Source organism: Typopeltis vanoorti, chromosome 1 (assembly GCF_054136105.1).
Source record: "Typopeltis vanoorti isolate ZY-2024b chromosome 1, IOZ_Tvanoo_1.0, whole genome shotgun sequence".
NCBI classification, from domain to species: Eukaryota; Metazoa; Arthropoda; class Arachnida; order Uropygi; family Thelyphonidae; genus Typopeltis; species Typopeltis vanoorti.
Genome location: NC_143549.1, coordinates 110652201 through 110768723, shown reverse-complemented (window position 1 = coordinate 110768723; position 116523 = coordinate 110652201). Strand labels below are relative to the sequence as shown.

Here is a 116523-nt window from a genome sequence, read left to right as displayed (position 1 = left end):
GCAGTGAGTTTGAAGCCATATACTAGGTGGAATGGTGGAATTCCACCTCACAGTCTGGTGTGAGTTGGAATCTAACAAGACAAATTACATAGTGGGGTGTTGTTTCAGACCTGGTGGATCGGTTGCTGATGATGAAGAAATACATCGTCAAATTGAAAAGGTGAGCGTGAAAAGAGTAATCAAAATGGGAGACTTTTATTATCCAAATATTGATTAGGTAGCAGTAGAATCTCATGAGAAGAATGCAAATGCCTTTATTGAGCTATTGCTGGACAACCTCCTCAAGCAGCATGTGAGAGAAGCAACTCGAGGCCAAAGAATGTTAGATTTGATTATAGTGTCAGAGGGCGTTTCATTTAAAGACGTAACTATTCTGCCTCCAATTAGTGACATGCGGTACTCACTTGGGAAGTGACTAAATTTATCAATGTTCCATTCAGAAAAGGTTCCATGCTGAACTACAAAGCATGAAATTAAGGGCAAATGAGGAGTATACTGAGTTCAGTGGAATAGTATCGGTTACTGGATGGGAAGAATATCGACAGTGCATGGGAAGGAATCATTTAAAAAATATTTAAATGATGCAATATCAGAATGTGTCCCGAGAGTTCGAAGAATAAATAGGGTAGGGGTCAAAAGCATCTTATTAAACAAGAGATTGGTAAGAAACGAATGATGTGGAAGCAATACCATGTGCACAAACGTCCGTTATGAAAATTATAAGCAGCTTGCTAGAACAGTCACAACTGCTGTACGGAAAGCTAAGTCTGTGTATTAAAAAAAAAAAAAAACTGGCTCTGCAAGCTAAAGACAACCCACAAGAATTCTATCGATATGCTACAAATAAAAGAAAGAATGAATATGAAAGAATAACTGTTGTAAATGCAGATGGCATGAGGGTTACAAATGCAGAAGAGATTGTTCAACTGAGTGCCCATTTTGCTAAAGCTATCAACCTAGTGTATACAACATTGAGCTCACTGCTACCTCTTCTGAAGAAGCCAGGTATATGAAGGGGAGGTATTATAGCTGTTGCGCAAACTGAATAAGAATTCCGCAATGGGACTGATGGGATATCAGCACGGGTGCTAAACGAGTGTTCAGCTGAACTGGCTATTTCTTTGACCAGGCTATATAATTTGAGTCTCAGAACAGGGAAGATTTTGCAGAAATGGAAAGAATGGTTGGTAATCCCATTGCACAAGGGTGGTGTAAAGACCGATGTATCTAACTAGCCACCAATCAGTATCTAAAGAGTGGTGGTGGTGGTGGTGGTGGTGGTGAAGATTTTGGAAAAATTGGTTACGGCTCGCATTCAGAAATGGGTTGACAGTGAATCTTTACTTTGCAATGAACAACATGGGTTTACTAAGGAAAGATGATGTTTTAGCAACTTGCTCACATTCTATTATAATGTTACCATTTAACTAGACAGGTGAAATGGATACACCGTGATACTTTGGGATTTTTCTAAGGCTTTTGACAGAATACAGCATGGAAGACTGTTGCAGAAATTGGAGAATATGGGTTTGGATAATAAAATATTAGCATGAATAAGATGACTGACTGACAGATATCAAAAAAGTGGTATACAGGGTATATAAGTCTGCAAGATTTAAGGTAACTAGTGATGTACCTCAAGGATCAGTCCTTGATCCACTGTTATTCAATCTGTACATTAATGATATTGGAGGGATTTCACAGGCGACGTACAGCTATTTGCTGATGATGCAATGATAGGTAGGGTAATCAGAAACGATTACCCTATCTATCTTTGCGGCTAATATGCAGTACTTGCAGAATAATTTGAATAGGCTTCAATTACGGCATGAGAAAATGGATGTCAATAAATGCAAAGTCATTCACTTCGGCGTGATTCAATATCCAATATCGTATTATATTCGTGGCCTTATGCAAAAAAAAAACTGATGAAGCTAGGGATCTTGGAGTGTTAGTAGATATGAAGTTGAAGTTCAGGGGCCATTTAGCAAAGATTGCAAATACAACTCAAAATATAATTGCAATGCTGTAACGAACGTTCATATGTAAAGATAAGTATGTCATTTTGCCTCTCTACATGGCCTTGATAAGATTAATACTTGGACTTGCGAGCAGGTCTGGTCTCCTAGTTTCCGTTGAGATCCTGATACAGTGGAGGGAGAGTGATTAGAATGATATCAGGATTGTGGAATACTGATTATGAAGACAGATTGAGAATTTGTAGACTGCAAACAGGAGAACGAGGGTGATATGATTGAGACTTACAAACTTCTGAAAGAGTCATACAGGATTTCAGTTGATGGAATTTTTTACTTTATGTTGGGTGGGGATAGGACTAGAGGGTATCCTTGGAAGCTGAGAATGAATGCCACTAAGAAAGGGGATAGGGCTAGGGTGGTGCATGATTGGAATGGAGTGACATTGGATGTTGTGTGCTCAAGTGTGAACGAATTCAAGAATAAGTATGATAGCTGGTGCCTGTAGTATGTGGCCTCCCTCGATGAGCCCCCGACTCCCTGGAGGTCTCTCTTAATAATAATAAGAAGAAGAATAAATAGTTTGAATTTAGGATATTTATCTCCCAAATATTGATAAAGTGTTTTATGTCTACTTTTGAAAACTTATCCTTAAGAGCTAAATCGCATTTCATATCTATTACTGCAAGTTGAAGTTCTTCAGGCACAATGTGTCTATGTCAACAGAAAATGGATCCAAGAAAATGAAGAGTGTTTGCTTCATTTCTTGTAAATTTAAGAACCTTTCTTAAGTTTCTTCTCAGATCAAAATTACATAGCTGTACTTTTCAAAGGATATTTCTTCATAATTGGGAGAATATTCAAGTGATTTCAAAGTAGCAAAGTGAAATAAATTCCCTTTGAACGTTTGATCAGCCCAGAGCTCACGTTTGATCTCAAATGCTTCAATGCATGAAAAAAGTTCAGTCACTAACTTAGTGCTTCCTTGCATTTTAAAACTAAATCTTGAATCCATTTAGTATGTTCAAATTCAGGCACATTTTTTCTTTCATGTCCATGAAAACTTTTATTTCACCAAACAATTCATAGCAGCGATTCAGTACAATACCCTTAGTCAGCGAACTGTGATAGGGCGGTCCATGTAGAATACCGATCTCATTTAAGAAATTATGAAATTGTCAGTGATTTAAGCCACGTGCACGTATAAAATTAATTGCTTTTACCATGACATCAATGACATGGTCCCTTTTGAGGGCTTTGCACTATAGAACTTCGCGATGTATAATGCAATGCACACAGTAGAGATGATGATCTTTACTGCAAGTTTGATTTTGATTTCGACACTCCACCTGAATCACTGCCTACCATTTGCAGTGCTCCATCTATGGTCAACTCACCATCTGTTTCCAGTCCATGTTTAATTTATCTAAAGAAATAACTAAACACTGAAATATATCTTCCTTTGTTGTTTGGCCTTTCAGAGGTACAAGCTCCAAAAATTCTTCTATGATGTGCATATCTTCACCCACCTCGAATAAAAATACAAAGCTGGCCATTATCAGTAATATCAGTGCTTTCATCGATGGCAATGGAAAATGAAAGAAACTAGTGAGCTTTATATTTAAGTTGCAAGATTAAGTTTTCAGAGATATCCATAATACGTTCTGCAGTAGTATTTCTTGACATATCTGAAAGTACTTGCCGTCTTTCAGAACAAAGAAACTAACTCTGAAGCCTTCATCATGCATGTTTTAACAAATTCTTCTTCTGAAAATTATTTGGACGAAATGGTTATTTTTTAACAATTTTTTTTCGCGAATCTTTCCACTATAATCTTTAAATTTCTTTTCATGATTAGTTTTATAACGTCGATGCACATCGTAATCTTTAACAACAGAAATTTGTTTATTGCAAATCTAGCAGATCGGTTTAAGGTCCAATTCGACAAAAAATAAATCTGTCAATTTTTTTTACACTATTCTACATTCGGTATCAACTTTTCTTTGCTTTGGCACAATGGAGTTAGGTAGATATAAAATTTTTGCGTTAAAAAATTTGTAAAAAAACTAAAATTATCTTTAGCGAAAGCAGTACACTATCACTGACGCGCGTGTGTGTGTGTGTGTGTGTGTGTGTGTGTGTGTGTGTGTGTGTGTGTGTGTGTGTGTGTGTGTGTGTGTGTGTGTGTGTGTGTGTGTGTGTGTGTGTGTGTGTGTGTGTGTGTGTGCGTGTGTGTGTGTGTGTGTGTGTGCGCGCGCGTGCATTTTAACGCAGCTTTGTTAGCGTATTCGTTCTGTGGAGTAAACATAGCTCTGTAGCGAAAGGTTAAGCCTTAAACACTTTATCTTTAACCCTTATTAAGGGTTAAAGATAAACTGTTTCGTAACCTCTATAAGTATATATTAACAGATTAGTTTAAAATTAAAATGTAATAATAATAATATATATATATTTATAGCCATTAATAATATATAGCCATTAGGAAAAACAAAACCAGGACGTCCTCTTAAAGATTCAACAATAACTTCTAAGGCCGGAACAGGCCATGCTAGTCCTAAATCTTTGATACGCATGATGATGATGATGATGATGATGATGTGTGTATATATATATATATATATATATATATTATCAAAATGAGTCACGGCCCAGATTGAACACTACCGTGGGTCGGTTTCCACTCCTCGGGCCATATGTTTGACACCCATGCTCTAGAGTCTGGACCCTTTACTTCTTTTAATTTTTTACTTGAAATCGAACACGAAATAATTAATAATTGCGCACATTTTCTGTGTTTGTTTATTTTATCTGAATTTGACTCTAAATGTTTTCGGATATTTAATTTTGTTTTTCGTACTTGATGAAATATTTTATTTGAAATGTTGGAGGATTATCAAACTGCGTACTTTATTTGCCTTAAAATGTAACCATTTTTCTAATCCGTTATGAAAATAGCGTCATTTTTGCTTGTTACTGCTTATAATCAAACAATAGTCGTTATTTTACTGATTATTTTTTATTGCTGACTACACATGCGCACAAACGCACGGTTACATATTTTATTTCATAGTAATTTTGTTGTAAAGTCTCTCATTCTGTTCCTGCTCAATGGTCCGCTCAATTCAATGAGGTCTTTTTCGGTATCTTCTTTGTGCCTTGAGGTTTCTTAGATTTTCCACCAGCCATTATCGGCTTGTTCCACTTCTGCGTCTCCTTCACTTTCTTCAAGGCGTCTGGCTTGAACGTCTTGTAGGGCTCCAACTTTTCTTGCAACTTCCAGGACTCTTTCAGAGCACGCCCGGATGAGCGACTGATCCTGGTGTTGGGATCGTTTCCATGCTTTCCTTTCAGGGTGGTCATCAGGGGAGGATATCCCGGAATGTGATGCTTCTCCGCCTTGCTAAACAGGTTCAAGTTGGAGTAGGTGGGCTGCAACCGAAACAAAGAAATCATCATTGAAAGTGCTAAGAAATATCAATAACGGTTAACTGCAAAGGGGAAACAATTATTTGAAGCAAGTCAATAACAGTAATTTAATGCTGACTGAATTGTTCTTACCGGCAGTCTCTTGAATGGCGACTGAGATCGCGTTACTGTATGTTTCCAACTGGATTTTATCTGCTGCTTTGCTTCTGGTTTTGTGTGGTGGTGTTCTGCTGGTTTTATCTGCTGGTTTGCTGCTAGTTTTTTCGGCTGGTTTGCTTTTGGTTTTATTTGCCGAGTTACTGCTGGTTTTCTCTGATGGTTTGCTGTTGACTTTTTCTGTTGATTTACTGCTGGTTTTATCTGGCGGTTTGCTAATGAGGGCTTCTTTGATGCTTTATGCATTTTGGAGTTGATATCGAATTGTGTACGTGAAATGGAAATAAATTATTTCTGCAGATGTTTCAGCAGATCCGTCCTCGAGGCCTTTTAATTTAACAATGGCTGAAGTTAATCGAAGTCTGTTTTTTGAGTTTTCACTCATTGTTACTTCCTTCTGTTCGTGTTAGATTGTTGCATTTAAATAATATATGTGCAACAATGCTAAAGCCATAATTTAATTTCTTGTTTTAAAAATTACTTTATTTGAATTTAATAAAATAACATTTTAGTAAAGAATAAAAGAACATTTTAGTAAAGAATAAATATTATATCCACATGCGGGTATTATGAATATCATAATTACTAATGATAACCATCAGTTTGTTATCATTGGCCAACTCATTGACATTTTAAAGTTGTCGCGAACGGTGCAGGGGAATAGGAACTAAAGATTGCTAAAGGAAACGTACACCTAAGAATTGTGTTATTCAGCGGTGTCTCACTCAGTTGTTTAAATATATTTTCATTTCTTTTGTGGTCCCATGACATATAATTCACAGCTCTCATAAATATCATTTCACTTGATTCTATTGTGTGTTATCTTGTTTAGCTAAAGCCCATAATTTCCTTCCGTGTAGTGCGAGTACTGCTAAAACATTAGAAGTATTTATTTTTGTACAAAATTGGAATTAAGAGTTCTGATTGTAACTAGTAAATATCTGGAATTATATATATATTTTTTCATATAATATTTCTTATCCATTCATATAACTTATTGTTGATATAATATTACCATTTTTTTTCGGTATTATTGTATCAATAGTAAGTTATTTGAAGTAGCTAACCCGAAACATTAGTGTTGTCTAAATAGCAATGTGTTCTCATTATAATGATTTATCAATTACTTAAAATAAGGAACTATATTATTAGTGATTAACATCGCTGTCAATAGTAGCACATGCCATATTTTATGCTTTCTATACCTTCAGTTAAAATGTTAAAACTTTCTTATCATACTTAAGAAAATGTTGTTGTTGTTGTTGTTGTTGTTGTTGTTGTTGTTGTTTTCTACATTAGCCAAATGGTCGACTGATAAATACTGAAAAGTCTGTATAAATTCTAGGGCTCCTAGTTTATCTTGAAGGAATCGAACAACGACTTGAACAACGACAATCAAACACTTGAACAACGACAGTCGAATACTTGAACAACGACTTAATGTTATAATGATGAAAACGTAGTTGATCCTAAAGTAATCTCTGTCGCTTCACTTCTATATTCACTTTCGCCTGATAGCTTATGCTCTTTTTTTTTTTTTTTTTTTACATATATATTTCTCAATTGTAGACACTAGCAAACTGCACAAATGGGACAAATTTGGATGACATTTCGTGGATTTTACTGAAATTCACTCAACTTTTCAAATTTGTTTGTACAGTCGCAAGTTGGTAAGGAATCACATACAGAAATGGTTTCAAAGAGCATCTTTGCTATGCTATGAGCATGACTTGAGTAATGAGGAGTCATGTGTGAGCAACTTGCTCACATTCTGTAATACTTTTATAGAGAAGGAGAATGGATACACTAAAGTATTTTTAGATTTTGTTATGGCTTTTGACAGAATACAGCATGGAAGACTGTTGCAATTTGAGAATATATGTTTGGGTGTATAAATTGTTAGGGTGAACAAGAATATGGCTGACTGACTCACAGGTATCAAAAAAAAAAAAGTGGTGTATGAAGGATATGAGTCTGCAAGATTTAAAGTAGGTGATTGGCTGGCGGTGTACCAGGGATCAGTTCTTCGTCGAATTGTTATTCAATCCTTACATTAATGCTTGGAGACATGCAGCTGTTTGCTGCTGATATAAAGATAGGCAGGTTGTCAGGAATGTGACTGAAATGCAGCACTACAGTATGATTTGCATAAGCTGGAAATGTGGGAATGTTGGAAATGGGGATTTGTTTTCAATGTTAATAATTGTAAATTTATGCACTTTGGTGTGGTGAGATATACGTTGGTGAATTATATTGGTGGGATTATGCTAGAAGAAACTACTGACCAGGCTAGGAATCTTGGAGTTTTTAGTAGATAGAAAGTTTAAATTCAGGGTGCCATAGTACAAAATTAGAGGACAGTGCAATATTGAAACGAACATTGACATGTAAGGATAAGGAAGTCATTTTTCCTCTTTACAAGGCCTCGATACGACTTCATCGGGACTGTTGTGGTCTACTGATGATATCGTATCATGGTGCAGATTAGTCTCCTATGTGATCCAGATATAATGGGGAGGATGCAAATGAGAGTTAAAGATGATAATCAGGACTATGGGATATATATTATGAGAAGAGATTGAGAATTTGCAGACATTAGCAAACCGGGGAAACAGCGGTGATATGGCAGTGACCTAAAAACTTCTGAACGGGGTCATATAGAATGCCATCGATGGAATTTTTCATTTATGTAGGATGGAGAGAGGACGAGACGGCATCCATGGAAGCTGAAAATGAATACAGTCAAGAAAGGCGTGAGGTGGGTTTTTCTCTCATAGAGCGATAGAGTAAGTGGAATGGATTATCTTTGGAGGTGGTGAGTAGAGATAGTGTGGACGAATTCGAGAATACATATGACAGCTGATGAGGTTGATATGTTTTCGAACTGCCTGTCGTTGTTTAAATAATAACTTTAATACACACTGCACAGCAGTATTCTCTAACCCTCTCGGATGACAAAAAAATAAAATAAATCAATAATTTTTCAAGATTTTCTCTTTATTGTCAAGATTTTCAGTAATTTCAAGATTTTCCCGTCTGTGAGGAACCTTTTAGTCGAAAGAGAACAGAAGGTTCCTCACGTCATGGACGGGTATCGAACTCAGGTCTTTCCGGTCTTATAAGTGGAGATGGAGGGTTTTTCTCCCGGAAACTCAGGTTTGCCGTTCCTCATAACAGGCAAACAGCCCCGTGAACACACGCTTCTACACACAAAAAATACCTCTTCCCCCAACGTCAAGATCTGCGACAAGTCGGTTGGGATCGCGCACGTAAGGTCACATCATGTAAAAAGGCAGACCCCAAATAAATGGGATAAGGCACACGAGGAAGAAGAAGAAGAAGAACGTATAGGTCTAACTACCATAATCTATATGTAGTAAAAGTTTGGAATATTTATGTAACATAAAAGTGACTATAAATATATGAAACAGATGAATCGAACTGGCCCTATATTGGTATAAAGAATCAAAGCAGGTGTTCGGGATTCGAACAAATTATATATAATGTGCCCTTAGTGAGCACAGTGCTCAATATCGCTTATTTCATTCTTTTTTCTTTTTTGTTTTCAGTGACAAAGAATATGTCTAGTATAAATTAGACCCCAATGCAGAACATTGTAGAATTGGAGATCTTAGCACTCAACTAATAAATACTGAACCTAGAACTTCACCGTTAATAATAATGAATTGCGACAGAAGAAGATATCACAATGTTTTCTGTCATTGCTCAGAAAGCTAATTGGGAATTATAGCATTCATTTCGTTAAAAAAAAAAAAAAAAAAAAAAAAAAAAAAAAAAAAAAAACCGATGCATTGAATGCATAACGCCTAGCATTACGTGAGATCCGCTGCCTTTAATAAAGAACTTAAAAAACAAACAAACTTAAAACTTCATAATTCCATCCGTTACCTCCAGCTTTAAAGAACTCAGTTTGGTAGTAAGTTTATAGTTATATCATATGTAATGATTTAAAAGGTTATGCAGTATTTGTAAAAATTTTGAAGATAGTTTAAATTATTTATAATATTTATTTATAAATTATAATTAAATTATAAGTTACATTATTATTTCATAAATTTAAAATTATATATTTTGGCAAAGCATTTGGTAAAGTGGCACTCATGATGTCACATCCTTCTTAAAGTAACAAACAAACTCGTTCATATAGAGAGAGAGATGGCTCTCTGTTATAGTAAAAAGGGACTGTGGCAGAAGACAAGGCAATATCCGAAAACAATGTGGCGCAATATTTTCGGACCGCTTTGAGGATCAGTTTGCATTATACTACTTATTTCATAAAGAAGACGGGCAGGGAAATGGAAATCCGCAGAATAAGCAAACTTCTTAGAGATTTCTTATATACACAATGCAAAAAAAACCATGTTTTTCCATGTGTGCAACATCTCGCTACCTGACAATCGAAAACTTACATCTGCCACTCAAGCTGATAAGATCGCCATTAACCGCCAGTCTGTCCCCGGCGCGTGAACTCCGGCCTGTACATTAGTCTTCCCTAATAGCTCGACGTGTGTGGTCGCTGCACGTTCTGCAGTTAATGAAGAAACCCCCCGACCTCACGCCCCAACTCCAAAACAAACAGATCCGAATATAATGAAGATTTAAGCTTGGCAGTGGGAGGAGTGATGCGATAAGAATATCTTCGGAGTCGAGATTTATCTCGAGAAATGTAAACGGTCTGTTTGTGTGTAGGCAGTGAATCGGTAATTATCTACATTCACAGTATCTCGAGGAATCTCAACGACATGCGGCTTGTATGTGATGTCAGTTTTAAGGCATGCGTCGTGCCTTATATGTCTTAATCAATGTAACAATCATTGAAGGCTAACAATTCCACTTTGTTTTTTTTTTTCCCATTTGAATTTCTTATGTCGTAGCCACGTTTTACCTACACGATTCATCTGCTCGGTATTGGATATTCTCGGGATAATATTGTAGTTTACGAGTAATCTAAATGTAGCATATAAGACTACAATTCTCTCGTTTTTTTTTTTTTCCAAACAAACATTCACTCATACTGTTTACAGAGTTTGTATATTGTTATTAGGAATATCGAACATTTCAATGGTTATCTCACTGAAGGGATTTTTTAAAATCTAACTATGCTTTACCACGTTTTTTTTTTTTAAATTCAAAATGTACATTTTTTTTACGAAATAAATTTTCTTATTATAACAAACACTTTGAACATATACAAATGAAACTTGAACAGAAAGCAAACGCTGACATTGTCCATCACAATTTAATGCACTTTATTCAGAAAACTATTACTGTGAAGTAGGGGGGGGGGGTGATCTCTGTCTAGTTATAGCATGCGGTTGAAAGTTCCAAATGATGCGCAAATGACTGCCACACAACTCATCACAGGATTGCTACTTGTATCCTTATAAGCCTAAAAAAATAGCTCCATCTAGTTCTGAAATTTTAAACTGTAACAGTTTTATTGAGTTGCAGTTTCTAAATAAACCACACGCTAAATATGCCACCAAACACAGCATATCCGTCCATGGGTATGAAGATTGACACTCACTCGGTTGTTGAGTGATAGCTTACTCGCCTTTTCAAGAATAGCGAAGTTCAAATGTTTAACGGATCTCTAAGACTGTCTGAATTTTATTCTAAGTGAGATAGCTCGAAATGGCCGTTTGAATAAGTTCTTGAACAGGTATCAAAAGTCTCTTTAAGTGCAACTAATCGCAGGTTATTATCGAATTGAATCTCTGTGACATCATCGGCGAAGTTGCCGCTGCCGTCACCAGACCTGAACTTCGAGAACTGCCGTTGACATTTTCTATTATTTAGAGCTGAACGGTTTTTTTTTTTTTTTTTTTTTTTTTTTTTTTACTGTAAAGCGGTATACGCCTAAGGCAGTGCTCTGACACCTTAATCTCTTTTGGAATGTCTAGAAAAAATATAAATTAAAAAAAAAAAAAAGCTGAGCACTGATAAATCATTAAAAACCGACACTTAGAACGATGACTAACGTCTATACACATTCCATTTTTATCTGCGGGATAAAACACAAGTGACGAAGCGGGAAACGTGTCGTGAGTAAAATGAACAATGCATTTTTCCGTATCGTCTATCAATCATTTTTCAGCATTAATTTCCCTAGTGAATAAGAATGCTTAAACTTTTTTTCTTCTTCTTAACTGACAACGCTTTCCACGCATAACTCAAGGCGAACGTAATCAACATCGGTGTTTACTCGTTCTGCAAAACTCGTCTAAATCTTCAAAAATTCACGCTTTATTACACGCTTTAAATATCACGCTTTATTACTCAACGTACTGAAACTTTATTTCCATTTTTTTCCCTTTTTTTGATGATATTTATTTTCAGGGACAATGCAAATGTCTTTCTTAATAATGGAAACGCTATTCTGATTCACATATCTTACTATGCCACCCAAGATCCATGTAGGGGATACGATAAGAGGATGCATTTTGTATTAGGAGAATATTCAGAATATTTTTAAAGGTTAAGACAATTCGTTATCTACTTTAGAATAGTTTCCAACAGAATATTATTCTGTTTTGAGTGCTCGTTTCAAATAATAGTCCAAAGTGGTAATATGTAATTCCTTACTTGCTGAGAACTAGGACATACGCACATTTCTCGACATGTTATGGGGATTAATGGTAAGGCATATTCTTAAATTAAATTATTAGTAATAGTATTTATTTAAGCATTTTGTAGTTGATAAAAAAAACACATCAAAAACTGTTGTTGGAAACAAATAGAGACAGTTATAAAAAATACTAATTAGAAGAACTGTAGTAGAATTCTTGTATAGCGGCCTCATCATTATCAAAACAACTGAACTCAAGCCGTGTTTTGACTTGATGTAGTGTAGACATATTTTCTTATGTTTATTTGGGCTAAAATGATCTGATTGAAACCAAAATTGAGATGATAAAACTGATTTCAGCACAGATTTTAAATCAAGGTTCGATAAAATTCAAGGTACGGGTGATTTTATGCGTACGGTTGCACAAGACAGGCCGTATTTATGTGATAGATATTTGGGACACTCGGTGGAACACGTCTACAGCAATTCACTTAAACTAATATCGCTACGGATTCATAACCGTAGCCAATTAAGATATACTAATTAGGAGCCGTTGCGTTCATCATTCCCGTACACTCATTCGCAGTCTTTTTTTATTCTTTCTTTCCTGAGTAGCGAGAGAGAGAGAGAGAGAGAGAGACGTCTCCTATAGGTTATTACAGTACTCAAAAATTTCTTACCTAGACAAGATGAATTAAGGATTTTAACTCTCCACGAGAAAAAACCTGAAAGGATGCTGCTTGCATCTTTAATTACCTCTTTTTTTTTTTTTACTTTTTCGATACAAGACATGCATAGATGCTCACTACTAATGTAGTGTGTGTGTGCGTGTGTGTGTGTTTCTCTTACTTTTCTCGTTTAATATGCACACTGGGATGAGAAGATAAAAAAAAATATGACCAACATGTCAAAGGAATCGCGGTTGGAATATTTCATATAAATAATTTATTTACTTAATATAACATGCCAGAGATAATGACTAAAGCAGAATGTCATGAACGTAGAAGTTAACGGATTCTTTGTACCTGCGATTATACAAACGGAATAAAAATCACAAACACCGAAGACACAATAACAGTATTTGTCTTTCCACTATACACAAAACGAACAGAAGACTTTAAACCAGTGCAGAATGAGTTTTTATTAATGTCATTTAATGAAAAGTGACAAAAATTAATGAGGCATGGACATCCCGAGGGAAGGGAAATATCACATGATGTCCGGCGGATATAAACAATTCAAAATGGAATTCATGCTTCATAAGCAATTGTACACCATTTTCCGGTTTTCTGTCCGTTGCTTGCGAACAAAACAATAAAAACGTTCTTGGCGACTGGTAGACTTGGTCGTATGGTGATTTACAGCTGCGCACAGCACAAATGCCATGTCGACAAGATCATCGTTGTCCACAACTATAAAGTTGTAGTTTCGGTAAGCACGTTCATAGTAATCTTCTGTCACCATCTCCGCTGTCTATCCTGTTCGTCCCCACGATGGAGTGAGTGCTGTGGTTATAAAGTCCTTGCGCCATCAACTGCAACGCCAATGGATTCCGCTGACCACTCGCCTTTTTCAGCTTCGCCCGTTTGTTTTGGAACCAAATCTTGATTTGGGATTCGTTGAGGCCAAGTTCGTACGCCAACTCTTGTCGCCGCTGTTCCGTCAGATATCGACTCGTCTGGAATTCTTGCTTTAAGCGGCCCAGTTGTTCCCCAGTGAACGCAGTACGGGGACGTTTATCGTCCACTGTCTTCTCCCTTTTCTGCAGCCGCCGAGAACGAGGACCTGAAATGAAATTTAAAAAAAATTCGGTTTAAAATTTTACTCATTTGATCCCTGACTATATTCAAGAATGTTTTATAAAATATTTAATTTCTTTCATACAAATAGTGTTGAGTGTCCTCTATATATATATATATATATACACTGTTGTCCTTGAAGGATCAGGATTTCAGACTCACACAAAATCAGATAAACAGCTTTGCATTATTGCAGAGGAGTGCTTAGAATTTTTGGACAAAAAAATATAATGTAAGGATTAATGATCTGATCTTCAGATAAAAACCGGGCTTAATGACATTATTAATAAAAGGGGCTCTTAAAATACGTTGAATACGTAAATTAGAACAAGGAATGACAATATAGAAAAAATGTCAAAGTTGAAAGGTCTGTTTCTATGTCACTGGAAGTGTAGGGAGCTAATGTAACCTTCGTACTACAGGGCGAAAAGGGAAAAAAAAAGGTCACATTAGTTCCGTAGAATTCCAGTAACATGGAAACAGATACTTCACAGCCCAGAGAAGATTCATCAGAAATCGACCAACAGGGCAAGGCAACGTTGCTCATGAGAAAAGTCAAACTTGAAGAAAAAAAAATGAACCAAAAAGGCTAACTTCAAAATCGGCAACATCCAAAATTCTAAAAGAAAAATATGACTATAAACATCAATGCCATTAAGCATATTTTCCCATGAAACTACACAAAAAAATCATCTCGGGAAGTGCATGCAAACAGCAGCTTTCCAAAAGGATAACATAAAAAAAAAAACGAGAAATAACCCAAAACAACACTTGTAAACTGAATCGAATCTTCTGCTAACTCAGAACTGCAGCCAAACTAAGATAATACTCTGGCGGTTGGTTCATTTTCAGTGAACCCTTCAATGAAGTAAATCTAGAAATTCGAAATGATCAAGAGGAAATAATACTTGTCCATGAAGACGTAGAAAATTAGGAGATTAAGAGTTAAGAGTGAACTCCCTCCCACTGAGGGAGGGAGTTCACTCTTAACCACCAAACCACCTTCACACTTAACCACCAAACAACTGTTGTCCTTCGCACAGAAAGCACGAGGATCTCCTTGCAAACCAGCACTAACCCACAGTACATCGCAAAAATTCCTGAGTCCATATAAAGTCCATTTGTCCAAAATGAATTACGAATATGTCATCATTGCTAGAGACTTCAAGTGCACTCTTGACCGAAAAATGGACAGGCTAAACTGTACTGAACATCGCACCTTCTTTATAAAACTTGCTGCAGAAAATGATAAACAACAATGAACTGGTTGACGTCTTTCAGTATCAACACCTGGAAAGAAGTCCTATACAATAAGTCAATAGAGTGAGCATCAGACAACACGAACAGCAGATCCAGCACCTCTTTAAAGAAAGCATTGCATATCAATCAGTCATCCACGCCATACAAGCAGAATTAGAATTGTCTGCTAAAGACCCAATACTTACATCATTTCACAGCGTCCCCACAAAGTAATATATCTCTAGAAAAGAAAAAAGAAAAAATAGCAGACGGCAACTGGAATCTCGGCCATCATACTACATGATGGCAGCAGTACAGAAGATCAAACTAAAATCATTTCAGAAATTGAAATATCACAAAATCGACACACCTCTATAGGGACCTCTGAAACATTTTCACGAAATTCTCGGAGGAATAAACAGCACAAAAACAGTCCGGTAAATCTATCAGCTCGAAAGAACTAAAACCAGTGTGCAAATCTCTACACAAGAACAAATTCCCCAAGCCTAGATGGGCTCACATCAGAGTGCTCCCCAAGTCTTCTGGGATCAACTCGGATTATTCCTCCCTGTCTCATTTCTAAGAAGGGGAGACCACACCTTCGAAAGTGGTGTTCAATCTCATTAATTAACATACACGGTAAAATCATTTCCAAAGTAATTGTAAACCGACCGAAACCCACGTTTGTTGCCTCATGCTATTGGACTCTATCAAACATTCTCGGTACTGGGAAAATCAGTACATGATTATCTACGCTTAATCAGAACATACCTCATTAATATCGCTAACACTCAAAACGAAAATAATTAACATTAATCATCCTTGGCCAAGAAAAAGTCTTTGATAGGATAGAATTACGAATAGAACATAAACATCCTTTCGAAGTCCTGAGGGCATTTTGATATGGATCTCTCATTATCCAAACAGTTTCAAGATTTCCGATAGTTTTTAGAAGAGATAGTTTGGTGACTAGTATATATTAGTATACAAGAAATTGCAATGGGATTTTCATTGATATTATGAGATCTAATAATTTTAGCTATTCTTTAGCATACGTCTCTTCCTGCCGATGTAATTTGCAGGATTTGTCGCTGAAATAAAATGTTAATAAGGTTATTCATAAAACTTTTATGGATGAATGCAATCGTACACGGTTACAAGATCTCAAAACTTTTACGATATTGAGGATGACTTTCCGAAGCTATTCAGCGGAAATAATGTTTTAGAAATAAATGTGATCCATACACAGCACGATACTTCTAATTTTCAGCAAGTCTCTAGCTTCTTAAAAAGAGAAAAAAAACATCGTGTGATGTCATTATTATTTGTAATTTTTATGTTTTTTACACAGTCCGGAAACACTAAAACCATTTATAGATCATGGAACATTTTTACGACACTTCAGGAATCCAATGAGGACAGTGGTGTCAGATACAAGGCAAAAAAATTAAGTCTGTTGGTTGAAGAGCGGGTACGTTAACCATTCGTCCAATCAGGAAGGCGAATTTACACTTTGAAGATTCAATATAACTATTCCTCATGATGATCTTTATTTTTCTAACTTTGCCCCTCACACAGAGAGATTTTTTTTTTTTTTTGTAAGCCTATGATACATTTATACCGCGGGTTGAGTAAGGATTTTCTTTTCTATATTTAATTTTTTTTTTTTCGAATCTGGTAACCTTGCTCTAGAAAACAAACATGGAACCTTTTTCAAGCCACTTAGATCTCCAATAATCAAGGCGGTAGTCTCACAATGGACGATGAAATTCATCCCCAATTATTCAAAAATGTATACCTAAAACTGACAGCAGTGTAATTCTACTTCATTCCTACATTAGAATAATTCTATAAATGAATAACGGACTGTTCAATAGATAATCTACTTTAACTGAAACCCCTCAATAGATAACACATTACATCGATAATACTATCGTTTGCTCATTTTTTAAATCAAATCACTTATTTTTTTTCTCGTTTTCATACCATCTCCACTTCTACTGATTCAAAGATTTGTTTCAAAGATTTCTAAGTCACGCTCTAATAGTTATTAAACAATTTTCTTTGATCATAAACTGGTTTCTTCAATATTCACTTTGAATTCTAAATTCAATTGAGGACGTTTAATGACGACTACTACTCAGGTCATAAACAACGTCCCGTAGCTTATAAACAGACTAACTTCTTGCATACTAACAACTTGGAAACGCAACCGGTTTAAACTAAAGAATGACATCATCCAGGTGTGATGTCATCGCAGATGACAAGAATGTACTAAGATGACAAGAAGGAAGAGGAGGACAGTAAACTTTTAGACACCTGAAGGTGCCAAGTACAAAGAAAGAAATTAAGAGAGAGAGAGAGATTCAAGCAGGAAAACATAGAAAATTGTTTTTTTAAAGATTACTGTCTGTTGATAACAGTCATTCAGAATTATTTTCGGCGTACATTAAAAAAGCATTTAAAGATAAAACTAAGTCCCACTTCCTGACGAATTCATCTCTGAAAAAATAAATAAAATAAAAAGGTCAAATAAAGCCCTGATGTCTGTTCATAATAATCCGTTGCACATCTCGGCCTATCTGATATCGCGCAGTAGCAGCAAACTGCGTATACAAATTTCCTGTATAATTTTCCGTTGCAATGCTCGCACGCACGCACGCACCCACATAAGACAGGACTATAGATGTATTGATGAACGTGTGTGGTCTGAGAAACAGCAGGAAGAATAGTTGATGTGGAACCATCTGTCCGTCTCGAGCCACTCTGTCTCCCCGGCAATAAGCATCAGAGATGTAATTGGCTGTTTCCTCAAGGGTTGGGTCAATTAGCGAGCAAGATTAATTGATGGAGAATTGAGAGATTTGGTTCAGAATTGCTCCGGGACTTTGATAATCGAAAGAATTAAAATAATTCTCATAACCAGACTGTCGTTTCTCATTCTCTTTCCTCCTCCGGGAATAAAGTGATCCACGCGAAGAAAAATGATTGATATTTAATGTTCGGAGTACTTACATAAAGGTTAGATATCTAAATGCAGTTGTGGAAGTATAACATCGCAATCGTTTTGCATGATATTTACTTAGTGAATGACTGTTAGATTAAGACGGCTGAATATCAATGTTTTTTTTTTATCCCAACATTGCCATTATCCTTCTAATTGTATAGAAATATTCTAAATCCTACTAGCAAAAATGTTGTTCTAGATAGAATACCTGGCTAGATCAAGTACAGACTATTTTTATCATTTTGCGCACATTGTATTTGTCTGTTGTAGTTTTGCTATTTCTATTGTTGTTTCGAACACATGCAAATATTAAACTAGATCAAACACAGACATTTTTATCATTTTCCCAAATCTACAAGAATACTCTCTACCCCCCCCCCCACATCCATTTCCAATCGAACGTTAACAAAGAAACTGAAGTAGTACAATTTTGAAAACATTTTCTAAGTTATTTAAATCTCAGATTGCAAAAAAATAAATAAAGCACTTTTCTAAAATGTTTGGCTGCTTAATTTTCAACGATTTACGTACTAAAACTAGAAAGCCAAATTTCCAGCTGACACAATCATAATCTTTTCTTTAGATAAAATAGACAAAATGATAATTCTGAATACTTATCTTAAAAAATAGATAAAAATAATATTTTTATTTACAAAATCAACTTTCCTCTTTCTGTATTTCTAAGTGAGAGCATTTGTTAGTAAGAGAGAGAGAGAGAGAGAGAGAGAGAGAGAGAGAGAACTCAAATTATAATTGCACAGGGATTGAACCAGCGAGAGCATCTCACGTTAGCAACCGCATAGCCATGACGTAATAAAAATCTAAGGTTTGTTATTTCTATATTATTTATTAATATTTATTATTCGTTTATTAATTTTATTTATTCAAATAAATACTATTTACGAAGATTCTTAAACAGTTCAACATTATATATGCAAATGCAATACAAAATCGTGAGTTGAGGCGGAACCCATAGCAACAGACCGAAACTTGTGCACAATAAATTAATATTAGATATGAAGTATTGATAACTGTGCGACGAAGAATGAAGTGAGAGATTGATTTTTCTCTCATAGAGAGGAGAGTGAGTGGAATAGTTTGCCTATCAGTGTGAATGTATTTAAGAGAAGGTATAACAGTTGGTAGGAGTAATATGTGGCCTCCCTCGATGAGAGGCCACAGTCTTTGATTTCCTGGAAGTCTCTGATAATAATAATAATAATAATGAACTAAATCATTAGTCTAGATAATGAATTGTGCATGCCTAGGAATAACTGTGAAAGCAATGAAAATATACTACATACAAAAGCAAAAGAACAGTTTAAATACAACAATATGAAAAAATAACGATCTAACAAAAGAAAAAAATAATTAAAAAAATCTCTAAATCCGTAACCCTACCAATATTAATGTTTACAAGTGTTCGATACAAGAATAGAAACAACAGAACTACAACAGATAAATCCAATGCGTGAAATGAAAACCAAGAAAAATAGAAAATAAAATAAAATCTAATAGAATCAGTTAGAACCAATAAATAAATGGAGAAAAAGAAGATCGAACGAATGAGCCTGTTAATATAATGGACTCCAAAAGACTAATTAAATTAAAAGAAACTGGAAAACGAATACAAAAAACAGAAATTGGCAGACCGAGGAGGGGAAAGGACAATCTTGTCTTTTTGTTTGATGATGGACGAAGCAATGTAAGTGGAACAAGCTTAAGCTGAAAGCAAAAGAACAAAGAATTTTTCACACCAAAAGCTGTTTTCCATCTCAAGGATGCAACTGAGCCAATCAAGTTACTGCTCCGATATAAAATTCAGAAAGAAAGAAAATACTAAGTACACTGCACTACAACGAACTGAATTTAAATGATTTTATTGCACGATATTTTTACGATTAATACAATCACACATTCTATGTTAATATCAAAGTTTGTGTCTCGTCTCAACTCTTGTCTTCTTTAATGTATCCGATGATCTGTCACTGACAAGTAAACTTGGATTTCATAAATTTACCAGATTGTTGCTAGATGGGATCGGATTCACCATTTCTCTCTAACAATATACAGATGCTATTGTTTATCAGTCCGTTGTTTATTCTGGCTGGTTTGTCTATTATGCAAGAATAAAAAATAATAAATAAATGAGCAAAATGAAATAAATTACAAAAAAAAAAAAAACTAAACTGCCAAAGAGACTGATTATCTCACATCTCGAAAAGCCTTATAAAAACATTTCCAGCCTGGATTCGAAACCTTTCAGTACTATTTTTTTTCCCTAACGCATGTAAATATCCAAATCATAGAAGACTGTTTTTTTTTTTTATCTCGGCCTTCACTCCTCACTCATCACACATCCTTGTCATCTTGTCATCCTTATTCATGCGACACCCACCAACGATGACAGTTTGTTGTCACTGTCATCTATCAGCATGCATCAGCTCAATAATTTGTTTTTAAGCTGTGGAAAGCCATCCTATACATTTGTAAATTTTTTTCAACTAATCTTAAAAAAATCAATATCATTAGATTGACATTCCTTGATGCGTGTTTTTTTTTTTCATAATTTTTCATGTTTAATCCAAAATATCAATGCAGATATCGTACATCGTAACTCGTGTGCGAATTATGGTATACGACATCTGTATTGACACTCGTTCATCACGTGTAACAGTTAAGCAACCCATCCTATCCTCTCCCATAGTCCTTAATGGACCGTTGGGTCACTCATGGCTGAGCCATGAATGTCTATTGGGCGATGAATTAAGACAGATGGCGTCCATCTCCTCTTCTGTCTTCGTCTATATGTCCTATGGCTGTATCCTGTATGTTCACGGGTCCGGTTTGCCTGTTTGCGGGATGAAAAACCCCAGGATAAACTGGAGAAAAAACCCTGCTGTCCACGGCCAAGACCGTCTAACTTGGCTATGGCTGAGGAAAATCCTTAAGCTCCTCACGTCTCCGACGAGAATCGAACGTAGGACACTCCTTACCCAAACATATGGTTGCGAAGCGCACAGCCACTAGACTAACTGCGCGGACAACCAACCCATAGGATATAAATATTATACTATTCCTGTACGTAAAATGTTACAACTTGGAACTTTTGGTAGTAGAATAAAGTGTGAATTCCTATATTAGAAGTAAAAGAAGGAATCTGAATTGCGTGCGCAAACTAAAAATCATTTAAAATGAACAAATTGGATAAATACTTTGAATTGCTGAAATGTCACATCTACGATTTCACCAAAAGTAGCAAAAAAAAAAAAAAAAAACTTTTAGTAGACGAGTGTGTCAGATAAGACTCGCTGAATTAGGTTAGACTTTAGAAAACTAGGACTATTGTAATGTTCATGATCTTCAGGAATAAATACACACTAAAAACGCTACTGTTCTGGATGTACTAAATCATCAGGAATCAGTATTCTTGTAAATTAATTTTTCTATTCATCCATTTGGCGCAGTTGCGTGCGTGATGTCTTGTAGCAGTAGATAATTAACATCACATAACTTAGTACCTCTTGAAACTCTAGAAGCCAATCTAAATCCTATTATTTATTGGCTGAAGCAGTTTTCCAGAAATCATAATGTATCTATTTAGTTTAAATTGCTATTAGCTGATTACCCGCTTTCTACTCTCTTACTTTAATCAATAAAGGAAACGATTAAATCCAGTGTGCATAGAATTAACTTGTAATTTACTTACTGTTCTTATACTTTGTACATTCCACAAAAAAAATCATTTTCTAAAATTATTACCATGGAGTTTATTTGGAAGAAACTTTTAAAAAGTTACACCAGGTGGCTTTTCCCTTTCACTCCTCAACAACTGATGCCTTGACACCACATGATTTGCCACAAATAATACGAACACATTCAAGTTTACTAACATGGCCAACTCTAATAATCCAAGTTCATGCTTGTTTTATTTTAAACTTTTTTTTTTATCCTCTGAAGAATTCAACTATTTGTTTGCGATGAAGAAACTAGTGGACTTTAGAATACTTCCTTTCTTTTATTATTCTCGCCCTTCCTTAGGCAAATTAAGTCCCCCACTTAGTGGTTTTGGGCAATATAATGCAGCCAGCTTGCCATTCCTCTGCTGTCTCTCCTAAGGGCAAGTATTTTATGTCTGTAAATATGTGCGTTCACTGGGCCACTATGCCTGTTCAGGAATGAAAAAACCCAAATTTCCAGGACGAAAAAAACCTCCACCTCTGTATAAGACTGGCCACCTAACCTTCAGTTGAAAAAGCTATTATAAATGTTCTTTGTTCATCAGACGGGAATCGAACTTAGGACTTTCCAACCAAAGGGCATGGATAGCAACTGAGAGCCACGGAGAAGGAAATGAAAGTCAAAATGATAAGAGCTTAAGACCGAAAAGAACAAGTCCCAACAATTAATAAGAATAAAAAAAACACGAAGCATACGAATAAAGAGTATGCAAATTATAAGTGGTGACCAGTTTGCTGTAACTGTATCGTGTACATATCGTGTACATATTATTATGGTGTAATAATACGTATCGGTGAATTACATTGATATGTCGCATTGATAATGTATAACATCATTACAATAAAATGCATCATCTAGCTGACATAAACAATTAAGAAATAAGTAAATTTCGGGACTAAAAATCACATATCTGAAAGTGACTTATGTGTAAAAATTAAGAATGAGAAAGAAAAGTTTAAAATTAACAATGTGTTATATTTTAAGCGACTTCATTGAGGTAGAAATTTTACTTCAAAGAGGAAATGATGGAACTTCTGGATAGATTAGAAATGAAAGTTTTCTCACCTTCAGTATTGGGGAAAAAAAACGGAAATGAGATTTATGATTTCAGAGGATTTCTCTCTGGTAAAGGAGAATTCCTAGTAAAGTAAAGCGAATCAGTTCCTGCTGTGTATAAGAGTTCTCTGAATGGCTGAAGTGTTAATAAGCATCATATAGCACCGGATAAATTTAGTCCGTTCACTAAGAGGGGAAAACTTTCTTGAATAATGAAGTGCTTATTTCGGTCAGTTTCTTCTGATCAGTTGTTTGGTTGAATTAAGTGACTAAGACTATGAGACGATGCATTTATAATCTGGGCCGACTTCATGTTATGTGGAGTGAAAAATCCTAAACTCTGGGAGGAAAACCTTGCTAACATTATGTGTGTGTGTGTGTGTGTGTGTGTTGGACTAACTCACCTGGTTAAAATTCACTTTAAAGTTCCTCTCGTGTCATGATGATGACCGGAATCGAACTAAGATCTATCCGACCAAAGAACGTCGACGCTATCAACTGCGCTACTGAGGAGCTCCTTTCTCCTCTTCCTCCACTTTCATGTGGATTCCGTAGCAGTAAACGACTCTCTTAAACTTTATTCTTCTGTCCATTAAATGATTCGTTTTGGAAAAAATAACTGGCCACACCATCTGCATATTAAGACCTTTTAGATCCTGAGATGAAGCCATTCAAGTGTTCATTTTCGTTTTTATTTTCCAAGCATTATTTGGGAGATCTTACTTATTCTAGTCAGGAGAGCGCACTTCGATACCAACTTCTTTAGTCTTTTCAAATCCTTTCTGCCCTACATTTTCGGCAAATATCACATTTAAGGGAAAAAAATCACAAAGCTCCACATAAACATTTCCCGAGTTCGCAATAAACTTTGCTAGCGCATTACTATAAACTCTGGGATTCACTTAATTGTTTTCGTTTCTCAGTCAATACTTATTGTATAATTAAAACTTAAGCATTATGCAAGAATAGCAGCTTTAATCTTGTTATTAACTGTCCATCTAACGAATTCAGTAATATTTGGAGTAAATATTTCAGTAATATGTGTTAGTCTATTCAAGATAAACCAATTTCGACGCCCTTGTAGAAGTAAACATTTTAGATATTTTACCACTTTAAAATTAAAATAAATCCTTCAGCAGCTTACAGCGATCATTTTGATTTAAAATTTTGTACACTTCCATTCCATTCCCTAATTTCATTTCAATCCCATTCCCTCCCCTAAGCACAGCTCGTCTTAGTTTATTAACATTTAAGGGGAAATGTCCATATGCATAAAATAAAATTAAAAATTAAAAAAAAAAAACATCATGAAATAATGTACACTAATATTATTATTTATTCTTAGACAGAGGGTGGTGATAAATAAATATATCTGAGTTTTTGTTTTTAAATATGAATTCGGTCCCTACCAAGAGATAGATAATCTGGGAACCATACTCTAAAACCAAACATGGTACTTTTTGAAGCCACTTGAGGCCTCCGGTAAGCAGGGTAATCGTCTTCATATCTGGAGATAAAATTCATGTACCATGTGGGATTCGATCACGTAGCTTGTTGGTTTGAGATGCTACCTACTTGGCCAACCCAATCAGGGCAGTATTAACAGTAGATTCATTTCATCTTCAGCTAATTGACATCTAGTACTGAAGAATAAGATTTAGATATGAATGTTTTATTACTACGAAATGCATTCCGTAAGGGTAATAAAACATTAATATACAGCTTGTGTTCTTTATTACAATACAATATTACAATAAGAATACAGCTTGTGTTCTTTACTATAAAATTTTTGTTCTCCCTTCACTAAATCTGAGCACATCTGCATTAGTATGTCATACAGAGCCCGAAATTATATTGAATATTGAGTCTTCTTTTATATAAATCTAAAGTGTGCTCCTATAGACAAATTCGCTTCCATAGCTTAGTCGGAAGAACTTCGTATCCTTTCGAAACCCTGGGTTCAAATTCTGTCTAGGACGTGAAAAGCATTATAAAGCCTTTTTCAACTGAATATGGGCTAACTGGTCACATATGAAGATCGCCGAGTGTTTTGTTCTGCAGAAAACTCAGATTTTTCCTATTGCAAACCAGGCAAACTGCCAAGGGAATGTACACATTGCTATACTCGCTTTGTAGCCATGGTTGCTATGGTAAAACGACAATACCATCCTACTATTAGAATGTCGTTGTCGATTATGCCAAAACTAATCTTGATCAATCCGCTGATCTACCGAAAAATAAACTCCTAAAATTTCCTTCATGTTTCACATAAATGCTATTGATATTCAAAGGACACAAACTTCATTTCAAGTAATAATGCACTTGTATCACCCAACATTTTCAGTAATCTTTATATTATTTTTAATATATTTAAACATATCTTTTTTTTTGTTGTTGTTCTCACCTTGTCTAAAAAAAGTTGGCGATCACTGGGAAGAAAATATTTACATAAATTAGGACACTTCACAGTTGACTATCTGGTATCACAGAAAGGTTATTCAGAGGCCTGAAAATCAACACGCGCCTCGACGCTCTTAGTTGTTTTGTGCTAAGTTTAGACAGTTTTAATATAATTCTTTGATGCTTAATGTCATTTTTCTAATAGTCAAAAATACACCTCACTTAACCCTAAAAAAAAAATAAAAAACGATGCAGGAGACCAAACAGAGAAAATGATGAAAATAAAAATAAATAGAAATAAATAATAATAATAAACTTCAACCATAATGAAAGCAAATCATAAATGATTGAAACTAAGCAACGGGATTTTTTAATCAATCCGCCAAAAGATAATTTCGCTGAATGAATTAACCTTGTCGCAGATATGCTGATTCATCTATCTTTCAATTACCAAAATATTCTGCTTGGTGAATAACTTAATATAAAAAAGAAGGCAGCTTATTAGTCCTCAAACTCGTTGAATCGTTTTATCCATTCTAGATCTACAAGTACATATCATTTTGTTCTATAAATGATTACAAGCACATTTCCAATCACACTTCTATGCAGACACAGGCTGTAATCTGTACTAGAAGTATATTATAGTTACATGTTTACCACGAAGTCAGCGCATGATTTGGTGGAACATTCATATGATCCTTAATTAGTGAGATGTCGCAAGAGTAGCCATTTGGTCAGTTATGGTCCGATTGTAATTAAAAACAACAGCAGCGACAATAACAGCAAAAAGTTCTTGTGTTGGGTCAGATGAAGTGGTGCAGCGTCCCTGTGATAGCCTAATTACGTAATGACAAACATATCATATACGTTCGAATAAAATTTAAAAAAAAAGCAATTAATATAATGTAACAATGAATGTCGGGTGAGTGGGTGTTTTCTTTGCAACAGACTTTCATTGAACTCGAAGGCTTCTCCCAGTTACGCTGAGTACTCGTTCCCCACTCCATACTGAAGAGTTTTGTGGTATGATAATCACACAAATGAGGAGTATGATTCTAATGAGAACTTACGTCTCTGGAGAATACTGAGAAATTACTTTGATTTTTTTGAAGTCACTTAATTCATCAGATGATACCTTTTTTTTTTCTGAAATCAAATTGATGTTGATCCTAAAACCCACCGATACAACGATGATGCTAAACTTGGGTACTAAATTACTTTTTGTCTAAGACAGATCGGAATCCCAATAGTCAACGATATCAAAGTATCAACTTAACACCGAAGAGATAAGCTACCATCATTTATCAAACTATGGAACCCCAAAGTATCCTCTCTTTGAAACAAAATACTTCAGTTTACTACCGACCTTCATATTCAATACAATCCACGAGTCCACCAACCACAAATTGTCCTGGAAATGAGCTTCGAAAAAAAAAAAAAAAAAAAAAAATAGTCATGACTCACTCCCCCCTCTTCCTAAGAGGGGGGAAGAAGAGAGTTGAGTGGGTGACGCGAATCATATTTGATAATATGTTGCTCTCTTTGTCCTTACAGGTCATGCAGGTCACAAGACTTACGGTAATTTATGGCTGTTGCCGCTTCTATACCATCTGTTAAAGTATGCCCTCTCCTTGACATCCGTTTCTAATTGGCGTTCGGTGCCTCTTCATTAGTTTTCCAATACAAGGGGAAGAGGACACCGAAAGAAAATATTTCCGTATGGCGATTTTACAACCTCGCGAACGTTAGGTCATCGCGATTCGATACAGGAGCAGACGATTGCATCTTCGGCATTTCAGGGTGCTCGAATTCGAGACAGTGTTGTTGACCTTTAAGGACACCAAATCCACGTAAATGGTACTTTCGGAGACAGTCATGCGGCATCAGTTCGGCCTATGAAATGACAAGCCAGTTTGGCTGTTAGGAACGGTTACCTGACATATTCTACTTGCACTGAATAGACCTTGTGGGTGGTCCAACGGCCGCGAGACACATGGCTGGGAACTTCCTCTACCTATCGGACCGTTTCCTCACGCTACCGATAAGGTTTTATCTAACTGTATCCTCAGTATACTCTCTCTCGACTTTTTTTTTTTTAATATTTTTCTTGGAAACGTCTCTTTTCAGGAGTTTAATTAAAAATTTTCCAACTCCTCCCATTTACCATTTTTCAAATCCGCTTTCTCTTTTGTGATTTCTCATATCTACAATTTTTCTTTTTTCTATTCCAATTCTGCTTGTCTTCATTTTGGAAAAGTATCTTTCTTCACCTATCGTGCTTTCAAATTCACTCTTTTATTATTTTTCTTTTCGATTTTTTTTTTCATAGAGCATTAATTTTCTTTCATGTTTTCTATTTTGTCTTTGTATTTATTTATTGTTTCCACTGAATACCTTGGATTTTATTCTAAAATCTTTAAGAGCGCAAGAATATCCTAGATGTCTTTTGGTTATTCAAGATTTACTGAATGTAATTTATGCTCATTAATCCTTGGAATAAATATCTGTCGTCCATTCACTATTCGTGTAATTAAGTTCCGCTGATCCCTTTACAAATAAATTTTCATGGTATCTAATCCTATTTCCATAGTTTGCCATGTGTACGAATGCCGCACGTTTATGTTCTCTGTGAGCGTATCTGATTTGCGAAGGAAAATAGGAAACTACAATTGTAAGGGAATAATAATAATAATAATAACAATAATAATAATCATAATAACAATAACAAAAAAGAAAGAAAGGGGAAAAAAAAGATTTATAAGACCGGCTAATTCGTCTTAGATGGTATTCGAACTCAGGTCAGCCAGAGAATGTATGGCGTTCAAATTAGGCAAGAGAGGAGCTTGGAATAAATTATTATTATTATTATAGTGACTTAATATTGAATTACCTTACATGGGTTTTTATTTTATTTTCCCATTACTCTCTTCATTGCTATTATATCTTATGAGCTGTGTAATAACGATCTCCTCATGAACTCAAGCACAATTGTACACGCAACAATACTGAAGGGTTTTTACAAGATTAATTCAGAGAAAATTTTTCAGAACAGGTCTGGTGGTGCGAGAACTAGGGACCATCATAGGAATCGAGCAAGAGTGCAGTTATCGAGGATGTTAGAACTAGGTTGTTTTTTTTTCTTGGAGAGTGGTGAATGAGTGGAATAAGCTGCCAGATTGGCTGTTCTGGGTGCCATGACTGTGAATGAGTTCAAAGCAAAGTATGATAGATACTTTGTGCGAATGCTGAATAGTTCTTGACATGATATTTAGGGCCTCTCTCGATGAGTCTAAGGACTCCTTGGAGTTGCCCGCAATAACAAATAATAATAATATTACTAATACAGCTGGACATCCACTTATTGTCAAAAACTCTTCTAAGTGAAATAAATACGGCTGCATCACCAGAGACTGGATCCTCTTCCAAACTCTAGTTGTTGTCTATGACTTAAATGCAATCTCAGACCGGTTTGTTTGTTTGAGAATGGACGATCATTTTTCCTTCACCTAAGACCGATTAACTTAGCCTTTACTAAAAAAAAAAAAATTATCAAAATGTCAGTGAATGACGAGATTCGGATCCAATATGCATACAGTTCAGTCCATTATGGTTCAACGTAATGAAATGAGTTTGTTTTCTTTGCGGTGCCGCTTAAACTCAAATAGGAGCAAATTAACAACCTCTGTAAAACTTAAAATGCAAAAGTCGCAGAGCACAACAAATATATCTAAAGGAATAATTATTTTTATACTAAAAACGCTAAGAGAAGTGGCTACTAGATTTTTCGCTTTGAAAAGGATATTCTACTTTTCTGATTGGTTTAGTTTGTATTAATCTTCAGTATTTCAATAATAGAGCCTCCGTAGCTCAGTCGGTATAGATGAAGTCCTTTCGTTGGAAATACCTGGGTTCGATTCCCGTCTATGACGTGAGGACTTTTATCTGGTCTCTTTCGACTAAAGATGAGTTAGCCAGTCTCATACGGAGGTAGAGGGTTTTTCACACTGACACTTGGATTTTCGTCCCCCCCCCCCGGCAAGCCTGCCCATGAACACACATTTACAGACATAAGACAATCCTGGAATAAGGATTAACCAACCTATTTCGTAGGATTTTTGGCTTCGAATGCCTACACGCTGACGTGTGGGTCTACGCGTGAGAGTAAATCAATAGTTTATTATTTTACTTTCCCTTGTTATCTTACTTTCTTTACAAAAAGAACAATGGCCTCTAAGATTTTTTTAATCTTGATACAACCATCGAAGACGTACAGATATCTTTTTCTCTCATTATGAATATGGCCCTATGTGTTGTGACATGGTCAGCCTTAAAATTGTTTCCGTCGGCACTAGTTTGTCCTTCCCCTTTCTCTCATTCGGTAAATGATTTGAGATGATTTTTCTAAGTATCAGTTCTCTGTAAAACCAAGGAGAACTGCGAATCGCAGTTCTCCTTGGTCTTTTACAGAGAATGTTGATCCGTTAGACAAAAAGAGTAAAGGTCGCGAAGAAGTTGAGGAAGGTCTTTTGAGCACATAGATCGTTGTGGACATGGCGCTTTATATTTGAGCAGAAAGGATGGAATGAGTATAACGTTTGGTGAATGTAATGGTTACACAAACGCCAGTCTTGTGATACCGAATGGTACAGTCTTAAAACGGCCGTGGTCTCATATGAATGTTTCACTGATTTTTCTTGAAAGTTAGAACATGCTTTTGCGTCGAATCTACTGGAAGAAATTTTATTATATACGCTGCTTTAGAAGAAAAAAAAAACCCTTGTGTTCTCTAACCATTTCTCAGATTTTTTTTTTCGAAGATTCTTCTAAATATTGTTAATTAACCATACCATTCACCATTTTGTTTCTCTCCAAATTTAAGCTAATTTTTTATTGCATTTCTAAGCTTTCGCAGGTAATTCTCCGTTTGTGTGAAACGAAAAGTTACGTTTTAAGACTTTAGCATCTTTTTATCAAATAAGATCTACTAATATATATTTTCTTTGTGCTTTGCCACTAATTTTTTTTCCCTCACAGTTTAGGCGTACACACACACCTGCATACACATAGTATAGTACTCCAGTACACTGATAAGAGCAGAATTTAGTTCATGTGGTTAACCTAGTAATGGATAACCAGGATGTCATCCTTGAAATCGAACAGAGTGTGCCTATCATAGTGTGTGTGTGTGTGTGTGTGTGTGTGTGTGTGTGTGTGTGTGTGTGTGTGTGTGTGTGTGTGTGTGTGTGTGTGTGTGTGTGTGTGTGTGTGTGTGTGTGTGTGTGTGTGTGTGTGAATCCGCACAGAAAATGCTCTCAAGGCTCACGAAAGATTCCAAACAAAGCTATGCTCGAATGCATGAAATAGGCCAGCAATCAATCATAAGAATCGCAATTTTTGAATTGTCTTCATACTCTGGATGTAATCTCATTATGAAACTGCATAAACAGGTTCATATAGTTTGATCTTATACTACTGCTTAAGATATGACGTCATGTGCTAATGTCCAATTATACCTGAACAGCATCTTAAGTTAAGAGTGAATTAAACGAGAAGAACAAAATTTTTAAGGTTCAGATTTTGCTTCTCTTGATATAGAAATTACTAACTAGAAGAAGAAGAAGAAGAGCAGCCAATCATTTGGTAGCCGGAGGTACTCCTTGTAGATGGAATAGTAAGGTTTGTTTTACTCTCTTCGAACACTTCTGTTCGAAGAGAGTAAAACAAAATGAGATTCGCATATATGCATTGGCATTAGACTTGAACATATGACAAACAGACCTTTCTATCTACATCCAGTGCCGCGCCGTGGGTAGGAGGCGCTCTTGTGCAAAACATTTTCAGCGCCCCAATAAAATAAGTTTCCATGAAATATTTTTGCGAAAATTTTTACTTTGTTAAAAGTACAAAACAGTTTATACGCATACATAAAAATAAATTTTATTTAATAGTAGTAGAACATTGTAATCACTAAAATTCATTAATAAGGAATTTTTAATAATAAAAATTTTCAAAAATGTTTATTTCGTTAATATATAAATACAACAGAACATATCGTATAACAAAAATTACTTTTATAAGACTATTACACTTTTTTATAAAAATTACAAAAATTACTTTTATTTTAATATAAAAGAAATATTATTACATAAAAAAGATAATTTGGAGATATGCTTTTAGCTATATAACAATTAGGATAAATGCAGATTTATTTTACATATTTATCCGTCTTGCTTTAGCCGCCACAAAACTTTTAATAATATCTTTAATGTCTAATGAATCCATAATATTATTTTCAATTGATATAATTGATAAATCCGTATATCAATATGAAGGAATAAGATCTAAAGTGAGCTCGTATTAGTTTTAAACAAAATTTACTCAAGAGGAAACGCGTCAGAAGAAATGGAAAAGAGCAAAAATAAAGAATATTTTATTGTGGCATAGAATATAAGCAGAGAATGGTTTTTGAAAGGAACGTTCATGTGTATATATATGCATCTTTTTGTCTAAAATGAATGATTAAAAAATAAATAAATAAATATAGTCTAGGGAAACATGGAAACTCTCATACTTCTTGATTTAAAAGCATTCGATGAAGTAAAGAGAGGCATTTTCTATTTAACAATATTACAAGAAAGAAAAATGCCAAATAGCATTTTAAGAACTATTATACACATGCAGAAAGATAATGAAATACAGATATGATTGAACTGTGAATTATCCTCATCTTAGATAGAAATAAACTAAAATAAAGAAAAAACATCAACTATTTAATTATCCTCTAAATGAATTAGAAGATAGTTAAATCCTCTAATTATTTCAAGAATCTGTAATTATCAGGTGAAGTTTTTGGAAGATAAGCTTCCAAAAACTGTTCTCAACACTTAAAAGAAATTGCCGAAGATTTCGGAATAATAACCTCAACAGAAATCTCAAAACAATAGCTTTTAAATTTCAAGACGATTCAACTGGAAGTAAAATAGTTAGTAAAAATATTGGAACAAGTTAATTCTTTTACTTACTTAAGATGCATGCTTTCGTATGAAGATCAAAAACACATAAATATGAAAATTACAAAATACCTAAATATAGCAGGTGGAATAAATTCTGTGCATAAACCCAACCTTGTAGGTTTAATTCATTAGCCAACCAACACTACTACTATATGGAAGTGAAATTTGGATAATAAAACAAAAATATGAGCAAAGATTTATAGCAGCTGAAGTGAAATTTATGAAGAAAACAGCAAAATGTACTCCTATTTGATCATGAAAGAAATAATTAAACCAAGAACGAGTATTAAAGGGAAGAAACGATTTGATGATGAAGTATATTAAAATAATGCAAATAGAAAGAATGCCCGAACAAGTAATCCAGTATAAATCATTGTGGGAGAAGGGGGGGGGGTATTATGTCGACATTGACGAGATCTAATGATTTTGAGGCCAGAAAAAGGCTTAATAGTATAGTAATTCTTAATAGTTCCTTAATAATAGGCCTACCTTGAAATGCATTATGGTGATGATATTTATAACAAAACGAATTTACTCAGAATTGTGTACTGTGAATATAAAAATGCAATAATCTTTTAACTTACTTATTAAATGCTCTACATAATAATAAACTGTCATACGTCTGCCTTCGTTAATACTGTTTAACGAAAAATACTATTGTTCAATATTTAGAATATTCTGAAAGATAATTTTCATGTAGCTCTCCATGTAAGACAATAGAACAAAAACAGAGAATCCTAAATCTTCAAATAATCAAATGAACGATCCTTTAAATAATCCCTTAATGTTAAGCCTCCTCCTCTTACGTATATTAGGCCTAGTGACCCGTTACGTTCGTATTAGGCATGGCTTATTAAGATTTAAAACCTCAACCGCCTCGAGGATATGGTGGTTATCCCCCTATGCCTCCCGGTGTGTCTGTAGATGCCCGTGTTCAAGGGGCCGGTTTGCCTGTTGTGGGGGACGAAAAACCCAAGTTTCAGGATGAAAAAATCCTCTACCTACGTATGAGACTGGCTACCTCATCTTTAGTCGAAAGAGAGCAGATAAAGGTTCCTTACATCACTGACGGGAATCGAACCCAGGTCTTTCCGGGTAAAGGGCTTCGTCTGAGCTACGGAGACTCACTTAATATTAAGCCTAAGATTGGTAAAAAGAAGGGGGGGCTCCATTATGAAAAGAGCTTAGGGTTTTTTTTTGAGGGGGAATATTGTACTATTGTTCAATTTATTAACCAGTTGGTTTAATATGTCAATATTAACTGCCCAATTTCCAATTCAAATGTCAAAATATTAATAGCAATATCTATGCAAATATTATTGTGGATCTTCAAATGCTATACTGATGCTTATGTTAATATACTTTTATTGAATGTTCCTTAATTGAATTTTAAGTATTATCGAAGATCAAAATAAAAATTTATTATTATTATTATTATTATTATTATTATTATCGGACTTAAGTCCATATAGGGCGACAGTGGCATAAACTTCACGAATTTCCCAATTTCATATGTATAAATATGAATCTGGTAGCCATTAGATGGAGTATATGTAACTACTAACAAATGTGATGAAGGTCGGTTTCATATCTAAATCAAATATTGTTAGAATTTTAAGTAATTTCTATTACTTCAAATTAGAAGTAATTATGGTGATGATATTACTTCAAATTACTTCAAATTCTATTACTTCGTCTATTAGAAGTAATTTCAAAAATTGTTTCATAACATAACATAACTGGGTAAACTTTATAGGAAAATTTTATAGCTGCCTCAAAATAACCAAGAGATGCATACATAGGAAAATGGATACATACGGTTATGATATCGATTTATAGAATGCTTAACAAGTTTATTATAATCTTTGTCTCTGTTAATGCATATTTGATAAGGACGATATCGTTCATCTAGATTATAATAATAGCTTAGCAAAAAGCCTTACATTTTTTCGTTTGTTTTTATCAAAGTATCTTCAATTTCTTTGTACGTATATAAGTGGGAGGAGTGTGTTCAGATATGCGGTAAAAACTTCTGGGGGGGGGGGGGGGGGCTATTTGAATTTAAGTTTAAATGGATCAATTGAAATCGAAGTCGGAACGAGCCATCCTTTGATGCTCAGATTATTTTTGTATTTGCAACTAAAATAAATAAGGAGTAGAAACCTTTTACAAATCTGAATTTATTTTTATGAATACACAAAGTAATTTCTTTCTTTCTTTTTTTCAGAATACGTAAATAATAGTTTGATATTTATTTTAAAATAATCAAGTAGATGTTTTATGTTATACATAAAATATTTCTTGAAGGAAATGAATTTTATGTATTAATATTTATAATATTAATTTATTATAAATACATAATAACAATAACACAAAACATAAAGTTAGCTGAAAATTCTGTTTAACTAATGGATGGATTGCATTTGCAATCGAGAATGAGGGACGCTCAAAATCCAATTGCGAAATAGTGTTTCAAGTGGTTAAAAATGCCCAAGAAAGAGGTGCTGTGAGTGTAGAATATTATTACAAAATGTCTCACGAGATAAAGTGTATCAAATGATGACAAATCAACTGTGGAAGGTTATCTACTTATTTTTATTCATTATAGTTCCGTGGACTAGTCGATTAGGATTACTCCACGTAAACAGCTTAGCTTCGAAAAACGTGCGAGTGATTGGCTGTTGACACTATTTTGAAGAAAACTGATGAATGGGGTTTCCACATTGTTCTGAAGAGAATTTGAACACCATATTGTAGAAGAGTAGGAAAATGGCATAGCCTGGGTTGATCTATCTGGACCTTATTATATAAATTTCCCATTTACATAGAATGTCTGAGAGAATGAAACATCAGCCTTTTTTTATATATAAAAATCATGACTGATTCCATAAAAAGAGAAGAAATAAACATAAACGTTAAACACTAACTCGCAAGTGACAGTCGGTTACAAGACAGTCTACTTCATGGAAGGACAACATTGTTTATGTTCAGTGTCGCTCCCTTAGGGAAAAAAACTGGGGGGGGTGCCATCAAACGTGCTTTGAACTGTGCAGTCTTGGTGGTGGTTAATGCTCGTAAGTCGTTATGAATTTAAGATTTCTTGTCTCGACCATTGTAGTGATAATCTCCTCAAGTCATCCGTCTGGTATGCTGTCTTACTTTACATCGGGGACATTATCTGCGAACTGCAATGATATGTGTGCTCCTTAAACTGTCACATCAAGAACATCGCGCCTTTTCACCCCACCCTTCGACTGCCACTATATGGGAAGGGTGTGCAAGACGCCCCTTTGGTCCTGTTAAAGACATACAATGTGGGTGGCCGACTAGCTCGAGATTAAGAATGTAGCACACAGGACGTCCGCCCGTGACTGCGAGATGTGACAAGCCCACCCACAGACCGCTAAATATTCCGTTTTATACGGCATCACAACCAGAGAAGCCGCCGACACGCGCGACTGCAAGTAACCTGGAGGCCTGCTGATGCTTCATCTTTCATTCCGATGGGTTTGCAGTGCATGAAAAGTATTGAATCTTTAGTTCAGGGCAGCTGTAAAATTCAAATAAAGATGGCACGTTACCCATAAACTTCCAATGAATAAAACGCCAGGCATTATCTTTCAGGATGTAACAGTGTCTAATGGTATATTTTTAATATACGAATCTTCATCCGCGAGTTGTTTTGGTCTACTTCTAGTTCCGTATGGCATTTATTAAACACTAACCAACAGTCAAAATCAGTGTGATCCCATCATTTCGAACACCTCAATGACCAACATGAATTCAATGTCACCTGATTCATACCTTAAAAAAAATCGAATTCAGAAATAAAACTTAAGATTGTTCTTTCAATTTGTTAGAATATTTTAGTGTCATATCCAATAATAAAGTATTCAATTTAACTAAAGCGAGAAGAAAGCTAAAATTTACTTCTGTTGGTACTTCAGATTGAAATCTGTACTTAATCCACTAAATGGAAAGCGTGCTGCGTGTGTGTGTGTGTGTGTGTGTGTGTGTGTGTGTGTGTGTGTGTGTGTGTGTGTGTGTGTGTGTGTGTGTGTGTGTGTGTGTGTGTGTGTGTGTGTGTGTGTGTGTGTGAATAGAGTCACTGTTAGCATAGTTTTCTGTGAACTTTATCAGAAATAAGAAAGATATCCCAGAATTAGCTAACGTTTGCTAGTAGAAGACATCCGCATCAGTATATAATTTAATCTGCGAGTTTATTTGTATTTCTGTTCATGTAAACAACACCAGCTTGAATCTGATGTAAAAACTGTGTTTTTGTGTTATTTTATCCCTTCTGGAAACTGGGGTCTTTCTTCCCCCCCCCCCAAAAAAGGCAGTCTTTGCTCGAAAATGAAATGAGGATGACTTGCCATTCGATATTTGAAAAGAAAGAAGAATTGACTACAAGATTCTCAAACTTTGAAATACTTCAACCTCCTGGAGAAGTAGTGTTCAAGCGAGAAATTATATTTTTCACTGTACTTCAGTTTAAACTTAGACTAGAATTTAAAAAAAGGAAAGCAATACTTGTAAATTATATGATTCTATTGATTTAACAGAAAAGAATTTCAAAAACCATCTATAATTGTAGAACTTAATCAGAAAAGTTAATAAACTATTTAATTTTTTTAGATGTTGAAAGATGATTTCGGCCATTAATAGCAGATCACAGTGTATATTCACAGACAGTGTTAATTGGATGAAACCACTTATTCATATCAATTATGAAGAAAATTATGTACGATAAGTAGCACTTTACATTCTAATTAGGTTTCGCACTTTCAGTTGGAAATTTGAAATCCCGCGTCTATCGATTTGAATGAAAGAAAATGTTCCAATAAGTACTAGCAGATTTAAGGTGGGGTATCTCTATCATATTGAATAAAACCCTTTGAAATGAAACACAAATTTGTTCCTTATCTTCTTGTTAATTCCGTAGTAATCTATGTCTTCTTTATTTTACTCCTGATATAATCACCAGTTTTTCAATAAAAATCTGACATTAAGCAGAAATCCCACAATTTCACGCGCTGAACAGCAGAATGTGTATGGCTGCTCTACAGTGCTGTCCACCTACCTAATGAACTTGCAGTTGGAGACCGAATACTATACTTGAGTGCACTTGCTATGTAGAATATAAGGCGCTGATCAGAATGTTGAAGTACGGGGGGGGGGGGATATTTGTGCTAGATTGAACTTCAGGTGTCAGTATCGGGTTTTTGCCATATGAGTCATACCTGTCTGCTTTTCTTATCTTTTTTTTCAGTTTTTTTGTTTTGTTTTGTTTTCTCTACTTCAGCAGTCCCAAATTAAGGACGAATATAGCTCAAATGCTCGTGATCGCCCTTCAGTTGGTAAAACGCTTCTAATCTCATCTACGATGCGAAGAGCCTTTATAAAGACTTTTCAACTGAAGGGGAGTTATTCGGTCTCGTAGAGAGGTGGAAAGCATCCCTTCTGGAAACTGGGGTCTTTCTTCCCCCAAGAGGCAGTCCTTGCTCGTAAATGAAATGAGGATGACTCGCCATTAGCTATTTGAAAAGAAGGAAAAATTGACTACAAGATTCTCAAACTCTGAAATACTTCAACCTCCTGGAGGAGTAGAGTGGCTGTTCGCGACCGAATAAATAATAATAAAATGCAGTTTTATAGAAGTGGTGTTGCGAAGTTATGTGCATTAGGTAATAACCAGGATAATAAACAGGTTCGTTACCATCTCTGTAAGGATCTCAGAATCCTTTGATCCTAGAAGATCTTCTAGCATTAAAATAAAATTGTAATATTACAATTTTTAAATGACCCATTTCAAATAAACACATTAAATCAATAAACAAACAAATAAATTTATTATTTGGTCTTTACTCTGCATAACTGTATGTTGAAGTATTAATTTAAAAAATATATTTAAGAAGTATAGACTTCTTAAGAATTTTAAGAATTATTAAGAAGTCTACAACTGTTCTTCTTGGATCTCATTACGAACCAACTAAATTAAACGGGCATTAAATTAAACTAAGCATTTAAGACAAAGATTGAATCGTGAAGGTGTCTTCATTGTTTTTATTATTTTTTTGGTTCTAAGAAGTGCACTGTTTATTTCTACAAGTGCAAGAACGCACTATATAATATGATTGGAATGGCTGTACAATGGCTGTTGTTGTTGTTGTTGTTATTACATGGATGTCCATGGAGCTTCGGATTCATCTCACGACGAGTCTGAGATCCACCTGTCACGCGTATTTTTCTTTGTTACATGCACGTGTTCCCTGCCCGGATTGCTTGTTTTGCTACAGAAAACTCAAGTTTCCGGATAAAACACTGATATCTCCTTATCTAACTAACTCACCTACGCAATTAAAGAAGTTCATTAAAGATTCCTTTCTTCACGACGTAAATTGAATTCGCTTTTCTTTTCTTTTCTTTTTTTTTTCCAACCAATATGGAAATTTTTTTCAGTATTCTTCTAAATACTGTTCGCAAAGAAAATTGGACATTCTGCGGAATTTCAAGAACCAGTTTTGGACATCCGGTGAAATTTCTCATAATGAACTTTGTTTACATATCGTTTATGTAAATTTGTCAATTTCATAAAGGTTTTCATAAAGGTCCAAACTGTATCTTTTTGTTCAGTGTACAAATGTCGATTGTTTTCCTCCTACTGACTGCAGATGCTATCAACTATTCTCAAGATAAGTTCTGTATATTTCTTTTTCATGTGACGGACTTTGCGCGCACACACACACACGCGCACACACACACACACACACACACACACACACACACACACACACACACACACACACACACACACACACACACACACACACACACACACACACAAACCTAGATTACGCAGCTTAAATACACCTTCAGTGACTTTCCAATAATACTGGATAACCAAGTTTATTATATGTTAATCATTATTTTTATTAGCATTTTAATTTTCGGACATGACAGGAACGAATTTCTAAAGCCACATATTTTGCCATTTATCTTGAAATTTTCAATAACAAAAATTCGACTTAACTCATCACTTTCCACTTCTGTGTATAACGACTCAAAGAAAAAAAAATCCAAACACTACAACAATATTTCAAAGGGATTTTAATATCCTCAGATACCTGATATGCAACTACAAATCTACCAGTGAGATATCAGTTATGTTTACCGGTTGCTCATGTGCTTGCTCTAGTTTCGATAATGAGAGTTTAAAGGGGAGTTTAATGAAATGAAAGTAAAGTATCGTTTATGAAAAATTTCAGAATATTTATATTATCAGTGAAACAACGAAAATCCCTACTAAAGGCTTTAGTCCACAATCACAACTACGAAACACTAATTTTATCTAGTAAAAAATCAAATACGCCTCTTGCAGAAAATTTTGTAAATTACTGAGAGACCTTTTTTTTTTATTAGATTTTAACAAAATAATACAGTAAAACTTCTCAAAATGGCAGTATGGAGACCAAATAGTTTCTGATTAACAGAAACTGAAAACGAAACAAAACATGTTTGGCATACTTAAATGACAAATATAACAAGGCAAAAAAAGAAATTAAAGCGAAGACCCTTATAAAATGCTATATAAGTTAATGTGTCCAAAAGTGATCTATTTTCGAGGCTTGATATGCACGATATTCTCAAGATTTGAGAAAGAATGGTTAAATTAAGTGATATGAAAATAAGAGATTGTAAAATTCGTTTTAAGACGATTATTTGAAGAGCAAAAAAAACCCCCTTGATTACATGAAAAACCACCTGGATATTTATTCCGTTTAATTAGTATATATATATATATATATATATATATATATATACTGTATATATATATATATATATTGAAACCTAATCTAATCTAATCCACTCGAAATAACTTTATATTACCGGCATAGAAAACATAATTTCAGTACGTATCGTTATAAATGCTGACCATGAACAGCGGAATGGGAAAGAACCTGCTGGGGACACTTAATCAGCAGAAAATTAAAAGTAGCGATAATTAAATATTTATCAATAATAAGAACTAGTAGATACACTTCCAGACAATGACTCATAGTGGAATATATCATAAGAATAATAAATTGTAGCCTTTAAAGCGAAAAAAAGAAACAGTGGCGCGCCAATAGAGCGATGCCATGAAATCGGAACAGATCACGACGCCTACTCCGTGATGACGATAATGATGAATGATGATATATATGCAGTTTACAAAGCAATTAGACTATTCTGAAAGCGAACCTTTCACAAGACAAACTAAATTCCGAAAGAAACAATAGTTCGTTCCAGACAGTTTGTTACACTTGCAAGCAAAAGACTGGGGGTTGGGTCGTTGTACAATTAATGACTCTGAAGTGTCGCTATACTGGATACCAATCGTGTGTGTGTGTGTGTGTGTGTGTGTGTGTGTGTGTGTGTGTGTGTGTGTGTGTGTGTGTGTGTGTGTGTGTGTGTGTGTGTGTGTGTGTGTGTGTGTGTGTGTGTGAGATTCGTCTTTTTCATAGGAAGAAAAAAACCCTTTGTTGAAAGAACTCTTTCAACACGGTCCACGATCGAATAACGTAGCCTCATTTGATAATTCTTGGATTTTTTTTTTCCTCGCGACCCTAAGATTCGAACCCAAATATTCAACAGAAGATCCAAGGTCCAATCTGACTGAAATGTTCAGAGTTCACTTTTCGACTCAGTATTTCGTTGTTATAGGGAGAATTATCATGTCTGTAAGAAACTGGCATTATTCAAAGATCTTTTGTCCTGTGAATGGTAGTTTTCAAAACATATAAAACGGCAACTGAGGTTTGACCATGAATTTTAGACGTATAATTTGTTTTTGTCTAATTTTTGTCTAATTTTCCCTCTACAAATGCTCGCATAGAAATCATTCGATAAATTATTTTAATTCACATTCTAAATATCCAATTGCATTATATTTCATTCAACAAGTGCAAATCATTAATACGAGTTCGAATTACCATTTTTTCCATAAAAAATGATTCCATCCATTGAAACCTAAACGGATACACACATAGGCATTTTCTTATGTCCATTCTGAATCCCGAATTTATTAAAACCATTCGAGCCAGGAGTTATTGCAACGTAGTTAATTTCCATACTTTTTATCCATTTTTGTGCCTTTCTAAATGGTCTTCGAACGGAACAAAAATGGAATGAAAAATGTTTGTAATTAATCCAAATACAGAATTTCAACACGATCCAGCCAGCCAGAGTATTGAAATAACTTATGAACAAATAAAATGAAGCTAATAGTATTAAATACGTGCATACACATTCTGAGAAAGGCACATGAAATATTAATGAATCTGGGAAGAATTATCTTCGAAAGTTTAGGGCTAAGACCTGATGTTATCTGGCAGTCGTTACTACACCAACAAATAAAATAAAATATAAATAAATTAATTAAGCATGACGATAATCGTCAGGCTGACAAATTGCAAGGAATGTTTTACCTTTAGGGGGAGGTCCTTTTAAACTCTGTGACCATGCCCTATTCGACAAGACAGTAATAGATGGAAAATGGGTTCAATAAAATAAAGAAAGATTTTGTAAACGATTATTATGAAAGATTTTGAAATGTTGTTATTCAAAAATGTGGAGGAAAGATATTAAAATCAGATAGTAGAAATGGAGGTTAAAGTTGAATTAATGATGAGAAAGAAACTTTTCGTAAGTTAGAAGTGGAACGGTGAAAGGATCTTGGATATGCACCATCACTACAAGACGTGTTTTCTAGTAGATTTATCATAATACGACATAATAATAGACGATAGTCCAATGAATTGCTTGTATGCAATAGAAATTAAACTTTTATATAACAGAGAGAGAGAGAGAGAGAGAGAGAGAGAGATCCCCTGAATCAATGAGAAAAATTAATTGTTATGTTTATAGATTAATCGTCGATTAACCTATAAACACCATTTTCAATTAGCTATGTTGTGCATGTTAATTTTCTAGAAAAGAAGTTAAGAAATTATGCATACATTTGATATGCATAAACGTTTTCTATATTTACGAATACATGCAATAGATGCAGTTCTCTGTATAAAACTACTTATAGAAAAAAGAAGAGAATTTAATTTAGAAACTTATCTTTTGTTTATAGATTACGAAAAAGCATTTGACAAAGTAAAAAGATATTTACTGTTTGATATATTACAGAGAATAAATATACCGAATATTTTACTACACATAATATTGAATATATACAAAGATAATGAAATAAAAAAAAAATAAATGAAAAAATGTCTGAAAAAAAATCTATGAACCAAGGAAATGGTTCATAGTAAGACAGGGATGTCCTCTGTCTCCAACACTTTTCAATATTTACTTTAATGAAATATTAATACAGTGGAACACCTTAAACAATCCAGGTATAGAAATTTCTCGGAATATCAAAATAAATACGCTATTATTTGCAGATGATCAGGTAATAATATCAGATAAGGAAGACAATTTGCAAAGAGCAATACATAATTTGAACGTTATAGTAGAACATTTTGGAATGAAAATTTCCATAGATAAAACTAAAGCAATGGCATTTTGTGGACAAACTCCAGTTAGAAGTAAAATAGTTATTAATAATAAAATAATAGAACAGATATAATAGAACAGATAAATAATTTCAGTTTCAATTCCTTGGATATGAAATATGATATGAAGGAGAAAAAGACAAAATTAAAAACTTCAAAATAGGCCTGATAAACAGAACACTCAACCCAAATAGAGCGCAAAAAGAAACACGCTTGAAAATATACAATACTTTAGCAGTACCCCCATTATTATATGGCAGTGAAATTTGGGCAATAAACAAACAAGATAAACAAAGAATAAAAACCAAGTGAAATGAGATTTATGAGAAGAACTGCAAAATACACATTATGAGATCAAAAAAGGAACGAAGACATTTTAAAAGAACTGAAAACCAAATCAATAGAGAAAAACTAAACAATTATAAACAAAAATGGATAGAACATGTAAACCGAATGGCCAACACTCGACATCCTAAACAAATACTAAAATATAAGCCAATTGGAAAGAGAAGGCAGGGTAGACCTCAAGAAAGGATTTTGGATGGATAATGAGACCGGAACAGAACAATACGGTCTATACTCGTAATTAGCGTTATGATGATGATGACGAATACATGTTCGAAGCGTACTTTCGTAAAAGTACTTTCTAGATATTCGAAAGGGCTTTTTTCTCATTTGCCAAATAAAAATATCTATTATAAGAAATACCGTAGATGAAGTGGCATCCAAAGCAGAAGGAAATTGATATATGGAAAGAAAATTGCATATGGCAAAACAAAATCTTTGAGGTAATTTTGGAAACCATGAGAAGTTAAGAGCCGCTCAGCATCGCATCTCGTGAGAGTCGCTGTAGATACAACTTTTCTTTCAATTATTAATATAAAATATGATTATATAAGAAGATTAAATGCATAATCCCTTGTAATACTTGAAATATGCTTATATTTTATGAAGAAAGTTTGTGAAATATGTCTTTCATTCTATTGTTTGCTTCACTTTTGATTAAAATCCGTTTTAATACTTTCACACCAAGGTCGAACTTAAGGATCCCTAAGCTAGAACTTTTAAGTGATCCCTCTATTGGATAAATTTTAGGTTATCTATCCTGAGGTGGAGGTCCCTATAATGTGAGGCCCTAAGCTGTAGCTTATCTAATTTATGCATAAATCATGCACTGTTTCATACGATAAAAGCAAACATTCTTTGCATATTAATTTGCAACGAATTTTAATTTTAGTTGCATTAAAAATATTCTCTTTCTTCAAAGTAGAAATGACTCCATATCAATGAACAATAAACTGCGTTAGAGTATCTTTTTACCACATAAAATTAAATCATGTGACCAGGGTCTATTATTTCAGTTGAATTCTGGGAATCAACTACTTTCTTTTCAATATCAAGGGATACAACAGTCTATCTTTTTGGGGGAATAAATAAGAACCATTCCATGTATTTGAAAGTTGCCTAGTATACTCCACTAGGATTGCTTCTCCACTAGAATATTCTGTTTCGTTGTAGATATTTCAAGTTCGGAAGCAATCTAATGAACTTGAAAACCTTCTGTCGTTTAGAGCCGGATTCATAGTAGAAGACTCCTTCCAGTGTAACTTTTAAAATATTCAATTGCTTCGTAATGGTTCCTTGCACAGATATAGCTTCCATTTCAAACCAAGTATACAAAACAAAGACAGGTAATTTCTTCGTAGTCGAAAAAAAAAAAAAAAGTTAATACACGAAAGAAAAATGCGAATCTTTGGATATAAGATTGCCTGAAAACTTTGCAATTAAGTTTACATTGATAACATCAGCAGTCACTTGATTGGTCGAGAGAGAGACGTTATCATCTCCAGCAACATTGGCAATTTGAAATCATGAATAAAATTATCTTACACTTGAGATATGCAGGATTATAAAGCTTCCTTTAAACTTCTCATCTCGGCCTACTCGGTGTATAAACGGAAGATACGGTATCAAAGTCTCCTGTATTCCCAGTCAATATTTCATCTCTGTTTTCCTGCTGCGTCTGACATTTCGCCGACCATGACTAATGTGATACCTGCAATTCGCATGCGTGCACCTCTTCCTTTGATCCTATCTCTTTCTCGCAAAATTAATGATACCGTGCTTGTCTCTTCATTTGTATTACCTTTATTTAAAAAAATAAAACAAAAACGTATTCCACATTAGTTAGACCCAGCACGTACATGTGCCGCATAAAATAATCACATGAAAGCTTTATGACTTCTTGTATGCATATAACTACTTGATTTAACAAGAATAAAATCTGCGCAAAAATAATATTGAAGGACAACTTGCACAAAATCTGAAGGTTTACATCTGCCTCATTGGTAGCGCTAAAATAGTGCTTGTGTTATCCCTCTCGGAAATGCTGGAAGGTAGACTGGCTTTTATTCCCTTTTCCCCCCACCTCTTTTTTAATCAAATGTCCTTTAGGCAGCAGGTGGAACGTATCGCGGGTATTTATAAAACGCAACACAGTTATACAAGCTCCTTGTGGTTCGTTTTCTAAGAACTAACATTTATATGGTAGGAGCACTAAAGAGTCAAAACACTTAATCGCTAATGTGCTGTTTTTATTTTAAATCATTTTTAACAAATTAAAAATAATCATCCTGCTAATGTCGATATACACAGATTTGAAATCTTTATGAGAGTACATAAATATTATATTTAATTTCAAACAATACATTAACCCTTACATCAGCAATTGTCATAAAAAGTGTGGACATAATTTTGATTGCTAATTTTGCCATTAAAACGATTCCAACTGAAACGACAAATTCTGAATGGAGATACTAAATTTCATAAAAGTCACTCAAGCCACGGAGGAATTACTTTTATCATTACGAATCGTTTTTCCAATAAAAATGAAATCCAACTGGATGGAGAGAGGGGTCATCGTTCGTCAGGAATGTCTTGAATCTAGGAAATGGTTTAACAGCTACAAAAATAGGTTGCCTCATTTGCATTCGATCCAATGGTATTACGTTCAGTGGGTTCTCCTAATTAATTATTCACATGCAGTGACCATCGTGAGCGATAAACTTATGTATTCAAGGAATTCTAGCCAGTAGTAGTACTTTTTTTAAAAAATCCTACTGGTGTGAGAAAAGTTGGTGTGCTTTTATAATCCTTCCTTCCTGATTTATGCTTACACCCACAAACCAAATCCTGTTTTCACGAACGAAAAAAAATCCGAGTTTCTGGGAGGAAAAACCTCCATTTCCGTGTGAGATCTACTAACTCACCACTTCATTGAAAATGATCTGATAAAGGCTCCTAACGTCATGGGATTCGAACCCGAGTCTTTCCAACCAAAGAGATCCTCTAAACTAGATGAGCAAAGGCTCGCTTTTATAATACGACTCATTTTATGTGCATTTCGCAAAACGTGTAAGCACCGACAAGAGTTGCTTTTTCCCTTTTTTTTTCTCTCATAAGTTATTCCTCGGCTCCAACCAAACAGATTTTAGTCCAATTTTGTATTTGTAAATTGCATGGATTCCAAATTTTGTTTCTTTTGGACTATTTATGGAAGTACAAATGGACAAAACGTTAAACATAGTGCAGCAAAAAAAATAAATAAATAAAAATAAAAGAATAATAATAATAATAATAATAATAATAATAATTAAAATAAGATATATACATTATTTGGTTCTCGTTATATATATGAAAACCGAATTTTTTTACAAAAAATATATCTATCTATCTCGTTTACTGCTTCTTAGGAGGTACTTCAGAAACAGAAATGCAACCTTTACACTCCTGCCGATTGGCTTTAAGCTGTTTTTTTTTTTTTTTTTGCTTCTTCTTCTTTCTTTCATGAACGTTCTTTGTCCATTATATGTAATATTGCCGACTGAAACAAAAGATTGGAACAACCAATCAAATATAGGGATGAGGCTGTCTATGTACAAACATTTCGATGGTTTAAGCGTTTAAAAGAGGGCACAGTGGATGTAGCAGGTGACCTTCAATGGTGCACTAAGCGTGCAATTTTTGCGCAAAATTTGTTAAACACTATTTGCCTGATGAAAAAAATACTCAGACGATTGAATGCTTGTGATGATTTCGTTCAATAGCTGAGATTAGACGTGGTTTCCTAAGTATTATTATTCTTGAAACAACAGTTGATACTTCCAGTATGATCCTAGCATCAAAAAACAAAGCATACAATGGTGATCACCAAACTCACCTTATTTATGGAAACGAATTCCTCCCCCCTTGTCAATAACCTCAAAAAAAAAAAAAAAAAAAGGCCATTTCGAGAAATGTGTATCAAATCATACTGACTTTCAAACCATTGTTTGCATATTTTCCCAACCTTTAAGATTATAAATTATGTATTGCTTAGCAACGTTCTAACTTGATAGAATTTAATAATAATTGGGATTTAGGATAAACACTTGAAGATATTCGTGGGATTCTTTTTTGTGTGTGTGTGTGTGTGTGTGTGTGTGTTCCAACCTGCACATTTTTATTGGCAAAATTTAGTAACTTATTCACAACAATATTAATAATTCCGTACTGCTTTCGGTGCAATTTAATGAAATTTGGTATTTGCTACGCATTTAAAATTTATGGAATCGCTTCGGTTTTGGTTTCAATTAGATTAGACAGTTTGGTGCGGCAAAATTAGCAAAACTTAATATGTCTAGCGTACATTAAGCCAATACAAGTTGGAGTTTAACAGAGCCTATTAATACTTTTGGCACACGTCAGATTTTTGTCCATACTGAAGAGAACTCTCCGAATAAAATAACTTTGTCACCGTCATATAATAGTTCTCGCGGCAACAGTGGAAATATCGGCAATCGAAAATTCAGCTGTGATCAAGGATTTCAGGAAGGATTTTTAGTTTCGTTATTAATTGCGAAACAATTTTAAATATTTTTTAATATAAAGAAGCTCTTAATTGAAAATTTAGGTAAAACAAAATTATGTCTACAGTACATATATACCAAAAACGGCTCCATGTTCAATGGGTTCAAAATTAGGGAAGGAACTAGTGACGTCATAATAAAATGATATCACTCTTTACATAAGAATGCAATTACAAAATACTCGTTTCAGTGCGTTATTTGTTGGCTCATGCAGCTGTGTTTCGTTAATTATGTCGATTAACGCTATAAACGATTCGACTGAATTTAATGCAGAATTTCATTAAAGTCCGCTTAGCAAGTGTAGATTTATTAACGTTAAGTTCGAATAATTTTTACAATGAAAATAATCCTGCTGAGACCAAATTGATCCAACACAGACAGGACGTTATGTCTTTCCTAAATTTCATCGAACCACATCGAAGTTATTGCAATATATAATTTCAACACTTTTATGTCTCTTTACGCCTCTTACGATGGTTGGACTGGAGCAAAATTAGAAATGGCTCGGCAGATTTTTGTATTGATTCCAAACAAATTAACCAGTTAGCAATTTAGAAACATGTAATAGAAGTGCCATAGTGCGAACCACATCAAGAAAGCCAACAGATGAGATGAATGAACGAATGGTCTTAGAAACCCAATGAAATTTAACAAGAATCCGATGAAAATTCTGGGAAGGGAGGAATAAGAAAGAAAGTATTTTGCTTGCCGAAGATCAAAATTTGCATTTACAGTACTGTATTAGCAGCCGTGTTATGCAATACATCAAAGGGGAAGAAAGGAAAAGTGTAACTTAAAAATCAAGCGGGATTCATTTTATTACGTACACTTCACAAAATTCATAGTTTCTGTTAAAGCAGGTTGTCTGTCTGTGAGTATGCATAATAGTAGAGCCCTCTATCTGGGATGATTTTAATTAAAAATGTACTTGGAATTTCAGCTAGAAATAAAACTTTCAATTCCTGTGATTCCAAACCTGGAAATTCTTAAAATTTTCGTAATGATTAAAATCCAGACAGATTATATCAATTATAATTGCTTCCTATAAAATGTCCTGGCTCCTATTTGTGCACGTAATAGCAAAGGACTAACCAGTCACTCGTATTATACGCGGACCACATTTTTGGCAGCAGCACAACGCCAGCTCCAACCTGCAACTTTCAATTATTTCGTTACTTTCAAAACATATTGCGGTTCTCACCAAGTGTGTTGTTCTGGAAGCATTTATGATTTCAGAGGGGGGGGGGGAGTGAGGAACGGAGACAGACAGATAGGGAGTGTGGAAAGCTATTGCTTCCCTCTCTTTCGTGACACCCTGGTACGCCTCTAGTAAATAGTCGAGTGATGAATATCGCTGAGCTAAGGGGGGAGAGACGCCACAGTTTAAAACATTGTTTTATATTTGTGTGTGGATTATATCACGATATTTCTTAGAGAGATAATCGGATAAAAAAATACAGCTGTCGTACTATGATATTACTACGGAAACAGCCATCTTACATTCATTTATACTAATTACGTAGAAGAAAAAAGAAAAGGCGTTATTATTTTAATTTGAAGCACATTCACACATTAATTTTTCGTATTATAAGTAAACAAAAATACGTTTTCTTTTAAATTATTAGTTTTCTCGTTATAAATAAATAAATAAAACTAAGCTTCAGTGTGCACGTGCTTTAAAATCTTGCTTATTTAGTTCTCAAAAAGCACGAGCCACATATTCAAGGTATAAGCTGAACCTCAAAAACGCAAAACATTCAAAGATCTTCTCATTGAGCTATGTAAGATTGCATATTTCACAATTAGCAACTAAAACTGGAGGTTCAAGCAGAATCCGCACGGTTTTGACAGACGCAAGCAAAACCTATTGTTGGCACAAAGGAACAAGAAATATGTTACATCCGGTATTAGTTAAGTAAACAAATGGAACTGTATTATCTCTCTCTCGTATGAAGAGATTTGTCTACGCAAATATATGGAATACATTTAAATAAAGTCATAAAAAGTATAAAATATATTATGAATATTGTGATATCTTCTAACAGGAGACTTAATTTCATCTAGTATGTCAACAACAAGAACACAAACGTACTACTGTCAAGTGACTGACATCGTTGCATTTCCAAATACTTTTTTTTTTCTTTCACGGACGCAGATATCATAATTGTCCATCAGCCAGTAAATGTACATTGAGCCGGGGCACTGTTGTGAGCCAAACATAGTTTTGAGGCAGTATGCATATATGAACTATAACCAGGTTATGTTAAAAAAAAAAACATCGAGAAATTAGAAGTTATGTCTTTATAGTGCAATATTTTTACTGATGCGAAACAAAATAGCTATAACGAATATTGTAAAAAAATTAACAAAGACGCGAATTTTTATGAAATATTACAAAACTTCACAGATCACATTTAAAAATTGATTCACAGATAAATCACACGCACAAAATATTTAATAATAAAACAGAAGCTTCTCATTGTACATAAAACTTCTTTAAATTGTTTTTAATTATTAAGTTTGGGGTTGGCTCACGTGTAAATATTTTAGAACTGAAATGCTATTTCAGTACTCGGCAGGGTATTAGGTGCGATGTACACGTTAGTATATGCAGTGCAGAGATTCGTGCGGATTTGCAAATACAGGTCAGACAAATGTATATTAAAATCCTCCGATGCACATTAAAAGAAGTTCAGACTCTTGATTTTTTTTCTTTTACTCGTCATTGCAATTAGCTGCCACAATCCAAAGTGTGCCGTGACAGAAGTCGTCATAGAGCTTTCCAGGTAAAATGGAGTTGTCATATGTGTAATGGGCTAATCAACCAAATCAGACAAGGGAAAATATGTAGGTTCGCGTGTCCAACCAATGGGCGTTTCGTTGTCAGGCCAACAGATGTGGCGATATCAACAATTATAATATGTGTCACAGTGTGTTCCTGATATTTCTATTAGTTCAAGAGATTTGTGTGTGTGTGTGTGTGTGTGTGTGTGTGTGTGTGTGTGTGTGTGTGTGTGTGTGTGTGTGTGTGTGTGTGTGTTTCGAAGAATATAGACAGAGATATCAGGGTTTAAGAATCCTCAATTTTTAATATATGTAGATTATAGCTTAGAAAGATATTCTGACAAAGAAATGTTATTTTTATTTTTCGATTATTAGAATATAGGCCTAAATGGGCAGAATATCCCGAGGTTCTCATAAAGGTTGTTGTTGTTGTTTGACAACAACCTTTATGAGAACGGGTTTTTAATAAAAGGTAAACGGGTTTTTTCATAGAAGAGAGATGACAGATGATGCCTTAAACAAGCATCTATACATAATCTGAGTTTGAATTAAAAAATGAAATATTCCGGGATTTTTTCATTAATGCTGAAGAATGATTTAAAGAACTCTGTTTTTAGCGAGGAATTGTTTTAATGGGAAATGAGTTGATTTACAACCACTTCAGACGTTGTTGCCTTCGCTCTGTACATATTCAGGAAAATCTGTTTAAATAAAGTACTGTAATTAATTAAATATATTAATATAATTAACAATAAATGGCTTTTGAAGGACAGCACTTGGGAGCAGGACTTCTAAAGTCTTGTCTTTAGGCATTTTTCCATTTTACCATGAAAGAATTTCCTCCATACAAAGAGTATTTTCATAACAAAAAACCACATTAGCTGTTCATTGACTTTTTTCTTTCTTTTTTTCAACATGCGATATTTCTGTACGCTTGATTCCGTCACGCTATTACACATAAAAAGACCAAATATCGATACAAAAATGCAATGGTAGCCAAAAACTCCCTCGTTTAAGACCATCACTGTATTTTTACGTGGGCATTCTATATCCTTCCCATTCTTCCCATTCTATAATTGACACACATCATTTATTTCATTTTATTTATTATCATTATAATTATATTTTTATGTTTCGCTATTTTTGGATTGAATACTTTCGTAAGCTGCTAGGGTTCATACAAGTCTTGACATATAATAGTTCGGATGCGAAACCGATCATATAGATAGCGAGTGGCATTTGTAAGGGACTATCTTACAAAAAGATAGTCCCTTACAAATCACAGCAGCTTCTTGGGAGAAAATGGATCCCTCAATATGATAAATGACTAATATCGTCTATAAGAGAGCATAACCATCAGTATCCAGTTTGCAAAAACCCAACAACTTTTTGCAATTTTTATAAAGTTCTATAGAAGTTCTACACCTGATCTATAAAGTTCGTTTATGGATCAGTAAATGCTAATCGTTGCAGCCTCTGTAGCTCAGTGGGTTTGTTTCGACGATGTCCTTTGTTGGAAAGATCTAAGCTTAAATCTTGTCGAGGACGCGAAGAACTTTTATCAGGGCTTTTCAACTGAACGTGAAATAACCAGACTTATACGGGATGGCAGGATATTCCCCTCCCGGAAAATGGAATTTTTCATCCTGCATACAGGAAAACCAGCCAAGAGAGCACACGCAGTTTACATACAAAAAATACTGACATAGTGCTAACCATCTGATCCTGGAATCATGATTACGAAATCATGTATTTTGGAGGTTATGGACGCTTAAGAGCCCGTTAAGAACCGTAAAAGAAGAAGGAAAGCTAATATCTTTTAATAAGACATTTTTGACAGTTCCTGTTGCATCACCTTCCAGAAAATGTTTTAAATCTGTGTATTCAAATAAACTTTAAAAAAATACACAATTCGATACGTCAAGACAAGCGAGTATCAGAAACTATTTAATCCCAGGCAGTTACGCCATCTACAAAAATACCACACTAAAACGCGAGGCTAAAAGCGGCAGTAAATACATAAGCTGTCCTTTTGACGAAGCCATTGCAAGAGCCATAAATAAACTTCCGGTGAGAATTGGTTCAGAGCTTATTGCGGAATTAGTATTAAATAAGGCGCATGTGTGTGTGTGTTCTCTGGCCGGTCTTGCCATGTGAAAAACCTGAGACCAGAAGAAAGAACTGTGCTGCCTTCTTTAAAGATTAACTAAATCATCTTTAGAAACTCCTCATGGCAGTAGCGCACTCAGGATTAATCTTTGGGGGGGGGGGGGGGGGGGCGAGTTGAATAGACGATTTGAGAATACACACTACGCATCGCATACGACCTATGACTGAGCATCTGCAATGATCGTCAATACACAAGAAGTAGTATAGTAATACAAGACACGACACAACATTAAACAAAATGAATTTTATTCATTAGGAAAAGATTTTTGGAAAATTTTCTAGTGAGTATTTTTTTCCCTTTTTCTTTGGCGGCTGCCCAGGCCCTTGCCCCCCCCCCTGGGTACGCTACTGCCTCATGGTGGTTCTTCTCATACTGCAACGGGAGTTATATCGAGGATTTATAACGGAAAGCCATTTGTGCTTCTCATGATATTTCTTTTTTTTTTTTTTCATGATGGTGCATCTTGGAAAGAACCTTGTGACTATTTTTTATGGCTTTATTTAAAAAAAAAAAAAATCCAAAACATTAAAATAAAAAATAACCAAATTTTATTCTTCATCAAGTGTGCTTATAAAATTGTAAATGTTGTGTTGAATAAATAAGAAATAGCAGTTTCTTGATGCTAATAACAAATAAATAAAATAGACATAACGAGACAAACGATACTAATAATAATTATTGATATCATTGATGAAAATTTTATTTCACGCATGGACTAAAATTGTGGGAGGAATGCGTTTAATATCTGATTGTTTAGAAAATTAATAACTAGAATACGATAGATTCCATTTGTAAGTATTTTAATATTTATTAAATAAAGCATGTGACAAAAAAAAATTTTTTTAAAAAATCCAGGAGTAAAAAATGTGTCGAATCAATCCCTCGTAATCCCACTGAATTTTCTTTCTTACTGCAATTCCTTTCAAGCTTGGACTCATGAAAAATTGTTAAGGCAATGAACAAAGTGGCGTGTTTATTTATTTATTTATTCGAGGATTAATATTCCCTGCCAATGCCAATATAATCAAAGACGGCATTTTACCGATATTGTGAAATCAGAAAAGATGAAAATTCGGAAAGGACATCGAACTATGTGAAGCAAATAGCGTGGAAGACAACTGTACGTTGAGAATCTTAGGCGATGAAAAACTCGAAAGTGATATTGATCGGACTAACTAGGCCTCGTTAACTCTGTCGGTTTCGACGAGGTCCTTAGTTGGAAACAACGACTCCCTTCCTGGACACGAAGAACCTTTATCAGAACTTCTAAAGTGAATGCAAGTTAGCCAGTCTCACACAGCAACGAAGGATTTTTCCTTCCGGAACTCGGGTTTTTCATTTTCCGAATAACCGGCCACAGGAACGTATGAATTTGCAGATATAATGCACTCTACCGATAGGATTAATCAGTTAGCCACCCTATTAGAAGAAGAGCTGGCGGGATTTTTTCTCTCAGAAACTCGAGTTTCTGGCAGAAAAAATCCCGTTGCGTCATATGAGACAGGTTTCTTCAGGTGAAACCCTTATATAAGATTCTTATAAAGAAATCCTTATAAAAATTCTTAACAGATGGGAAGTTTGGTATCTGAAGCACTTTTTGAAAACGAAAGCTTAATTTAGAGCACCTTTCTATATAGCTTATCGTTGCTAATCGGATACCAGAAAAATTTTTGAAGGTCGCTTTCAATGGAAAAAAAAAAAAAATTAAAACGATTTCAAAATTGAACATTTCGAATGTATATTTACGATATATATATTAAAATGAAAAGTGCGTACTAAAGGACAGAAGGTGTTACTGTTGTTTATGCGAGCTTAATAACATGCACGTAAGCACATAGCAAATACGCGCACACACACACACACGGAAATTACTCCTGGTCCGTTGCATAACCTGGTATCAGATACAGCTGATATGTTTCCTGGATTACATATACTTATTTAATTCGGCAAACAACATATGCATGAATAAGTGATGAGCCGCAAAAAATTATACTTAAAAAAAAAAAAAAAAAAAACTATCCACAGAAGTTTGAGAACAGCTACTATAGATTGTAAGTACGGGGTAAAGAAAAGATATGATGCCGTAATCGGCTTTCTACCCGATTAACAGGAAACTATCTCCCTATATACTTTCTTTTCCGATTTAACTGCCGATTTTTAATTAACTTATGAAATATTCATCACTCTTTTATAAGGTTTTATATTTGCATCTTGAATTATAGCACTTTGAATAGTTTTTCCATTGTGTACCTTGTCATATCCTTCCTTCTGGAGCTCAAAAAGAATATAGCGTGAATTATGGGAATATACGTCTTGTTATATTCCTATAATTTCTCAACCATTTATTATAAGTAATCTCTTAGCAACCCTGATTTGCCTTAAATCCAGCTTGTTCTCGAGTATGTTTGCATAAATCATTACTGGAATATTCATTAAGGAAATTCTTCTCAATTCTCACGTTCATTTTCCTTTCGTTATTATTATTATTATTATTATTATTATTATTATTATTATTATTATTATTAGCATTATAGTGATAATCCATTCATTTCGGATTTGAACTTGCAACTATGATTTTTGGATTGCATAGTGAAGCCAGTGAAAAACATCTATACCAGCGTATTTTAGCATTTCACGTAGAATATCATCTAAGTATGTTGCCTTTATCAGTATTTAGGGGATTTTTGAATTGTGTTTTCTATTATGTTATCGCTTATAGTTTGATTTTCTTCTTTTAATGACGCCTCACGCATCATCTTTAAATGTTTATATTTTCGGAGGACCTTTTCGGAAGACATCTTGATAGTAAGGAAAGAGTTCCCCTGGTGGTCATTTCCCTTCTTCTACTACTTTCTTTAAGTTAGATCTCCTTCTTTTATCTATTCTATGGTGACCTCTCTTGGCCAACTTTTGTTTACTTCTGACTAACGACAAAACTTATCGACTAACGATAAGTATTTCTGAGGTTAATAAGGGTCTATTTCCTTTCTTATACACCTTTCTTTTAAAATATACACATTTCTTTTTAAATACACCTTTCTTTTCAAGAAAAAGGATTTCACATATATATATGTGTGAAATCATATATATATATATATATATATATATATATTAAACAAACATACATATCTTACAGTGATCGATGTTAATGCTCCTAGATGATTTCCCAGTAGTAGAGAAGAATGGCTTTTGAACATCCAAACAAAAGTAATGATGGATACTTTTTAAAAGCAAAACTTTCAGTTATGCAGAATTTTATTGGTCGAGTTGGGAATAAACAGGTAAATAACGTTATTGGAGTATTTGGAGAAACTGTAGAAAATGATAATGAAAGGAGATTAACAGGATTAAGCAAAGGACAAACTGTTCACTTGGCGGCTGCCTACTAAAAAAATTATGTTGATAATAGACTATATTTTAATTTGAAGAAACATAATATTTATTCAGGATATCAAAGTGTACAGGGAAGCAAAATGCAATACTGATCATCCCTTTGTTTAAAACATGTGTAACTAGCAGGATGATAGTATTTTTATGAACTACTGTATATAAACGAAATTTAAGACAATAAAAAATATATGAGGATTGGACTGCTTCTAAATTATATCAAAATATGAACGTGTGACTTCATGAAGCAGCCAGGGAAGGGGGGGGGGGAATTGGAAAAGAAAGAAATGTAAAGGAAATGTAGGGTGGATGAAGAAAGAAAAGTAGAATTGCAATATTAAAAAAGGGAAAAAAAAGTACATCAGATTGGTTAAGTTCTACAGGAAAGAGGATTTCGAACGTAACAAGATCCTCAAATGGGATGCAAAACAGGTTGTAAGATGTAAAGAAAGGATCTATAGTATGGTATGGAATTGAAAAAATGGAAAAGCTAGATAGGTTTGCAGAGCAATTATAACTTCTGTTCCAGAGATTTCTAAATCGAAAAAGAATCGATGACATTGCAGTGCTAGAAAAATATTTTTAGGAATTGTTTATTTACAAAAAAGAGACGAGTATTCAAAGAGGAATTGGAAATGTTGTTTAGGAAGTTATTGCAAAATATTGATGGAAGTGATTCTTGAAGAAGAATCACTTAGAATGCTCTTAGAACATCTCAAAATGGTAAGGTAGGAGGAATGAGAGAAATACCAGTGGAATTATGGAAAATGGTGGCATGACATAGAGTCGAAACAAAATTAGATCATCAAGTTTTTGAAGAAGACGACATCTCTGATGACTGGACTCTATCTTATACTTTTGACATTCACAAAACGGGGGGGAGGGTCATCAATATTATTAAAGCCCGTGAAAATAAAATTACAGCAGAACCTCTACAAATTGGAGGAACACCCTTAACAACTGATACTGTATTTATGAACTCATTCAAAACTGATATGGCAAAACGAAGAAATCCAGTTGATTGGAATATGGCTATATTGTGCTCTATTTTTTAAAAAAGGGAGACACATGATAAGTCTCTCTCTCTCTCTCTCTCTCTCTCTCTCTCTCTCTCTCTCTCTCTCTCTCTCTCAGACACTTGCTACAAAATATTGTCTACATTGATCTAGAAAAGAATTGCTTCAAACATTAACAGTATGGCTTCTGCAAGGAAAAATCGACGACAGATCATATTGTGACTCGTCGACAATTGCTAGAAAGACATTAAGAATTATGAAAAGAGTTACATCTAATATTTGTGGACTATAAAGAAGCGTATGACAGTATACATCGAAATGCACTATGGGATGCAATGAGACTTTTTAAAATAAGTATATAAAAATGATAAGACTTTGTAATCACCACATCCTTCCCGAGGTTGGTTTTCTTCAGGAAAATTCGTCAAGTTTCGAAATAAAATCTGGACTCCGCCAAGGCGATGCTCTCTCCCTCACCAACCTTCTTCAATCTAGCGCTGGAAAAAGTCATTATAGACCTAAATGAACAAAAAGGATGGAAATAAATAGAAACAGTATACTATAGGCTTTTGCCGATGACATTGTTATCCTTGAAGACTCTGGTGACGTTATATCCGTTGTCTAATTTAATGAAGACAAGCAAGACTATGGGGGTCTTGTCATAAAGGAGGAAAAGATTAAATATATGTGCATTTCAAGGACCTGTCAAAGTCGTCCAAGTTGGTTGCTGGTAATAATATCTTTGATCAAGTGGATAACTTTAAGTATCTAGTATTCAACATTAACTATAACGATACGATATGCATCAAGAGATAGAGGAGAGAATTGAGAGGGCCAATAATATATATTTTGCAATTTTACAACTCCTGGAGTCTAGAATATTATCAAGAAAATCAAAAGAAAAACTCTATTTGCGAAGACATAATGAAGAACTATGAAACCCATTTCAAAGATGCAAAATACGAGTACTATCATTAATAAAAAAAAAAAAGAGAATTGAGTGGTTTGGTCATGACTGGAAAGAAGATGACGTTAATCAAACAAGTCCTTAAAAATAAAATTGACAAGAAAAAGACTCACAGGAAGACCCCAATCATGGTGAATCGATGCGGTAATGAGACACTTAAGATGAACACTTTACACTAAATGAACTTATGACAGAGACCGATGGCGAAACCTAGTGATGGCAGCATTAGATCAAAAATAGTCCATTAAGCTGAGGAAGAAGAGAAGGAGAAGAACAGGAGGAAAAAAATCATTATGGCATCCATTAGCAGACTCTTGAGCAGATTAATAAAACATCGACTGAAGGTCCTGGTTCATATGAACATTTTGTAACAGCAGGATGGAGTGAAGTATGGATAACATATTTATAATTCACAAGATGTCAGAGAAGATGGGTGCTAAAGAACGAGAACTCCATCTGGTGTTTATAGATCTAGAAAAGGCATATGATTCGGTACAAGTTACCCAACTGTAAAAGACCCTTAGGAAACATTAGGTGAATGAATCCAGCTGATAAAGATCTATGACACAGCATGGACAACGGTCAAAGTCGGAAGAAAGATTTCAGAATTCTGAACAACAAAAAGACTGAGATAAGGATGTGGAATGTTCCAATCCTTTTTTAAATGTATTTAAATGAAGTGTTTAAAGAATGCGATACGTTTTGCCTACAGATAAATGTTCCAGTGGAGGAAAATTCTTTACTTTTCACAAACAATCAGGTAATAATAGTCTAAGATAGTAAGGTAGCATGACCATGTACATAGGACAGCATGGACGACGATTAATTTTCTGAAATTTTAATTAATTAAATATTGTTATCTGAAAATTAATCTTAATGTTCAGAAAATGTTTTTTTTTAATTAAAATTAATTTTCAGAAAACAGAATATCTGATGGTAAGAGGATGGGTATGATTTGCATATACCAGAAGTCGTGAAAATAAAAGTGGTTGAATACACTAAATATCTAGGGACAATATTGCATAAGTTTGGCACTTGTGAAAAATAGAAAAAGAAGCATTGGATATGATAAATGGAATCCTAAGAAGACTGTTATGAGAATCATCATTGAAAGTATATGATATGGGGAAGTGAAGAAGTATGGTCACTAACACAGTGCCACAGACAAAGACAATATACAGTAGAAATCGATGACCTAAGAAGGAGTGTCGAATTTTTAGGATCCAGAGAATGTGGAATAAAATCATCGGGGAAAATGGATGCAGTAATAACTTTATATGTTAGTCAAGTCAGAATGATGCCAGATGCGAGGTGTCCAAAAAGGTATGTAGTCTCCTCTAGGTAAAAGAAAACGTGAGAAACCTCGAGTAACTTGGATAAGAGGAACAGTGCACGCCAGGAAAAGAAATAATTTGAATGAAAACTTATGAGTGGATAGGAAACCTCCTGGCAATAGATAATACAAGACAACCGCCGAAAATTGGTAAAGTCTGAAAATGATGATAGCGGTAAACCTGACATTCAAATTGGAGATATCACTTTGTGCAGCTGCCATTATTCTCTTAAATATTCTATTACACATATTCGAGTACTGAAATTAAATCATTACACTTATATATCACATTTTATCTATTTAGCAGTAACTTTTATTAACCATCATAAATTAAATACAGAAATGAGTAATATAATAAGTAAGACTGGTTTAGGTGGAATCTAATTGGATACTTTTATATGGAACAAAAGAAAAAATTCGGAAGAACAAAATAGCACTATGCTATTTTGTTCTTACGATTTCTAACTAATGTTAATATACTCATCAGAGATTGGGTAAATATAAGGTTGATCGAAGACTAGAGACCAAGATGTGAACGTTTGGAGAAAATTGTGGGAGTGTACAGACTAGCATCAATGGCAAAATCATATTAAATAATCAGACATCAGAAAATAGCTTGATAATGTCAATATTTAAAATGAGTTAAGTAGAGCTAATCTAATGGATATCAGAATGGGTGATAAAAAGATGGAAAAAAAAAGTTCGCAAGTAAAATCAGCAGGACAAGACCAAGGCAGTAATGACAGGACCCAGAGGACGACCATAACGTAGTGGACTGATGTAGTTTGGATAGGTTTTAGACTAAAATAGAATCTGAACAAATCTGACAAACGAAAATGATGGTGAGTAAAAATGAAAAAAAAATTCTTTTTGGTGAGTTATATAGCTGCTTATCCCAGAAGTCGAAATCCATGAAAACAGTAAGTTGTAGGCGGATCTCAGACAAGTGCCAATGCTTAAAACAGAAGTGCGCTTCCTTGATATGATCATTCATGTAGGACGAATAATTAGAAACTTTGCATGTAGGACGAATAATTAAAAAAGAAGCCAGCTAAAATGCGAAGAAAACCAAATTAGAGCTAAGTTCTTGGAGGAATTAAAAAAGATGGAGTGTTTTCTCTCGAGTTAGTAGAAGTAATTTTCTTCGGAGTATGAAGAAATCTATCCAAAAGGTTAAACACGTGTGCACTTCGCTATTCGCTTCAGATAACTCAAGAAATTGTCCATAAAACATAACTTTAGAATATCTTAAGAATTAATGGACAAAATATTCGTATGCACGTTTAAGGAGGAGAGAACTCCATCAGAGTATTTATAGCCAAACAAATTATCTTATTAGCGATGGGACATAATCTTGTAGCACCTTCTGTTGCACAGTCGTTGACGAGGAGATCCTTTTGCTGAAAACACGTGTGGGTTGTAATACGGAGTGAATATTTATGAGTTTTTCAGCAAAAGTTGAGTTAGCTGGACTTATAACAAAACTTGAGTTAGCTGGGGGTTACAAGCTGAAAACTTTGGTTCTTCATCCTGTCTTTTCTTGCAGCTAACCGGACCAACAACACAAGGTAATAATTTACATAACATACTCGCTTTAGAGCGTTATATTCTTTAGAATAAGCATTAGATGCTTAGGCATAATCTAAACAACAAAACAAACCGCTAAAATGATAAAATAATGATAGAAGTTCTGCGTTCATATTGCACTGAAATTCTATTATTTGATCATAGAAGGGAAAGTCCGCGCGGACTTTCCCTTCTATGATCAAATTTCCCTTGTATGATCAGATTTCCCTAGCCTAGTGGCTTTGCGCTTCGCAACCATATGCCTGGGGAAGGAGTGTCCTAGGTTCGATTTCCGTCGACGACGTGAGAGCTCAAGGATCTTCCTCAGCCATAGCCAAGTTAGCCGGTCTTGGGAGTGGACAACAGGGTCCCCCCCCCCCAGTTTATCTCGGGTTTTTTATCCCGCAAGCAGGCAAACTGGCCCCGTGAACACACACACACAGGCTACACTCATAGGATACCTCCAGGAATAAGGAATAACCAACCTATTCCGTAGGATTTCGGTTCCGAATGCCTACACGGTATAAAAAGTGTAGGTCTACGCGTGAGCGTAAACCTACACTTTAGGTTTAGGTTTACGCTTTAGGTTAATCCGAAGCAACTCAGATTGTGCCGACACTGTGTTATGCCTATTAACTAAGCATAACCTGAGGCCGGTTTGTCAGTTTTTCTGGATGAGAATTCCGAGGTTACGGGAAGAGAAACTTTTCCACATCAGTGAAATAGCTACCTCAACTTCAGATGACAAAATTTTCTATTACACGTAAATGTAAGTACACACACACACACACACACACACACACACACACAAAAAAAAAAAAAAACACAAATGGTAGGATATTCATTCTAAACATAACCAGTCTAAGGGATTGTTCTGTTTTTACGTTCTATCATTTCTTAATTGTTTTAACATTGTTCTATCATTTCTTAAAATGTTAGTTGCTATTCTGATCATGTGAAGGAAGCAATTTCAGAATGCGCACCCACACCCACAGTAGTAAATATTATACAATCATCCCCATTTTTCTAGTTCATAACATGCCAGTTTGATTGGCTTGGTTTGATTGAAATCACAGCCAACGTGACTCAAGTTCTTATGGTCCGTTAATTGTCTGCGCATTCTTCTGTCAAGTTTGTTTGATTTGCAGCATGAAAAACCAGAGCAACCGGGAGACAATGCTCTTCTATTCCATCTTAGATCGGCTAATCATCTTCAGCCGAAAATCCATTCTAACATTTCAATCGATAAATGATAGAAAAGCTTAAAGTTTGTAACATAACTATTCTGACAATTTGTTGGATCAAAAAAGCTTTAAAAAACTTCGCCCTCTATCAGTGAACATTATCTTTAATCAAGTACATCATTCCGCATTTGCTCTGTTATTTTAACCGCGACAACAATGGGAGTATTCGATCACAAATACATTACGTCAAGAATGCACTAAAACCATCTGTTCATCAATAAGCAACATTACGTCGATATCTTCTGCTCCCATTCAGATGGAATAGGAAAGAACTGGCAATTATGGAGCACTTAGTAAGAAAGAAAGACATTAAATGATCATTATTCAATATAATGATTCTACCATGCTAAAAAACAAGATTCCCCGTGTCTGTAATTAGGTTCACGTGGTGTGGTAGCACCCTAGAAACCACCTAATATGGGGGATCTGCATTTGTCTTTCTCTCCCTCTCATGCATGTTATATCAGAAATAAAAGAAAGTTAGAATGAAAAAATGGCTGAAAACTCGCCATAGAATTACTGGAATGGAGCGTGGAGATAATTAGTGGTAAAAAGGTGTAAAATGACTTCTGATGAATGAAAAAAATTACTTCAGGCAGACCGGAAAGCAATGAAATGGCTATAGAAAAGTATAGTTTAAAAGACGATTTGGCGCTAAAGAATATTACAGGACTCAGAATGAAAGAGCAGTGCTTTGATGACACGCGAATCAGAGCTCCAATCTTTTCGTCATTTGTCACTGGCGTTATCATTTTCAGGATCTTGCTCCTTTTCTGATCGCCCATATAATCATCTTCCCTACTCTCATTAGCAGTGCTACGAGCAATATTAAGATACGGCGACCGTAGTATACGACCCAAGTTTGGAAAATAAAATCAAGCCAACTTCTCCTCCCCCTTTAATCGTTAAGGGACGGACTGCTGTCAGACCATATAATAACCAAGAAAAGCCTGTCAGCTAGATAAGTTTCGTTACAAAATTAATATCTTCTCTTAGTAATCGATAACCTTGAACAGACTGTCATCAACAAGTACCTACCTTAATGTCCCCCCCAAAATAACGACACCCAGCTAGTGCCACTGGTTGGGTGTCGTTTAAGCGACCCGTTTTCTTTAGGAAATGTGTTTAAAATAAACGAAAAAGTTACTGAGCAAAGCCAAACGAATGACTCACACGGATTTTTTTTTCCTCTTCTTTTTTGATTGAAATAAATAAATCAAATTGACAGCCGTAATAAACTACAAAAAAACAGCTGGTAACTCATTATCAGGAAATATAATAGGATGCTGCCAGACATTTGTCGAGATGGAAACTTTCTACGCTCAAAAAATGATAACATAAAAAAGTACTACACTAAATAATGAGATTTTATTATTGATCGCATTTTTGCCATGCAGTAATTCGTGGGGATGGATTGAGTGAAAACTATAAAACCATTCGCATTATATGAACTAACTTTCTATTTTATTCTATGAGTCGCTTTATAATGAAGAGGCAACAACTGATTAACATATCCTGAATCGACTTTTAAATGTCTTTCTGTCTGTCTGCAGCAGTTTTAAAAAAGGACGGATACTTAGTCAAGTTATGTACTAGTATGCGGAAATATAAACCAAGTAACTTAAAAAGTGGAGCTTCTTAGAATTGAAACCATGAAGGCCAGAGATGATAATATCCGGTTGCAGTGATTCTTTTATATGCATATAAAAGAAGTATACGCCAATCTGAGAATACACGCAGATAGGAATCCTTAAATTTTATTTTTATCCTTGAAGTATGTATCCTTAAACAGTATATGTTACCTTTACATTATTATTATTATTATCGGAAGGCCGATAACTATTATTATATTTTATTAATTTTATTTTATATAATTTTATTATTTTATTTTTAATAATTTTCTTACGTTTATTAATAAAATCATTAATCATAATTATCATTCAATAATTATCAATAAGTATTAATTATCATTAATTAAGAATACCAATGTTAATTTTAATGATCGGTAAATAATATTAATTATTAATTAATGTTAATTATTAATATTAATTATTGATAATATTAATTTTATTAATTCATTTTCAATAAAAATTAATTAAATAAACAAATGTCTTCTTCACCATTCCATGAAAGTCGTATCTCGCTTAAAATGAAAGCATAAATGCATTTATTAACTTTTATTAACCTTCTCCCTAAAATTGATAAATTATCTCATTTTATATTTAAATATTCTCTTCAATGGGCATGCGCATGGATTTTGTCATGAATTTTAATCTATGGTGCCTACCGTGAAGAAAATTATTTAAATCATTTTTTAACATTTATATCTATTTTCATTTACAGAATGCTCGAGAGAGAGAGAGAGAGAGACTAAATATGAACTTTTTTCAAGTCTAAAGGCATTCGTTGACATCCAAGTCAATCTTGGGCTGACCTTTGTAAAATTCACGCCATCTTTCAAAATTTCTGGCAACATAGTTTTTTTTTTTTTTTTTTTAACTTTTAAACATTTCAGCCAGGAAAGCTTTTTTTCTCAATTATGAGTGAGAAATGCCACTCACACATAAGAGGATCTCGATCTCGTTTACGAATCATAACAAAAATTTTGAATTGATGAAAAAAGGAAGGGATACTGTATGAGTATAATAACGCGAGTATAATATGTATGAGTATGTTGTTGTTGTTGTCTTGTCCTTAAGAGTCTTAGATGTTTCCGTGCGCTCTTTGTACTGCTTTGGCTATGTCTGTGATTTTGTTTGTATAGAGCTGTTGTTCAGGATTAGGATCTATTTCTTGCAAGGCTGCTGTAATTGCTGGACAGGTAAAGATGTGAGTGGGTGTCAGTTCCGTATTGGGGCAGTTGTTGCAGTTTCTATATGTTCTCGTATCATCTGTATTGATCTTCATTCCTCTATAATGTCCTGTTCGTAGTCTTGCTATCGTAGTGGAGGTCCTTCTGTCAGCATTGATCTCGGGAATTTGATGTTGTATCACTGATTTCAATGGAATTAGTTTAGCTTTTGCTAGTGCATTGGCATCAGCAAGAGTTATCATATGAGTTTCTTGGTTGAGTTCTCTGGCCTCTTTTGCTAATTTATCAGCTGCTTCGTTGTGATCAATGCCTACATGAGCAGGAATCCATTGTAGAATGCAACTTTTGCCTAAACACTTTAGATGATTTAAGAGTTTATGGATGTCTTGTGTGAGCTTGGTATTGCCATTTTTGATTGCCTCCATAGCTGATCTTGAGTCACTGTAAATTATAATTCCTTCAGATTGTTGAGATGATGATAGATTTAAGTAGGCTTCTAGTGCTTTAATTATTGCGTAGAGTTCGCTGGTAAAATTGGAAGCGATTCTCCCATGTATGAGTATAATAACGCGATAACATTAGAACTTTTGAATGGCATATAAAGATATGATTTATCGTGTGCGTAAGAAAACACAGTGGACATTATTCATGTAACGAATACTTCGGACTATGAAATTCAGGTAAAAAAATTACATGAAAATAATTCAGTCAACATTTTACGAACAGAACAGAACAGAACAGATATGGAACCTATTAATTTTGCTAGGTAAAGGGTTCAATGTATACTCAACAAACCAATATCGAAATGAATATTAACATGATTATTACACTCTCAAGCCTTCATAGCTCAGTCGTTAACGACAATGCCCTTTGATTCGAAAGACCTGCGTTTGAAATTGTTATATAAGGGTTTTGTTCATCGGAGTAGAGTAAGCCAGTCTCACACGGATCACTATTTTGCCTCTGATGTAGTTGCCCATCAATTAATTAGTGATCGCCAATATGCATTAGTGATCTCGTTCTACAGTAGTTCTCTTAGCCGCCCTTATTCACCTTTGAACACAAGCCGTGTTGAGGTCTATAAATACTCGTGTTTGCTCTTCACATTAGGAGAGCATTTCATCAGGTCGGACATAGAAGGCCAACTTACTATGATACCATCTTACGGTATGCCTCCTCCCCAATTGCTAATCATCACCAGTTCCCATTCTGCTTGTTCCTATGTATCCTGATCAATGGTTCCCAGATTTCTCTATCAATGCCAGGGTACCTGCCCAGGATCCTGCGCTTTTGTCCACGTTCTTCCTCTCACATTAATGACGATCCTTCACTAACCTTAAATTCTACTCATAGTTTAACTGATTATAAGACATTCTACTTCTTAGATTCATTCAACAAACGCTTTAGTGTTCATATTCAAACTTAAAGTTTTTCATAAGGAAATGTTGTACACACTGATCTTCTTGTCATTTTCTAATCTATCTAAGAGAATAGTCTATAAATAGAATAATCTATCTAACTTTAATGGTACCAAATGACAGTCCTATTTATCAGTTCGCTCTCCATTACTTCTGATGATGTTCAAATGTCCAATTAAGATCGTACTTCTCTTCTTCGGCGCACCTACAGATCAGGTCATCACTGACAAAACATATTACATGTCATACCCTATTCAGACTCAAAAACTTTGTGTCTCCTGAAGCAGGCAAGAAGTCGTTCAAAATACGACTTCTCGCCTGCATACTTCCTAATCCAAAATCCGACATAACCGAGAATACCCTTCTCGTATTTGAGTGATGCACCAAATCCTCCCTCCCCCCGCTCAAAAAAATAAAAAATAAAATAAATTAAACAAATAAATAAAATAAAACAAATACTTGATGCTTCCAGAAGAGGCAACCTGCTAATTTATAGATGATCTCTCTCTCTCTCTCTCTCTCTCTAATTACTTTCTCTAGAGTCGTCTTATTTCTGCATTTTTTCATGATTTTTTAATATTTTATGAGTGCTGTTCTACCGAAATGGCTCTTACCATCCACAAATCCTAAGTGCAAAAACATGGGTAAGTACAGGTTAACATTCATACGCAGCTCAGTTTCATGCTTATCATAATTCTTTCATTCTGTCTATTTTCTGTTCATTGAAAAAGTCTTCTCCATACTTCCTCAAGGACAAAACAGTTCAAGAAACACATTCTTACTGCCCACCCACCCACACACACACACACACACACACAGGCCGTCATTTATAGGTTTTAAGTCTTCTGGTGTGGCAGCCTCGGTAGTCAGTCGATAACAAATGGCTTTTGCTAGGGAAAAAAAAAACAGATTCGGATTCCGTTTAAGAACTTTTCAAGGACTCTTTCAAATGAAGGTGACTTAGCTGACCTAATACAGATACCGGCCTCATAGTCCTAGTTACCGCAATTCAAAAACAACCACAACTTAAATTCTGTATGGGCTCTGAAGGGGAATTAGCAGATCTACTGGTGGAGTTGGACTCAAACTGGTTTCAAGCTTTTATCCCTTAGATCTGGTTGGAATCCTGTGATCGGGCTCATTGATTTTAGGCTTGGCCTGTTCAGGTCTCATTCTATCGCTTTCTTGGTCTTCCAGTCGTTCATTTATTTGTATCGGTATAATAGTTTTGTCTCTAGAGTCTCAATAAGAATATATCAATAACAATACTGGCGAGATATGAATTAATATCTCACCAATTTATATATTCACATTCTGTCGGGAGAGACCTTATCACACCAGCCCTTCTCACGTTTGTTTCTTTTCCATAAAAATCATATTAACGAACAAAAGATGAACTTTGCAAAAATGATGTTTTGCTTTCCATGTGGAATACGTAATTCCGGTTTACAAGAATTGGACGCTGCTTCTCTTTTCAGAAGTGCATGACTGATCCACAAGGCTACAATACTAATTAGTGGTATTACTATTATTCGTAGTAACATAGCTTTTTTTTTTCTTTTCGTGGAAATAGAGCAAGGAGCGGAAATCGCTTTGTTCGCTGTGACGTGTACATTACTTTCTCTTTAGTTAGGGTGGAGTAAGAAATGAGGTGTGTCCAAGAAAGGCGATCGATGTCAAAAATATAATGTGCATTTAATATAGTTGGAGAAGAGTTTAAATCATTAAATAGACAGGAAAGTAAGAAATCATTCCGAAGGCAGACTTTGGGAAATGCGACAATCAGTAAACGCCCTCCCACTCATCACTTTTCCTTTGATGTCAGGTGTTCAGCCACTCATTCCGTGTTTCGCTACTCCGTATTTGATTACAACGAGTTTGGATACGTCAGTCAAAAAAAAAAAAAAATCTTTGTCCAGACCGAAGCTTCTCAGACTTCTTCCCCCTTTCCTGTCGGAACCCTGACAACCCCTTCCTTTACCCACCTGCGCGCGGAAGAGTGATGGAACTGTCACTCTATCCACGGAAATGCGCTTCACAACGAAGTGTCCGACGCTGCCTTAATTTGCATTAAATGGGTGTTTCTAACCTGCGATGGCTTCGCTCCGGTACGAGATTAACTCAAAACTTTTACTTAAGTTTATGGCTCGTCGACGGTAAGCTGCGACGAGAGGCAGCAAATGTCATTAGCTGTCGGGAAGTTATTGCATATGTTCACCTGAAGTCGTTGTCATCTGTCGCGGCTCCGGTGGAAACAAGGTGATATCTTATTTCGCTGCCGAATCGAAATATGGGCGTGACCAGCATACTAACAGCGTCTTTGTTCTTGCTCCCCATTGGATATGGTTGTGTGTCGGGTCGCATTCGGCGTCATTTCCAATGATACGAACACACAACTTAAGCGACAGCCTTGCCGCCTAGATCTATTGTCACATCGCAGTCACGCACCGAGAGATTTGATCGGAAACTTATCCAATTGAAGTGAAATGTCAACAAGATACTTGTGTATGTGCTTTGAAAGACCGGTAATAAAGTTCAGCGTCTGGTGGACGGGAAGGGAGGGGGGGGGGATGTTCATGACAACGTCTCCTCACTTTACGTTTCACCGCTCTCATAACGACACCTCTCTTAAACGTAATGCGGCAATTTTATATCCATATTGTAAGAGCATAGGAAGGGACACAAGTCTTGCCAGTACTCATTCTAGAAGATCGTATTACATTTAATACGATCATTTACAATTAAGTCTACCTGTAGAGAAGATTGCGAATTACATTTTTGTAATGATGCTCCATGTTAAGAATAATGCTTTCATTCCCTGCGATGACGTCATTGGCGTTTTTGTGCAAGACTATATCTCAGCATCGAAATCTGCTGAGAAATACGTATTTACAAATATTATTGCTGTTCTCAGTAAGGGCCACATCTACTCAAAATTGTCTCTGTGAAAAGTCTCAAACCTTGTACCCATAGTATGAATTTTCAGGCACCTGCATCTTTAATTGCAGGTGACGCCAATGTTCAACTGCGTTCCACCGGATTCGTTGGAGGCACGTCCGGAGTTGTGCGACTACCACAAGTGGAGTATTTTCCTTATAATAATCCATCACATTTCGTTGATATCTTTTGTTCCTCCTTCGAAAAGGGAGGGGAAGAGGAATAATTAGAATTTTTAACCACTCTTTCGAACAGGTCGATTAGAATCCTGTCCAGAAAGACAAATATTTTCTTCAGCTTTCCAGTGAAAGTTGAATTAGCCATCCTTAACTCAGATGGTGCAGATATGTTTGTTTTGTTTCACAAAATATAAAATGGCAGAAGAACACATTCAAAGGACAGACAATACATTCATCACATGGTCGCAGCATCCTCGTCGTTAACGCTGAAAGCTAGTCTGTAGCCCAGGCCCGGCAGTAAGCACGTGTTGTAGTGGTGAGTATAGTTCACCAACTATAACATTTGTCTGTCTATTCATAATAAATCGACTTCAAAGTCAACATTTATCCAAATAAAAAATATCATTACTGACAAAAAATATTGAAACTGAAATTAGTCACACTACTTTTTTTTAATTAATTTTTAATACTGTGTGTCATGAAATATATTAAAGTAATTGATTTCAACGTAAAATTGCGTCTGCTGATATTCTGGAACAACTTTAATAGTCCACCTTTGCGAAAAGCAAGCCTCGGGTTCAAGGTTATTTAGGATAGCCTAGTTTTGCAATACAGTCTTTGGCATTTCAACAATCTTTACTGAACCTCGGTTCTGGGAACAACGTTGCCTCTAAGCCAGAGAAACAAATACTCTAGTCATGTCTTATGAGTAGCAATTGAGCTGGGAGACAGGGATTTTCGGTGGAGGGGGATGTGCATAACACACTTCATTTATAAGCTCCCACAAAAAAAGTTCCATATTTTTATTCAAATGAAAATATAAATGTAGACATAAAATATAAGTATACATATCATAATTTCAAATGCATTGGATGCAACTAACCACAATAACTTAATTTCCTGCACCTTTAAGTTTCTTAATGCCATCGTGATTGTTTTGCACCGATCTTTGTAGTATACGTTTGAGAATCTTAGCGGAATGATACTTAAAAAGCAGACACCGCTTATCTGTGTGCTTTGATGACAATAACGCACTTCGTTGAGACATCGACAGTAAGACTGAGCATGCTGTGCGCTGGCCGCAGAGCTAGCGTGTAACATAGAAGGAACATTGCCTAGGAAAGTTGTATTTTGAAGAAAGAATACGTTACCACATATTCTGCGAAATAAAATAAGGAAATATGACGTTAATTAAAATGCCATTTTCGCAATTATTTTTTGTGCAGATGACTTGACTTGTACAGTTTTCAAAGTATATTTATGCTATGCAAAAAAAAAAAAATTACAAAAACTGCTTCGTTTCAGAGGAGTATACAATACGAACACATGAATTCCAGGGCAAAAAGCGAAATTGTAGGCTCTACCTATAGTTGACTCTTCTTGTAGGCATGTAATATAGATCATGAACATTTTAAGCTGTGCTGTGCTATGCTATGGATATTTTATGTTACATACCAGACGGTCAAGTTAGGCTAGCCTCAATTTTTTACACCACCTAATGTAACAACTATCTGATTCTGATAAAATCCCTACTTATATAATCACAAGTATTTCCTTCTTATATATATATATATATATATTCTGTTCAATATAATAGTGACCCCCCCCCCCTTACCAACGCATCAAAGCTCACTTGTGACAGAAGCAAGAGGAATCATCTGTAAAAATTTCAGGAATGGTTGTTGCTAAGTCATGAACAATGCTTAATTAGTATCACAAGATTTTATTGTGGATAAACTGCTTGCTATACTTGGAAATATTTTTCAACTGCAACACCTTACACTAGTGAAACGATATATAGGTGCTGGCGCCCTTGACATTGCTTGTTTATTTAAAGTCAAGTTTAGATTCTGTTGACTTGGTACGGTGAATTCCTCAGTAAATAAGACGAGTATTCCATGTCTATTCAGGGATCTTGTCGAACTCAGAATTCGGATCCAGTCTTTCCGTCCAAAGATCGTAGCATTGCCGACTATGCCACATCGAATTATGGCCGGAGTACCTATGAAGGGTAACACGGCTCTTAACTGCATTCCGAATTGCTGAGATGAGAAGACTCCACTATATCCGTATGAAATTGGCTAACTTACCTTCAGGTGAAATGTCCTTAACATTGTTCACCTGAAAGCCAGAGGAGATTTTGCTGCACCAAATAAAAACATTATAATGAGACTGTCTGAGTAAACGTACAATCTTTACCATTTTGATTTAATTTTTATTATATATTTTCTTTCTAATATTGTATTTATTATTTTCATAGTCTAGAAATGGTTTTGTTTTCGTTTCTGTGTGTGCTGAGCTCGGAGTTTCTTTAATGCATTTTTTTTGGGGGGGGGGGGGTGCAGTACACATTATCTATGCAAGGAACTGATAAGACATTATTTCGTGGATCCATCGTTATGAAGTCAGACATTCTGGAGTTTTACAGGTTCTGATATGTAAACGAACACTTCTGTTGGTGACATACGAGTAATTTGCAAAAGCTGTTCGGAATTAAATGTAAAGAATGGCAAATGCAAATAGCTTCTAAGTTTTAAAATCATATTCGGGTATATTTGTTCTGTTATATATGATTGCAGGGAGCAATTGCTTTAGCAAAACCATTCGCTTAGTCTTCGCTATGGAACTTAGTTTCCCCTTGATGCCGACGGCAGCAAAGGAAAAAAAGTTACAAATTGAATCACGTGATAGCACCTCTTCCGCTTTTTTTTTTTTTCTCCTGCAAACTGGATGTTGTCCTTGGTGGCTAAGAACAAAGGGTGTTCCTTTTATAAAGAAGCTGCTCTGAGTTAAGACTAAAGGCGGCCACGTACACTCGAGAGCTTTTTTATTTAGATTTGTCTGTACAGAAAAATCTCGATTTTGTTAGACATTCACTAAGTTTAGTTTTTGGTTCTTAAAAAGTATTTACGTCTGTCGGTTTGCTATCATAGATGACAATTCAGTGGATAAAACTTTTTTTAATAATAATAATAAAGGATTAACCAGATTCTGCCATGACTTTTAATTTATAGTGCAATCCAGTTGTTTGGAGACAGTGAAGTCGAGAAGATAGAATAGCGGTATCTAAAGGAGTATGAGCACAAAACGGATTCATAAAATGAAAGATGTGGATCGAAATTTCAGTTGCTGTGCATAAAACAATCTCCTAAACACTTTTCGAAGAGAAATCAGAAGCAAATGTTGATGATATACATCTTCCGTGTCACTTCAAGTGTATAAACAACCGAACTGAAGTGCAGTTCTGCACTAAATCTGTATAGTGCAGGTCAATTCACTTTATAAGGATTCTATTTTTCAAGTTTAATAATTTAATGACTTTATTAAAGATGCATAAATAAAAGCTACGTTAATGCAAAAAAAAATTTTAAAAAAAAACACATATTTTGAATAATATAAAAATGTTATTGTAAGATTTCGTATTAGCATCATGGAGAAAGATTTAATGTAACGATGGGCTTGCTTTCAGGGTGCATTATAAGAAATCTACGCTGTGCCAAACACCATTTTGTTGTTCCGGTATTGGTCTAGATACCGGAAGTCACACATCCGAAATATTTTGTTCTCTTATTATTGTGGTTCGATGCAATATTCAATCTTGTATTGGCTGCCTTAGTCTTATTCTTTCTTCTTTTCAGTGCACTGAATTCTAATATTTTATTAAACATGTGATAATAGTTTTTCTTTCTTTTTTTTTATATCACATTCAACCAAAGAAGTCGACATGTAAATCATTTTTAATTATTATTTTTATCACTTTGCAGTATTAATTAAAAAAAAACAAACTGGAACAATTTCTTAGTGTTTGCTCACCTTGATGCGTTTCAAATATTTCATGAAGTATTACCATAAGATTACGCAGGAAGTTATTACTATAATATTACGGAGAAAAGAAACCCACGGGAGCAATATTTGGAATAATAAATGCCATACTATAGTCCAGTTATATTTGATTATTATTTAGAATTTTTTCCCAATTGATATTTCTTGGATAACCAAAGCTACTAAAACAGAGAGAGAGAGATGAGAGGGAGAGAGAGCTATCCGTAAGGTTTCATAAATTAGTACAATTTAAATTCATTATTTAAATAATACAAAAGGGTGTCAAATTAGTTCCGTGCTTGCCCAACCTTACTTCTGTCGACAGCCAATTGGCTAGTCGCTACCACAAAGATCTGCGTGTTCTTCCCTTAGGGCCTGTTGGGATATAACATTTTATTTTAAATGCAAGGGGAGGGGGAGAATCAAAATTAATTTATGACAAAATGCTTGTTTAAAGTTTGTAAGTTGATTTAATTAAGCCAGCTTGACTATAGGGATGGGATTATCTATCTCTCGAAACTTGTTCCCATGTTTATTAAGATGCTTAGAAAATGAACATGTTTTTCAAGGTATCTCGGTAACTGTGGTGATCTTTATTTTATTTACTCGATATTTATTCATAAATGCCAACACAGGAAAAATAAATAAAATGATCAAAAGCTTTCCAAGGAGACAAGTGGCCATTGTTCAAAATCGAAACAGACTTGCTCGGGAGAAATTATGAAGTCAATGGATGCAGTTAGAGCACAATGGCGACCATTGATTTGAAGGACGAATTCCGCTTTTCACGATGTTTAGAGCTGAAAGGTTACGTCAATCAAAGAGAGTGCTACAGTCACCGACCCTGACAGCAAACCTGTCTTAATAAACAGGTTGCGTTTCTCTGCTAAGAGGGGAGATTCGACACTCTGCCCTGCTCAACGTCCGATAAAAGAAAAAATATCGGAAATCATTCTTGCCGGATTAAGTGCTTAAGATTTCTCAATGTGGTAAAATAGTGGCAGTCACTGGTTATTAGTGGAAACAATAAATAAAAATAAATAAATAAATAAACTTGGTCCTTGTAAGTCATAAATGAGTCATGTGATTTAAACTGATATGAACTTTTTTTTCCCTTCCGGGCCGAACAACTAACCTCATTATTTTTCATTAACAGAATTTACGAATAAACCCTGAATGTTAAAACATCATTCCCATACGCGAGGGATCAAAAAATTGCTCTGTGAGCGAGTGATTAGAGAAAAAGAATGGATCTGTTGATGAGCTCATTCACAGCCAAAGGCTGCATTAAGCGAGGAAAATAAAGAGAAAACTGTTCGAGATGGTTCGATAAGTTTCGAATTTATCAGCGGCTATTCTTGTTCTTATATGATTAGAGGAATGCGGAGGAATAGTAGTTGTAAGTCCGTGGAGCACCACCTATGAAAGCATCTCGTAAATAAGAGCCATATTGCAGATATGGCTCTTATTTACGAGATCACATTATTTGTGTGTGTGTGTGTGTGTGTGTGTGTGTGTGTGTGTGTGTGTGTGTGTGTGTGTGAGAGAGAGAGAGAGAGAGAACGGGAGTCTTCTATTAAGCCGATTGCACTCGTTTGTATACAGTCAAAAATTCTTAGTGAGGTTTTGGGTGCACAACCCCAAATGTGAAAACAGTATTCTGAGATTGCTTTGATTTCGTATTTGTAAACTATTAGTTGTACATGCCGAAAGTAATGTTTTCAACAAAAAAAAAAAAACGACATCACATTTCTTAAAGCTAAGGATATGATATTGTTTGTGTCAAGTCAAGACAGATATAGAGAGGCAATCTAAGAAACGAAAACTGATTTTGACTGAAGATTCGAACATTGTCAGAAGCAAGATCTTTGGTCCAAGAAATAAGAATTATATTTTGGTAGTACTTAAATCCACTAGATTATCTTCGTTCCACTTGAGAATTGTGAGAAGATAAGTTTTTAAGACATTCATTATAGAAAATCTTGAAGCTTAAATCACTGGAGCGTTACAAAGCTTGTAAAATGAATAAGAAAAATGAGTATACCGTCATCAGCATGGGAATTTTAAATCGGTGAGAGAATATCATTAATGTGAGAGAAGATCTGTACGGAGTCCCCAGGGGTACTGTACTCAAGTTCGGATGAGAGGAAAATTCCAAATGATGATAAATGAGCGATCAGAGAAGAAACTGCAACCCATTCGTAAAGGGCGGAAGGAAGACCATAAGGTATTAGTTCAGTAGGAAGTCCTCTGTGCTGGAATCGATCAAATGCCTTGAAGATAACAAAAGCGATCACATCAGATTCTTTAAACTTCACCGCGGCTTGTCTCTAAAGGTCGGTAAGATTGGTAATTAATACTCGTAATTAATTGTTTGGACCTTAGTGGGTGAAGAAGTTGTCTGTTAATGACTCGCCCCAATACGTTTGAGAGTATTGAGGACAATGGGACAATATGGTATATTCCGGTAATTGGACCACGTTTTTTTTTAATAAGCTATATAAAACACAATGAATTAATAAAAGACCCGACAAGTTTCGTAAGTCGTTTGACTTACATCTTCAGGGGTAAGTAACAGTTAACTTAAAGTTTGAAACACAAAGAAAAGAGAAATTGTTAGTAATAGTTCATGCTATACAGTTGTAGCCGTCTGACTATTCATAAAATTAAAAATCAGAAAGCAGATTCAAAGCAGTGCTAAATTTAAACAATGCTGGATGATGCCACGTTCTGTTGTTCACGTTCATAATGTCCGAGGTCTGATTGAGGTATATTTTTTATTGACCAAACTTGGAGGAGAATTAATCCTTGATTTTTACTGTATTGTGTTGGTTCATTTATTAATTCGTTGTGTTTTATATAGCTTATTAAAAAAATGTGGTCCAATTACCGGAATATGCTATATAAACTTCTAAACCACAGAAACCTCCACTTACAAATGGGACAATAGTCTTAGGGCTGACTTTCGTCTCCCTTTTTATGGACAGGCAGATGCCAGATATGTATATAGGCGACACAGGATGGTATTAATTAAACAGCGCAAGTGTTTAGTACAACGGAAAGGGTACTATATCTAAGAGTCCTGTTAGTACCTAGATTACCGAGAATTTCAGAATGTTTTTCTGGTGAAAGATCAGGGGAATCATGCGGAAAGTCGTTTGTGTGATTTAAATTTATGTAATTTAATGCGATACCTTCAGGATGTGAGGAGAGGTAAAAAACAGAAGCTGCGCAACAACTTTAAAGAGATCAAAGGCTAGATTGCAATTTAAGAGAAAGTAAATTTTTGGCATTTGGCCCTTACAAATCCGCTTTGGATTTGTTGATTTTTAAGACGACTAAATTAGTCTAATTTACTCTTCTTTATTTTCCGCGGTTATCTGATTAATATAAATAACCAAGCTATAAATGCAATTGCATCAATATATACAATCTAAGAAACCATTCAATATGAAGTTTTGTTTATCCAAGAGAAGAATTCCTATCCTTATGTCATCGTATTACTCATTTTATTAACTTAATCTCAGACGTCGCTGATACTAACTGATCTACAGATACAAAATATCAGTGCGCTTACAATTCTGTATCGTAATTCTGTTTCGACAGTCTGCATAAAAACAAACCAGTTCTTGTAAATGCTGTTCACATCCAAAATCTTTCTGTTCACAAAACGATTGTGAACACAAATGTCGTTTTTTTTAACTTTTTTTTTTGCTTCCTTGAATTAAAAAAATAGATCTTACGATAAAAGATAAAAAAACCGGAAGAAGCTAGAACTAAGAATTCTTTAAATCAAATCATTAAAAGAAATTCAGAGTAGTTGAATATCTTTAAAAGGCCAGTGTAAAAATGCAACAGTGTAAGACAAAAAAAAGTGCCTTCATTCCTGTGTGATTGATATTTTCAAATAAACAATATTAGTCGGATACTGACAGCTATTTCAGGTATCAAATGCACTTCCAGATTTGCTGAAAACCTGACAATGATTGGAAAAAACGTGGGTTCAAATCCCGTCTAGGATGCGAAGGCGAGTGTTGATCTCATATGGAGGTAGCCGGATAATTATTCCCGGAGAGTTGGGTTTTTTATCGCACAAAAACAAACAAACACTGGTCAGAAGAACACGTTCAATATCCAGACACAATACCCGAGCCTTGTTATCCTTTGTTGCTTCAGACGATTTCAACAACCATCAAAATCCCATAAAAGCAATTCCACAGTTCCCTCAGCACTCTCAGTAGAGAATTGTTCAGATTTGCAATATGTTCGGGTAAATGTGTTCAGACAACCTCGGTTAGTAAATGGAGATTACCTGAACACATTTTATTTCCTTCACAGAATGATTTTCTTTCGCTCCCAGTGACAACAATAAACGGGAACAAAAACAGATAAAAGTTAGCGACTGCACAAAGAAGTTACGCTTCTTGAACATTTAAGAGGATTTTTGGTTTATTTAAAAACTGATTTTTTAAAGCTTATAACAACCTTCTGGTCGCACGGTTTGCCAGACAGATTTACTTCTTTCTTAGCAAATATTCTGACAAAATATTAGTTACAAGCATTGCAAAATAAAACCGAAGGACAGTATAATTAACATATGCTAATTTTATTAATAGTGAGCTGCATAATATCGGCCTTCATCATAACCACGTCATTTTAAAATCAACCGTTAAAAAGAATGCATGACAGGAAGTTTGGCACAGAAGCTTTCTGCCGGAGAGCCTCGAGGCCACAACAGAGCAAAGCAACGTTGTACAATAAAATGGACGCTGCCCAAAAATAGACAGCACTTTCACTAAAGCAATATTGAAAAAAAAAAAAAAAAAAAAAAAAAAAAATATATATATATATATCCCTTTTTATATATATATAAGTAAAAAGAAAGTAATCTATGCAGAAGCTAATATCGAGGGTGCTGCAGTAATCCTTAAATTCTTAAGCTCGCTAAAAATTATGTATCATTGAGAAAATTCATGAAAATGCAAAATATAAATGCTGAATATGTTGGTTAAACAATAAACGAAGTAACGAGATATTTTAAGACTGAACTGGTAACTATGGTAAACATTCGGGAAATTAATATTCAGCTGCTGGTCAATAGCTGTACGTAATGACTAAAGTCAGAAATTATGCAATACTGTATTTAAATTTCAAGCTGATTTGCTCTTGCGCAATTGGCATAAAGTTAAAAAGCAGATGATTTAATAATAAGAAGTTGTCTTAAAATTGCTACAAAGAGTGATACGCCGACTGAAAAAAAACATCCATTAATAAGATTTCATACTCACAAAAATTAATTCGTCACCTATAATATTAATTTCACGGCGGCTTTCATAGGTGATTCACCATTTTCTGTTGTCATTAATTTGCCAAACGATTTTTACCATTGTAGTTTACAGCGCCTCCTGCGAGATTTTTAGAAAATGCAAAAATGAATCAAATTATTCATGCCATTATTCTGAACTTAACCTACTCTCTCTCTCTCTCTCTCTCTCTCTCTCTCTCTCTCTCTCTCCCTACCTGAGGGAGAAATCTATTCTCCACTTATTTGCTTCACTCAGTGCTTCGATGGTATCTCTCTCCACTCATCTGTTTCCGACTTATCCCAGTCACGTCTTTCCTGAATGGGTTTCAGCCAGCTGGTCTCAGCAGAACGAGATAATTGAATTATTCAACTCCTTTATGGAAATATTTCTTTTAACCATGCCACAAGTGTTAGGAAGCGACTCTTGTTTTTGACGCAAAACCAGTTAGAGAGAGAATCTATTATGATACTTTTTCTGACCTTGCCAACTACGCTATCATTCACTGCATTTTCGTGTGTTCTTGTTTTATAGGTTATCCCGTAGTTTGCCTACGGGCACGGTTTTATTGCTGCATCGTTGAATAAGAAAATAGGAGCCCATCTTCTTTCTTTCTAATGCCATTTTACGAGCTTTTCAGTTATCTGATACAATGCATTATTAGAGGACACTTGAGGGAAGACAAGAAACGAACATAAAGTTGCTGAAGGGATGAAAGAAAAGAGAATCATAACACAGAATCATTAACACCGTCCCGAATAACGAAGGGGGTGAATGAAAAACTCCCGGATCGTTTGACATTCATATATGTGCCTACCACCCGCGAAAGGTTGTACATGTCGAAGTACAATTAAGTACCGTGGGTGGGCTAATGAGGAAACCCTGCTCTAGGGACCAAACATGGAACTTTTCAAGCCACTTCAATCCTCTCGTAATCTAGGTCGTTAGTCTCACAGTAAGCGAAGAAAACCATCACTACCTAATGACAATAATCAACCTCTATTCTACAAATGGATTCGAACCAGTCGGACAGCATTTGACCCCACCCAGCCAGGACACAAGGTGGGTTTATGTTTGTTTGTTTATCGTACAAAAACGTTTTGTGACTGAAGTATTGATATATCGGTACTGAGTACAATAGAAGTATCGATAAGTACTTCTATGGTAATCTTTTTCAAGCAAAGCCATTAACATAAAAAAATTGTCATTACTGCAATATATTATTTTCATTTTGAATCTGACAATTACATTCATTGATTTCATTATTTTTATTCAAGTTTTAATATTTTTAAATAATTGTCATTTATGTCATTTTATTCAGCAATATATTTAAATTATTTTATCTCCGGATGCATTTCCAACAAAATTGGTACGTTAAATTTTCAGTTTTGGAGATGAAGACCTGTCTGCAGATGCATCGGCTCCAGAATCAATGAATTCCAAAAGGGTATCATGGATGGTGGAAAAGTTCAGAATTTTTTTTTCGAACTCTACCGGAACTGACACTTATTTACATGTATTGGACAATTTGTAGATGTTTTGTCTCAGTTGGTTTGTTAAGCAGACAAACTGCGACAATCAAACTGAGCAGTTTGATTTTAATGCTTGCTTTGCTGACCATAACAATCATACATGTAGTTACGGCATTACTTAAAAAGATACGAACCGAGAAAATTGGCCTTTGATTAATGCTTTTCATTAAGCATTTCGAAACATTAAAAAAATAAATAAACAGACCCTCTGAACGTGAGTTATTATTGCAGTATTTCGAGGATTTCTGTCCAATCTCTGACGTAATTGAAAGTCCAACACTTCGAACAACTGTTGGACTTTAAATTGAGGGCACTAATAAAAGGCGAATATAGAAAGACTCGTTAAGATTTTCCTTTCTTTTAATAGTTTCTGATATCAAGAGGAAGCATTTGGGTTCTTTTTTACATAATAATTATTAGGTTTTGCTAGTTCTAGTTAATTTCGTTCTAATAAAACTCTCCGCTCTTAGTCGAAAATAAAAATTAACGTAAAATAAATCTTTCCTACGGTTGGAAAAACGAAGATATTTCTCAATGGTTTTCGCTTATTAGTGAACAATAATTAACATCCTCTTATGGATTGGACATCCCACCAACAGGAGGGAAGCAAACTTGGATTAGTTGTGAGAATCGGAGATTATGCATGCGTCTCGTCCTATAGAACTTGCTAGCTTCATAAGTCTTTCTTCAAGCAATAAAACGTTTACGCAAAGGAGACAAACCCCTTAGGCTCGTGTTGAAGAAACAGGAACTGAAGTATAGATTGAAGCTTTTTTTTTAAGCGGGAGAGCAAGTTTTTTTTTTCATTTTTTTCCTTTTCGATAACCCTAATTTGGATTTGCCTCAGGTGTGGTCATACTTCCGGTTTTGATGCATATGAATGAAGTCTTAAGGATACTGTATAAAAATGAACATCATTCTTCTTAGAGATCTAGAAGAGGGGGGGGGGAAGGGGGAGTAAGATGAACGTATCTCGTGAGTTATTTATCTCAACGATCCAGACTAATGTTGATAAGAGCGTTTTTTTTTTCTTTCTTCTTCTTCTGTGAGATGCCTCGGACTGCTTCTCCCTAAAGTGATTATTTAATATGCGCAGTGCTTCATGAAGTCTTTCCAACCCTCTGGTCATCTCACGATTTCCCCTTAAGGTTTGCCACCCACAATTTGAGATGCTAAAGTAACTGATGTTTTCTTTTCGTGTAGGTTCGTTCGTTAAATATATATATATGCAGTAATCCATTATGTCTTCCCTTAAAAACTTAAAGAATAAAGAATCTGCCACTTAATCTTATTGCTTTAGATGACAGGAATGCCTTTAAAAAATCATGCGTGTGTGTGTGTGTGTGCTATGAACTATTTCGAGTCAAATAACATCAATGACATTGAAGTGGTTTACCTAGTGGTTAGCGAATCCGCTCTTCAATCAATAGGTTATGGGCATGAATGTCTTTTGTGAGTACATGATTTTCATCTCCCGATGTAAAACCTCCTCCCCTTCCTGCTTATTGAAGCATGGAGTGTCTTAAATAAAAGTTTCATTTGTGGTCTCGAGAGCAGAATTCCGACTTATTTTCCGATTATTTAATCCTTAGTCCATCTATCCCAGGTCGCACTAATGTACAACTTACACGCAAAGTTTTACTTTGAACTAAAACTACACACATGCCAAAATCATATGCTAAACATAGATTAATTTTCCAATAAGGCTAAAAAAGTACCCATTTGGAGAGTGTAATACGCTGAGAGAATTTACTCAATATTTATCTTGGGGGGGGGGGGGGATGACATTAGCTTTAATGCCATTATTGTTGAATTTTATTGTATTAAAAATATGATAAATTTAAAAATAGTTCTCTTATTGGACACTCTTTTATTTAACAATGTTTTTCACGTAATGTCAGATATAAATTATATCTAACATTACATATAAATGTTAGATATAGTTTTTTTTTTCCTTTTCGCAATTTTGATTTCGACAAGATAGCAGAAAAACTAACACTAGAAAAAAGATTTGCCATGTTTTTGACAGATTCGGACATCTCATGTTGCTATTGCAGAGGAATTTAATCAGCTCTCGAACAGCACGAGATTAGAAATATTATTATGTGGATATGTGGAATTTTTCATAAAATTCCACACATCCACTAAAAGTTGTAAACCGACCACATATTAGCATAAGAGATGTGTTAAAGTTAGATATCCCCACTTTTTTTTTCAGTGTACATTTTTTCAAGCCACCTTAGGCCCCTACATAAGGAGGATCTCACAGCGGCCGAAGAAATTCATTTCCCTCGACTAAAACAATTCACAAACATCCCTGCCCACGGTGGGATGTGAGCCCATAGCTTGTTGAATGGAAGGTGGAGAACGTTATGCATTCGGCCAACTGTGGTAGAACAATTGAGAATTAGCTGGCATTTGATAACAATAAACAATCTTATTTGCATGTTATATTAATAAAACTAAAAACATTTCACCTGCGATGTGTCTCTTTTAGGATCTCCTCCCCCGTATTATATATCTGCTAATGCACAATTACAATGGGGTAAAACGCCATCAATTTTTATAAAAATATCAGACCGATATTTATTCAAATTGCAGTAAATCAAGCCATTTCTATTCTATGAATAGAAATGGTCTGATTTATTTTGTAGTCATCCAAAAAATTACGGCGAAAATGTTTTCACATTTTAGCCACATTTTTTTTTTTAACTAGATGAAAAATCAACTCAAAATGCTCTACAAAAAATACATCTTCGTGTGCATGTGTGTGTGTGTGTGTGTGTGTGTGTGTGTGTGTGTGTGTGTGTGTGTGTGTGTGTCAGTGCAATGCCTATTAAACGGCGTTCAAATAAAAGTTATTTCATTTAAATACGGTTTAAAAATACTAAGTTAAAGCAGTTTCCTCTAATTAAAGTAGAATTTTATTTTCTTCTACCGACAACAGCAGAAAGACAACACTGAAAATAATAATAATAATAATAAACTTATATGTGCGAGCGAGAGAGAGAGAGAGAGAAGAAGAAGAAGAAGAAGAAGAAGAAGAAGAAGAAGAGCGAGAAAACGCAAAATTCACTCGGAAATATGGAAATTTTAAGCGGGCGTTATTAGAAAGCAAGTCAATCTAACCCAGATTATCTCGCGATGAAGAATCTAAAATAAATTTAACCCTATCCACTGAAACATTTAAAGGAATACTTTTTGTATCAACAGCAATAAATTAAGAAAATAAATAATGCATTTTCCATGCGATATTTAATCAGTCTGTCCCTTAATATGCTCTGTTGTCTATGCACTTCCCCCCACACACACTCTCTAGAAATGACGTTGACATTTATGATGAATACTTAAAATATTTTAATGAATTTGTACTGTAGGTAATTTGAATAAACAGAACTGGATAATTATTCTTCCTTAAAAGCTCAATAATATAAATTTAGATTTACATTATTTAGCATTGTTTGCAACAAGTAAACAAACGAACAAATGGTTGCAACAATGAGATAAAATTCACTGAATACAATAATTCTGTTAAGTTCGGTCCTTATTAAATTAAAAGTCATCGAGGGAGGACCTGCCCAAAACACTCGCAGGAATATTTTATCTCCATTTCACATACACACTTGGATATCAACTCCAGAATGTCTAAACCATCAAAGAAGAACTCAGCAGCAAACCACCAGAGAAAAGCAATAGTGAATCAGCAGATAAAAGTAGCAGCAAATAACCGGAGAAAACCAGCAGTGAATCAACAGATAAAAGCAGCAGCAAATCACCAGAGAAAACTAGCAGTGAATCAAAAGATAAAAGCAGCAGCAAATCACCAGAGCAAACCAACAGTGAATCAGCAGATAAAAGAAGCAGCAAATCACCAGAGCAAACCAACAGTGAATCAGCAGATAAAAGAAGCAGCAAATCATCACAGAAAACCAGCAGGAAACCAGCAGATAAAATCCAGTTGGAATCACACAGTAACGCGGTCCCAGTCGCCATTTAAAAGACTGCCGGTAAGAATGTTTCATTCACCATTAGTTAATATTTGGTTGTTTTAATTTAATAATAATCGTTTTCCTTTATAGTAGTTACAAACGTTAATATTTGTTAGCATAGTGCACTGACAATTTCTTTATTTCGATTACAGCCCACCTACTCCAACCTGAACCTGTTTAGCAAGGCGGAGAAGCATCACATTCCGGGATACCCTCCCCTGATGACCACCCTGAAAGGAAAGCATGGAAACGATCCCAACACCAGGATCAGTCGCTCATCAGGGCGTGTTCTGAAAGAGTCCTGGAAGTTGCAAGAAAAGTTGGAGCCCTACAAGACGTTCAAGCCACAACCCTTGAAGAAAGTTAAGGAGACGCAGAAGTGGAGCAAGCCGATAATGGCTGGTGGAAGATCTAAGAAACCTCAAGGCATAAAAAAATACTGAAGGAATGTCTGTTATTGATTCAATGAGCGGAATTTATAAAATAACAAAGAAAATCTCTGTTTGAAGAATGAACACATGATGTGAGTGTTTCGAGTGACAATAAAGAAAAACCAATAAAACCACAATTAGTTTGTGATTAATTAAAATTATAATAGTACTACATTCTTCATATTCTTGGATAAATTTAAAGGATAGATTTGTTAGGCGTTTCAATGTAGATGATTTAATACGTATTCAGAGAAATGAGTGTTTCTTCCTTTAATACTGAATTTCGGCTTGGAGAATTTATTTGAATTATTTATTTCTGGTGGTTGGTTGTTTACACTACGTTTAGACGGAATTATGGTGGTAGATATTTCATTCAGAAATATCTGCCACCTCCATATGAGATGGATAACACTATTAGTTGAAAAGCATTGGAAAACTTCCTCGTCTTGGAATTCGAACCTTTCCAATGAACTATGATAGTAACTAACCAACGAAATATTATGCTTTCAACATTTCTGTGTAAAATTCAATACATTAAATAAGTCATTCGAGTGTAATAGAAAATGAGAATTTTTGTTGTAAGGAAAAAATTCCTAGAGAGAAAGAGAGAATTCTTAACGTAGTAATTAATTATTAAATTCAATAATTAACAAACGTTTATTATACTTGTTTTGACTTTTCCACGCAAAAGTTAATTTCCAATTTCTTTAGGCTACATACTTTCCTTTAGGAGACTTCTTGAGAAATATTCAAACTTGTGAATAATAAATTAAAAAAAAAAAAAGAACATCCTGAAATATATTCACTTTTTTTTTCTTCATATAATTTTTCCTCACTATGAAATCTTAAATTTAGCTGATCTTCAAATCAAATATTTACTACTCCCACGTGAGACTCTTGAAAATATCTGCAAATCTGTTGACCGTCTAAATGAATGTCTTTTCATTGGGGAGACATAATTTGTGTGTGTGTGTGTGTGTGTGTGTGTGTGTGTGTGTGTGTGTGTGTGTGTGTGTGTGTGTGTGTGTGTGTGTGTGTGTGTGTGTGTGTGTGTGTGTGTGTGTGTGTGTGTACTGATTGATTTATTGATGTATTGGTCATTGATATATATATATATCGGAAGCAATAAATATTCAGATTTTAAGAGACAACAAATCTAAAGCAATCAATGGTTCTGCTCATCTATTCTTGTATATCAAAATAGCCTGATAAAAGTGAATGTTTCCCGATGGTGTTTCCAACATTCCATAAATTTAGAGCTATGGTGTCCTTTTCTTCGCACGTGACTAGAGAGGTATAACCATGAAAATTTCCTCTAAGACAGGAGGGGAAAGAAGAAAAAGAGAGGGGGGGTTTCAAATCCCTCTTACGTCCTTGTTCTTAGACATCGGGGCTGGGGGAAGGTTCTGCCACAGCCGACATTTGCCTTGGGCACTGAGCAGAATCTCAAATTAATGACCTCCTGGCCCAACGTGTGGGGCCTGACAAGTAACGGAGGTTAGATTACGTCACAAGAATCCAGGCTTCGAAGAAGTGTTGTTGTTATTATTTTTTTGCTTCGATAGGTTCGAAGTGTGTTGAAATGGTAATGAGTCAACGTCTTAGATGCTGGATTACTGTCAGCATCTGCAAGAGTCGGTTATTCGAGAGTTATTGTCTGATTATAAGTTTCCTTTCGATTCTGTTGTCAATTTCTTATGTCGTGATGAAATTGCAAGAAGACGAATCGCAAGTGAGGTAAGTGAAATAACTCAGTGTAAACATTTTTTGTGGTATCTATTTGAAAGGATATTAAATTTGAAGGGATGTGTGTGTGTGTGTGTGTGTGTGTGTGTGTGTGTGTGTGTGTGTGTGTGTGTGTGTGTGTGTGTGTGTGTGTGTGTGTGTGTGTGTGTGTGTGTGTGTGTTATAAACTACTCCTGAGTTTAGGAAATACATTCACAGATTTTTTAAAAAATTTATTTATCCTTCAGAGCTTCCCAAACTTTTCATATTCAATAATTTGAGGCCGAATTTATTTCAGTATTTTTGCAATTAGATATTTAATTAAGTCAAGGGATTCGGGGTATGGTGCATTATTTATTGCTGTGAATTATATTTATAAAGGCACAGTTATTTCAGCTTAGATTACAAAGTGGAAGAGAGTCATTTCAGCTAAATGTGAGTGGATGCTTATACAGCGAATGAGTTCCCTGAAGTGACATCAGTGAGATTCCAGTATATTTTTTGTCAACTTCGAGAATAAATAAATAAAGTAAAACAAAATACTCTCTGTCATCCACCTTCACATATGATACGAAAAAATACACTAAACAATTGTACAAGCTGCAATGAGCGTATTCCTTCAAATCTTCTACAGACAAATCAACGAACTCGCAATGTAGAATCTGAAGAATAAAAAGTTTAGTAAAAATCTAAAATCTGTTATTTACTATCATTTTGATGATTAACACACATATTTAGTTAGCATATGGAATGACAGAGGGCGTTAAAGCAATCGAAAGAGAATATTCAAAGACTTTGTGGGGTCATAAACTAATAAAAAAATATTGCTTAGTTTTAGTATTAGGTGATAGCAAGTGATTCGTGGCAATCACAATTCAAGATGCGTTCCTCGACAGCATTCTTGCATGCTATCGTCATTCATTATCACAGCAGTTGAATCTGGGGTATAATTTCATCCCGTTATGGCAAATTTAATTTCAGTTAAGATCGTAAATATCTAATTTTGCATTTATTTGCGCATAGATGGACAAAACGAGTCTAATAAATCTTTAATTATACGATCACACGTGTACCACAGTAGATACGTAAATTGTATAATTAAATATGCGATTGTATAATTATGGAAGCTCCACAGACTTCATTATATAGGAAATAATAGATGATTAATTTTGATAAGTAATTCTTTAAAAGATCAAGCAGTGACTTTCAAATCAATCGGTTGCCATAGGCTAAAAGTAAAAGAAAACATTAAACATCTGTGGAGGAAGTAGATCCTTCGGTTCGCATATTAGCTGAGCTTAATTCCTACAATCAACTGCATTATGAGTACGCCGGCGTGAAGAAGATAGAAGGTAAAATAATTGGGAATGCATATTCCGTCATGGGCGCAAAATGTTTTTTTTTTTTTTTCACTCGGCCAACAGGAGGATCAGTTGGCTAGTATTAGCAGGGGGCCGGTTCATTTCTGCCTTTTTTTTTTCCCTCTCGCAACAGAACATACCGGAGAAGATCAGAATGCTTAATAGAAAAGCAGGCCAAACAACTTTTTTCTGAGATGAGAAGGGGAGAAAGAGGATGTTTTTATAAAAATATGATCGAAAATTTCCCCAATATTGTAGTTATCGTGGTGTGATGTACAAGTAAAAAAGTAGTCTCTCTTCGAAGTAAAATTTGTAATTTATTATTTTGATTCAATCAATAATATCTCATGTTCGACTGTCAGGATTTTTAACGATGACAGTGATGTTAAGAGAGAGAGAGAGAGAGAGAGAAGAAAGAATAATAAAAATAAATAAATGCATCAGTAGTACCAAATACTTTTGAATAGAGGTACAGTACTTTTCAGTGGAGAGCTCCCATAGCGGGCGGTTAACGACAATTTCCATTGGTTGGAAAGACCAGGATTGGATTCAAATTCCTTCTAGGAAACAAAGAGCCTTTTAAGGACTTTTCAACTAAAGGCGAAGTGTCAGGAGTTTTCCTTCCAAAAATTAGGGCTTCTCATCTCTCAAAAAAGGTAAATTGCCCAGCAGAACAAACACAATTAACAGGGGAAAAAAAAGTGGGTTCACAGTCTTAGTAACTTCGGCCCAGTTCCAAACAACTCAACCCAAATATTCGCCTTAAAAAAATAATAAAATAATAAAAAATAAAAAGGTACACGAGATTATTAGTGTTTAATAGAAAAAAAAAATCAGTTTAAAGTAGACGACTGACTTTTATTCATGTTAAAGAAATCCCTCTTTGTTGACCAAGCAGAGAAAAAAAGCAATTTGTTGCTAAATCGAAATGGAAACAGTAATTGCCCAAAATTGTTTGTGATGTCACGTAGATAACTGGAAACGTCTGTATTTCGTTTTTCAGAGTTTTTATTTATTTATTTTATTTTGTGTGTTAAAAATATAAGCGGCGTACAAGTGGCATGCGTGCTGCAGCACTTTGGCATTTCCCTAGCTCTTCCGTGATTATGTTCCTTGATGAGCTCGAAATAATTCGTTTGTTTCGAGTTTAATTATGCTTATAATTTTGTATGCCTTTGCCTATTTATTTTCTTTACTATAAAATCAAATTTATTGTGGAATTTTCAAATATGTTGCCTTCAAAATGCAGGCAACACAAGATATTTAAAACATACTGAAAAGGGAAAAAAATAATACTTTGGGAAATTGGAGCACCGGTGTTTTCTTTCCGTCCCTCTCAGCTAAGTGGTTACGACAAAACAACTAAGGCTATGAATATTCCCACTAATTCCAAACCCAACGTGCTACGATGAAAACGCCCTTCTTAACTTTTTTTTATTTCTCCCATCTTTCTTCTCTCTCCCCCTTTCATAAAACTCCACCGTCTTATAGATGATTTTCATAGTCATTACTGGTGTTATAGGGCAGGTACGATCCCTGCCCTATAACTAAATGGTAAGTTGCTCATTGCCAAAGTGAAATGACATTATAAGAGATGCCATGTTGTGCGTACATTAGAGTTTAGAATCCAAACTGTCTCATTTCCCTACATTTTTTTTTTTTTAATATCATTTCGTTTTTTGCCAAACATCCTTCTTTCAGTATCGGAGAAAATCTTCTGCTTTTTCTGCTTCGGAGAAGCTCATATCTTCATTTATCCTTTACAGGAATGCTTCGACATTCTTTCATTACAAAGAATACATCTTAAACATTTCGTTTTTTTCCCCTTCCCTTAATTGCGAATGTGTAATAAAATCTGACAACACTGCCATTTTACAGTGCAGTTGCTTGTTTGTCTAATCACACACGCCGAAAGTTAGTATGCCCTAGAAGATATGAAATTATCACATATTTTCAAGCGATATTATTATCGCATTTTTTCATGTTTATTAATATCGGGAATTGAAGCATTTGATAGGACATTTTGAATGCCTACATATATCCAACCTTTCTTAAAACAGACACCTTATTCCATGTATTTTATTAGCAAGATTATGGCAAATTAAAAAACTGACAGTACAAAATTTGATTTTCCACATGCACTGATTATTTATCTTGAACAGCACTTTTAGCTGCGCAATATTTCGAAACAGCAGAGTCAAAAATCTTGAAGATAATTTTATTCTATTGACAATAGGAATAGCCAACCAAAACTGACTATTATTCTAAGCAAACCCGTTTATAATGGACTCAGTTAGCTAAAAATATCTATTTGAGATTCGATAAAGACCAAATTGAGATAAGCTGAAGTAGATGGGCAGCCATCATACAAATTTTATGGAGATTCCCTGAAACTTCATAAATATTAACTAATAATATTAATAAAATATTGTGAAATAAAAGAATTTCATATTAATGATGCCAAAAATGAATAGTTATCAATAAGGTAAAGCCTAAAATCATTTGTGGCCAAATTAAAAGATTGAAGTTGCAAACAAATCCTCAATTTCCGCATGAGATAGTTCGCCAATTATATGTTTTTCGACAGCTAGAGCGCGTTTTTCGCAAACAACAAATAACAAAGAGAAATCCAGAAAACACCTGTCTTGAACAAACTTGGATATCGCAATGTTTGGAGAATTAATATAACTTTTCCTCTTCCGAAGTCAGGCATTGAATTTCTTTTCCTAAATAGAATGTCTTTCCATTAATTTCAGTCAGTATTAATGAAATAGTGTAATTATAAGGTAATAATAAATTTATAAAGTTCATGTTTACACCTCTAAGAGTAATTACAACGGACAATCGTATTGATTTAAGTGGTTATTTGTTATTTTTAGCAAAGTAAGCGTTACAAAAGATTCATAGATGAAACTAGAAATTGGCAAGATTATATCTGAAAGGAAGAGGAATTGTTTTTGCCCAGTGGTCAGTAAGGTTATCGCTCCTTGTTCAGAGCGTACCTTCTGAACTGAGCAAGTATTATTCGGTTACACATTATAAGTACATAAAATGAATTCCATGCATTGTACTTGATATTTGTTGAATTTCAGACTTAATTAATAAATTTAGATACTCAATAGACTATCTGTACAACATCATTAGTGGACTGAAGAATATAAAAGGTCGTCCCAGACACCGAAATGGATTATTCATAATTTTCAATATTATTACACTTCTCACAAGCAGTGATGGAACAAAGGTCCGTTAAAAGATTTGTGTGTGACCTTTTTCCTTCCATACATAACAGTTACAGATGGCTTGCTATAGTCAGATGTTTGTCCTTAAAAAAGATGGAAATAACGTGCTTTAATGTTTTTAAAAAAATGGATCTGTGTAAACTTTCTGAAGAGGTATAAAGAAATCCAGTTTTTCTCCTTTGTACAGTACTCGAGATAGTAGAGACTTAACGTGCCAATATCAAGGATATTTTCTAGGTCCGGCATTTGATGTATAAGCATTATTATAATATTTTATTTATGTGCTGATTTTCATCTCTCATCACTTTTTTTTTCTATTTTGGCAGCACAGAAATATGTCAATTATTTGCACAATCATTTCTCTACGTAGATATTGAGTAATGGTTATTTGTGAGATTCAGGTTTTTCGTTTCAATTTATAGATTATAATATTGGGATTCGAGGTGGGAGTTTTTTTAAATTATTAATCATTTCTTTTAAGGATTATGATTTGCTTTAGTTTATATTTCCATGTTGGTAGTATCCATAAATATGATGGCTTTCTTTAGTAAAATATATTAACGTTGCTATATATCAGGTTTATGCGTGAGTATTCATTTCATCTGTTAAAACTTCTGCTTCCAGTCAGAATTTTGAATATATATTACTCATTTATGATGGAGCTCTTAACTATAATGCCTAATTATTAATTCATCAAATGCTGTTTTAAGACAAGCCACTAAAATTATTATTGAAGTTAAAAGCAAGTGATTTTGTAGAAAGAAATTCTGTCATGTTGTACCATCATTTGATATTATGTAGTATTATCATATCCTGTACACCCCTAGAGGGTACATGTCAGAAATTTGATGATGATGACTTCTTTGTACAAATAATGAATTAAGAATAAATAATACGTAAAGATAGAAATTACTCAAAATAAAAAAAAAATTCATTGATGTATGAGTTTTTTTGACGATATTAGCACTTGAAAGATAAAATTAGAAAATACATTAAAAAAACAAATTAAAATACAAAGAACTATTTCAAGATGAAAATATTAAGATGCTTAATCTTAATTAGATAATGTACAAACAATAAAAGGCAAACACAAACAATAGAAGAAAAATGGAAGTATTTATAATAAAGATACAATAAAGTAGCAAAAAAAACTTGGAAGGACAAAAAAAATTAATTCAAAAAATTAGTACAAAAACTAATCAAAGATGGACAACATAGTATAAATAAGCGTTACAAAACTTTAAAAAAAATACTGCACTGAATTTTATAGAATAATACAAACTTCAAAAAAATAAAAATAAAATACATGAATGTACAAAATTAATGAAAACATTGGATTACATAAACTGCAAAGATACTTTCACGATTTATATAAAGACAAAAAAATATAATATAACCAAAAATATGTGACTCTGAAGAGGATAGTTTAGCATTTGAAATAACAAAGTTATTGAAAAGGCTCTTGAGTAACTAAAAATAAATCAAATAAAATAAAAATCATGCAAGGAATTCATTCATTAACAGCGAACATGATAATTATGTGATGTTTAAATAAATTATTTAAAGAAAGAAAAATACCAAATGAATGCAGAGAGAAAGAGAGAATAAATCCGAGGAATTATAGGGTGGGCTATATGTCCCGAGACTATTATGACAATAACTTTTGAATGGCTTCAAATATTTTTGTTTTATATTTTTAGATGAGCAACCCTTTATAACCCTTCATTAATATAAAGGAATAAATAGGTTTTACACAAAAATAAGTGGACATAAAATAAATAATTCGAATTCATCCGAGGAGCAACAAGGATTCAGGAAAATATGCCAACAATGTTTATATTAAAGAAATAATAAAAAATCATTCGAATACATCCACAATGCATGTGCTTTATACACTTAACTAATTATTTCATGGAATACAATTAAAAGATATAATAAACGCATTCAAAATAGAAAATATGCAAAAACAAATAAATAACGGTGCTAAATACATATGAAAAATTATTTTACTAGGTGAAAATTATCGTACACAACAGAAACAAATTATGACTCTGGTGGATAAGTTAAAAGATGTGAATTAAAAATCCAAGGGAAAGTAGTAAGTTTTTAAGTATTTAGGAATGAAAGCTAAATAATTACCTTTTAGTACCCTGCATGATGTCTAGTAGAGGCTAGTAGAATACCTAATGTCTTAATAGTGATGTGAAAGAAGATGAAAGAAGCAAAAATAAGAATTAATAAAGAGTTGTCAGACCAGTATTAACATATGCAGCAGATGTACGTGCAGAAACTACGAACATGAGACAAATTAATTAAAAACACTGACGATATGACAATATTAAATAAAATTAGGACTGAACAAATCAGATAACAAAAAACGAAAAAAAATCAAAAAAGAAAAATTAGTTAATTTTTCCCCAAGAAATAAGTTATGAGTTAGTGTGCCAATGCAAGAAATTATTTACTGCTATTCATAATTCGAGGCATATAGCAGTTGTTCTACTTAGCCATTTTGTAGCATTGAGCTTGGTTATAGATTTGCTTTAAGATATTTTCTGTAAAAAGTTTAACGTGACTTGAGTTATTAGCTAGAAACGTAGTATTACAATGCAGTAAGTGGTTGAGATATTTCTATCTTTTATATTGTTTGCGATGCTGACTTGAACCACTATGAAGTGGTCGTAAAGCGACGTATCATGGTTGTTTGTATTGCTCGTTTATTATTATTTTTTCTTTTAAGAAATATGCGATCAGGACACTTGCCTATTTGATAAACTATTAAATGATTACAATCCGTGATAAGATAGCACAGACATTTATTATCCAATGTCAGATTAAACTGCATATCTCTACTCATATCTCCAGCAATAATAAGTGTTTGTATTTTTCAGTACTGCATCCAGCTGTGCCATAAATTCACTCGGTGGATGTGTCACGTGACTCTGGCAATTAAAGCATGATACAGTTATAGGCAGGTGTTTGGTTTTCGTTGCCATTTAACAGAATGGCTTTTGGGGAATGTTTAATGCATGAAATAATCCACCAGATTTATTGTATTCTTGCAGTAATTAAAAAAAAAAAAATTCTTTGTATGTCGAAGTTTTTTCCCTTCCCTTTGAGTTAACACTGTACCATCCAAACTAATTTATTTATTTTTAGTACTGCGAATATTTGTATATTTATAGTTAACATATTTCCCACATATTAATTTGGGAGATTATCAATTCTATTGTTTATATATCCAGTTTCATATGCGATTGCTAGTTATGTGTAAACTTCATAATTTTGCCTGCATGTCAAAGTTTGCTGAATATTGTGGATTAAGATACTGAGGCAGCATTACAACAACAAAAGTTCTACAAACATGTTATATGAACAAAGGATGGTCGAATTATGGACAGTCCAATGCTGTGCCGTTTCAAAGAAAAATGTCAAGGTTCATACATATCTCTAGTTTAGCGGTCTGGACCTGAACAGCACCCGTTGGCCAAATGATCACGATAACAAATTAGAAGATCCACGTTTTGCTGATGTTACAACCACTGATCAGAAGGACTGCAACCAACCAGTTAGCAGCAGAACTGCCAATCACATACACTACCTTTTGCAGATCGAATAGCAGGGTTGATTATTCACTCTAATTATAATTAGCGCATTTGTTACGTTAATTATTTCATCAGATATGATGCTTGGGCTTCTATATTATTTTACTGTAGAGGAGGGTGAAGGCACAACGCCTCGCTACATAATTAATAAAGGCTCCCACAGCCAGACTACAGAATGTCTCGCTAATGAAGAAATAGGGCTGTCGAAAAGTCTTCTCATTAGGATTTGCATACTACTTCAACCCGGAGAAAGAGTCCCCCTAACTTATTCGTTTCCATAAGCTGGCTACACGTCGAAATTTCATTCTGAAATGCGTTTATTTGAGTGTTAATCTACATCCACTTTTCCCTTTTAAATGCAGTTCATTGAGATGGATTGCACCGTGATATACTGGAAATTTTCACCAAGCAGTCAGAATCCTTTTCATTTTGCAATATTTTGATTTTCATTTCAAACTGCATTTCTCTTTGTAAAATTATTACCTCATATTTCATCAATAACATTGAGCTAAGTCTGTAATAAAAATACATATTATTATATTGTTTAGTGTGTGTAATAAAAATCACCAATAAATCAGAAAGTCTACTGAAGTATTAGAATAAACTATGCGCGCGCGCGCACACACACGCACCAAGGAATACGTCAACTTCGGTGTATTTTTCCTATCACTCTTTGTCATTCCTTAGCTTATCTGTTAGAATCAAATCAAAAATATGTGAATTTGAAGAAAAAAAAAAAAAAAAACGTTTGGCTATTCATTTTTTGCACGAGAACATGTGAGTTAGCCAGTCTCTCATAGAGTTGGCAGGATTTATCAGACAAACACACAAACCTACGAGAATAACACACGCGATTAACAGACGCATTGCAAAGCCAACCGCAAATCAAGTGGCGTTCAGTACAGACCACTAAACTAAAGATAAGTAGTACTCGATTTTTCTTTAAAGTATTTAAGGTCTCATAGTATTACTTGACTGGGCAGTAATCCCAAAATAACATGAGAAACTTGACCTAAATAGCTTGATCTTCCAGGCTTCAGAAAAGTTCACTCCATCTCATAAGAAAATGAAAGTAAGTGCTATGGAAATTTTTAAAAAAATTGAAAAATAAAATAAATAAAAATTCAAACAAATCCAGGAATTCATTTTAAAACTGTTATGAAGAAAACGTGTTTTTTTCTTATGTGTCCGTTCAAGATTCACATAAACAAAATCATCAAAATCGATCAGTCAACCTTTTGGTAAAATCATGATCCATCATTAAAATCATGTTAAAAATGCCACAATTAAATCTTTACTCATGTAAGTGAAAATATAAATAAAGCCTTCTCTACAAGATATAAGAGCAAGGAGTTTAACTACAATTCGAAGGACCAAGTTATTTAACCAATTCAGAATTGGCTGCTCGTGATTTTTAGTTCATTTTTTTGCTCCATTTTTTTTTCTCTCTTTTTTTTTTTTTACAGAATTTTGTTTTATAATTCACGTCTTCAAAATACGATTAAATACGCCTCCTTATATAATGTTGTTTAATATTAGGACTACCAAGCATCCATATCTATATACATCCAGGACTCAGTAGGAGGAGGAAGAGGAGGAGGAGGAGGCAGTTCTAGAGAGCCTCGACATTGCTCCACCCCAACCATTCATTAGTTTTCTGTCAGTTAACTGCACATATTCTCAGCCACAATTTGAAGAAGGAAAATTTTTGTCGCCGTATGAGACCGACTTGTTCACCTTCAGTTGAAAAGTCCTTAACAAAAAAAAAAAAAAAAAAAAAAAATCTAATGAGATTCAAACGCAGATCTTTTCCAGACCAAAAGGTGTATATCTCAACGTTCTTCGACTACGCTGAAAAGGTGCTACATTTATAAAAGAACGCGATGGTTTCAAGAAGATTTGTCAATTCATTTCGTATTCGACTCTTTCGCTTAAAGTATGACCAGAACAGTTACATGAATACTTTTTTCGTAACTTCTCTATTCATTGCATTGAACTGAATGTCGATACAATTTCCAGTTTCACATCATTTCTATTCTTTTCTGATACTATTATTATTTAGACAAAAATTTGTGGCTTTAATTGCGACTGGGATGATTCTTCAGTTGAAATTTAAGCGATGGATTGTTTTATGATGTCACTTTTTTTTCGGAACTTTTTTGTGCTTGCTTCTCTTGATTGCAAAATTTCAAAGCTTTCCCTATTTCACAATTCAAAATCGCATTTATAAAATAACGAGGTCAACAGATGAAGTTTTGCTTTTAGAACTATCCCAGTTAATTTATTTCGGTTTGTATAACGTCAACAGTTAATAATACTATCAATGCCATCATATTGGAAATCATAGTAGAAACGAATAACTGGATTTTGCTTGTATTCAGCAATTTTCTATTTTTTAAAAATAATTTTTAAGGATTTTAATCTGAAAAATTCAGAATCTTTTTTATTTTACCTTCTGATGTAACACAGCTGTAAAGAAAACTGACTCCCATCTCACGAGATTTCAATCCTGGCATGACTTCATTTACGTCATAATTGAGTATTTTACTCGCTTGGTGCATCAAAAGTGTCATTTCTGTGCATTAGGTAAGTTTATCACATTGCAAGTTTAGCCAACTCACTCCCTTCCCAAAGGCAAGATTTTCACTGGCCTGTTATCTCACCACGTCTTATTTCCATCTTGATAGCCACATCAGATAGAGAAGTTCCCTTACTTCATCTAACAGTATCGTTTGGTGTTAATATTTGTTTTGATAGTGGTGTTAGTCATGGGACTTTATTAAATGGATACTGCACGAAGTTCTTTTATGGTACCATTTGGAAAGAGTTGCTAAAATAAGTAAAACTTGATCTGCAATAATTAATTATGGGAAGCCGGAAGTGGGGGGGGGTGAAGGCTTAATTCACATAATTTTCTTTCCAAGTAATTTGGAAAGAACACCTCACACGATATAAAAAATTAATTTTAATTTAATTTAATTAATTTAAATTTAAAAAAATTTTAAAAGTGTTATTGCAAATCAAACAAAAAATAAATAAATAAAAATAGTAAAAAAATCCTAACATAACATTTGCAAAGCAGAAGCCTTTCATAAGATGACTTACAAAATTCATAGTTTTTATTTTATTTTATTTTTATTTTTTATTTTTTTCGCATTGTAAACACGTTGCAACAGTGTTTAATGCTTGACAATCTTCCTGAGTGCGGTTAAGGTTTACATTAAGTTGAATGTGCAGCCATGACACTTACTTTAATAATTTCTGAAAATGGAGAAGCAACTTCCATATGAAAGAGTCAGACTGGTGACAGTTCGAATTTTTAAATATCCAACTCCTCCCCTATACAAGATGTGCCGTGACCGGTTAAAGAACGCAAGCTTTAACCTATTCAGCCATTCCGATAACCAACTTAAACAATGCATTCACCTGTCCACTAGTTACACGAGTTTTCGAAGGTACATATTGTTACGGAAGCGTCCAACAACGAAGTTTGCACTAGAAATACGGTGATAAGAAGTTACAGCCGTTGCGAAATACCCAAGAGAAAGTCCTATGATTGCAGTATCAAAAGATTAAGTAAATAAATTACTGTTCTTGATTTTTTTTTTCACTGTTATTTTCACAGTTTCGGAAAACGCGCACAAATAACTTTTTAAAAAATCGTATAATTCTTACGAACACAACACTACTTCTAAAACTTTGAAAAAAGTAATACCCTACCTCAACTCGCAATATTCTTTGATAGCAATTTTCTCTCATCATTCGCTCACTGAAATTCGGAACAATATCATAAACTTCTTAAGATAGGTTATGTACCTGGGTATTTCTCATAAGTACTTTCGGCGTAAGATTTGGAAGTTTATTATCGTAAACGTAAAACTAATGTAATTGTTACACATATTAATATAATTACCTATTGCAACGCCATCTAGTGAAGAAATGTTGCTTCAGACACCGAATTTATAAAATTCCCCTTGAGTAATTTCTTATTCGAGTAAATTTCTTGGAGTTCATCACAGAAGTAACCGACCGATTATAAAATAATTGAAGAAGCACATATTGGAGAAAGTATACCATTATTTTAATATCCAGAACACCCAGAAATTTTAAATAAATATAGTTCTAACAGAAAAGCTTTTTTTTGGTGTGTGTTTGAAATCTTGCCCACATAAATGACTTCGATGTCGCTTATGTCCGTTCCGTATAGAAAGATTTTAACTCCACACACGTCAACTAAGAATGTTGCTCTTATTCTTTCTTTCTGTTACTTTTGTTCCATATTTTTCCTGATTTTTAATTCATTTATAAAAGATGTTATCATTAATTATTTAATAAAATAAAACGCCGTTTAATGAATGTCTAGAATATTAAAAATGTCATTGATTAACTAAAGTCTTCTTTTCTTGATTTAAGCGTCAGTTGGTTGCGTTTCATTACTTCAGCGCAAGCAGTCCGTCCATTCTTTTGGTCCCCCAACCAGTCTTTTCGTATTTGGTTTCCAGTCACCGGCTAATTCTTAACTATCATTTTGAGTCCAACCTATTAACATGTTGATTCTTCCGATTTTCTCTTTTTTATTCATTTCTTCATGGGTTATATCTGGCATTCTTTATAAATTTCTTTCATTTTTTTTTTCTCTATGAAATTTTGTTTTGTTAACTTAATGTTTTAATTTCGCATATTGTATTTATCTGTTGTATTTTTCATGTTTCCATTTTTTTTCACATGCAGTATTGGTCGGATAACTGATTTATAGATTTTACTTTTGCTAAATCTTTATTTTTCCATATATATATAATTGAGTTTAGACATTCCGATATTTTCTTAGCCTTCAAGGATTATGCTTTTCTTCATCCTTATTTTCACTCTTCACAGTTATTCTTAAGTATTTAAATTTCATTATTACTTGTTCCACTATTTTCCCATTTAGTTCTAATTTCCATCTGATCGGTTCTTTTGCAATTCGAGTTTGTTTTGATTTTTCTGTTGATATTTGTATGATTTGAACTGCTGAAGTTTGAATAATTCCTTTTGGGGAAATAACGTAACTCCATCATCTGCATATCCAACCAAATTTAAATTTTCTTTTTTTTACCCTTTTTTATTCCATTTAATTTCCGTTATTATTTCGCCCATGATTATGTTAAATAAACGGTCTTAAAGAATCACCTTGTCTCATCCCTTTCCTTATAGGGATTTTCTGTGTATTTTTGTTCTGATATCTTATTACACGTTCATTTTTTTGCGTGTATATTGTTGATCATTTCGATGATGTGCAGTGGTATCTTTCTTAAAATGTGGTATCTTTCTTAATATCAGCATTTTTAGGATCCTGTAATCCGATTCCGTCGAAAACCTTCTCTAAGTTAATGAAACACAAATCTTGGTTTGTTAAATTCTTTTTCTTTATAAGAAATATGGTATCAGTGCATGATCTTCCCGTATGGAACCTTGTTGTTCATCATTATAATTTAGTCGTAATTCCAATTCTTCTTTGATAATTCTTGTACATAGCTTTAGAGTGGGTCACAGTAAGTTTATTCCTCGGTAGTTTTTGGGTTCAGATTTTGTTCCCTTTTCAAATATTCGTGTTGTAATATCTCCATTCATTGGAAATCTATCTCTTCAAAAAGAAATGTTTAATTAGATTTCTCATGTTTTCAGTCATTTCTTTCTTCCCATATTATAGCATTTCATTATAAAGTCCATCGGATTCAGATGACTTTTTCTATTTCCCAATTTTGAGATGACCGAGTCTATTAAATTATTGTTTATTTCAATTGCATCTGTTAACTAAAAGTACTTTTTAATTTATTGTGATGCATTTCACAATAACATTTTCCTGGTTTGCGCCTTCCCTCGACTTCCTCTTTAAAATCCTTCGTTTTCCCTCAAGGTAAAGGTCACACATCTAAAGAAAGCTGTGAGATAAGCAAGTGCTCATGGAGGGAGATGCGCCCTTGGCCTGTCAAATGATGGAATCAGCTGAAGGGAATGCTAAGCTTCTATTTGCACTTCCCGACTAAATATTACGACGAGAATCACTAACTGGTCTCGACTATCGTTTCGAAACCATTGCCTTAAGCTAGAATTAACTATAGCAATCAGAGTGCTTAAAGTGAATTAATTATGTTTAGTAGAACTGTTATACATATTCGAGGACGTGTGTGTGTGTGTGTGTGTGTGTGTGTGTGTGTGTGTGTGTGTGTGTGTGTGTGTGTGTGTGTGTGTGTGTGTGTGTGTGTGTGTGTGTGTGTGTGTGTGTCGGTTAGTAAACTGGTTGTAGATATCATTTATAAGAATAATAATGAAAATTTAAATAACAGAGAAAAGTATAAACTAGAAGCTCAATAGTGAATTAAATATGATTTTTCAGATATGAAGTTCAGGAGTTTTAAAAACAGAAGCTTGTGTCAGTTATAAGAACTACAAGTCGACTAATTTTTATGCACCGAAAAGATAGTGACAGAGAGAGAAAGAGAGAGAGAGAATTCCTAATGATCCTAATCAGTTTTGTGAGGAATTAAGGGATTATTCTTAAATGAAAAAAAAAAAAAAAAAATGCGGTGGATGATGGGAATTTGAACAATGTGATCGTTATAGAAAGTTTTTTACCTTGGGTTTAATGGAATGCGATCGTTAGTTTATCCTGTTAGTTTATCTGATGTTTTCAGGGGAAAAACTCCCTCAATCCTCATATGACATCGACTAATTCACTTTCAGATGAAAACACTATTTCTTTCATTCTAGACCGGATTTGAACCCACGTTTCGAACAAAAATTAGCATTTTTTTTCCTACAGCGCTGCTGGAGGCACTTTATCATGATAAGTCCCCATAAAGAAAGTGCTCGAGGGCGTGTTACACCGACCCGAAGACTATTTAAACTTTGGACACAACAGCCAAATAACTAGACTTTATACAGACATGGTTTTAAACGTATAATATGGCCGTTAGTAATGCATAGGCTCTTATGTAAAAATTAACCAATGAACGGGGGAGAACTTCCATAGACTGCAGAATACAGCACACTAGTGTTGGGGGAGAGAAGAACTAAAGAAACGAACACACTCACGTGCAAACAGTGGAGAAAATTGTACAGAGTTGGCAAGAATAGATTAAAAGTTGAATCTTGAGAGAAAAAAAAACACACACAAAGTTGTAGTTTTTTTTTTTTTTCATCTTCTCTGGAGGCTGATGAGAAAGCTACTGAGATGATGTATTTCTGTCAGGAAAGACCAAAAGGTAGAACTCAATCCAGCAAGAGAGAAATTCAATCCTATCGTGGTTTGTTTATTATCAAAGATAGGAGAAGTGAGATTTTTGTGTGTGTGTGTGTGTGTGTGTGTGTGTGTGTGAGAGAGAGAGAGAGAGAGAGAGAGAGAGAGAAACATGGCGGTACTGTATTTTGGTTGCATTGAGGATAACAAAGTTATGCTCACCCCATTGGAAAATAGCATAGAGGTGTTTAAGTACAGGTTGTGGAAGTTTTCAAGTTTGGGCTGTTTTGGTACTGAGAGGAAAACGAATATAGTGGACTGTTATCAGCAAAAGTAGGAATTCTAGTCAGTGAGAGGTCATTTATGCATAAGAAAAAAAAAAAGTACGTGATAAATAAAGAGAGCCCTGGGACACTCTTGCATTCTGAAGTGAACGCAGTGATCGACTAGAGAAAACTGGTTATTTGGTTACAAAGAGTGGAAGATACACCGAACGATGACAATTTGCTGAGCAGGCCTCAGTGTCATATACCATCAAATACGCCACAAATGAAAAGATTAATTACACAGGATATGCTGGAGTGTGGATTGAACTATTAGTGATTATTTAAAATTTCAAAACAACATTTATATAAAAATTTTCACTTCCCAATAAATTTACAGGCTATGTCGTTTACATGAAATTTCACGTAATTTAGATAAAAATTTCTAATTTAATTAATTTTTTAAGAATTTAATTTTTTAAATAAAACTTTTATTTTTTTAAAAAAATTGATTGTTATGACATGAAAAAAGGAAAGCTGGAAAATTAACAAACACTTTATAGAGAAAGGATCATAAAATACAGTTAGCCTTTTTGGGAACATAACAAACCGCTTTAAAGTAAACAAAAAAAACACCCAAATGAATCAAAACGTAAAATATTTTTCTTGAATTCTGTAATCTTATCCAGCAAGAATGCATAAACACATTCCCATCTTTTATGAAATTCAAAATCCCACTACTTAAGAAAAAAAAAATGTAAGAATAGTCTGTATGGTGGCCATTCCCCAGAGTAGTCAACTACATCGAAAATTCCGAAAGCGAAACCTCCAAGTTATTATTCTATTAGCAAACTCTACATCTTACGTTTCTATCCCTCAGTTTATGAATTAGATAAAAGAAAACATTGGTCGGAAAATGATCTCAATATATTTACATGTAAGTCAGGTGAATGCAAATACAGCAGCACCACAGAATTACAGTATAATGATTTTGCAGTATCAAAAATAGTATTTAAATTCTTTTGGAATGACTAAGATCAACGGAATCATTGTTTGCAAGGTATCGGTAATCAGCAAACTCAACCCCAGTTACTCATTTGTACTTCGATGTTGAGAGTTTACGAAAAAAAAAAAAAAATTAACAGCAGTTACAGTAAAAATTTTAAGAGCAAAAATAGCAAAATTGTTTGGAAAATCCAAATCATTTTCTTTGAAGCAAATCGATTCATGATGTCAGCGAACTAGTGATGGGAGTGTTTAACCATAAACCTTAAAAAAGACTTGGAAATGGGAATAAAAAAAATCTAACATATCGAAATGTAATATTTTCTTTTAATTTCATGATTTTAGTATATTTAAAGCTTTATTTTTTAAAGTTTTGATGATACCTCTTTTTTGTTGAGGATGATGGAACGTGCTAGTTCATAGGTACCTGCTTGTGTGGATTTCTTTCCTAGTGACATTAAAAGACAAAATAAGAAGGACAGTTCCTCCAAAATGGCTACTGAGAAAAAAAAAAGTACTAAAGAAATTTTCATTTTCTCATGAATCCAGAAATTAATTACAAAAGGCACAGTTCCGTTCCATACGTTGCCAATGCATCAAAAAAAAAAAAGTAGAAATATTAAAAGGCAGCCAACATCAGAACAGCCTTCAAAGCAGTCAACCTTACGAAGCTTTCTATTCTCTCTCTCTCTCTCTCTCTCTCTCTCTCTCTCTCTCTCTCTCTCTCTCTCTCTCTCTCTCTCTCTCTCTCTCTCTCTCTCCTAAAGACAAAAGTTCCATTTTATAAATATGCGGGTGTATACAAGATTCCGTGTCTTGTGGAAAGATGTACGTAGGTCAAACTGGGAGAAGTTTCTAAATGTCACCAAAAACATAAGCGATGTTGAAAACAAAAGGGAAGAAAAAAAAAAAAGCGAACCCACAGCGCACACTCTCGCAAAGAACTTCACACGGTAAATTGGCAAGTATCCTCCGTGTCTTACTTAGAAGAGAATTACTTCGATAGGTTGGTCAAGGAGTCCTCCGAGGTCATTCGCTCAAAAGCACGCTAAATAGAAATCAAGGAATGATCCTTCAACATGTGGAAGATATTAATTAATTAATTAATGTGTAACATTCAAAGCCTTTCCTATGCTAGCAATCACATACAAAACTTAATGTAGAGACTGCACGTAGTATGCGTTCGTGATTAAACTATCATTCCAGGCTTCTCAACTTATAGATATTAACTGATGATGGAAAACGTTTATTTATTTATTTATTTATTTATGTTAAACACACTCTCCTGAAGATGCTGTCAGCCATATAGACATAACGAAGAAATACATCTAATATTAATACTACTACTACTAATAATAATAATGTCTATGAGTAAAAACTTGGTTATTTATTAATTTTTTATTTTTTATTGAAGACGACCGGGAAAACATTACGAACGTTCAAGCAACAGACCAGTATAATAATTCTTTTATGAGAATTTTCCTTCTAAATCAATGTAGCCCAGAGGTATTTCAACGATAACACTAGAATAATCCTTGTCTGAAATGCTGGGGGAAAAAAATGTTATCCTTTAACACAATGCCAAGAACTTTCAGATGAGTCTTTAAATGCATGTCAGCTATTTTCAGTATTATGTGACAACCCGAGTGAGATCTTGTTTGAGAGATAACAGTGTCCCCCTTAACACATGACCGCAGGGAAGTTGTGTGGCACGATAGTACGACTGTCAAAAGATAAGAAATGAGACTTGAAATATTACTCAATTAACTAGTTTAGAGATACTTTGTTAGCAGTCAGCTGATAACCCTGCACCAAATGTAATTGGCTATACAAGTCTCAATTTCGAATCCGAATATTCAAACTCAATAATAGCAAGAAGAGAAAAGAGAAAATGAATTCCTAATAATTGACTCCAATCTTTATCTGGTTATAATTCTCAAAAAATAAATAAATAACAAAATTAGTTAATCATCAATAACAAGGAGTTCTTATAAACATTGTGATTTTAACTATAAAGTTCCAATCGCGAATTAGGAAAAAAAAAAAAAAAAAAAGTCAGTCATGAATACTGACCAAAAATAAGTTCAATCAAACTAATTCAAAGTTTATTTAAAAAGCAAACAAAGTGTCGCATGGTCCATTGTTTCAATTTATGAAAAATCTCGGTGTTACGCAATACGTCACACCGAGCAGAAGATGTTTGCAAGATTACACTTCAATTAAGTGATAAAACAATAAAATCATAAAGTAACATTTTTAAAGTGGTAAAATGAATTTTCATTCGTTAAAAATCGTAGTAAGTGATAGTTTATTTCTTTCTTTTCTTTCATTTTTTTAAATAAATGCAAAGTAATATTTGGTAATCCAATCTGTTATGGCTTCGTGATTTGATGGCAAGTTCAGTATCAAAGATGCATTAAGACGTTTTATTTAAATGTTGTGTTAAGTACGGTTCCGTTAATATCTAAAATCATCTCTTCATTCATATGCAGAAAATAATACAAAGGCCAGCAGTATATTGTAAGCATCTTCACTTTTAACTGTAGCTCCTCTCCACATAAAAATAACTGGGATTACCACTTATAGACAAGCCTTTCTTAACCTTTATTTGCTCAGGCAACAGTAGATGAATAATTTTAAATAATTGCGCTACCATCTATGTTTGTTAAGAAAAATGCCTTTGGGAAATGAAAAGGGCATTTGAAAGAATGAAAGCGTTCCTGAACCCATTCAAAAAAGGAAGTGATGTTTTAAAATTAATTGTCCTCGTTAGATCAGCATACGTAAGTTGGCGCAGCGAGTTTTCCTTATTTGCTCTGTTACAATAAATTAAGTTCAAAACCTGCTCTTCAGGCTTATGTGAGTTATTAGTAAAAAAAAAAAAAAAAGTGTCCGGTTAACAAAGAGACTGATTATTACTTTTAAAGTTGGGGTGCGGGGGAGAGAAAGAAACGGAAACACAGAATAAATATTTCAGGATATCGTAAAGCGATTAAAATTATATTTCTAGACAGAATAAATAGATGTTCAAAAAAAAAGTAAAACTTTAGTTAAGTTAAGGGATATTACAACCCATACTGTTTCATAGCCGAATAAGAAACTCAAAGAGTTTCATGCCGATTATTAGGACACCTTCTTGGCTATTCTCATAGTAGGGTATGTAAGTTCTGTTTGCTACAAACTTGGTATTACTAGGTCTACCTACTCACTGATAAGACCTCAATAAAGGTTGAAACCGGTCTGGGTAGTGACCTTCTCTCATAATGTAGAACAGTAATACAGCTCCTAGGAGCTAAGCTCACATTATGGAGAAATACCAAGATAGTGATCGGAGCTTGCTCCACCCTTACTATGAGTTGCCTCAGTGTAGCACTACCAAATGGATCACATGTTGCACTATCCAGGTATTTGCTTACGCTTGGACTTGCCGAACTTTATATAGTTTCTATATTCGGCATGAAACTCTTTGATTTTCTTATTCGGCTACGAAACAATATGGGATGAAATATCCCTTAACTTAAATAAGTTCATGTCGCCGAATTGAAGCCTTTGGCTCTTCATATAATTAGTAAAACTTTAGACTTCCGTAGTATCTTGTAATCGGTGGGGATTTGGTCTCCGATATTCCACTTTGTTTACTGAACAACAGAATTCGTTTTTTGTTCAGTTTCACATGAATTGCAAAGGATATAAATAAAAACACCATTAAACTGAAGTAAATTATGAATTAAGAACTTTTGAATGTTTCTACGAAAAAGTAATTTTAGTGTAGTCATGTTACTAGTCAATTCCTCTCTGAAAATATCAACTGGATTTTCCCTGTCTTAATGCCATGTGTGTTTCCGATCATCATTCTGTTAGATAGGAACTTAGAATGTGCAGTCTGGACACTCTCCATTATGGGATGGAAGGGAGTGTTCATTTCTGTGTAACATCCAATTCAAGTGACACTTGTCACACCAACATTCCACAGCAGTACACACACAAGTACGATGTTTGCCCTTCGTGGTTTGCATCGAAACTACAGTATTTTGACAATAATTATATCAAATAAAATCACTTTTAGCACTTGCCAAGTTAACAATGGAAATAAAGGCTCAATAATGAAAGGAAATATTGCTCAATCATCTTTTTATTATTTTCAATGTCAGGATAGCAACCAAAGCAACTGTTAGCATTTTTTTCGATATGTTTATAACAGTAAAAAAATATATTATTCAGTTCTGTGATAAACTGTTCATCGCATGGAAAATAATCAAAATCAGTTTGTACAGCAATTCAAACTATAGATACTCGATTTAAAGACTGGAAGGCATATACTCGAATAAGCCAGTACTCTCTCTCTCTCTCTCTCTCTCTCTCTCTCTCTCTCTCTCTCTCTCTCTAGAGAAATATTATACGTATCATTTTACAGCTAAGGCATTTTAAAAAATTAATATTTAATAATTCTACCGCTGCATGTGTTTCGGTTGCAAATTGCATTCATTGATAGGACAACAAAAAGAACGGACTGTTTATACACTCTACTGCGAATGAAAGAAGTTAATTAACTCAAAAAAAGTAAACAAGACCAAGGAAAGAATAAATTTGATAATTCGACACGCTAGATTACTGTGATGATGATGAAGATGATGACAGGGATTATCCTATAAATCCTCTTGGAGAGGACACTAATCACACTACGCTATGATTAGTGCACGTTAATTGCCTTATGGGAACAACTTGGGCTCTACCGTGCGTATGTGATTGTTTGGTATTGACTGCTACTGCAAAGAGGTGCTCTGAGAAAAATGATAATAATAATAAAGCCTGTGTTTATTTTTATAATAATAATAAAGCCTGGATCAGAAAAAGCGTTTATTTTCAGTGGTCTTTCTCTTCAAGAATGCACATGTTTCATTTTTTTTTTTTTTTTACTCCTTGGAAATTTAGGACGTAATATTACTCATAAATAAAAAAGGTGTAATAATTTTATTTATACATCGAGGATTTTCAAGTTTAAATTTTTCTTTGTTAGTTTTTCTTCATTTCTTGGTTGAGAGAAAAGAATCAATCACCAATTTGTAATTACCGCAATGATATTATTCTATAAGTCTTTTACCACTTTACCGAAGCAAAATGTATCTTATTAGCTGTGAACGATATCCAGATGGAAGTTCAACAATCTTTAAGACCTTTCATTGTTGCATTTCCCACGAGGATGTTGCGTTCTCATTGTTATATTTGCACAATGGTAATAAGAAAACCTCAATTCAAACTAATAAACCAATTGGATCGCACATTAGTAGTTTCGTATTAATGAAAAAATGCTAATGTATTCACCAAAGCGTAAAGACAATTCTTATTATCTTAATATAATGCATTTCGCCTGACAGCTGAATAACAGCGCACACTTCATTCGGTGGTAATTTTAAATCCTTTACTTTAGCTGCTGTGTCAAATCAAACGGAATTATCATTGGAAAACAATATAAAATAGTTTCATTTCCACCCACACACGAAATTACCAGTTTAGTGTATTGTTTTCCAATGATGATGATGCGGCTTGATGTATGATGCATAGTTTAAAGCTTTACTTATTTTGAATTGAGGCTTCCCCGTTGCCAGTGTGTATGACGATAACAACAAAATATCCTTGTGACAAACTACAATGAAATTAACAAAACGTAAAATTCATAGCATAAAGTTAACAATTTTAATGCATGTGGTATTTTTATGCAGTTAACATATAGTGGGTGGACACAAAAAGTGTGCATATTGGGAAGATATGACCACGTTCATAATAAGTGAATTAGGTCAGGTTTACGTTGTGATAGTAAAGGGAAGATGACTCTACAGGCCACAGATTGTTCATATAGCCAAGGCCCTCATTAAAAGTAGCTCTTCCACGCGATTAAAAACTAAAATAATCTGAAATGAACCGAGTTGTAAGCGAATTGAGCTATAAAATACAATTTGCACCGATCCCTATAGTATAAAATAATGCATCAGATCATGACCGAAGTTCACAGATTTAAATAGTTTAATTCTAATCGAAATTAATGAATTAAAACTGAATTATTCCTCGCATTTTCTCACCACTCTATAGAGATGATAATTCACTCCACAAAACTACGAAAGGGGGGATCTGGAAAGTTCTGATAAACATCTAGAACAATAATCTTAAACAAGTGATCTAACCACAAGAAAGAACATACGAGGATGTAAGAACATGAGTTACCTTCATAACTCTGCTACTAAAATTTCTTTCTTGTGCTTATATCAGTTGCTTTAATATCATGTTTGTTCAAGGTGTTTATCAGAACTTTCCAGGATCCCCCCCCCCTCGTATTATTACATATCACCCGGGCTGAAGGAGAAGGTCTATAAGTTATTTTCTCTATAATTTAATTTAAGATAAAATAAGGCATGTTCTTTTCCTATCAAATGAATATTAAATAGTGCTTTAGTTAGTAATTGCCTGCACCTACTGCCTAGAAACATAAAAAATAAGCTTAGTTTTTCTAAATCGTACGTGAACTAATAGAATGGTATTTTAAAAATAGAACTTCCATGATTTATTCCCACAAAGGTAATCCACGTCAATTGATCTAACCAAGTATTATTGCAGTCCAAATGAATTTAGCAGACCTGCTTACCAATCTCCTGAAGACTACATATTATGCATAGCTGATGGAGTTGTTTTTGTAAGATCTTAACAGATGTCTAAGTGTTGTAATTTTATACCCAGGTTTAAAATATAGCCAATGTAAAATTGGGTATTGATATTGACTTATTCAGACCTGATGACCAAACATTCTCTGCAAATCGATTTTTCGGGGTTTTATTCACCATGAGTATTTCTATTAGTCCCATACGATTGGATAAGCACTATTTCCGTGCAAAAGATAGTTTTCCCTATATTAAATGTATTCTTGTGATTGGTCTAAAAAACACACTTATACATGTAATATTCTTTTGCACGGAAATAGTGCTTATCCAATCGTATGGGACTAATAGAAATACTCATGGTGAATAAAACCACAAAAAATCGGTTTGTTTAGAGAATGTTTGGTCATTAGTCTTTTGATATTGTTTGGTCAATATCAAAAGACTTTACTTCTTTTCCCTGTTTGTAGTTTCACATGTAACAATAATCTTCGTGCAATTCCTGTATGTCTGGTTCACGACACAATATCTGATTATATTCTGCAGTTCCCATAAACTTGTCACGATCTTGTTATAATGATTCTCCTTTGTCAGTGAACGACATTAGCGGATATATACAGATAGAATCAGTTTCATTCGTTTTGGCAACAATGAAGTCAAATCAAGCCATGCATTTATGGTTTTGATTTTCATTGTTGCCAATGCCATCGTATTTATAATTATTATTACTGAAGCATGTTAGTTATACGGGGACATTTCATTTTATAAATTAATGCTACTTATTGAATTGTTTCTACTGTTCGTGAAGCGTTTTCTCGTTAGCTTTCAGCGCTGCTAAGTGTCGAATTTCCATACACATTATCCTAAACCTTAGCATAACTACGAAATGTTATTTTCAAAATAACTTTTTTTTCTTTTGTAGCAGGAGCAGGGGATCGCTATTATTTGAAATGTGACAATCGTGTCATTGATCCTAGGATGGCGTTATATCATTGCGCGGTTTATAATTATCACTTAAAATTAACTCCCAATAAAATTAAGCAATCTCGAAGAAGACTCCGATTTTTTTCTGCTAGTTTAACTTGGCACTGTTTTTTTCTTTTTCTTTTAAATCTTTGTTTCTGCATTTTAGTTAAAAAATGTGATACTAAATTTGAATTTGGCAAGATCCCCATCCCCCAAACCAACGATTAGATTATTAGTTACATTACAATCATAATGACGTCACCTCTTTGTAAACTGCACACAAATAGCAAATAAAATAAATACATCCTGCTTGGCGAAGAGTATTGAACGTTACCTGCTCTCCAATCAACAGGCTCCGGGTTCGAATCGCTACTTGGGCGTTAATGTTTGTGATTGTCTTCAGGTAGGGGATGAACTATGTGAGATGTGAGATTACAACCCTGCCTATTTGGAAGCCTGAAATGGCTTTAAAAAGTTCCATGCTTGCTCTCTACAGCAGGGTTTCCGGATTATGTGAAAAAATAAATAATATCAACAAATATTACTCGCCCACCCACGATACTAATTTACTCCTTTCGAAGCCACGAAAAACGTTTTGTAAATCAAAATAGGAAATATATTGGAAAACTCTGTCAAATCAATTCTGCAATTTTACATTTCTAGCTATTTATGCACATTTATGCGAATGGTTTGTATTTCTTATTTTGAAACCTCGCACGTATATTTATCATCCTCTTTCTTATTTTCAGATAGGCTGTCCTTAAGCTGAATGCAAAGAACAAAAATATTACTGAAAGACTGCTTAGAAAATTGCAGTCATTATCAGTGGGGATTGAAAACAGAAAACTAAACAAAACACACGCAACAATAAATTCCGATTACTACGAAGAATGCTATGATTAGTCACAAAATAATTTAATTTCGTTGAAGTTTTACCATAAAGACAACATTTGGGTGTTCAAAGAGTTAAACGGCCGATCCCATACTTGATATCTTGCCTACTTTTGTATTTGCTTGTAAGGAGATCTTACTATTCGTAATAACTAATTACCGATCAGAAGACGATCACCCAATCTCCCCCCCCCCCCAATTAGTCACCCCTTACGCCTCCGAACGAAGGCTACAACCCTTTCTCCTTCTCAGGATTAATTACTCATTTCAGGGCTCCGTTAAGGGGAAACCCCGCTGACAAAACGATTGCTTTAGCAACCTCCGCAATTTCTATTCAGTTGTTCGTAAGTCTTTAAAAAGATGACGTGCTTTTGTCTCTTTTAGAAAACGTGTTTCGAGCTTTACCTACTGAACGGGGGGGGGGGGTATGTCTCCATGCTCTCGTCCCTAGTGGTTCGAACGCACCTAGGAAATTATTTATAGACTACAGCGTGATCAGCAATAGTGCGGAGTTCGCCGTTTTAAGGTGGACAGTTATGGGGCGTTTGCGTGTGTCAGCGGCTTTCTCTTCTCTTTATACGCCACGCACACATCATTGTTCTTACGAAGCAGTTTTTATTCGGTGTCTCCCGAACCCTCACTAAGATATAATGGGGTGTACCTTACCTGAAGACGGTCGGTCCGAATACCTAGTGCAATACACCCAGGCTGGCCACAAAAACGAACTTTTCTCGTCCACACAACGATCTCCCTCAGCAGTATCCTGACTTCCGTCCACGCCCTGTTCGCTGTCCTTCGCCGACCGACCAAAGTCGGGCGACAAGATCCTCTCGATAGAGAACTTTAACCCAGATCCTGTCAGCCGTAAGGGAGACGCAAGTTCTGTGTCAGTTACTTGCGGGCCGTCTCTGGACGCACTGCCGTTTGGGCAGGTGATTGAGATGGGCCCCTGGCGCTTAGGCTGGCGTCTATTGGATGGCGGGAGTTCCTCTGTACCCGGGGCCATGGCCGTGTACGCCAATGCACAGCGGGCGGGAACACTGAGGCTGGCTTACCGTTTCGATGATGCTCTGCTTTCTCGGAGCCTACACAAAAATCACGCTAACTATGGAATATCGGCGAGTTGCTTGACGGCACACCTCTTTACTTGCCGCTACTATTTCTGATGGTGAGCGTTTTACTAATCTGCTCTAGTATGTTGCACTGCACTTCAACCGCCGATTTTTAGTTGGCGGACTAGCCGTACGACGACAAAGGTAACATCTGAAGTCCTATGTGGCGGCAAAGTACAAGGGCATTCTTGTGGTTTTTATTTACTGATTTCACCGGTATCTAGGGAGTAAACCTCCACCATAACTACCTTCGACAATCGTGCCATCCCTGCATTTAAAGGCCAAACACGACCCTCCAATCAGCGAGCTGGAATCACGCCACCATAGCAACCACAGTCGCTATATTTCCGTTGGCGGGCAGGCGACAAGTGGACTTCACGCAGGAGATAAACACGTTCTGGGACGGATTCCCCACATCACTTCGAAGCCAGGTATTGTTGGAATGTCCGCTGGGCGGTCTCCAGCCGTGGGAGGTCTTACATTAATACCATCCCATTTGCGGGCGGGCTAGTAATATAGGGTTTAGGACACATAACGTACCGGGAGGTTGCTACGAAGCCGTAAGGCGTTGGGCACCCCTTACTTCCATTACGCGACGCGCAGCATGGGGAACGTGTAATAGTTCCAAAATGGTTATTACTATACCTCCCCTTTCTCCCCAGATGAAGTGGCAAAGGGAAAATAGAAGGGGGAGAATAAGCCTAAATGAAAATGTGTTGCTTTAAACCAGGGGTTCTCAACCTTTTCCAGTGGCGTACCACTATATTTAATTCAAGATATTAGATGTACCCAGTGGTGAGCTATAAGGGGCTCGCGCGAGCCCTTTGTTAAATTTTTCTCAAATTTGCGAGCCCCTTGTTCTTCTTGTTTAATAATCTTGTAGAACTAGAAAATACCGCCGTGGAATGTATACATGATACTATAATTGCTACTTTAAATTCATATGGATTTTCTGATAATTATATAAAAAATCATTTGATTGCATTTTGTTCTGATGGAGCTAGTTAATGTTAGGAAACAAATCAGGTGTTGCAATCAAATTTCTACAAAGATTTCCCAACGTTGTGATTTGGCATTGCGCTCATCGTTTACACTTAGCATTAGACGATTCGATAAAAAAAAAAACATTAAAGAAATAAATCAATTTGAAATATTTATGGATAAATTATATACTTTTTATCATCAATCTTCAAAAAATCAACGAGAATTAAATACGATTGCAAACGACCTTGGTATCGAAATTTTAAAGATCGGCTGTGTGTTTGGACCACGATGGGAAGCTTGCAGTTTACGAACGGCTCTTGCTGTGTGGAGAAATTACCCAGCTTTATGCAAGAATTTTGCATCGAACGATAAATATAAGGGCTTTTTAAACCGACTTCTCAATTTGGAATTTTTCAAAAAATCTAGCATTAATGATTGATATCCTACAGGAATTATCATATCTGTCGGAAGCTCTACAAAGTCGCAATATAAGTATTATAATATTATAAGAGCTAAGTTAGGCCTTTTTTTTTTTTTTTCTTTCTTTTGCTCGACAATGCGAGCCTTTTGTTAAAATTTCCATAGTTCACCACTGGATGTACCAGTAAGGCAGTGACTCACGTACCACCAGTGGTACGCGTACCATAGGCTGAGAATCCCTGCTCTAAACAATCAACGGGAGAAAACGTGAAGTTGTTCTGGCAATGAAAATTACAGTCCATTTGAATGGCATCGAAATTTGCATATGTCTATAAGACCGGTTTTGAACAACTTCTTCAAATGCTGAATCGGGTTCTGCACTGATCCCCTTTTGTTGTCCAAGTTTAGGTTATCTCTTGAAATAATGTAAATAATGGTAATAAATTGCGATTAACTACTCCTTCCTTTTTTATATTCCGAATCGGCCTACGAATGTCTAGCTTTCAGTCGAAAAGGCTTGAACTTGTGTTGTAAAAAGAAACGAAACCAAATTATATTAAATTCATTTTTCATGCGATAGTTTTTCTATTTCTTAGTCATGAATTTAACTACTGAGTATTGCAGAACTAAACACTGCATTAAACACAAGAATGAAAAAGAAATTCAACTTTCACTTATCTGACGATAATCTCCATTCGCAATCCATAAGAAGTGAGCAAAGTAGAAATAGATAGCGATGTAAAATCCAAGAGGTGAACTCGGTTGTTTGTAGATAAAACTCCATTCGATAAATCTCCGGACGATACGGGGGCGGGGGGGGATAGTTTTACCGTAAGAGCATCCATTTCAATCCTTCAAAGTTCCGATCAGAAATAATTACGACATTATATACTCTCCCACTCAGTTACAACTTCTCTGAAAAACTGAGTAACACAACCCCCCCCCTCCCACTTAAAATAACTTTAGTTAATATAAAACTTGTTTTCTTTTAAATGGCATAACTGTTTATAAAATTCTTTACTTTATTATTCCTTGTTCCTCTGTCCAGGCTGGAAAAGTATCAAAGCCGTTGAATATATGCGTATCGCTTTTAAACACTCTTTCCATCCCTATTACCATAATTTACCTCCTCTTTCAGCACTACACAAAATTTTGATTTGGGGATTTGTTGTACCGATCATTTTAAGAAAATGCATTTTGACACTTCAGCAGTAAGTGAAGCTTAGTTGACGCCCATCGGGATATTAACTTCATCTACCACATCCATGAATATTCGCAGTTGGATTCGAACCAATAATTCGTTGACTGGAAGTGCCATCTACTCAGTTTTATTTATTGCAAGGAATGTTGGCCGAGTAGATACACTATCCACTCCCCAACTAACAGGTTGTGGAATCCCTGCGTGGATGTTTGTAAAAGACTGTTCTGGACGAGCTTGTATAGCTCCTTAAAAAAAAAAAAAAAAAAAAAAAGAGCTCATCTAGATCCAAAAATATCAAATTCCTGGACCTGACAGCTCGTTAAACTGCAGTCAAGGTTAAGTCATTTGAATAAATCGGTCTTCATTTATTCAAAAGAGAGAAAGCAGAGGATCATCGACTAGCTAAAGTAAATTGCACTGCGTTGCACATAAATTGTTCTACAAACATAAAAAAAAAAAAAGAAATGTTATATTTTGAAAAAATTAAAGAATAAGTTCCTCTTCACGTATGTTATTGCTTAATCCTTTGTTTTCAGATTTCGCAGCAGCACGATTTATAGCGATGATGTTCTTTGTCAAAAAGGAGAGATTTTAATTCGATTTCTGTTGTATTGCGAGAACATTTATAAGATATTTTCAGCTGAAAGTCAGTTTGTTGATCCATATGAAAAAAAAAATAAATAAATAAAACCATTTACCCCGCCTTAAATCTCGTGTTTTTTCATCCTTCAGAACATTCCAAGTCTGAGAACAGCAATTTGCTGATATAAGAAACTCTTCGCATAGTTGGTTTGGTAATCCAAACAACTAAACCGCGCCTTTTGATTGTAAACTCTTTTAAAAGTATATATCATTCCCAAGAGCTAAACGCAATTTCTGAAATGAATCTTACCAGAAAAATTAAATAAATCCTAAATTTATTAGCTTTTAATTTCATAAACTTTAGTATAAATGTTTGCAGCTGTATTATCGAACGTGTATGTTGGTTATGAATGCATTTAGATTGTCCAATGCTGAATCAATCCATTTATGTAATTGGATTGAAACATACTTCAAACCATTGCAGATGCTGCTTATTTAGGATGGTGCAATAGCTTGAAACCAACCAAGACATTTTTTGGGAGGGAGAAATCAGT

The 116523-nt window shown here is 34.6% G+C and overlaps 1 protein-coding gene across 1 annotated transcript; it reads right to left on the bottom strand.

Annotated features, from left to right (window-relative positions):
* Positions 1-13588: 13588 nt before the first annotated feature.
* LOC150110313 (homeobox protein engrailed-1-B-like) lies at positions 13589-112676 on the bottom strand. The gene is made up of 2 exons (XM_090395766.1): positions 112337-112676; positions 13589-13932 (listed from the first exon to the last, which is right to left on the bottom strand). The coding sequence occupies exons 1-2, from the start codon at positions 112674-112676 to the stop codon at positions 13589-13591; spliced, it is 684 nt and encodes a 227-aa protein (XP_090251892.1).
* Between the last annotated feature and the right edge of the window lie 3847 nt (positions 112677-116523).

Excerpts from the sequence above, each read along its gene's own strand:
- LOC150110313 (XM_090395766.1), bottom strand. The coding sequence starts at position 112,676 with ATGGCCCCGGGTACAGAGGAACTCCCGCCATCCAATAGACGCCAGCCT. Across the intron at positions 13,933-112,336 it reads TTCGGACCGACCGTCTTCAG|GTCCTCGTTCTCGGCGGCTG; the intron begins GTAAGGTACACC and ends ATTTCATTTCAG.